The sequence below is a fragment of the Sorex fumeus genome, unplaced genomic scaffold (assembly GCF_029834395.1).
Source record: "Sorex fumeus unplaced genomic scaffold, SorFum_2.1 ptg000014l, whole genome shotgun sequence".
Taxonomy (NCBI): Eukaryota; Metazoa; Chordata; class Mammalia; order Eulipotyphla; family Soricidae; genus Sorex; species Sorex fumeus.
In genome coordinates this window covers 3,057,629-3,201,807 of record NW_026606071.1, presented here as the reverse complement: position 1 = coordinate 3,201,807, position 144,179 = coordinate 3,057,629, and the positions used below count along the sequence as shown (strand labels likewise).

The 144,179-nt window shown below is 35.4% G+C and overlaps 1 protein-coding gene across 1 annotated transcript; it reads right to left on the bottom strand.

Moving 5' to 3' along the window:
* Positions 1–34,920: 34,920 nt before the first annotated feature.
* FSIP2 (fibrous sheath interacting protein 2) lies at positions 34,921–124,152 on the bottom strand. Its single transcript, XM_056111959.1, has 18 exons — positions 124,054–124,152; positions 123,619–123,744; positions 120,210–120,371; positions 119,517–119,606; positions 118,045–118,181; positions 116,976–117,117; positions 116,366–116,476; positions 109,667–109,793; positions 91,874–91,946; positions 81,806–81,842; positions 71,267–80,129; positions 60,013–69,473; positions 56,388–56,867; positions 54,621–54,712; positions 49,003–49,049; positions 40,504–40,547; positions 36,376–36,442; positions 34,921–35,057 (listed from the first exon to the last, which is right to left on the bottom strand). Exons 1-18 carry the CDS (start codon positions 124,150–124,152, stop codon positions 34,921–34,923), a joined length of 20,295 nt encoding a protein of 6,764 aa, XP_055967934.1.
* Positions 124,153–144,179: the final 20,027 nt, after the last annotated feature.

Genomic DNA, 144,179 nt, shown 5'->3' with positions numbered 1-144,179 from the left:
AAATACTGAAAAGGAAGATATAGACCTTTCATATATAGTAAAATTATTTAAATAGAAAACCAATGACATCTATAAAAATTTACCAAGTGTATAAATGTCCAAGTTCAAGGAGAAGTTTGAGAACTTGTTTGTAGGTTCTAGTTTGTAGAACGATACACATTTATTATGCATATTGACATTTTGATACCATCACAAACCATAGTAATATGCACATCTCTCCAAATGCTTTAAATTTTTTGTGATAAATACAAGTAATTTGAAATCTGCTATCTAAAAATTTAAAACTGTTCCATACTGCTTTGTATTGTGTTATACATAAGTTCACTGAATCACTGTCATCCCATTATTCATCGATTTGTTTAAGCAGACAACAGTAATGTCTCCATTCATCCTAGCCCTGAGATTTTAGCAACCTCTCCTAACTTGTCCTTTCCAACAGTGCCACATTGGAGGCTCTTTAAGGGTCAGGGGAATGAGATACATCATTGTTACTGCTTTTGGCATATTGAATATGCCATGGGAGCTTGCCAGGTTCTGCCTTGTGGGCAGGATATTCTTGGTAGCTTGCTGGATTCTCTGAGAAAGAGACTAGACTGTAAGGGGTTGAGCTGCCTCATATGCTGCCTTGAGCTTCTGGGGAGCTTCGTTTTATTGTCTCTGGATTTTAGCCATTGATGAGATTACATGGCGCTGGGGGAAAGTTTGTGAGTATGACTGCCAAGCTACTGGAAAACTGGGGATCTGGATGGAGGGGGCCCAGTCCCGATCTGAGCAGGCTTGGAGATCTCAGCCCCAAGACCTGCACACCTGGGTTCCTCTGCTGGTTCCTTCATGTGTGAGGCTTATCCAAGCATGTGGAGAGTGGCCTTGAGCATGGCTTTGGCTGGGTACTGTAGGTCTTCGGCTGCTGGGGCTCTGCTCGGGCCAGGGAGGGAAACTCAACTCCCCCCTCTCTGAGGGGCCCCGGTGAAGACCACCTTAGGAGATTCTGTGCTGCTCTCTCTTTTACGAGAGCTTTGTTTTAGCCTCTGGATCTTGCCCATTGATGAGAAGTTATATCTATGAAAAAATCTCCTCCAGCATATACAAAGGTATATAGCCTTGAAAAATAATTCCAAGTGTGTCGATCTTAGCCCCTGACAATTACACTATATAATCTTTTATTAACATCACTATATAGTATTTTATTTAAAAAAACCTATTTTAGATGCTTCATATATGAGGAGTAATACAGTATTTGTTATCCTGTTACTTAGTTATTTAACTTAGCATAACATACTGCACATTTGGTCATGTTGCTGCAAATGGACAAATTTTCTTCCTTTTCATGCTGAATAATATGAATGTATAATTATATTAAATTGTACTTGTTAATTTATCTCTCCTTAGCCATTTGTATTGTTTTCATATTTTAGCTTTTGTTGTATTTGGATTCACATAAGTGTACAGGTCTTATTATGTTATTTTATTTCAATTTCCTAAAATGTGTACTCAGAACTATGACTGGTGAATCATATGATAGTTTTCATAATGAAACATAATTCCCTAAGGACATGCAAACTGATCAACCATCAAATACTATATTAGACCTTCAGTAGGTTTGCACAGACATTAGATCTACTTCAGGTTTTCTTAAGCTTCTACAATAATTAAGATTTTTGTCTTTATAACCTTTGTGTAAATATATAATCCAATAAAACTGATGCAAAATAAAATCACTTTTCATATCAAGATAATTATTATTTTGTGACACTTGAGGTTTAAACATCCATTTTAACTTTGTATTCCAGTTTTTTGTTTTCTTTTTTTGTTTTTGTTTTTGGGATGACATCTGGCAATGATTAGGTTTTACTACTGGTTCTGCACTCTGGACTTACTCCTGTGGTGCTCAGAGGATTGTGTGGAATGCCAGGTTTTAAACCTAGCTTGGCATGCAAGGCAAGCACCCTCTATACTACACTATCACTCCAGCACCTCATGTTTCAGTTCTATTTACAAGTTCTGATTTAACATTTAAATTATGTGTTAAATGTTTTTTAAGTTGAAAATGCAAACTCACATGATTACACTCTTGAAATTGTAAAGTTTCAATTACTCAGATAAAATAAGACAGGATGAGGGGGTATGGTGCCGCCAGCAGGTCAATCTGTACTTGTGAGGCGAATGCATGGCACCGTCAGACTTCCAGATACCCCAAAATTGCTGCTGTGCCTTTGGCCAGACCCCAAAAACTTGGGGCAAAGTTTACCAAGAAAATAAACAGCCAAAAGTTAGGTATGTGGGAGACAGACCCACAAACCACCTCTGGCTCAGCTATATAATTCGAGGCATGGCCTCTCTGGCTCCTGATTGAACATGCTGTGAGGCCATGATCCTAGAGACTCAGAAATGAATCTCGGAACCCAAAGGCTTTTGGCAGAAATGCGTCCTGTTCCTGCAGTAGATTACTGGTGCTGGGCCACTCCAGGTGGGAATAGGTTTCATGTCATGCCTTGGCCTTTTACCCCTGGCAGCCCAGTGACCGCCATCCTCCAGAGGCCACTGGACAGTTAGGTTTGGGCCTGCAGTGATGAGACACACGGTACCTCACCAGATGTGGGTGGAACTGGCCCTTTCCTCCCCACCCCAATGAGACCCCAAGTTGCCCCCTACGAACTGCCTCTCTGGCTCCTGATCAAACTGATTAATGGCCATGATCCCAGATACTCAGAAAAAAATCTCGAAACTCAGCGGCTTTTAGCAGAAATTCATCTGGACGGCAAAAAATGTGGCCACCACCTCCTCGGAGCTCAGTGGTGATGGGTCAACTGCATTCTCATGGGAAGGGGGGCAGTACTGGCTCGTCCTTAGCACCCTACCGAGGTCATAAGCTGCCCCCCACCAGTGGCTCTCCAGCACAGCCATAACACCAGACCCACAGAAATCAATCTCGTAATTATCTGGCTCTTTGCAGAAATCCAAAATCGCATATGATTCTCATAACCAGCTATAGAAAACAAAGTATTTCACAATGTCTTTTCAGCAATTCTGATTTTTTTTGGGGGGGGATTCTAAACAATAATGGTGCATCTTTTGTCAAAATAATAAATGTAATCAATGTAGAGAAGAGTTAAGTAGAAATCATCTGCCTCACAGGCATTGGGAGGAGTGGGAGGGGGTATATTGGGGTTCTTGGTGGTGAAAAATGAGTTCTGGTGAAGGGATAGGTGTTTGATCATTGTATGACTGAGACTTAAACCTGAAAGCTTTGTAATTTTTCCCACAGTGATTCAATAATAAATATAAGGAAAAATAAATAAAATTATGAAAAAAAGTAAGGTGAAGTTCATGCCCAATTCAATCAGCTAATCAGTGGCTGAATAAATAGCAGTACTGCTACATAAAAAAAAGACAGGATGATGTACATAATGCACTGCAATTTAAATTACTTTGCTAACATCTCCTTTTCATATTTATTTGGTTTGGGGGTCAGAACTGGCAATACTCATGGCTTACTACTGGCTCTGCACTCAGGAATTACTTCCGGTGGTGTTCAGGGAACCATATGAGAAATGGGCTTTTGAACTCTGGTTGGACACATGGAAGGCAAGTGCCATACTCTCTTCACTATCTCTCCACACAAGAAAATTTTCATTCTTAGTTTATAGAATGTTTCTATGTCTGTTATTTAAAGTATTTCTGTTGTTGTTGTTAAGAGAAAAGGGTACTGCGTTCATTAGAAAACTGCATTCATTAGAAATCCATACTGTTCATATATTTTTTGAGTGGTTTTCAAATTTGCTGCCAAGAAACTGTTTAGATTTATATACTGAGAGCACCAAAGGAGAGAACACTATTATTATCAGAGTCATTTATTATAATACACATTGACCACTTCCAGAAGAGTGTTTACACGCTTTCTCTGTAGTTCTAAATATATCACTCCTTTAAAATAATATACTGCTCTGTTGAATTTCTTGCTGGAACAGCTCCCTGACCATCTGAGCTGCAGGGTTTGTGGGAAAGCTCCAAGGCCCAGCCATGATGAAGGTGAACTGACACCAGGAGACCTGTCATTCCCTGGAGGTTAGTATAGCTTGATGACCTTGCAGTTACAGGAGGCCGGCTTAAAACATGGGAAACTGACACATGTGGTATCTGGCAGACTTACTGCTTACTGCTCTGCTTCTGCATTAATAACAGTTCCTGTATTCTCAGGACTTCCTATAGCTGCTGGATTTCTACACTGCTCACGATATAGATAAGATTGACACAAATATTCTAATTGTCATCATTTTGAAAAGAAAAATGTTTTATTTATAATCATAAACCGCGCAACTTATTCATTTTTTTTGGTGATGGTGATGGTGTTAGGAGCTGTAGTTGTTGCAGTGTCCAGTGTTCACACACTGGGTTGCATCTGGAAATGCAAAGGATCACCCTTCGTAGTGCTGGGGATCACATTCATGATTCAGGAAGGGCCTGGGAATTGAAGTTGTAACCTTACATATGCAAGGCAGGATCTCTAAAAAGCAGGCTTGGGTCTACATAATATGAAATTTTATTTATCTGTGCTTAAAGATATTTTATCAATATTTAAAAACCATTCAGCAAAAAATATTCATCTGAAAAACTGAAATTGTTTAAACAGAACTAATAATAACATTCAACTATATACATAATAAACAGAACAAATGCACATAGTATAATAGCTGGTAATTCATGTAGGGTGGCAGTTTTCAATTTTTTTTTCTCCTGAGAACATTTAAAATTTTTTCCTTTGTTTATTTAGTTTTCTGTTTATTTATTGTTTTTGGCCACAGCTGGCAGTTCTCCAGGATTACTTCTGGCTCTGTGCTCAGAGATCACTACTAGAGAACTCAAGGGACAATATGAGGTGCTGTGGATTGAACCCAGGTCAGTCACATGCAAGGCAAGCACCTGCTATAATAATGGTCTGGACCCAACAGTTAAATTCTTCAAAGTTATAAACCTTGTGGGACAGGGCTACGCTTCTTTGTTTTCATGCAGATTACTCCAGTTTGATGCCTGGTCACTGCCAGAAGTGATCACTGAGCAGACACTAGGAATGAGCCCTGAGCAAGGGCAGTGTGGCCTCTAATCTTGAACCACCCCCCTGAAGTTACAAATGTTGCTTGAATTATTTCTATATGTTTACAGGATTCAAAATTAAAATGGAGAATTTTAGGGTATTTATTACATTAAATATAGCTACCTAATGATATAGAAAATCATAAATGCAATATTTATGAAATATTTATATTCACATAAATAATTTAATATAAATAAATATAACAATAATTTACATGACAAGGAAAAACAGCAAGAAAAGTGGCATTTTAGGTCATACTATAAAAAGATACAGGTTGAATATCCATGAGAACATACAGGTTCATCAGAAATTCTTTATAATTTGTTCTCCTTATATTCTCTACTTTATGCTTCATCGTTTTGTTTAGATTTTTATCCATTTTGTTTCCTAACTTGTTGTCTCAATGTAATTGTGATTTTATTTTCAACATCTATTCTGTGACATTTTTCCCTTTCACCTAAGAGTCAACATATGATCAAATGATGAGATAGTGGTATTTGACTATTACTCTCCTGGAATCAGTGGTGTTATCTCAAGTGGGACAATAGTTCCTTTGATATCTATCTTATATAATTAATAAATGTATTAACATAGATAAAATATCATGTAACTATAAGGCAATGTGTAAGCATGAACTCTAATGTTTTAATACAATTTTAACATAATACAAGTCTTTATAGATGTATGTCAATTTTAAACACATATCTGAATCTGTAAATAATAGTTTTTGATATTAAACATCCATATGCCAATGTGAGAACATGTTTCCAGGATGAACTGAGTATAACTGCTGTGTTGTGTGAGGTTTTGTGATATAATTACAGCTTAAAACAGAGTTTTACTATAGATATTATAGATATAGTAGTTACTAGAAGACACTAGAATATTATATTACTAAAAAACATTAATATAGATAAGGTAGTTTCTAGAAAACAGTCTGAAGACGCATATGGAAAACATTAATTCTGAAGATACTTGGGAAAGTTTTAATTTTATTATTATAGTATTACTTATATGAGTAACTCAGGATGTGTGTGATGAATTACTTAAGAGCACCAACCTGGAACACACTTTGTCATTTTCAACAAGAACTAGCTACTCTAGAAGCATAGTGACCTCTGAAGATGCAATGTGTTTTCTGTATCAGTTTTATGGACTTAGATGTGCCATTCCCGCAACCCCACCCCACTTTAGTTATCATTGAAGAGCACTCGGGACTCTTTCCGCAATGAGATGTGGGAGTTAATTGCTTTGTATTAGTAGCAGTAGATTATATTCTGTCACTCAATTTATATCAGTGACTTAAGTGAAATGATATCGTTTCTTGGAAGTGAATTCAAAAAGGAAGCTCTTAAACATTTCCATAGGAATCTTAGTGTGCACTTGTAAGTTTAATATAGCTAAGATAGCACCAACCTAATTTCCCAGTGAGTATTTCTCTAGACAGTGGCTAAGATCCACGACTGGCTGCAGTTTTGATATTAAATGGTGGTTGTCATTTTGGAAAGCAAATTGCTTAATTTATTACTGATGCTGCTTGTACCACTCACTGAAACACTGTTGCAGCTGGAGAATGCAGCTGCTTTCCTTATTCTTATATTGAAATAAACAACACACCACAAAAAATTGTATCACTGTATCACTGTCATCCTATTGTTCATCGATTGCCTCAAGCAGGTACCAGTAACATCTCCTTCGTCCTAGCCCTGAGATTTTAGAAAGTGGCACATTCGAGTCTCTTTCAGGGTCAGGAGAATGAGAACCATCATTGTTACTGATTTTTGGCATATTGAATATGCCACTGGGAGTTTGTCAGACTCTGCCGTGTTGGCAGGATACTTTCGGTAGCCTGCCAGATTCTCCAGAGTAAGAAGTAGATAATAAGCTGTCGCGCAGCCACAAATGCAGCCGCGTGCTTCCGGGAGCTGGATTTTATAGTCTCTGGGTCTTGGCCATTGATGGGATTAAATGGTGCCAGGGGCAGTTGGTGGGTGTAATGCCTACATACTGAAATATGGGGCATCTGGGTGGAGGAGGCCCAATCCCAATCCGAGCAGGCTTGGAGATCTATGCCCCAGGTCCGCACACCTGGGTTCCTCTGCTGGTTCCTTCATGCGTGAGGTTTGTCTGAACAAACAATGCATTAGTGAGTAAAACAGCTTATCACTCTAAAATTGATAGTCAGTAAAATACATATATATTTCTATGTTTTAATTTTATTGAAAATATATTTTCATTTTATTAAAAATATAAATATATTTTCAATAAATTAGTATATGATTTAAATAAAAATATATTGATAATGACCAATTATTCCAATTGTGTTTTAGCATTTTTAAAAATCAACTTGTAATTTTTAGTTAAGATAAACAAAATATCCATATTTCAAACTTTAAAAGATTATAAAAGCTTGCAAACTTTGGTATCATACTGTAATCATCTACATAAAAGGATTAGATGCATTTTTATCACGGTCACTGTCACTGTCCTCCCATTGTTCATTGATTTGCTCGAGCAGGCCCAGTAACGTCTCCATTTTGAGACTGGCTGTTACTGTGTTTGGCATATTGAATATGTCATAGGTAGCTTGCCAGGCTTTGCCATGTGGGTGAGATACTCTCGGTAGCTTGCCAGGCTCTCTGAGAGGGGCACATTTTTATAAATATATTTAATTATATTAGAACCTGTCATATATTAGTTATGGTAAACTTGAAAGTATGATAATTATTAAATTATATAATAAATAATTTATAAAAATACACATCTAAAATACATTTCTCAAAGTATGACTTAAGTGCAGATAAAACTCAAAGCCTTACAAATGTGAGGTATGAACTCCTTTAAATAATTTATTTCTAAAAAATTGAGGGAATAGTATTTTTAAGTAAAGTTCATTAACATGACATAAGGAAAATAATTGCTACTTAGAAAAAATAGTCGTAAACATGGTTAATTTACTGTTACTAATGATTTTGGATAATGTCTATTAACTTTTGGGGTCAGTTTTACATCTTTAAAATCAAACTGCTAAACAAGTTCAGTAGTAGCTAATTGAAAATAAAAAAAGTTATTGAGTATCATGTGTCTTAATCATTCATTATAATGTTTAATGTAATTAAAATTTTTACTACTTTATTTTATAGTGAGTGACTCTAAATTGCCCAATAGAAAATAGTATAAGACAGAGAGAATGTATATTTACTTCTCACTTCTAGCCTTCTTTTTCTATAATAATAATTCTACAGTTTTTAATAGAAGAAATATATATTAGTAGCTTATTAACACAAAAAGAATGTAAATTTAATCATTTCATTTACAAAACCAAATTCTAAAAACAATATGATCTCTTGAGCTAAGATATTACAATTACACAAAAAAGCTTTAACTGGAATAGGAATACTTTGTTATGCTTGCTTTTTCATAATTTTATTAATTCATATTATAAAAGTAGTTTAGCTAAAGATTTTTAACTAAAATGTGTAGATTCTTATAAAATTATGAGATTCCGTAGAAATCTTTTTTCCAGTTAAAACTGTCAAAGACCTTATTTAGTTTTCAGGGAGATACTAAGATTATTGTAAACATAGAATGCAAAACTAAACAATCTAAATCTAGAAACATGTTAAGCCAAAACATTTTCTGCAGATCAAAGAGATTCCTCAAAGTGATGATGGATGACTGGAAAGTGACACTCAAAAAATGGGGGATATTTTCCAAGGACATTGTATTTTCTGTGATGGGAATGATTGTAAAAAGCACTTAAACTACTGAAACATGGGAATATTTCTCATTACTATTGATTCTGGAAAAATATTTCTTTCATATTGACATTGAATCCAGTGTCCTTTCCCTAAATTTCTCTGCTGGAGAATTGAAAGAAAATACCTCCTTTTACCCTAAATTTCTCTGCTAGGTGCTTAGAGGAGACGAGCAGAAAAGGCAACCAGCAATTCATATCCTATTCTTAAATTCTTATACTCAGTCTGGAGGGGCCTCCCACTCATATCTACTCTGCTTAGAACCCTTAGTAATGAATTAAGTTTAAAAGCTTGTCTCTATGTATGAGTATTTAATAGACCATCTGAAAGCATATAGGTTATAGCAAAATATTAATTTAGTGTATGATTAAATTTTTTGCTAAGAAAGTAGAGTTTTTAATTGGGGAGTAAAAAAATCTTTATTTTTTACACTGGAACAATTATATGCCTATCTAATTGTAAATATTCATGAGTATGTAACTTTTGATCATTAGTTACTGTGTCAGACAAAGATTTTTCTAAGTAATGAAACTCTATTAAGGCAATATGCATTGACCTCAGAGACAGGACAAGACTTAAACACTTTCCTTGTGTGAGATCATTCCCAGATGGATCCACATTGGACATTGGGAGGAAAGATCCTGAACACAGAGATTGGATTAAGCCCTAAGAACTCGTGGTGTAATTTCAAAACCAACCAATCAAAAATGAACCAAACAAACAAAATTTAAAAGTAGAGGCATTTTCATCAAGTGAAATTTTGCAAGCAAAAAAAAAAATGAGCAGTGATTATTATGATTCTTATTATTTTTAAAACAGCATTATTTGGAACACTTCTCATATCTCAAGACGTACATTATCCTATTCAACATTTGTTGATTTTAACTTTTGGGAGAAGGTATATTCTTAATTATCACAAAAAATTGTTTAAAATATATAAAACTGGGGCTGGAGCAATAGCACAGCTGGTAGGGCGTTTGCCTGGCACGCAGCCAACCCAGGTTCGATTCCCAACATCCCATATGGTCCCCTGAGCACCACCAGGAGTAATTCCTGAGTGCAGAGCCAGGAGTAACCCCTGTGCATTGCTGGGTGTGACCCAAAAAGTCAAAAAATAAAAATAAAAAAATATATAAAACTTAGTCTAGTAAAGAAAAATTAAACTGTTACAGAAAAAATGGAAAGATGGAGGGACTGAATAAAAATTTCTTTAGATCTTTGGGTCGTACTGATAGTACTCAGAGCCAGGTGCAAACTCTGAGCATCACAAAAAGTGTTCCAAAAATAAACGATAAAACAAACAAATAAAGAGTTAAAAAAAAAGGAGGGAATTATGAAGGAGCTCACCTTTTGGAAAATCCAAAAAACATCTAACATTCCTAGAATCGATCAGAAGCTGGACAGTAAAAGTAAAGAAAAGCGATCAATAGTGATCATCTGTGTAGTAGTGGGTACCCATAAAGCAACTATGCTTGCATGTTTGATTTTAAAGCAATTAAAATTTTGAAATCAGTTTCCAAGTAACTAATTTAAAACATGCTGAATTACAAGATAGTGTAAAGCTCTCCAAGTGTACTTTAAAAGCCACGTCACTTTTAATAGAAATGCAAAAACAGGTATTCTTTTAGTTGAAAACATTGGAAAGTAGGGCCTATGGGTAGCTTTTTTTTAATGATCAATTGGCTAGGCATCATTCAGTATTGCACACATCTTTCTCCTCCATCATGTAGGAGAAATGGATTTAAACATTTCAAAATGTCTTACTATAATCTCTAAATTTGAAGGGAAAAAATTCTAGTCAGGCCCTCAAAGACAAAGAAAAACTTCTAGTTACCCTCACAAATACATAAAATAATATTGATGAAAGCAACATCCTATGTCTTTAGACTTCCTTTTCAAGTAGATAGGCATTCAACCAAAATTTACACCTGTGAAAGTAGCACATAACATGTAAATCATCCAAATCACCATCACCAATAGTCAATTGAGATTCCCAGAACTTTATATGCTTCTAGCTTTCATCCTCTAACAATTGCCACTACTGAGATTGTTTGGGACTATGAATACAAATAAAATAAATTCTAAATCATATATATATAAATATATATGAATATATATAATGTTAAAGTTATGACATAATGCTAAAGTTATATATATGTGTGTATATATATTTATATATATAATGTTAAAGTTTACAGACTGATGTAAATTTACAGGACCTTACCACCAACTAAATACCAATAACCCTCTATGAATGTCTCCATGTTGCTTCTGGTCAGTTCTTAATTCTTCCACTTTCATCCACCCTACTGTTTGATCATCAGTTGGGTAATCCTAGGCAAAGAATTTTTCATCATCCAATACTGTGTGCTTTCTTGTTTTTGTTTCTCCTCATTCCACATATAAGTGAAATCATCTCTACTTGTTCCTTCCTCATGACTTATTTCACTTAACATGATACCCTCTAGTTACATCCTAATTGCAGTGAATCCTATAATTTCATCTTCATTTTATTTTACAGCTTTACACTATTCTCTTGCGTATATAGAGCACCACATTTTATCCATTCCTTTGTTGTTGGAAAATTGACTTTTTCCTGTATCCTGGCTATTGTATTAAATGCTGCAATGAACATAGGTGAACATATATCTTTTTGAATTGATGTTTGTGTTTTAAAGTAAATACAAAGATGTAGAATAGCTGGATCACTTGAAAGCTTTTATTTTATTGAGGAATATTCATACTGTTTTTCATTGAAATTGAGCCAAGGAACATTTCTACCAACCGAGAATAAAGATTTCATTTTCACCTCATCCACACCAATATTGTTTGTTTGCAGTATTTTTTTAAAAATTTTAATAGTGAAACACCATGAGGTACAGTTGTAGACTTACAAATTTTTATGCTTGGGTTTCGATTATGCAATGATCAAGTACCCATCCCTCCACCAGTGCCCATTTTCCATCACTAAGGATCCCAGTATCCCTTCCCCCCATGCCCCCCCATTCCACCCTGCCTCTGTGGCAGGGCATTCCCTTTTGTTCTCTCTCTCTTCGTTTGGGTGTTGTGGTATGCAAAAGAGGCATTCAGTGACAATCCTGTTCGGTCTATAGTCTACTTTCAATATGCATCTCCCATCCTGGGAGGATCATCCAAACACCCTTTATTTGGTACTCCCTTCTCTATCTGAGCTGCCTTTTCCCCTAGCATGCCTGGCTGATCTCTAAGCCATGGAGTAATCCTCCTGGTATTGATCTCAGCTATTCTTGGGTATTAATCTCCTATTTTGTTACTTTATGTCCCTCAGATGAATGCAATCTTTATGTCTATCCCTCTCTTTCTGACTCATTTCACTTAGTATGATTCTTTCCATGTAGTACCACTTGTATGTAAATTTCATGAATTCATCTTTTCTAACAGCTACATAATACTCCATTGCGTAGAGATACCAAAGTTTCTTTAACCAGTCATCTGTTCTTGGGCACTCAGGTATTTTCCAGATTCTGGCTATTGTAAAGAGTGCTAGAGTGAACAAACAAGTGCAGACGTCTCTTCGACTATACTTTTTTGCCTCTCTGGGCAAAATATATTCCCAGGTGTGGTATTGCTGGGTCAAATGGGAGCTCAGTTTCTAATTTTTGGAGAATCGTCCATACTGTTTTCCAAAAGGGCTGAACCACTTGGCATTCCTACCAGCAGTGAAGGAGGATCCCTTTCTTGCCACATCCGCGCCAACACTGGTTGCTTTTTTTCTTTTGGATGTGGGCCAGTCTCTGAGGTGTGAGATGGTATCTCATTGTGGTTTTTATCTGCATCTCTCTGATGATTAAAGATGTGCCTTTTTGCCATTTGGATTTCTTCTTTGAGAAAGTTTCTGTTGATTTTGTTGCCCGATTTTTTTTATTGGGTTGGATGTTTTCTTCTTGTGGAGTTCAACCAGTACTTTATATATCCTTGATATCAACCCCTTGTCAGATGTTTATTTGGCAAATATCCTTTCCCATTCTGTAGACTGTCTTTGTATTTTGGTCACTGTTTCTTTGGAGGTGCAGAAGCTTCGTAGTTTAAGATAGTCCCATTTGTCTATCTCTGTTTTCACTTGCTTGGCCAGTGGTGTGACATCTTTGAAGATACCATTAGCTTCAATGCTATGGAGGGTTTGGCTAACTTTGTCTTCAATGTACCTTATGGTTTCTGGTCTGATATTGAGGTCTTTAATCCATTTTGATCTTACTTTTGTACATGGAATTAGGCAGAGATTTGATCCCACTTTTTTGCATGTAGTCGTCCAGTTTTGCCAGCAAAATTTGTTAAAGAGGCTTTCCTTACTCCACTTCACATTTCTTGCTCCCTTATCAAAGATTAGATGATCGTATGATTGAGGGGAGATGTCAGTGTATTCAACCCTGTTCCATTGGTCTGCAGTTCTGCCTTTGTTCCAGTACCATGCTGTTTTAATTATTACTGCTTTGTAGTACAGTTTGAAGTTAGGGAGGTTGATTCCTCCCATTTTCTTTTTCCCAAGAATGGCTTTAGCTATTCGTGTGGGCTTATTGTTCCATATGAATTTCAGGAGTGTTTGCTCCATTTCTTTGAAGAATGTCATGCGTATCCATCGCATTCAATTTGTATAATGCTTTGGGAAATATTGCCATTTTGACAGTGTTTATTCTCCCAATCCATGAGCAGGGGATATCTTTCCATTTTCTCATGTCCTCTTTTATTTCCTGAAGTAGCATTTTGTAGCTTTTTTTGTACAGGTCCTTTCCTTCCTTAGTTAAGCTGATTCCTAGGTATTTGATTTTCTGGGGAACAATTGTGAATGGGATTGTTTTTTTTTTTTCATGTCGTTTCTTCTCTCTCACTGTTTGTGTATGGAAAGCCATGGACTTTTGGGTATTGATTTGATAGCCTACAACATTACTATACAAGTCTATTGTTTCTAGGAGTTTCTTAGTGGAGGTTATAGGATTCTCTAAGTATATTATCATATCATCTGCTAATAGTGAGAGCTTGAATTCTTTTTATACCAGAATGCCCTTAATATCTTTTTTTGCCTAACCGCTATTGCAAGTACTTCCATTACTATATTGAAAAGCAGTGGAGAGAGTGGGCATCCTTGTCTTGTCCCTGATCTTAGAGAGAATGCTCTCAGTTTTTCCCCGTTGAAGATAATATTTGCTGTCGGCTTGTGGTAGTTGGCTTTAACTATATTGAGGAAAGTCCCCTCTATACCCGTTTTAGCTAGGGTTTTCATCATAATGGGGTGCTGGGTCTTGACAAATGCTTTCTCTGCATCTATTGATATGATCATATGGTTTTTATCTTTTCTTTTGTTAATATGATGGATTATGTTGATTGATTTCCGAACGTTAAACCGTCCTTGCATCCCTGGGATGAATCGTACTTGGTCATGGTGTCTGATCTTTTTGATGAGTCATTGGATTCTATATTAATAGTTTGTTGAGGATCTTTGCATCTGTGTTCATCAGAGATATTGGCCTTTAATTCTCTTTCTTTGTGGTATCTCTGTTGGATTTTGGTATCAGGGTGATATTTTCTTTGTAGAAACTGTTTGGAAGTGTTTTTGATATTTCAATTTCATGGAAAAGGTTAAAGAGGATTGGGAGTAAGTCCTCTTTAAAGATTTGGAAGAATTCACTAGTGAATCCATCTGGGCTGGGACTTTTGTGCCTGGGGAGACTTTTTATTACCATTTCAATTTCCTTGATGGTGATAGGTCAGGTATTCCAGGTCTTCTTGCTTCAGCCTTGGGACTCTGTAGGTATCTAGGAATGTATCCATTTCCTCCAGGTTTTCATATTCCGTGGCATAAATCTTCTCAAATTACTCCCTGAGGATCCTTTGAATTTCTGTATTTTCCGTTATAATGACCCCATTTTCATTTGTGATTCGGTGTATTAGTGTTTTCTCTCTCCCTTTCTTTGTGAGTTTTGCTAGAGGCTTATCGATCTTGTAAATTTATTCAAAGAACCAGCTCTTGGTTTCATTGATCTTTCGGATTGTTTTGTAGGTTTCTATCTCATTAATCTCTGCTCTGAGTTTCATTATTTCCTTCCTCCTGTTCGTGTTGTGTTCCCTTTGTTTTCCTTCTCCAAGCCCTTAAGCTGTGAGGTTAGGTTATTTATGTGGGCTCGCTCTTCCTTCCTGAGGAATGCTTGTAGAGCTATAAACTTTCCTCTTAACACAGCTTTTGCTCTGTCCCATAAGTTTTGGTAACTCGTGTCCTCATTTTCATTCGTTTCTAGGAATCTTCTGATTTCATCTTTGATTTCCTTTCTAAGTCACTCGTTGTTCAATAGCACACTGTTTAATTTCCAGGTGTTTGATTTAGTTTTCTGTTTTTGTGTGTGATTTACTTCTAATTTCAGCGCATTATGGTCTGCGAAGACTTTTGATACAATCTCTATCTTCTTAATTTTATGGAGGTATGTTTTGTGGCTCAGTACGTGGTCTGTCTTGGAGACTGTTCCATGCATGCTTGAGAAGACTGTGTATTCAGATTTTTGAGGATGAAGTGTTCTGTATATATCTACTAAGTCCCTTTCTTCCATTGTTTCCCTCAGATGAATTATGTCCTTGCTAATCTTGAGTCTAGTTGGCCTATCAAGAGGTGGTAATGCGGTATCGAAGTCTCCCACTAGTATTGTGTTGCTATTGATGTCTTTCTCCAAGACTATGTGTAGTTCTTTTAAGTACTTTGCTGGTCCCTCATTAGGTGCATATATATTTAGTATTGTAAGTTCTTCCTGTTGTACAGATCCTTTGATCAATAAGAAATGGCCTTCACTGTCTCTTGTGACTTTCTTCACTCTGAAATCCATGTGTTCAGATATTAGGATGGCTACCCCAACTTTTTTTATGGGAGCTGTTTGCCTGTAGGATTGTTTTCCAGCCTTTGACTCTGAGCCTGTGTTTGTTTTGACTATTGAGATGTGTTTCTTGCATGCAGCAGAATTCTGGGTTCAATTTTCTAATCCATCCTGCCACTCTGTGTCTTTTAGTCGGTGCGTTTTTCCCATTGACATTGAGAGAGATTATTGTTATGGGGTTTTTGTCCCATTTTTCTGTTGAATTTTTGTGTATTAGAGGGGCGTGTCTTGTCTTAAAGTAGCCCATTTAGTTTTTCTTGTAACCATGGTTTTTAGTCTATGAAGTTCCTGAGCTGTTGTTTGTCTGTGAATCTGTGTATTGTTCCTTCTGTTATGAATGAGAGTTTTGCTCAGTAAAGTATTTTTGGTGAGCCATTTATTTCATTGAGTTTTTTTCACTATATTCCACCACTGTTTTCAGACCATGAGGGTTTCATCAGACAAATCAGCTGTGAATTTTAATAATGCTCCTTTGTAGGAGATTTCTTTCTTCGATCTTGCTGCTTTCAGAATTTTGTCTCTATCTAAGGTTTTGGTCATTTTGATCAGCATGTGTCTTGGGGTATTTTTATTCAAATTTCTCTTCTAGCCGGTACCCTTTGGGCCTCCTGAATGTGGTCACAAGTTTTCTTCAGCTCTGGAAATATTGTGGCAATGATGTCTTTGACAGTTTCTTCTTCATCAGGGTTTTGTTCCTGTACCTCTGGGACTCCATTAATTCTTATGTTACCCCTCTTGGCTTCATCACGTTCTTCTCTTGCCATCTGTTCCTGAATTGTGAGTCTTTTTCCATTTTCTGCTCTTTTCTGGAGAGTCTCTGAACTTCATCTTCGAGCTCACTGATTCTGTTCTCAGCAGCTGTTTATCTGCTGCTGAAGCCTTCCACTGAGTTTTTCAATTCTCCTACCATGTTTTTCAGGTCTGACATTTCCGTTTGCATTTTCCTCATGTCTGTCTTCAAATCCTCTTGTCTTTTATTGGCATTCCTTTCCATTATTTCTTTTAGCTCCCTAAGCATCCTAAGTAGCTCCCTTCTGAATTCCTTGTCAGAGAGAGTGTCTAACATGACAGTATTGTTGGTGTCTTCTGGGCTAGCTTCTTCAATAAGAAAGTTTGGTGGGCTTTTGTGTTGCTTTACCATTGTGACCAGTGTGGTTCAGACCTTCGCATTCACTGTTAGTATTCTGCTTGAGATGCAGAATGAATGATATGGGCTTAATTATTGTCTAATGTGTTTCTAGTGGTTAAGCTAACCTAGAGAAGGTTCCATCTAAGAGGGTAACTTATGGTTCCTATGGGATATGTAGTGAGAGAATAATTTGTGGTCATGTTAGCCCATGACTGGAATGGGTCCCTGGCGCTGGGCACTGGACAGTACCTGTTTGAATGAGGAGAGAATGCCCGGAGTGGTTCAGCTTTGTTTCCTGTCCCATGCAGACCAAGGGTGAAAACCGGTTGTTCTAGTGGATCAAGTTAGCTGTGCATGCCCCTAAAGGGTCCCTGGTGGTACCTGTTTGAATGAGGCTGTTTGCAGTTTTTGATATATGCTATATCGTTGCTATAAAGGTCATATATCATGTTGTTTTACTTTGTATCTTGCTGATACTAAGTGATGTTGAACACTTTTCATTCATGTACCGACCATCTCGATAGCTTCTTCCAAAAAATGTCTGCTAATCTCCTCTCCCCATTTTTGATGGGGTTATTGTTTCGTTGATGTTGTTCTTATTGAACTTTGTGAATGTTTTATATCATTCTTTAAACCATCTGTCCATATGCTAATGCTGACATTAATTGGAAGAAGACTGAAAAACATGGTCTATCACCTGGTTTATAACTGCCAGTCTGCAGACCAGTGTACATGGCTGGTATCAGTCTGCAGGGGTGAAAATGTTGCAGATTGCTGCCTTATATAACCTAGATATTAGCTCTATAAAATGTGGTATGCAAATATTTATTCATGTTCAACAGTATTTTTTACTCTCTCCTGAGTTTTCTGCCATACAATTTCTTTCATATATGTAGTCTTATTTTTTTTGTAAATGGAATCAATTTTTCTTTTCTTTTTAAAATTTGAATTGTTCTTTAAAAAATTTTTGGTACACAATGCTACTAACAATGGTTTCCTTTTTTCTTTCTTTTTTCCCCTTTTTTTGGGTCAAAACCAGCGATGCACAAGAGTTATTCCTGGCTCTGAACTCAGGAATTACCCCTGGTGGTGGTCAGGGGACCATATGGAATGCTGGAAATCAAACCCAGGTCGGCTGTGTGCAAGGCAGATGCTCTAACACACTCTCTATTGCTCCAGCCCCAAAAATGGTTTCTTATGGACATAAATCCAACACCACACCCTCACCAGTGTACTCATCTCCCTCTCACAAGGCACTCATGTCCCCACACTCCCACTCTCCCTCAATTTAATTGTATGGGTCAGTTCCCCTATTATGTTTCCTTTGGATATTTGTTGCTAACTTGTTATGTATCTTTATGTCCTGCATATAAGAGAGATGTTGGCCTCCATATATGTTCATTTCACTCCGACTTCACTTAGTGTGATATCCTCTAGTACCATGTTTCTGCAAATTGTGGGATTTTGTTTTCTTAGCGCTGCAAAGAAAATACATATAAAATACATACAAAATATACACATCACTGCTTCTTGATCTATTCATCTATAGTTGAGCATATGAACTGTTTCCATATCTTTGCATTTCTAATGCAAATCAAAACGATGCAATACAACAGCATGTCTATAAAAATGGAAATAGCCAGTTTTAAGGTTGTGAGGAGAAAAAAACTCTTATCCGCTGATGGTATGAATGTTGTCTGGTAGAGCCTTATTAGAAAACAATATGGAATCAAATCATTTAAGACATTTATGATGCACAAATAATGAAGAGTCCAAGTTTTACTTTATGCATTTTATGGATTCTGATATAATCTATAGTTCATTAATATAATTTAATGTTTTGTGAACAAAGTAATATATTATCTGGGGGGAGCATATTACTATCCACTTTTACGCACACCATTTGTTGAAGAGGACTTCCTTATTCCACATCATACACTGTAATTTTTGGATAGTAGATTAACTGTTCATGAATGATAGGATAATTTTTTTCCAATTTGCGCTCCTTTGATTTCTTTCACTGATTGCTATGGTAAGAACTTTCAAAATATATTGAATAGTGGAGGAAGTAGACATCCTTGCTTTATGCCCGATCTCAGAGAATTTTCTTTTTGTGATTGGGTGTGATGTTTCTTGCAAGTTTACTGTAAATGGTCCTTACTGTCTTGAGGTACATTTACTTTATCCCTATTTTGTTGAGGGTACTAACATGAATGGATGTTGAAAAACATCCTCTGGATCTACTGAAATAACATGAATTTTACATTTATTTTTTTTTCTGGGTGTATTGCATTAACTGATTTACATAAAATGAGCTATCTCTGTTTGCCTTAAATAATTCCATTTGAATGGAATGTGTGGTACTTTTGATGTACTATAGGATTTGGTTCACATTTTGTTGAGGATCTTTCTGTTGATGTTCATCTGGGATGTCTGCCTGTAATATTGTTTCTTTGGGGTTCATACTTGGTAGTGCTCAGGGCTTATTCTTGCCTGTGACCTCAGGGTAAGGTAACCCGGACAGCCCGCTTTCAAAGCTGATTTCTTCTAGTCTGTACTATCTCTCTAGCCCCTATACATTTCTTTCTTAGCAATATATCTGCTTGTAGCACTAGAGTAATATTGATTGCACAGAAATTGTTAGGTTTTTTAAAAATATTTTGGAAAAACGTGAGGAATATTGGTAGAAATTCAAAGGTTTGGTAGAACTCACTAGTGAATTCTTCTGGACGTGGGCTCTTGGTCTTGGAGTTATATTAAATTACTGTTCACTTCCCCTTGATTTGCTCAGGTTTTTTACTTTCTGATTGGTTCTTGGGGTAATGAAGATTTTAATATTTCATCAATTTCTTCTAATTCTCCAGCTTAGTGGCATAGAATTGTTCATAGTTAACATCTTATCATTTTTAATGACATTTTTGGTGGGGTTTGGGGTCCCACTCAGCAGTGCTCAGGGTAATTCCTGGCTACCAAGAGTATCCCACCCACAAAGCAGAGCCTAGCAAGCTCCCTGTGACATATTTGATATGCCAGAAACAGTAACAAGTCTCACAGTGGAGACTTTACTGGTGCATACTCAAGCAAATTGATGAACAACGGGAGGACATTGCTACCATTTGATCAGATTTATTTGGATTTTCTCTTTTTATTCTTGTAAAACAAGTTAAAAAATGTTCAGTCTTGGTCAGTCTTTTGAAAAATCTACTCCTGCATTCACTCCTTTATATTGTTCTCTTACTTTCTATACCGTTTCTGCTGTAAATTTTTATTATCTATTTTCTTCCATTTATTATCAAATTAATTTATCATTCTTTTTATAGCCTCTCAAGCTTGAAGATAGGTTATTTCCATTGATTCTTGATTCCAGTTTGAAGTCTATTTTTTATGAAATCCCCTTTAGTACTGCTTTTGTTGCATTTTATAAGTTTTAATGATAGTGTCGTCATTCTTGTTTATAGAAGTCTGTTTTTCTTCTTTAATTTCATAATTAACTCGATGATAATTAAAATCTGTTCAGGTTTTAAATGTTAAAGCTTTTCCCAATTTTCTTTGTGTGTTTAACTTTTACTCTCAGTGAATTGTGGTGTGAGAAAATACATGATATGGTTTTTATTTTCATGACATTATGGATAATCAAGTTGTTATCCAAGTGGCTAGAGTGATAGAACAGTTGGTAGGGAGTTTGCTTTGCACGGGGCCAACCTGAACTCAATCCCCAGCATCCCATATGTTCCCCCAAGCACCACTAGGAGTAATTCTTGAGAGAAGAGCTAGGAGTAACCCCCTAAGCATCACTGGATGTGACCAAAAAAGAAAAAAAATGTTATGCAGTATGTGGTCTATTATGGATAATGTTCCATGTTATCTGAGAAGAAAGATTTTTTGACTTTGCAGTGGGTTGAGTAAGGAGTCAGGGGATCAACAGGTTCAGTATATGTTTTTTAACTCCAGTTCTTTCAATCCTTATTTACTTTATCATTTTATTATATGGGCTGGAGTGATAGCACAGCAGGTAGGGCATTTGCATTGCATGATGCCAACCCGGGTTCGATTCCTCCGCCCCTCTTGGAGAGCCTGGCAAGCTACTGAGAGTATTTTGCCCACACAGCAAAGCCTAACAAGCTACGCATGATGTATTTTATATGCCAAAAATAGTAACAAATCTCACAATTTGTTGTGAGGAGTTACTGGTGTCCACTTGAGAAAATTGAAGAACAATGGGAGGACAGAGCAACAGTGCTATTTTATTATATAATTCCTTTGGATAAGTCTTCGATGACTGTTTCAGTCTCAGCAGAATCAACGACCTTCTTGAAATCCATGAATGTTAGACAGAGTGGTGTCTTGAACTCTCAAGGAACCGCAATGAGCTTGATCACAGTGCAGATATGGTTGATCATGCTGAATCCTTTTTGGAACCCAGCTTGCTCACATGATTGTCCTTGATCTAGTGTTTTGCCTATTCTATTCAGGATGACTCGAGTGGACAACTTGTAGAAGACAGACAACAGGCAGATCGGGCAATAGTTACTGATGTCATGATGTCTCCCTTCTTGTACAACAGAACAGTCCTACTGGTTTTCTATTGGAATGGAACCTTGCATTCAGACAGGTAGCATGTGAAGAGCTGAGCCAATGTATTAATGAGTACTGGTGCCAGATTCTTCAGGTGTTTGGGTGTGACCTTGTCTGGACCGGGTGCTGTATGTTTCTCTACCGATGAAATGGCATATTGGATTTCAGAAGGGAGAACAGAGCATTAAAACTCAGTACATCAGGATCCTCTGTGAACTGTATTATGGATTCACCACCAGGATCTCACCATTCTACAAAGAAGTGATCATTGACGTAAAGAGAGGGGGGGTTGGCAGAGTGATAGCATTTCACCAAAACTCTTCATTGCCACCCTCGAGAACGTCATGCAATGACTGGAATGGGAAGAAATCGGAGTGAAGATAGACAATCAGCAACTCTACCACCTCCGCTATGCTGATGACATTGTAATAACACCAAACATTAGTCAAGCGGCACAAATGCTGGCTAACTTCGACCAAGAGTGTGGAAAGGCTGGACTCACAGCTGAATCTCAGGAAGATAATGTTCATGAGAAATGGAGTAGTCCCTGACACTCCATTTGTTCTCAATGGAACAAACTTCTCTGAATTAAGTGTATCTAGGTCAAGAATTAAGTTAAGTGTATCTAGGTCAAGAACTCAACTTGACAAACGACCTGGCACCTGAGCTGGGTAGGAGGAAGAGAGCAGCATGGAACACCTTCAAGAGTGTCAAAGAAGTGGTTAAGAGGACAAAGAACCTCCGGTTCCAGGCACATCTTTTCGACTCCACCATCTTTCCTGCACTGAAATATGCCTCAGAGACCTGGAACCTACGAAAATAGGATGAGAACACTATTCAGATCTCCCAAAGAGGAATCAAAAGAGCTATGCTTGGAGTATCACGCTTAACTCAGTGAGTGAAGTAATCTAGAATTCTGACCTCTGTCAGTGATCGAAGATCAGTGACATTGCCTCGCTTACCAAGGTGTCAAAAATCAGATGGACCGGACACATAATGTGATTTGGAGATGACTGCTGGACTAAAGCCATTACCAACTGGATTCCATGGGATGCCAAAGAACACCTGATCACCCACCTACGAGATGGTCGGACATCTTCGTTAAGACCCTGAACAAACAGTTTGAGACTCTTAGTGTTCCTGGAGCGAGCAGACGCTATTGGGCTAAACTAGCACTTGAAAGGGACAAATGGAAATGTTCCTGGCACCCGCTTGAACAAATCTGTGAACAACGGGATGACAAGTGATTACAAGTGATGTAATTCCTAATTTGCACTCTAGATTGCATACTGATGTTCTCTTTAGTTGATCTGCCCAGTGGCAAAGAGCAGAATGTTAAAATCTCTCACTGTTATTGTGCTGTCATCTATGTATCTCGAGGGTATTAGCAGTTGCTTTAAAAATCATTCTACCCTTCCATATGTATTGATAACAGTTCTCTTGATCTAGTTATCCATAATCAGTCTTTAGTGTAATGTCTGTCACTATTTCTTATTTTTTTATCTACTTTAAGAAAAAAGCATTAGTCGTCTCTGCTATTTTCAGCCTACCATTAGCCTATACAGTTATTTCTTTGTTCATTCACTCTGAGCTGGTGTTTATCATGATAGTTCAAGTGTATCTTTTACAAGCATGTGGCTGACTCCAGTTTGATCCCTGAGTATTTCCCAGTGGTCCCTGAGCACCAAGCCAGTAATAAATCCTGAAGACCACTAGCTGTGATCCCAAAACAAAAAATATTTGCTACCTTTTAAGAAAATTATTTCATAGGTTGAGCTATGAACAAATTTGTCTTTTTTCAGAAATGTTAATTTTTTCAGTTAGATCTCTACATAATTTATTTAATGTGGTAGAGTTTAATCCTTTCTCCTTTCATATTAAAAGCATAGAAAATGAATTTAATTATTCACTGTGTTATCAATCCCTTTTTCCCATTTGACTAGTATGTCTTCTAGCTTCAATGAATTTCTACTCACTGTTGAATCATGGTGGCAGTAAATACAGTTCCACAAAAGTGCCCCTGAAGAGAGTAGCTGGTCCCTAATAGAATAAAACTTTCCTATTATGTTTGTTTTTATTGTTAAGCAATATTCTCTAGCAGTTATTCAATCAAAATTGCTTATATTTTAGAAAAGTGAATTGCTAATTGACTATTAATACATTTATTGAATTTGTTATCTGAATAAACTATTGCCACTGTTGTACTTATTCTAGTTTTCAATATGAGCATTTTTCTTTAATTTGTTTGTCTACTCTCCCCAGGCAATAGTAGGGAACATAGTTAGCACTTGGTCTTACTCGAACATCTATTCTAGATTTTGCATACATCTTGTTGATCAAATTATTCATAAAGAAGTTTCAAATATGCCTTGTCAAAATCTTCTAGTGTTTCATATTTAGTGTTATAAGGCTCCTTTGTAGATATACTTTGTACAATATTGTTTATATTTGTTTTTCAAATATGTATTTTTGATCTTTCACTGTTTATTTTTTCTGGTTATTGTCATAAACATGACATTTATTTGAGTCAGTTTTTGCTTGATGAAAGTCACTGGATTTTAAGTAATCACAAAGTAACACTGAGGAATAAATTTATAGTACTTAGAAGTCATTCCAGGGACAAATGGAGACGTTACTGGCACCCGCTCGAGCAAATCAACGACTAACAGGAAGTTAAGTGATTAAGTGATTAAGAAGTCATTCAAAAAAATTAATGCATTAAAAAAACTCAGATAAATTATTCCATACCAAGACTTATATAATCATGTGCATGTCTCAAATAATTCTGATTATCTTGATTTATAACACTGCAACATGTAGCAGGGTTTGGGGAATATGCTGGCTTTGCTAATTAGAACTTTTTAAAAAATTTGGCTTTATTTTTTAAGTTTTTGCCTTCTCTTCCCTTTACTGCTGTTTCTGACATAAGGAAGCATAGGGGAAGGTCAGACTCAGTGGTCTTATAAACTGCAAGCTACATACTTGGTGTGGTGCCTGCATCCCGGTAGTTGTGCTCCTACATATTCTTGGCTTCAGGGCTTACCGCTGTTCACACACTTTGTTATGGCACTGTCAGGCTTTTGATTGTAGTCATTGGGTCACACTCTTGATATGATACTAGCACTGCAATGATCTCTGTATTTTTCATACACACTTGGTTGCTATATATCAGAGACCTCAGATTTTGTGTTGGGACTGGGATCCCAAATAAGAGAGTTACTGGATTTTACTTGACTAGGTATGGTGGTGATGGCAATCAATCAATAATCTTTACTACTAGCCTGGTAGCAGCCATGCGTGTACTCTATCACTGACCTATCCCTGAGACAAGAAATTTTTATCGGTCAGGGGAAAATAGTGCAGAGGTTAGGGATTTTATGACCATAACTCCTGTCCTGTCTCTTCCTGGACACTAAATAATTCAAGACTTTCACTCTAGGGCTTACTTTAGCACTGCATGGCCTCCCAAGCATTTCCTTGTGGCTCTAGAGGTCTTTAACTCTGCTGGGGTTACACTTGTGCTTGACACCCCAGGGCATGAACAACGCTTCATTTCCACACCCTAGCAATGAAACTCTGTGCTTTTTTGGTTAAGTATTGTCTGATGGTACAAGAGAATCTCTAAGGAGCTCTTGGGATATACTCCCCAAATAGTAAATTAATACCCAAATAAATGATTTTAAATAATTATTTAGAGATTTCAAAAAAATATGTTCTTCACCTGTAAAATTAAGGACATAAGATATTAATGTCCTTTGTTTCCTATGTAAAAATTTCATGTTGTTTAAAAATTAATATTACTTGCAGTAAAAGCAATGAAAATTTAATTAGTTTTGTGTAAATGGAATAAGCATATTGATTATTGCCCTATAGTAAACATTAGAGCAATGTACTTATCACTTAATATGTTTTATTAATAAACATGAATCCCCAGATTCCTCAAAACACAGAAAAGAAGCAAGATATTTAGCAATTCAAAATTATGTTTGAAATGTAACTGTATTAGGAGGCATATTTAATAGACACATGTGGAAAAGTGCTTATTATTAATACTTATTAGTCAAAATAAATTAATAAAATGTGAATAAGTCTGGAAATGTGAAAAGAAAGTTAATGTTTCTTTACTCCACATGATTAAATAATCTATTATAATATGGTGTTATCTAATTGAAACGCTAGCATATCTGTGGAGAGCAACAACTTAAGATGAATTCACGCTTCAAAGCTTACTAGTTTAGATACATTTGACATATTAATATATGTCTAGTAAATGTCCAGATATACATTTTTTTTTGCTTTTTGGGTCACACCCGGCGAAGCACAGGAGTTACTCCTGGTTCATGTACTCAGGAATTACTCCTAGCAGTGCTTGGGGGACCATATGGGACGCTGGGAATCAAACCTAGGTCGGCTGCGTTCAAGGCAAATGCCCTACCCACCGTTCTATTGCTCCAGCCCTACATAATTTTTTCTAATGTTGCTAAGTATACCTTTATATGAAGCATTTCAGTGGTGCTTGAAAAGGGTACTTGAAAAACTGTGACATTGGAATGTTATTCTAATATTAACAATTAAAATTAATGAATGATTGCAGCTTTTATTTTATTTATTAATTTTGATTTCCAAAAGTAATTTATGAAAGAAAAGTATCCATAAATTTGAAACAATTTTTCATATCACCTTCCAGACTTTTTTTTAATTGAGTCACAGTAAGATGCAGTTACAAAGCTATTCAGTCATACAGTAACCCAACACCCATCCCTCCACCAGTGTCCATTTTCCATGACCCAATTTTCCTCTTGCCACTCCCTTTTCCTTCATCCTGCCTCTATGGCTCTATGACAGGCATTTCTCTTCTCTCATCTCCCCTCTCTCATTTCTCCCTCTTTTTCTCTCTCTTCCTCTAGTCCTCTCTTCCTCTCTCCCTCTCTCTGTTTCTCCTCTTGGGTATTATGGTTTGCAATACAGATTCTGAGAGGCCATCATATTTAGTCCTTTCAGCATGCAGTTCTTATCCAGAGTGATCATTTCCAATGATCTTTATCATAATGGTAAAGATTATCCCTCTATCCCTTCTAGATTTTGCAAAAAAAATGCATGCATATCTATAAATGTTTCTTTACATGTTTTTATATACAGATTTTAGTTATGTGATGATATTCCATTATATTGTTACTTACATTATATTTTAAGTGCCAAAGAAATATTTGTATTTAATATATTTTTATGGAAACAATAAGAACTGAATGTTCAGAACACAAAAATGATGTTCTTTGGCACCTTTATATCTGTCTTTAATCTATCTTTCATAGTTTTTGTTCATTTACATTATTGGTCATACACTCATTACACAGCTTTGCCATTGCCAGTCAATGTGTATTCCTTATATATACTGTTGAGCTAAAGACTACAAGCTGTTTTAATATTCTTGCATTAATTTATCACTGTTTATAGAACTCAAATTATAGCAGAAGTTCAGTAAATGTTTGGTACAATTGCATTCATGGCACTCAAGAACATCAGGTTATAAGTTTACATCTCTGTGTGCAATTTAACTTAACTTTTAACTTTTTTAAGATTGATTGTAGATGATTTATAGTAGAAAATAATGGTGAAAGTCATTACCACTCTCCTGTGTCTTTTAGATCTTTCAGAACACATGCTGCAGTATTCTCTAAGGATGCCTCTGTGTTCATTTGGAGCAATTTATCGCACACCAAAATAACATATTGACATGGATATGAAAGAAACAAGCACTTCTTTTTGAGGGGACCTTAATTTAGACCTAAACCCAGCTGTGCTCATGGCTTACTCCTGGTTTTGTTCTCAGGGATCACTTTGGGCTGGGATTGGGGAACTAGAGAGTGCCTGAGTTCAAACCTGGAAATCTCCAGGCACACCTCCCTGGCCACAAAAGAAATGAACTCTTCCAAGAGTTAAATTTCAAAAACATTAATGATTCCTAAATATATTATTTTTATCCCTTGAAATTCTTAGTACATTCCAAGTTATATAATTTATCTCTTAAAAATGTGAACTTAATGACAGTATTTAGTCAATATAATTGATATACATACTTCATCTGTAGCACTGTAGCACTGTCCTCCCATTGTTCATCGATTTGCTCAGTGGGCACCAGTAATGTCTCCATTGTGAGACTTGTTGTAACTGTTTTTGGCATATCAAATACGGGGAGCTTGCCAGGCTCTGCCATGTGGGCAGGATACTCTTGGTAGCTTGCTGGACTCTCCGAGAGGGACTGAGGAATCGAACCTGGGACGGCATGCATGGCAAATACCATACCCACTGTGCTATTGCTCCAGCCCCCAGATTGATGAAAGGATGAGTTATTTGGTATGAAAGTGCAGAATTGTTATATAAAATAGAAAGCTGCCCCCCAAAAACCCTAAATTTAAAATAAACCCAGAAGTGGAATAACAACATATAAAATGTGGAGGTAAAAATCAAAGAAATTTCCTAGGAGTAGCTCATGAATATTGCTTGGGTGTTATTCCCACCTTGCAAAAAATACTCAATAAAATTTTAAAAATGTGTGTGGATGGGAGGTGACCTGGCTGTGACATGTCATCCCACTGACTGCCTTATATCTGTCTTTAACCTATCTGGCAGCTCTTGCCAGCTAGGCAGGTGACCCCTTCCTCCCTCACCACTCCATGTGCATCACTCCCCAAACTGTGCAATCCATGGAAGAACATAAGCCTTCCATTAGAAATGTTCTTCGGTTGAGAGTATACAAGGAGCTGTGCTTTCCAGATATAATCTCCAAAAGTTTTCAAAGTGCATGTGTACTGAAGGAGAATGGAAGAGTACCGGGGTAAAAAAAAAAGATGGGGTGGAATGCAGAGCTAGTACAATGGGTAAGCTGCTTGCCTTGTATGCAGCTGACAAGAGTTCAATCCCTAGGTTCCCATATGTTCCCCTGAGCACCTCCAGGAGTAATTCCTGTGTGCAGAGCTAGGAGCAACCCTTGATATTACCAGTTGTGTCCCGACACACCAGCACTACCAGGGGAAGGAAAAAAATGCAGATGACCAGAGGTATTTTAGCACAAGTAATCAGAGAAGACCTCTCTAAATAGAACATGTATTCCTATTTATGGTGCTCAGAGGCAACAATGAAAATCGAAAAGGAATTTTTAAGGAATCAAACCCAGGTCTGCTGGGCCAGCCGCATGCAAGGCAAACTCCCTACTGCTGTCCTATCGCTCCAGCCCATATCTAAAATTTACTTACTGCTAAAAATTTGACTTAACCAACTTTGTTTTGATATTTTGTCTTATGCATAATCCATTGTTTTTTTCATTGTTCTGTATAATAGGCAGGTTGCTTTACATAGCTAAAGAAAATAGACCCCAAAATATTACAGGTAAAATCTCATTCATTGCTAATCTCATATAGTGGGTACCCCCTTGGACATCTTTTGTACTGTGGGAGCCAGGTGACCTCCATCTTCACTCCTTCCTGTGTCCTGATTGGTGGGTGGGAGTAATTCAGTCAGCTTCATCCTCAGGCTGTCAGTGACAGGAGTTAGGAGTGAGGGCAAGGGATCCATGTGCAGAGGATGAGTAGCTGGTTTACGACCAGGTTTACACAGACTAGAAGTTCCCAGTAACTGCTCTCAGCAGCAAGGAAGAGAACTTAGGTGGCCTGTGCCTGGTAACTTTGCTGCTGCTGTCCCCTGCCCCTGTGAGTCTCAATGCTATTTAGACTTTCCAGGCTCCAATATAAGCCTGAGCCCTACGACCATCTTGTCATAAAGTTTTATATGTCCATTTTATGTTGTGCAACTTATCAAGCTTTCATTCCTTCAGATGACTTGGAAATAGTACATAGTATGTATTTATCACTTTCCCCAATTATTCTGAAAGACTTGTTGTTTTCATTTTTCAAGCCTAATTGAAGCCTATAAATTTTATTCATCTTTAAAAAAACAAAACTTTGAGCTGGAGATATATGTTACAGTGGGTAAGGCAAATGGCAAACCCAATATCAAGGGTTCACATTGGTGGTCTTTCAGCACTTCAAGGATTGATTTCTGAGTACAGAGCCAGGAAAAGGCCCTAGTCACTGCTGGATGTGGACCAAAATCCAAAAAATGACAATAAAAGTAATAATAATTTGAAAGATTAAAAACTTCTGAATGAATTATGAATTCATAATTCATAACTCATTTATTATTTTTGTAGTCTTATTTTTATCATTATGTCATTGCTTTTTGTCATTACGTCATTGTTATCTTTGGGTTTAGTTTCTTTTCTATGCCTGAAAATTGTACACGGAAGCTAATTTATCTGGTTGTTTTCCTCCCTTTATTGGGGAACATAATCCAGGTGGTTCTCAGGGAATCAGTCAGGGATCATTCCCAGTGAATTGTGTGGTTCAATGCTAGGAAGAGGGGATGTGGTGCTGCTTAGGCCCTTCAGTGACAGGGACCATTATGGCCACACTGGTAGTGCTGGAAGTAGGGGTGGGGGCTGAGACATTTCTTTTTAAATGTGTTCACAGCTATGCATTTTCTCCTGAACACTGCCTTTGATACACACCATATGTTTTGACATGTTGTGTCATTAGTTTTATTTATTTAAATTGTTTCTATTTTCTTTTTGTTTCTTTTAAGCTACTTGTTAGTGTTTGTGTTATTACATGCTTATAAATTTTCCAGTTTTTTACAGGGACTAGCATTACTTCCTCATGATCAACAAAAACAAAAAACTTTGGCTGATTATGTATTTTAAAATTTAGTGACTTCAACAAAATAAACACTGAGTCAAAGTAAAGCAAAACAAAGGGAAAAAAATGGGACATCAAATTAAAAGAGTTCCACACATCAAAAAAAGCCCTGCTATAATAAAAAGATATCTTATTATAATGAGAAAATATTTTTACACAACACATCAGAAAAGAGGTATCTATAAAACACTTACAAAACTCAACAAAGTCTAATGATGGCCAATAGGCATAGAAGCATGCTCATTGTAACTTATGATCATAAAACAGCAAATCAAAACACCGAGATTATATCACAGATTATATTTCAGCATATGAGAATGGCATATAACAAGAAGTTTAGAAACAGTCACTATCGTGGTGATAATAGAACCCTCATCCACAGTTGGTGGGACTGTTGCCTAGTTCAACCTTTAAGTAGGCAATATAGAAATTTCTTGAAAAAACAGCAAAAGAACTCCTATATAGTCCAGCAGTACTAATTCTTATCATCTACCACCTGAATACAAACTATTAATTTGAAAGGATTTATGTACACCTATGTTAATGGAAGAGCCTTATATAATAGCCATGATCTGGAAATAATCCAAAAGTCCAACTACAGATGAATGGATCAAGAAGATATGGTTTGTGTGTATGTATGTACACACACATATTAGCAGCTGCGCAACACATCATAAGACATTTAATACCCATAATTATCGCACCATATTTGATGGGGTTCAAATATAGGTGAACCATGGGAACACCTGGAAGGGTGATTAGAGGCCGCCCTAAAAGCCTTCATCCCTCTCAGAGAGACTGGCAAGCTACCGAGTGTATCCCGCCTGCATGGCAGAGCCTGGCAAGCTATCCATGGCATATTAGATCTGCACAAAACAGTAAAAACAATGGGCCTCATTCCCCTGATCCTGAAAGAGCCCCCAATACAGTAGCCATAAGAAGGATGAGCAAGGAGAATCTGATAAAATCTCAGGGCCAAACTAGGTTGTCAAAATGAAGAAGGGCAAAAATGATATCACCGTTGTCCCAAAATTCCAAAAGGGATCGGACCACCGTCTCCTCATGCAAAATTCTACTTCACGGAGTGGAGAGAAAGGGCTGCAAAGTTTAAGAGAAATCCCAGAACGACCACCAACTGGAGCTCTTTCGCACTATTGTGGCAACATGGGAAGATGCCATCATTGACAACATTGACGAGGAATATGATCGACTGGTTCAGCATCTCCATAAATGCTTAAGGAATGCCGATAGTGGGAAAGCCACAATCAGATGCCTGTCTTCGGAAACTCTTGAGCTCATTTACCAACGTGGTTTGGTGTAAGCTAATGTCTAAGCTTAGAAAGCAGTGCATAGAATTGAAAAAGGAAGACCACGAAGAGAGAAGAGCAGAAGTGTTGGCTGATGCAGCAGAAGCCAGGAAAAGTATCGGAATGCCCACCTGTTCATCAACTACATGACCAAGATGACTGCCCTCCGACATTCTGATGGATTTATTACATCTTCCACGAGGGCAATGGAGAATGTTATCCATGACTTCTATTCGAATCTCTTTTATAGCCACATCCACCTGCCCACATACCAAATTCTGCAGGATGGACATGTCATTCCCAACGTTGTCCCTTCCGAAATTCTACATGCCAGTTTATCAGTAAATAAATGTACAGCACCTGATCCAGATAAGGTCAGACCTGAGCACCTGAAGAATATGCCACCAATACTGATCAATACACTGGCTTGGCTTTTCACACACTACCTACCTGATTGCAAGCTTCCGTCCAAATGGAAAACCAGCGGGACCATTCTCTTGTAATTTTTTGGTGACTATCACCCATCTGCCTGTTGTCCATCTTCTACAAGTTGTTCACTTGAGTCATCCTGAATAGAATAGGCAGAACACTAGATGAAGGAGAACCATGCAAGCAATCCAGGTTCCAAAAAGGACTCAGGGTGGTCTACCATATCTATAAGGTGACCAAGCTCATTGCGGTTTCGCTAGAGTTCAATGTGCTGACCTGTCTAATGTTCATCAATTGAAGCCTTTGATTCTGTTGAGACTGAAGTGGTCATCGAAGCCCTAGCCAAAAAGGGTGTTCAAACTCAGCACAGCAGGATCCTCCGGGAACTGTATTACAGATTCACCACTAGGATCTCACCAATCTACAAGGAAGTGATCATCAATGTCAAGTGAGGGATTCAGCAGAGTGATACTATTTCACTAAAATTCTTCAGTGTCTCCCTCGAGAACGTCATGCGAAAACTAGAATGGGAAGGAATAAGAGTGAAGATAGACTGTTGGGAACTACACCATCTCCGCTTTGCTGATGACATCGTTCTAATAACACTAAACATGAGCCAAGCGGCACAAATGTGGCTGACTTTGATCGTGAGTGTGGAAAGGTTGCACTGCAGCTGAATCTCACCAGGACAATGTTCACAAACAAACTAGTCTCTGACATTCCATTTGCTCTCAATGGAACGGACACTTCTGAATGCAGCAGCTATGTGTACATGAGTCAAGACCTCAACATGAGGAACAACTTGGTGCCAGAGCCGTGAAGCAGGAAGAGAGCTGCGTGGAATGTCTTCAAGAGCGTCAAAGAAGTCATTAAGAGGATGAAGAAACTCCTGCTCTGGGCACGACTTTTCACTCCATCATTCTTCCTACACTGACATATGCCTCAGAGACCTGGGCCCTACAAAAACTGGACAAGAATGCTATTCAGTTATCCCAAAGAGGAATCAAAAGAGGTATGCTTGCTATATCACATTACACTCAAGTGAGAGAAGGAATCCAGAGTTCCGACCTCCATTGATGATCAAGAATCAGGGATGCTGTCTTGTTTGCCAAGGTGTTGAAAATCAGATGGGCCGGACACATAATGAAATTTAGAGAGGACCGCTGGACTAGAGCTGTTAGTAACTAGATTCCACAGGATGTCAAAAGAACGCATGGCCACCCTCTTACGAGATGGTTAGACTTCTTTGTCAAAACCCTGAACAAACGGTTTGAGGCTCTTCCAATCTGCTCCTGGAATGAGCAGATGCCATTGGGCTACATTAACACGTGACAGAAATGAATGGAGACATTATTGGCACCCCCTTGAGCAAATCGAAGATCAACGGGATGACAAATGATATAAGTGATGTACAGATATGTGACATATGAAGGACACATCTATATGTCATGTAATAAAGGACACATATGCACACATGCACACTCACACACACGTGTGTCTGTGTGTGTGTGATGTAATAAAGGGCAAAACCATGCCATTAGCTGTAACATGGATTGAACTAGATGATATGTTGAGACAATTCAGACAGAAGGACAGGGATAGATATAGAATGCTTTTTCATAAGTGGGTCTTAGATACACAGCGTGGTAGCAACAAAGGGCTATTGGCAACACAATGGGAGAAATTATGCACAGAATTCAACGGAGGAAGGTAAAAGAAAGGGTATTAGGAGGGAGTTAGGGGATGGAAGTTTTACCCGGGAAATGGATATGATGTTGGAATTACGTACACATGTAACAATCATTAACAGCATTATAAATCACAATACTTCAATCAATGAAAAAAATTAAAAAGTTGGTTTTTTTTGTACCTAATTTTTGGTCTAGTAGAATGAATGATCTATGTTACACATATGTATTATGCTATTGTCCAGTGAAGTGTTTGCAGTGTATATTCTAATCAATTAATATTTTCAGCTCTTCTCTTTATTGAGCTTTTTTCTCCATTAAAGTTCTATTCTAATAAGCGAATTTTCACTATTGGAAGCAATATATTAAAGACTTCAACTTACTAATAATTTTTTTTCTTTTGAATTCTATCAGTGTGTATTTCATATATTCAGGGATCCATCATTAGTTATATGTTATAATAATTATATTTCATATATTGCTATGTAATTATATAGAATATTTAAATAATTACATAATATAGACATACTATGTTTTTTAAAATTTTGTATGAATTGACATTTTCATGATTTTAATTATACTGATATCTTGTAAAAATTTAAATTAAAATATTCCTGTCTGATACAATGTAGCAAGTTCAATACTATTTATTGGGATCTACTCCCTTTCTGTTTCTCTTTAACTTATTTCACTATTATGTCCAAAATGAGTTATCTGCAGACAGAACAGTTAGATTGTTTGTTTTCATGTAGAAAAATGTTTTTGAAGAGTTTAATGAAATTACATTAAAAATGATTACTGATAGTTTGTCCCATTGCTAATTTCTTATGTTTTAATTTTACATTTTCTCTACCACTGTCTTCTTTTGTGTATTGTTAATTTTTCTTTCAGAAAAAAAACATATTTTTTATTTGAATGTTTCTGGCCATGTTATTTCTAGATACCATGAAGAAAAGATTTAAAACCTTAAATTTATAACATTATTTTAACTGATATCAATTTTAATGATATGGTGGTGCTTTGATATTATGTAAGTCAGAGGGCTGAATTTTGACTTATGCACTCAACCCAAAAGTTTCATTCAATCCATAGCACTCTCTCTTCAGTCCCTGGAATTTATCAAACATTTTACATGCCCAGTGGAGTATATAAAGTATAAAAAAAGAAAAGAGTTTCTTTAATACTTCCTTCTTTGTTGTTCATTATTATAAGACTTATCCTATAGGACACTCTTTTATGCTTTAAATATTATTTTATTTTGTAAGTGATATGAGAATAGTTGTATTAAGTATAAAAACTTTAATTTTCTTCTTGGTGGGGTGATGAAGGAGATTTGGAGATATTGGTGTTAGTTTGACTAAACACCTTTGATAGAGCTGAAGATACCTTTGCCAGCATTTTTGATCCTTGTTTGGGAACATTGGGTTTCATAGTTTCTATAGATAAAGCAAAAAAGCAACATGGGAAATTATTAGAAATTGTACCAAAGTACTCATGACAAACTGATAAGTTATAAATCATAAATTGATATTTATAAAGTATTTCATGGATTTTCAACATATTCACAAACATTATTTTGATCTGAACCTTCTATTAATCTTTTTGTAGAAAGGATATAATGTTCCTTTTTTGAAGAGTGAACCTTGGTATGGTGAGCTGCCGAAGTGCACACAGACAGAAAGTGATAAAGTTTATATACCTGCATATTTCTCAAGCTCTGTGACTATCACCTCAGGTTACTAGTTTACATAAATCTCATCCCCAGAGAAAATACTGCACGCGCGCGAGAGAGAAGGAGAGAGAAATAGAGAGAGAGAGAGAGAGAGAGAGAGAGAGAGATAGATAGAGAGAGAGAGAGAGAGAAAGAGAGAGGGAGATAGAGAGAGAGAGTTGCTTCACAGCACACTCTGGTTACCCTTGGTTATGGCTAATGTGGGCCTCTTTCTAGAATGCAGCGACTGCTCTGAGAAACCACAGTCCAGAGTGATGAAAGATTCTGGATTAAAGTCAGATTGTTTTTGAGCTCGCAAAGTTCTCCATTTGTTGAGAGGGAAAACTCAGATGGTCCTTGATCTTCATCTTCTTTATCATTTTTTGTGTTAAGTCTTTGTAGTTTGTACAAAGATACCAGCATGAGGTAAAGAAGACAGGCTTGTTTTATTTTATAAAAGCTTTGCTTACCTAATAGCAATTTAAAGTCAGAATTTTTTACATAAAGTTTCCATCTTCAGTTTCTTTTGAAAAGTGTTAAGAGCTCTATTGCTATTGCTTTCCACTTGCTATTGCCTGAGACTGAATAGCACAGCTGTCTCACTTATATTATTGACTCTTGTGAACATTTGGGTATGTCAACTATGGTCAAGTTTTAAGTTTGAAGTCTTAAGTTTGAAGTCAGATAGATCTGTGTTTAATTGCCAGTACTGGAGTTTTGTGGCTATGGGGTGTCCTTGAGTATCTTACTTTCATTCTCTGCCTCTTAATGATAGTTGCTTTCCTTTTTACATATAAACGTGATAGTTGATTTCCAACAAAGCTTAGTTCCATTATTTTTTGGTGAGGCAAAGTAAAGAACATGGTAAGGTAATTATTCAAATTGAAATTGATACATAAGAGTAGTAGGAGTGGATGATAGACATCAATAGTGCAAGGAAGGAGTCGCTCCTTCCAGTAAAAATGATAAAAAATAGTTCATTAAAAATGATGGAACTGAGAACTTCATCATACAAACTGTTAAGGGAATAGTGCATTTTGTACCTGAAAAATGTTTTGAGGAATACATACCACCAATAACTTTCTCATTTCCTCCAAAGAGAGTGATGAACTGTTAATATAAAGAAAAATACTTAAGTCTTTTTGTGACCACTCACATTCTTAGAATTAAAAAAAATTATTTGCTCTTTTTCTAGGATCACAGATAAAGGATTAATCCTTAGTACTTATGACACCAGGGAATAAACCAAGTCTCATGCTTGCCCAGGGAACTTCTTAAACCAGTGAGCCAACTTGTAGGCATTTTGCTGCCTTGAGAATGAATCCCCTAGTGGCAGAACTGTCAGGATCTCTTCCATTTACTGGGGTATCACCAGAATTTGAACTCATAAGCTTATGCTTGCTAGGAAAGCAATTTAATAGGTAATTTAAGCCAATTACCTATCTTCTGTGAACCAGAGATTACTTAGAAAATCTAAGAAATATGATGGAATTATAGAAACATCTTGCATAATAAATAATGGTGAGCTGTAATCTGAAAACAATTCTCTGACTGTAGGCACACATTTTGCCAATTTTGACCCTCATCATGGATAGGGACCTTGATGACCATTAAATGATGATCAAAAGTCACAAGAATGCAATCCCTGTATAGTCACCCTTCTTTGCCTCCTTTGGCTAAATTGGAATGGATATGAAAAAATGCATTGTTTTCTTAGAATTGTTATAAGGGAAGAAGTGAAGTGAAGCTTCCCCATATACTCTCAATTTTTCTTTTCTGTTTCTTTCTTTTTTTTTTCTTGCTTTTTTTAAGTCTTGCCTTGCATGGCCGACCCAGGTTTGATTCCTCCGCACCTCTCAGAGAGCCTGGCAAACTACCGAGAGGATCCTGCCCACACAGCAGAGCCTGGCAAGCTCTCTGTGGCATATTTGATATGCCAAAAACAGTAACAAGTCTCACAATGGAGATGCTACTGGTGCCCTCTCGAGCAAATCGATGAGCAATAGGAGGAGCAATGCTTTTTTTGTCACACCCAGTGATGCTCAGGGGTTACTTCTGGCTCTGCATTCAGAAATTACTCCTAGCAGTCCTTGGGGGACCATATGGGATGCGGGGAATCTAACCCAGGTTGACTGCATGCAAGGCAAACACCTTATCTGCTGTACTATCACTTAGGCCCCAACTCTCAATTTTCTTTCTACAAAACAATCCTAAGCCATTTTCAAGTGTGGAGTAATAAATAGGTTATGTGAAAATTTAATAGGGCAGGGACCATGGTTCAGATAGTGGTTTTGCTCTGCCAACCTTTGCTACCTCTTCAAAGGCAGAAGTAGCAGCTTCCTGAAAAGTATAATATAACCATAGCACAGCAGGTAGGGCATTTGCCTTGCATATGGCTGACATGGCTGACCTGAGTTTGATTCCTCCACCTCTCTCGGAGAGCCCAGCAAGCTACCAAGAGTATCTCGCCCTCAGGGCAAAGCCTGGCAAGCTACCCATGAGTTATTCAATATGCCAAACATAGTAACAACAAGTCTCACAATGGAGACGTTACTGGGCATGCTCGAGCAAATCGATGAACAATGGGAGGACAGTGGACAGTGCAGTGCAGTCAATTAATAATTAATATATTATAATAATAATACTGATGATTATAATTTTTGTATTTATCATTAGTATATCACATAATATAATTAATATAACTATATATTATGATGTTTTATGCAATTATATTTATTTATATTATATTTATAAAATTGGATATAACATAATCCTTATAAGAATTTAATGCTTCTTCCTCTAAGATTATTTGAAACAGTCTCTATATTGCTATTACAGTAATACATTAAAATTTAAAACAGGTTACCTGAGGAAAAAACAAAACAGACTAATTGCAGATTAAGTGCTAATTATTGATATTGACTACATAATAACTCTCTATGGAATTTTTTTTAAACTGTGAATTCCAATTTGAATTTCTGAAGGTGGGTGACGTAGAAATACCCATACAGTGAGAATTAGAGTTGAGATTATCTGGTCTAAAAACAGTTGCTCCATACATCTGAGATGAGTAGATTCATGTAAATTCTGCAGAGAACATCTACTTTCCCATTAGACCAGAGTATTTTGAAAACTTCAAAATCTTGACTACCTTGCAGTTGGTATCTCTTGTTTTTTCTTTAAAGTTCTCGATATTATCTTAGGTTTTTTTTTATACTGAGAGAATTTGAATCATATCCTGGGATCTTAAATAATTTATAAAATTCTAAAGTCTGTTAAAATCAACTGAATAAGATTTGTACTTTGCTACCTTATGTAGTTTGTGAACTCTGTTTCACAGCATCCATATCTGTATCATTTGTGGCTTTGGTTTCAGCAAAAATTCACTTTCCAAAGTATATGCAGTAATTTTTTATTAAAAAAATTCTCTGTATGTATGCTATTTAATGCTATAGTTCCCAGATTCTTTTGTATTTATAACTTCTTGTCAGACTTACAATATTTCTCTGAGATTTTCTTCAAGGTTCCTGAAAATCAGCAGCAAATACTCAAGTATTAGATCCCTGCTCTCCAGAATTTCCTTCCAGGTCCCTGATTCCCCACAGTTCTTTTTTGGTCCTAAGACAAGAACCCTGTGGTTATTGTCTCAGAATTGTACCCTGGGGCAAAGCAGAGTGGCAAGTGAAATTATGGAAACAAATGAGCAGTTTCTACAGTCTTCAGATTTCTAAACTCCTTTCCTTAATTCCTTTGGTCAGATATTCGTATTCTCTCTCTGACTCTTAACTGCTTCTTCATTACTGAAAATTACCTTCATCAAAGAAGGGCCAACAGAGGAGGGGCAGAGATAATATAGGAGAGGGTGGGATGGAGCGAGGAAATGACCTCTCTCCTCCACCCAGATTCCACCCCACAGAGAATTTCTCTGCGAGCTTTATTTTATCCATTCTCTCTATTCAATTCTGGGATCTAAACTGCTCTGAACCAAAGTTATAAAATTTAAGGAAAAAAAATACAGGAAATGCTCTTTGAATTTTAGGTTTTCTACCCGAACTCCCGTAGTTATTTTTGAGAATCCATAGTAAGTGTCCAGCATCTTTAATTTTAAAGACTGAGTTATACAAGGTGGAATGTACTTAGTTCACCACACTCAGACCTGAACTAAATAATATCGTAAACCATGATGTCACTATGGAAAAACCAGAAATAGAGGGAAAGGATGAAGAATAAAGAGTTCATACTTTCCTGAAGGTTGTCAAATAGATGCTTGTATTCATAAGGCTGAGAGAGGAACTAATTCAGCATCTTTGGTGGTTTGCCAAAGTTATCATCAGTACTAACTGTGAGATCCAAACCTGAAAATTACTGATAATAAATGTATGTCTAGGCAGTTAATGGGTTGTTTATGAGATGCTCTTAAACATGTGATCAAATTTAAGAAACAGTGTGATAAAAGGCAGGAAAGAGAACCTTTATCGTCTACCCTCAATCTAAATTTTCTCAAAAAAATAGGAAAAAGTAAATTTACTGATTTTATACTGGAGAATAATTGGATAATTTAGAAAATTGTTTTTAAACAGTCATTAGAATTTTTTAAAAAACTTTGTATAGGAACTGACTTCTATTTTGACGAGTCTATTCCCTCCTTATCAAGTCCATCATCTGAATCTATCTGCCTATCAATGTCCAAATGACTCGCTTTTTTCTAGGATTTTCCCTAGAGAGATCATTAACAGAGTTAAAAAATAGAACCATATTTAGGTGCTGTTTTGGAGAGTAGTGATTTATTCAGAGCACTTGGATAAAGGACTTAAACCTACGGATAGAAGATCTATGCAGGAACTATTTTTAATTACCTGAAGTTAAGTCTGTCTGAGAAGAATATAATGCAGTTTATGTTATTATATGTAATATTTATATTATTATTGAGGGGGCACCAGTAATGTCTCACAATAAATTGTGAGACTTGTTGTTACTGTTTTTGGCATATTGAATATGTCATGGGTAGCTTGCTAGGCTATGTAGTATAATAATATAAAGAGGCAAATGTATGAATGTATTCTGATGTCTCATAAATTGTACCACAAGCCCCTGATTTGACTTTGAAACCAGGGTTTTATTTAACTGAAATGTTTATATACCAATTAGGAAGTACTGAATAACATACTTACCTGAACATTGTTTAAATTATCTGGCTGTTGTTTCTGAGAACTATCTGTGGGAATAAGGTAGGAAAAATTAATATATTTTCTGAGAATAAAAAATATTGATACAAACATAATGTTATTTTTCATAAAATTTGAAGTCATGCAGATTCAAGTTATTATTTTTCAGCATATAGACTTTGTAAATAAAATTGAAACAGATGAGATATCTACAACTCTGGATATGTCATAACCCTTCTTGTAGATGTAAGATTTATGAAAAATATCATGGCACTACAATGGAAGAGGCTGACTCTAACTCAGTAACTTGCATCTCTGAACAATAATTTTATTTTAATGACGCTCATTATTTATTTGTAAAAGGAAGAGCTACCATATAAACTAAAAGGTAATGGACAGTCAAGAAAATACAGGAAGAAATAATAGCTGAATTAAGAAAGCCATAAACAGAAGTATCACTAATAAAGGATTCGGTAGATGAAATAAAAAAAATGGGTGCCCTCAACAGTAAAATGACTACAGCCAAAGACAGAAGCAGTGAAGATGAGCGTCAGAAAACTTACAGGCAACAGCATACAATTACAAAAGACCTCTAAATAGCTGTAGGGTAAATCAGAGACCTAGGGGATGAATTTAAGAGGAACAACATAAGAATCATCGGAGTACCAGAAGGACAGAAAGGTAACCCCAATGAAATAGCAACAGTTAAAGGTATCATTGCTGAGAAGTTCCCAGAATTAGCGAATGCAGGCATCCAGATCCAAAGAGCCCAAAGGATACTAAATAAAGGAGACCCTAATAAAAAGACTCCAAGACATCAGAAACAGAATGATGGATAACACGGACAGAGACACAATACTGCAAGAAGCAAGGTCAAAGAAGGAAATCACATACAAAGGAATACCCCTTAGACTTACAGCATACTTATCAGAGGAAACCCTCCAAGCTTGAAGACAATGGGATATAGTGAAAAAAAAACTCAATGAAATGAACACCTCACCAAGAATACTTTATAAAGCTAAACTCTCAAACTCAAAGGAAAGATACACTAATTCATGGATAAACAACAGTTCAGGAACTTCATAGATGCAAAACCAACCTTAAAAGAAGAAGTAAAGGGTCTACTGTAAGAAAAGAAAAATCCCTAAAAGCACAAAAAACCTATACAGAAAGATGGCACAAAACCCCATAACAATAATCTCTCTCAATGTCAATGGTCTAAATGCACCAATTAAGAGAAACAGAGTGGGAAAATGCTTAAAAAAAACTTAACCCAACATTCTGATGCCTATAAGAAACACATCTGAACAGTTAGAGCAAACACAGATTCAAGGTAAAAGGATACAAAACAATTCTGCAAGAAACAACTATCTCAAAAAATCCAGGGTGGCCATACTAGTATCTGAAAACATCGATTTCAGGCTGAAAAAAAATTAGAGGGGACAGAAAAGGTCATTTTTAAAAAATAACTAAGGGGTATGTACAGCAGGAAGAAATCACACTCCTAAATGTATAGACTTCCAATGAGGGAGCAGCTAAATACTTAAAACAACTGCTAATAGACTTTAAGGAGGGCTTTGATAGCAACAATAGTAGTTGGATTTCAACAATGCCTTATTACCTATAGATAGATCAAAAATGTTAAAACTCAGCAAGGAAACAACTGACCTTGAAGTAAGAAATAGAATACAAAAGGCTAATAGTTGTATATAGGGCTTTATATCTCCCCTCACACCCTCCAAATGAATACATATTCTTTTCAGTGCACATGGAACATTTTCCAAAACAGACCACATGCTGGGTCACAAAATATACCTCATTAGAATCAGGAAGATAGAAATTATATCAACTATCTTTTCAGACCATAATGCACTGAAGATAGAAGTTAATAACACAAACGCGGAGAACCAAATAAAACACCTGCAAATTAAACAACTCAATGTTGAACGACAAGTGGGTCAGGGAGGAAATCAAGGAAGAAATCAAAAGATTATCTGGAAACAAATGAGAATGAAAACATGAGCTACCAGAACCTGTGGGACGCAGCTAAAGCTATGTTAAAGGGGAAATTTTTAGGTCTGAAAGCATTTCTAAGGAAGAAAGAAAGGGCCCATATAAATTACTTGACTTCACAACTCAAGATCTTAAAAAAAGAACCAAAAAAGGAGCCCAAACCAGGCAGAAGGAAAGAAATAATAAAACTTAGAGCAGAAATAACATGGAAATCCATAAAAAAAATCCAAAAGATCAATGAAACCAAGAGCTGGTTCTTTGAGAAAGTAAACAGATTGATAAACCACTAGCAAGACTCACAAAGAAAGAGAGAAAGAGAAAAGCCTAATAAACCGAAAGAGAAATGAAAAGGGGGACATTATAACAGAAACTAAAGAAATCCAAAAGGTCATCAGAGATTACATTTAAAGACTGTATGCTACCACAAAACAAGAGAACCTAGCAGAAATGGATAAATTCCTGGATTCCTAAATATCCCAAGGCTGAACTGAGAAGATCTGGAATACCTGAATAGATCTATTACTATCAAGGAATTGAAACTGTAATCAAGTCTTCCCCAAAACAAAAAACAGATGGATTCACTAACGGATTCTTCCAAACATTTAAAGAGGACCTATTACCAGTTTTTCCCAAGCTTTTCCAGGAAATTGAAGAAAGAGAAACACGCCCAAACAGTTTCTATGAGGCACATATCACACTAATAGCAAAAGCAAACAGAGACACCACAAATAAAAGAAAATTACAGGCCAATATCCCTGATGAACATGGATGTAAAGATCCTTAACAAAATATTAGTGAATAGAATCCAACAACTGATCAAAAAAATCATAAACCATTACCAAGTGGGATTCATCCCAGGGATACAAGGATGGTTTAACATTCGCAAGTCAATCAACATAATTCATCATATACATAAAAGATAAAAATATATAATCATTTCAATAGACACATAGAAAGCTTTTGACAAGATCCAACACCCATTTTTGATGAAAACTTCACCAAAATAAGTATTGAAGGAACTTTCTTCAATATAGTCAAAGCCATCTACCACAAGCATATGGTAAACATCATCCTCAATGGGACAAGAATGCCCACCCTCACTAATCCTATTCAATATAATACTGTAAGTACTTGCAATAGTTTTGAGGCAAGAAACAGATATTAAGGGCATCCAGACAGGAAAGGAAGAAATCAAGCTCTCACTATTCTTAGATAATATGATACTATATTTAGAGAACCCTAAAGCCTTTACAAAGAAGCTCCTAGAAATAATAGACTTGTATATTCACAGGCTATAAATTCACAGGCTATAAATTCAATACCCAAAAGTCCATGGTTTTCTTACATGCAAATAATGAGAGAGAAGAAAATTATATGAAAATAGCAATCCCATTTACATCATGCCTCAAAAAATCAAGTACCTCAGAATCAGCTTATCTAAGGAGGTAAAGGACCAGAACAAAGAAAACTACAAAACGCTACTTCAAGAATAAAAGAGAACATGAGGAAATGGAAACACATGCCTGTTCATGGATTGGGAGAAATAACATTTTCAAAATGGCAATATTCCCCAAAGAATTATACAAATTCAATACAATTACTTTAAGGACACCCATGACATTCTTCAAAGAAATGGATCAAACACTCCTGGAATTCATATGGAACAACAAACCCCAATGAGTAGTTGAAGCAATTGTTAAGAAAAAAAGTTGAGAGGCATGACCTTGCCCAACCTCAAACTCTATCACAAAGTGGTAATAATTAAAACAGCATGGTATTGGAACAAAGACAGATCCACAAACCAATGGAACAGGGTTGAATATTCATACACACAGACTCAAATATATGATTATCTAATCTTTGATAAGGGAGCAAGAAGTGTGAAGTGGAGCAAGGAAAGCTTCGTTAAAAAATGGTGCTGGCAAAAATGAACATCTACACTACATGCAAAAATATGCACTCAGACCTTTACCTAACACCATGCACAAAAGTCAGATCAAAGTGATTAAAGATCTCAACATCAGACCAGAATCCGTAAGGTAAATTGAAAAAAACGGTCTGCAAAACCCTCCATGACATTGAAGCTCAAGTTATCTTCAAAGATGAAACACCACTGACCAAGCAAGTTTGAGATGTCTTAAACTAAGAAACCTCTGTACCTCAAAGGAAACAGTGACCAGAATACAAAGACGGTCTATAGAATAGGAAAGGAAATTCACACAATACCCATCTGATAAGGAGTTAATATCAAGGATATACAAGACACTGGTTGAACTCTGCAAGAAGAAAACATCCAATCCCACCGGGAAATGCGTGATGAAATAAGCAGAAACTTTCTCAGAGAAGAAATCTGAATGGCCAAAAGGCACATGAAAAAATGCTCTTCATCATTAATCATGTAATCCCATCAGCGGCCAAGACTCAGAGACTATAAAATCCAGACCCCGGAACCGCGCGGCCGCATTTGCGGCCGAGTGACATCTTATCAGAACTTTTTTTTTTATGACATCTTATTATCTCATTCCTACTTTGGACAAACTTGCAGGCTATCGAATGTAGCCTGCCCACAGGGCAGAGTCTGGCAAACTCCCCGTGGCCTACCAAATATGCCAAATACCAGTAACAATGATGGGTCTCATTCTCCTAAAGAGCCGTGAATATAATCTCAGGGCTAGGATGAAAGAGACGTTACTGGGGCCTGCTCGAGGCAATCGACGATTAACAGGATGATGAAATGAAAAATGAAATGAAAATGGACGTTTCTCAAAAAATTATAAATTGTGTTTCCATTTGACCCAAAAATACCACTTCTGGGAATATATTCAGGAGATGCAGAAAAGTACAATAGAAATGATATCTGCACTTGTATTTTTATTGCAGCACTGTTTACAATATCTAGAACCTGGGAAAAAAACAAGTGCAGATGACTTGGTTAAAGATACTTTGGTATGTCTACACAATGGAATACTATGCAGCTGTTAGAAAATATGAAGTTATGATTTAGCATATAAGTGGATCGACATGGAGAGTATCATGCCAAGTGAAATGAGTCAGAAAGAGAGGGACAGACACAGAAGGACTGCACTCATATGTGGAATATCACGATCACGACCATCCTGTTATTCGTTGATTGCCTCTAGCAGGCTCCAGTAACGTCTCCTTTGTCCTCGCCCTGAGATTTTTAAAAAAGTGCCATATTCAAGGCTCTTTCAGAGTTAAGAGAATGAGACCCTTAATTGTTACTGGTATTTGGCATATTGGGTATGCCACAGGGAGTTTGCCAAACTCTGCCGTGTGGGCAGCTTACATTCGGTAGCTTGCCAGTTTGTGCGACATCTTATCATCTCATAAGGCCATAGAGGGAAGTAACTAGTAATTTTTAGAACATTTTAAAAGTTTAATTATAGAAAACTTTTAAATAATCATCACTTGATCACTTGATATCCTGTTACTCATCGATTTGCTCAAGCAGGACCCAATAATGTGTCCATTCATTCCTGTTGCGTGCTAGCGTAGCCCAATTGCATCTGCTCGTTCTAGGAACACGAAGAGCCTCAAACCGATCATTCAGGGTCTTGATGAAGAAATCTGACCATCTCGTAGGTGGGTGTCCACACGATCTTTTAATATCCCGTGGAATCCAGTCGGTAATGTCTCTACTAAGCAGTCATCTCTAAATCTTATTACGTTTCCAGCGCATCTGATTTTCAAATGAGACAGCATCCCTGATTCTTGAGCATTGACAGAGGTCGAAACTCTGGATTCTTTCTCTCATTTGAGTGAAGTGCGATACTCCAAGCATACCTCTTTTGATTCCTCTTTGAGAGACCCAAATAGTGTTCTCATCCTATGTTCATAGAGCCCAGGTCTCTGAGGCATATGTTGATGCCAAGCCACTCTCTTCCTCCTGCGCAACTCAGGTGCCAGGTCATTCATCATGTTGACTTCTTGACCTAGGTACACATAACTGTTGCATTCGGAGATGGGCGTTACGTTGAGAGTGAATGGAAAGTCAGGAATATCACGACTGTTTCTCATGAACATTGTCTTTGTGAGACTAAGCTGTAATCTGCCCTTTCCACACTCATGGTCGAAGTCAGCCAGCATTTGTCCTGCTTGGCTGGTGTTTGGTGTTATTAGAACGATGTCATCTGCAAAGCGGAGGTGGTGTAGTTGCCGACTATCTATCTTCACTCCCATTCCTTCCCATTTCAGTCATCACATGACGTTCTCGAGGGTTGCACTGAAGAGTTTCGTTAGTATCACCCTGCTGAACCCCTCTCCTGACATCGATGATCACTTCTTTGTAGAATGGTGAGATCCTGGTAGTGAATCTGTAATACAGCTCACAGAGGACCCTGATGTATTGAGTTTGAATGCCCTGATTGGCTAGGGCTTCGATGACTGCTTCTGTCTCAACAGAATCAAAGGTCTTCTTTAAATCTTATTTAAATGTGGAATATAAGTAACATAATAGGAGACTAACACCCAAGGATAGTAGAGATAAGGATCAGGAGGTTTGTTTCACGGCTTGGAAGCCGGCGTCACATGCTGGGGGACAAGACAGCTGAGATAGAGAAGGGACCATCAAGAGAAAGATACTTGGGGGGGGCTTGTTAGGGATGGGAGATGCATGCTGAAAGTAGACTATAGACCTAACATGATGGCCACTTAATACCTGTACTGCAAACCATAACACCCAAAAGGAGAGAGTAAGAGCGAATGTACCTGCCACAGAGGCAGGCGGGGGAAAGGAGTGGGGGTGATGGAATGAATACTGGGACGTTTGGTGGTGGAGAATGGGTACTAGTGGAGGGATGGGTACTCGATTATTGTATGACTCAAACAAAAGCATGGAAGTTTGTAAGTCTATAACTGTACCTCATGGTAATTTAATAAAATAATAATAATAGGGGATGGAGCAATAGCACAGTGGGTAGGGCATTTGCCTTGCATGCTGCCCACCTGGGTTCAATTCCCAGCATCCCATATGGTCCCCTGAGCACCGCCAGAGGTAATTCCTGAGTTTAGAGCCAGGAGTAACCACTGGGTGTGACCCAAAAGTGAATAATAATTAATAATAATAATAATAATAAACCTTCTCCCTCAAAAAAAATGGGAATTTGTCTGACGTAATCTATCGTCCCCAGATCCCCTTCTAGTTATTCTTGTTTTTTTCATATCTTAATAAAGTACCCTTCTCATGGATATTTTAATCCTAAGGGAGAAAATATCTATATGCTACTTAAAGAGTATGTACTCTGCAGAATATAGCGAAAAAAAATAAAACAAATCTATCAGATAGTAAGTCTATGGGAGATGGGAATTATGTGGAATGAGAGATGTCATGGAGAGAATGTGGTAACAACTTTAAATAGCAGTCTAGAAACTATTCACTAAGAAGCTAAAAGTTGTTTTTTCAAACTGAGCTGGAATTCCCTTGTGTAAAAATGAGGGTGGTGAATGTACTGGTTTACTTTTATCTTTAGTAACTGATTATTTTATGAGTTTCATATCAATTATTATTCTGACACCTTCTGATTATGACATTTAATTCAAGAATTTTAGCATAATTATTTGAATCATCTTGTTGAAAGTTATTTCCATTCGCAAGTTGAGAAAATGTGTTCCTCACAAGTAAATCCATGAAGGACTTGTGTATTTGAAATGGTCAGAGTTAATCTTTGATTTGAGTTCAAGATCACTTTATAATAAAGATTACACTCTACTTGCTCTTATTACTGGGATATATTGATTTTCTGAGGCTTCAAGAAAGAGCAAAACAGATGTTTAAAAATATTCTAAGGAAACTTCTGATCAAAAAAAAATAACTACATACTAACTAGATTCTAGTATGAGCAAATACAAAAATTTCTTGAATATGGGGGCTGGAGCACAGCAGGTAGGGTTTTTGCCTTGCATGCAGCCAACCTGGCTTCGATTCCCAGCATCCCATATGGTCCCCTGAGCACCGCCAGGAGTGATTCCTGGGTGCAGAGGCAGGAGTAACCTCTGAGCATCGCCCGGTGTAACCCAAAGAAGCAAAATAAATATAAATAAATAAATAAAATTCTTGGATATAATTTTAAAGGACTTTGGGGGAAATTTTGGTATGGGTAAGCACAGGAAGAATAAATGCTGAAAGAAATTGTTTTACAAAGAAAGAAATGTTGTCTTATTATGGAATCTATTACAGTTATAAATTACTGCATAATACACCATTATTTTGTGGCTATTTCTCATAAGAAAAAACAAATGTTAATTTTTTCCAAGATATGAATAAAATTTTAGAAACAATTCGGATAATGTAAGTGGTTGTTATAATAAAAATGGATGTTATAACTTAAACACCTAAGGTGAATTAATTCTACTAAAAATACATAATCTCACAGAAAAATATTTTTCATTTCATAACTAAAAAATTTATAAAAGCAATAAATATGTTGTTCTTTTGAATATGTTTTAATTTAAATTAAGAAAAGTAGTTCAAACCTTCAGATATTTTAGCACTTGTATCACGGGAACTATCTTCAGTCTCTCTAAAACAGATAAAAATATTAATTTTCTTTGTAGTTAATCAATGAAAAAATGTCTAAGTACAAGAACAATATGCCAGTTTTCACATGAAATCATACTTGGAACAATTTATTATGTAATCTACATTTTAATAAAAATGATTTCTGAAATTGATTTTTTTTACTTAATTCTATTTGAGAAAGTATACATAAAATTTACTATCTGATATGAACATGATTGTACAAATACCAAATACTTGTTCAAGTTCTTGTTCTTAATTCTATAGGTAAAATACCAAATTCTTGGAAAATACCAGAATATTCAAAAGAGGGACTGTGATATCACATATTATGTATACATATGTAATATAATATAGATGTATGTATGTGTATATTTCAGAAAATATAAGTAGGATTATGTACTATTGGTGCAAAAGCAAATTCACAAAAAATGGTATGGCTATTTCTTAATAAAAATGGAAATTCTTGGCTGGAGAGTTCATATAGGGAGCAGGACATTTGTCTTGAACTCTGACCACCAATTTCAATTGTGGCACCTCATATGGTCCCCCAAGGCTCACCAGAAGTGATCCCTGAGCACAGAACCAGGAGAAAGTCCTGAAATTCACTAAGTATGACCCCAAACCAAATAAAGAAAAAAAAATTCCATATTTATCTAGCAATATTATGCCAAGGATTTGACCTGAAGACTATAAAAACACTAATTTAAAAGAATATTTGTAATCATATATTCACAGTATCATTATTCACAACAAAAACACATAAAATATTATATGTTATATTCTATTATGGGCTGGAGTGATATCACAGCAGTAGGGCATTTGCCTTGCCCACAGCCAGCCCGGCCAAACCGGGTTAGATTCCTCCACCCCTCTCGGAGAGCCCGGCAAGCTACGGAGAGCATCTCGCCCGCATGGCAAAGCCTGGCAAGCTACCCGTGATGCATTCAATCTGCCAAACACAGTAAAAAGAAGTCTCAAAATGGAGATGTTACAGGGCCCACTAGAGCAAATCAATGAACAATGGAAGAACAGTGACAGTGACAGTGATGTTATATTATATACACATATAGAACATATTATATGCTATCATATGCATTATTATAAAAACTATTGTATATCATATATTATAATATTAAATATCATGTGTACATATAATACATACTCTGTATATAATAGTTCCTTTGTTTTTTAGTTTACAAATGTAGTTTCTTTATATATACATATACATATACATGTACATATATGTATATATGTATATTTGTATATACTCTTCCATTAAAAGATACAGAATTAAGTCTTTGGGAACAAAATGGATGGATCTTTATTTGATTTTGCTAAGTGAAATAAATAAATAAGTGGTGTTAGAGAAAGAATACTCTAAGGTAAGTTTCTTGCCTTGAATACAACTAAGATTCCATTCCTAGCACCCATCTGGTTTCTCAAACTCACCAGGAGTGATTTCTAAGCACAGAGCCAAGAATAAACTCTGAGCAAAAGCATGTGTCCTGAATCCAAAAAAGAAAAAACAAAAGAAAACAGGAGAGAGAGAGAGAGAGAGAGAGAGAGAGAGAGAGAGAGAGAGAGCAGCGGGTAGGGCACTTGCCTTGCACAAGGCCTACCTGGATTCAACCCCCAGCATCCCATATGGTTCCCAGGCACCATTAGAAATAATTCTCAGAGCCAAGAATAACCTCTGAGCATCACTCATTGTGGGTCCAAAACTAAAACACAAAAGCAAAAATAAACACAAAAAGCACACAAAACTCTCCCCAAATAAAGAGATTTTGGGAAAAAAAGGAGTAGAAAGAAGCAACTAAAGACAATGATCCATTAAAAAATAATATACATGGCAAAAACTATCAATGTTAGTAGAATAACAAGGGAAAGGGTTTGAAAGGCATGAGTAAAAGGGTCATTATGATAGTGAGATAGCATTGTATTATTGGTGAGCGGGGGCTGTAGAATCCCATATAGAGTGTGTTGTGATGGGTAGTCCCTGAAATTCCATACAATTAAAAACCATTAAGAAATCAACGATCTGGACTGTCGATTACATTACATTGTTCTTCATCTCTTTTTGCTAGTATCACATTAATTTTAATGCCATGACTGCAGAAATCAAGGAGATTTCTCCAACTTTGTTTTATCTTTCCAAAATTAGCTATTAGAATCCTAGATAGTATATAAATAATACTGTTTTTTCTGTAACACACCATTAATACTTTTATAAGCATTTAACATAAGCAGATTAATTTGGGTAATATTGATGTCATAACAATATTGTTTTCTAATTTGTGAACAAAATATGATTTTTCATTTGTGTCTCTTAATTTCTTATTGTATAGCTTGTCATTTTCAGTGTGAAATCATTTTCCTCCTGGTAAATTTTATATAAAGGTTTTAATTTTCTTTATAGTCACACTAATATTTACACATTAATTTTCACTTATGATTGTTCATTTTAAGTACATAGAAATGCAATAAAATTTTCATTATGATTTTGTATCCAAATTTGATCAGTTAATTAATAAGTGTGTGTAAGTGTGTGTAAGTGTGTGTGTGTGTACTTTAGATTTTCTATTTCATCATGATTCAGTTTTAGTAGGTCCTGTACTTCTAGGAATCTATCTTTTTTATTGTCTTGGGCTACACCTGATAATATTCAGGGATTACTGCTAACTCTGCACTCAGGAATTACTCCAGGTAGTGCTTGGAAGATCATATGAGATGATGGGTATTGAATCCCAGTCAACCATTTGCAAGGAAAACACTCTACATGGTGTACTATCACTTCAGCCTTTAGAAATATATCCATTTTTATCTAGGTTATTTGGGTTGGTATACATTTGATAATAATTCTTTGCTATAATCCTTTGTATTTCTATAAAATCAGTTATATTATCATAACTAATTCCTTTCATTATTTAAATCTACTTAAAACCATCTAACAAATTATTCAATTCAGTTACTTTATATTTAAACTCCAATTTTTTTTCTCATTTTATCAAGTTAATTTCTCCCACGACCTCTTATCTCTTTGGGTATTTCTATAGTTTTTGAGAATATTTAATGGAATAATTTCAAGTGGGGGGAGGAGAGATAGTACAGGAGTTAAGGCACTGACCTTATAAGTGTGTAAGTGGCCAACCTTCTATCCTAGCACCATAAATGATTCATCTGAAAATTTTTTATTTGAACATTGAGAGTTCACTCTTAATCACAGAGCCAGAAGGAGACCATGAGCTCTGTCAGATTTTCTCCTTCCAAATGAAAACAAAATTAAAGACAGAGTATCATATATATCTAATTAATATATTCTAATAGAAATTTTATTGAGATTAATTTTTACTCAACTACTAAACCTATTTCTTAAGATCTCAGTATACTTTGTGATCTTAGGTTGAACTTTTGGCTTTTGAATAAAAATACTGTCTAGCCTGCTTTATGAAGGCAGACATGCAAGCTCTTCACTCATTTGGGGACTCTGAGTCTCAAGTTACAGATTTTTTGAGAGGGCTTTGCCTTCTGGGTATTTATTCTTCCTTTCTCCCTCTAATTATCATGATACATGTTGAAGTATTTTACTTTTTAAGAGTATCATCATGCTTCTTTCTGAGTGTTTTTATATGCTTGATTATCTCCTTTAATACTAATCTCTTCCCTACAGTGTTTTGCACCTGCCACTATCCTGACTTTTCTACTATCAACTACCTTCTGTGGTTTCTAAACTGATATTTGATTTATCTAATCCCAATCTTTATTTATTTTTTATTTTTTGTTTGTTTGGTTTTTGGTCCATACAAGGCAGTGCCCAGATATCAATCCTGCCAGGCAGGTTTGAGGGGCTTTATGAGATGTTAGGGATTGAACCTTGGTTCCCTGCATGCCAGGCAAGTGTCCTACCCACTGTACTATTGCTCTGACCCTCTACTATGATTTTCTATTTAGGTAAGATAGAAAACATTTTCTCAGCCATCCAAATGATAGATCAGAACATTGCCAACAAATGTCAGTCTTCTATTTCCTTCCCCAAGAAGGGAACTATAAACTAGGCTATTTCCTCTTAAGTATGACACATTATGTTAATAAAATAAAGACTAATAAAAATCCGTGTAAAGTTATTAATAAATTAAATGTAACTTTGCTATTTGTATTTTTAATTATTATTATAGTTATATGCCTGTATTCCAAAGCTACTAAAATGATGCTTTATAAGTTGGTAGTTTTGCATTTTTCATTTCCATGAGAATGTACTCTCTTTGGATCTTCCACATTGCTCCAAACTGATGTGTGTGCAAACTGTCTTCATAATTAATAGAAATAATAGGTGCCTGCATTACTAGCTAAATAAGAATAGCTATTCTGTAGGAGAAAAGAATAAATAGTGGGTCATGAATAGATTTCCAAGATAGGATATCAATGTCAAAAATAGATAATTTTATTGTTCTATTTTGGTGGAAAATAACCAGATAAATAGTTCTCCTTATTCTGATAGCTTCTTTTATGAGAAAAGTGTGAATATTCTTACAAATTTTAGACATGTTTTAACTATTCACTGAGTCATTTTTAATAAGATTTCAGCGTACCTTTATCTACTCTTTTCTATAAAAGTCACCATTCAGACTTCGTTCCTATAGTCACTCAAACTTGGATTAACTTCTTACACAAACAATGTTCTCCCTTTCTTATAAATGCCATAGTTTATAGAATTCATTTCTGAATGTTTCAATTCACACTGCTCCTTTTCTTCATATATTGTATAGGCAGATATGCACATTAAAACATTCAATTACTTTAGATAGTAGAGCAAAACTCTTAGTTTCATAATATAGGTACTATTGTGACCCAGAGTTAATCTACAAGATTATAATGGAAAAGTAAAGACCACATTAGCAAACTCTTGACCTAAAGTGTCTGCCCCAGTAGAACAGATATAGAGGTAAGGTAAAGGTAAAGGCCCTCCCATTGATCGTCGATTTGCTCGAGCGGGCCCAGTAACGTCTCCATTGGAGACTTTGTTGTTACTGTGTCTGGCATATCGAATACTCTCGGTAGCTTGCCGGGCTCTCCGAGGGGCGGAGGAATCGAACTCGGGTCGGCCATGTTGGCCGCTTGTAAGGCGAATGCCCTACTGCTGTGCTATTGCAATATAGGTAAAGGTAAAGGTAGGTAAAGGCCCTCCCGTTGATCGTCGATTTGCTCGAGCGGGCCCAGTAACGTCTCCATTGGAGACTTTGTTGTTACTGTGTCTGGCATATCGAATACTCTCGGTAGCTTGCCGGGCTCTCCGAGGGGCGGAGGAATCGAACTCGGGTCGGCCATGTTGGCCGCGTGTAAGGCGAACGCCCTACCGCTGTGCTATTGCAATATAGAGGTAAAGTAAACAAAATTGAAGACTGGGTAGAGTTGGGAAGGCTTAAAAAATAATCACATTGAGGAGATAAAAACAAAGACTAGTGAGGAAAAGGTCAAGATATGAATACTTGTCTAATCACATTTTTTTAAATGGGCCCATTTATTCTTCAGGTATTACTTGTATTTTATTTACATTTTACACTAATATTTTATTTACCCAGCTGATGAAATCAAATCCTCTTGATTGTAGGAAGATGTACTCATAATTCTGTGTATAAGATAATGTGTTGGTTCAGTATTTTCTTCCTTCTGTAAAAGTTCAAAGTTTTGTAGAAACTTGAGATTAATATGTGTTTCTGTCTGTACATTAATGATAGGTAAATGGTATGTAATGGTATGGTCTGTGCTATCTACATTGAAATGAGAAAAAGTTTTAAAAATCACTTAAAAGATGATGAACTATAATTCAAATAAAAATGTCATTCTCTAATATAATTTTCTGGAAATGGCTCATTGAAGATGATTCATGTTAGAGAAGATGAAAAGATTTTAGAGACAAGCCTAAAATCAATGAAGAATATAGTTTTTCATTTTTGTACTTAACAAATATTTTTAATAATATTTTACTAATTTGAAAAAGAATAAAGAGCAGACACATAAATCTGATCAGTTTCAGAATCTGGGTCAATTATCTTAATCCATACTCTGATTTAGAAGTCATGAGTGATTTCACGGCCAAACTTTTTATAAGAATATTATTACTATGGTACCTGTTAAGAGTCTACTAAAATAAGCTATTATAATTGGGAATATTGTTCATAGAATACATTTTAACATTAGCTAATATAGTTATAACATTTATCGTAACATTTCTCACACGATCTCTGGAGCCAGTGATTTCTAACTATGAAGCTCAAGAAAACAATTTTGCAGATTAAATCTGGTCATGAAATCACACATAGCTTCATAATAGATATGAGAGTTTTTGTTAATTTACACTTTAATAGATTTTAATTTGAACAGAGTTATATATCTGCTCTTTTTTTACTGGTTCATCTCATTTTAGGGGTTAACCTAGAAATAAAGTGATCTCAGAATTATAAGATAAAGATGTTGGAACCACCTCACCGGGAAATCTTAAACTATGCACACATTTAAAATCAAAAATAAAAACAATACTTCTGGTACAGATATTTAGACAGAGTCACCCGAAAGGATCTCTGACCCAGATCATTAATTGGAAAGTCTGATGTCAAAGATTTAAATTAAAAGTTGTTAATTTAACTAAGAGTAATGCAGCTTTTGAGATACAAGACTTAAACTTAACAAAATTCTTCCTATTTTGGTCTCCCGTTTAGTGCCCCTTTGCCTATATATGTTGCCCTCACACATAATGTTAAATGGATATTCACATTACAAATGCAATACAAAAAATTATAGAGCCTAATACAAAAAAATAAAAGGTGCAAATAGACTTAAGTAGCAGTTTTAAGTAATTAGATTCTATTTCTCTAAATGAACATTCTCCTCAGTTTTATTTTCCTGTTTGGGCCTCTACATCTCCTCGGTTTCTTTCCATTATGTCAAAATTGAATATTTTGGCTTCATTTATCTCACAATAGAGTATTGTGGTTTCATTTGTATAGTTATCACTCTCTCTCATTTTTTTTTGGTAAGGACACATACTGAGGTGCTCAGGTCTTATTCCTAGCTCTGTGCTCAGTAGTCACTCTCCTAATGGGGCTTGGGGTGGGTCATATGTCATGCTAGGGATAGAATCTGATTTAGACAAGAGCATGGCAAACAACCTGACTTACACTATTGCACTGGCTTTATTATTTCTCTTACATGGAACATTTGTAAACTGAGAAGATCGTCTAGAATCATTTTTTTATTTCTAATTGAGATGGATGTTTAAATTTCTCTGAAGATCTCTACTCTTGGACATAGGTTACCTTCTTCAAAAGTCATCTTTCTCACCTACCTTAGACTGCAGCTTTTTCTCCGAAGCTAGGTGTATATGAGCTAGAGCTGTGGAGCGTCTGTCTGTATGAAGCTCCAGGAGAGCTTTTTTAATTTCTTCATCCTTAGTTTCTGGGATACTACTCAAACTTGTGTCGATATTTTTGATATTTACACTGGATGTGGATTGACAACATCTGCTTAATGACAACATTTTTTTCAGATTACATGAGCTTAACATTGTTCTGGGAGAAATACTTTTGTTTTCTATTGGTTTCATTGCTTCTTTCATTTCAAATGGTTCTTCAAAATCTTCTTGTAAAATTTCACGTATAATAATTTCATCTTCATCAGAATCATCTGTTCTCTCAAATTCCTCTTGATCAATATCATGGGCTACCAGTCGAATAATTAGATCCTTTTTGCTGTGAACATCTTTTAAAAGTTCTACCTTGGTGATATCAGGTTTTCTTATATTCTGAAATGAATTTCTGCAAACAGCCTGCAATGAAAAGTATGAACATTTTTAAATGTCTTAATTTTATGTGTTTTTAACATAACTATTTTAGTATGATATACAGTTTCAACTTAAGTATTATCTTCAAAAGCCACTTACTTTTATATTAGCAATATTTTAAGAAGCAAAAGTTTGATCATTTAGTTTGTTTCAGAGATATTTATCTAGCACTATTTACTATAGAGTATAAGGAAAGTTCTAAATTTTAATTTTTTTGCTTGAATTCTTTTTTGTCATAACTTGCTTTTATATATTTTTAATTTACTGTGAAGATCTTTCACAGTAGTAGTGATAATATACTTATCTTTTTTATCTTAGGAGTCATAGAAAAAGGTAATATATGTTATATCCTCCTCCTATAGTTGTATTTTTGGTGGAGGGGGTTTGAGCCACACCATGCTTAGCTCAGAGATCACTCCTGGCTGTTTGCTCAGGGTTCACTCCCAGTGGTGCCCAGTGGAATTTATGTGGAGTGAGAGATTGAATCCATGAGGCTGATTGTAAGGCAAATGCCTTAATCATTGTCCTATATTTCTGGCTGAATCTAAATGTTACTAACCAATGAAAAATGTTACTGTATTGCTGTATTGCAGATTCACTACCAGGATCTCACCATTCTACAAAGAAGTAATCATTGATGTCAAGAGAGGAGTTCGGCAGGGTGATACCATTTCATCGAAACTCTTCAGTGCCACCCTCGAGAACATCATGCGACGACTGGAATGGGAAGGAATGGGAGTGAAGATAGATGGTCGGCAACTACACCACCTCCGCTTTGCTGATGACATTGTTTTAATAACACCAAACTTCAGCCAAGCGGCACAAATGCTGGTCGACTTCGACCGTGAGTGTGGAAAGGTAGGACTACAGCTGAATCTTAGGAAGACAATGTTTATGAGAAACAGCCTCGTTCCTGATGCCCCATTCGCTCTCAACGGAACGACCATCTCTGAATGCAACAGCTATGTGTACCTAGGTCGAGAAGTCAACATGACAAATCACCTGGCACCCGAGCTGTGCAGGAGGAAGAGAGCGGCTTGGAACACCTTCAAGAACGTCGAAGAAATAGCTAAGAGGACGAAGAACCTCCGGCTCTGGGCCGATCTCTTTGATTCCACTGTTCTTCCTGCATTAACATATGCCTCAGAGACCTGGGCCCTACGCAAACAGGATGAGAACGCTCTTTGGGTCTCCCAAAGAAGAATAGAAAGAGCTATGCTTGGAATATCACGTTTCACTCAAATGAGAGAAAGAATCCGGAGTTCTGACATCCATCAACGATCAAGAATCAGGGACGCTGTCTCATTTGCCAAGGTGTCAAAAATCAGATGGGCTGGTCACGTAATGAGATTTAAAGACAACCGCTGGACTAGAGCAGTTACCAAATGGATTCCACGGGATGTCAAAAGACTGCGTGGTCGCCCACCTACCAGAGGGTCAGACTTCTTCATCAAGATCATGAACGATCGGTTTGAGGGTCTTCATGTTCCCAGAGTGAACAGATGCCATTGGGCTACACTAGCACGTGACAGGGACAAATGGAGACGTTACTGGTGCCCGCTCAAGCAAATCGATGACTAACAGGAAGTTAAGTGAAGTGATTAAGTGATGATCATGTCTTTTAGAAATAGTCAATAATCTAAACTTGAAAGGACTTTGGGTCTTTTCCTTATCTTTCCACTCTCATTCCTTTGGACATATTTTCCAAGAGAAACTTTTGGCTATCAATCTTTATTTTATTTATCCTCCCTAATAAAATGTCATTTCTGGTTTTTAATGTATAAAGAAAGATAAAAGGAAAAACACTTATAAATAATCCAACTTCTATATCTTTCAAGATGTAAAATGTGTGAATTGATTAACTATAGGCCTCAATGTCCATTTCAAATATCATAAGCCAGTTTTTCAGTGAGTGTCATAAAAATGATCTTTTTTAGAAGCAAAATCAAGAAACAGGCTCCTCAAGAAATAAAAACAACCAAGCCAGAACAATAGTATAGTGGGTAAGGCTCTTGCTTTGAACAAAGTCCAAAAAGAAGGAGAAAAAAAATTGTATTCCTTTTGCAAGTGTAAGGAACATAAAAATAATTTTTTTATGTTGCTAGTGAGTAGGGCGTTTGCTTTGCATATGGCCGACCCAGGTTTGATTCCTTCGCTCCTCTTGGAGAGCCGGGCAAGCTATGGAGAGTATCCCGCTGGCACGGCAAAGCCTGGCAAGCTCCCCATGACAAATTTGATATGCCCAAAACAGTAACAACAGTCTCACAATGGAGACGTCACTGGTATACACTCGAGAAAATCGATGAACAATGGGATGACAGTGCTACAGTGCTACTTTTAATAGTAAAACAATAATTGAGATCATTATCATTTGAAGATTCAGAAGGAATACAATCACATATGATTCTTATGGCTCTTTATTATGGCTATATAAAGGTATTTCAAAGAGCCATTGAATAGAATATCAAACTCAAGACTAGCAGTATAAATATAAAATCAACATCCATCAACAAACACAGAATTACCAACTTGGATACTTCTTTTCTAACTTCCACTCTATTAGCCTTTCTTAATATTTTTCTATACTACTAGGAAGTACCATTTTCTTAAAAGTATGTTCATATATTATACATATGAGCTTATATAGCACAGCAGTAGGGTGTTTTACTTGCACGCGGCCAACTTGGCCAACATGAATTTGATTACTCTGCCCGTCTCAGAGAGCCCGGCAAGCTACCAAGAGTATCTCACCCACATGGCAAATCCTGGCAAGCTACCTGTGATGTATTCCATATGCCAAACACAGTAACAACAAGTAACAACACAGTAACAAGTCTCACAACGGAGACATTACTGGGCCCACTCCAGCAAATCAATGAACAATGGACAGACAGTGTAGTACGGTACATTCCTATTCCTTAAAAATATGTTAGATATAACTGACTGTCTTGGGGAAGATAGCTTGAGACTTCTAGAGTGAAGCAATGAGTGATTTGGAATTCCCATCCAATTATATTAATATATATGAATAAATTGGTATAATCAATTATCCTATTGAATTAGTCAATAAACAAAAATATAGTTGAGAAAGGATCAGAGAACTATTTTATGCGGTTGCCCTTTCACTTACCTCTAAGGGTTTTATATCTAGTCGACCTGTTCTGTCCAGTGAGATTCGTCTTTCTTTCTTTAACTTCTCTACAGATAATGCTGATATTTGGTAACTTTTCCCACTTATTGATGCTTTTCTCAACTCTGTTATACTATGTCCTGTGGTTCTCAAACATTCCTTCTTTAGTTTCTCAAGAGGTAGCGTTTTTACAGAAATTACTGCTAAGTGTTCTGAGATAATGTCTGGATCAATTTTGAGTGGTCTTTTCCCTATATGTGGAATTATTTTAACTTCTAAATCATTTTCAGTTAAAAATATATCTGAATATCGATCCTCTTGAGGACTCATATTGTCAGCATGTTCCTCTGCCTTTTCAATAATTCTACTCATATCTAGGTCACTAAGTATACTGGAACTGTCTAGGTCACTAAGTACACTGGAACTTGTAGGCAGGATAGTATCTAATGAAATATTTGAAACACTTTGAATAATTAAACTAGCCACTTTTTTAGGGAAGACATTGTTTGTCTCTCTTATATCATCATAAAATTGTTTCTGGTTTCCAGATTGTTGCAGTACTTTACTATATACAGTATCGATTACGTGAGAAATAATTTCTATACTCTCTGAATTTAAAATGTGTTCTTCAGGATCAGAAGTGATTAGACTAATATTACTTTCAGAAATTTCAGCTGTCACAGATTTTGTCAGTTGAGATGCAATTTTGTTTAACTCAGTTTTTGATAATTTTTTTTCTTCTTTGCTTGAAGCACTTGGCAACTTTAGCACTTTTGCCAAGAATAAGGCCAGTGCTTCTTCTAAAAATGTGATGTCTAACCTAACACCTTTTTTGGATAAAGATTTATCCGGAGACTTATGTTCATCCACAATTTTGATCACTTTTTCTATGATTTTGACAGCTTCCAGAACTAATTGTGAACTTGATGCTTCCTCTACTTGAGGTTGAAATTCAGATTTAGCAACTTCCTTTATCATTAAAAACCCTATTATATCAGATAGGACATTGCTCTTACCCATTAAATCTTTAAATAGAGAAGTAAGTGAGCCGGAATGTTTTAAAACTTGGGTATAAACAGAGTCAACAACTTTTTCAATAATTGCATTGTTGGCAGAGTTAGTAGTAAGCAGTTCCTTGACTGGTGGTACAAGTTTAATCTTACTTTTTGAGATAAAGTCTTGTAATGAATTTAAGATTTTTGAGGCTATATTTTGCATTTCAATTTCTAGAGATTTGGATTTTTCCTTCTCTGCTTTTGGAAACATTGACAGGAGCTTTGCTAAAAATTTTATAGCAATTTCTTCAATTATATTGTAAGGCAATGCATGACAATGTGATAGTCGATTCTGGGGAGTACTAACAGTTTGGATAACACCTTTAAGAATATTTTCAACAACACTGTCAACTTCTGCACACTGATGTGGAGTTAGCTCTCCAGAAAAGTAGTTCTGCAACTGATTACCAGTAACTTCTCGTAGAACTAAATCCACTATGGTTTCTGAAAGAATTTTGCATCCAGTAGACACACAGTTTCTTATTATATCCCGTGATCCAAACTGTGACAAAAGATTATTATAGATAGAATCAATCACTACTTTAATAATTTCATCATCATTGGGATGCAAGCATTCTACATACTGTATAATAATATCATCATCTTTAGAGATCTCTGCTTTAATTGTACTTACTAACTTGATTTGAAGAAAATCCAGTTCTGTAAACCAGTCATCCTCTGAAGTTTCTGCTTTGGCATTATATACTGAGGAGAATATTTTAGATAAAAGAGCAGAGATCATATTATCTAAAAATTCATGATTCAGCATGATAGTATATGGTGATGATGTTTGACATTCTTTGCTTACTGTTTGAACCATCTTTTGGATCGTTTTAACAACATCCTTAGATTCCAGAGGCAAGCATTCTGAAGCTAAAACTTCATCACAAAATAGAGAATCAAGCTTATGTCGAAAAATTTCATCTATCATTGCACTAGTTAATCTTTTGGCGAACTTTTCTCCATTACTTTTTATATTCTTACAAATGGAGTCCTGAGATTTGAATTCCTTCAAAATATTGCATATAGAGGAATGAACAATTTTGTTGACCAATGTTTTATCAATTTTTGATATTTTATCTAGGAAAGATCTTCTATTTGATGCGGGTTTTTTACTCATTTTATGCATATTTGACATTTTATTCACACTTAGTTTCTTAGACATGCTGAATGATGATTCATCTGTATTTGTGGGAGGCAATTTAGGAATTACTGACAGTTTACCAACAGGTGAAACAGACTGACTTTCCTTATCTGGACTAAAAACCTTGATTTGAGCATCTGTAAATTCTTTTAATAATGTTTCAAAAAGTTGTATAGCTGTGTTATAGAGCTCAGTTTGAATTTCATCATCCTTTTCATTTTCACTTTTATATGTTTTTGTTTCTGGTGAGGAAGAAAAGATCAATTTCCTAATCATTTCAGTAATAACATCTTCTAGAAATTTAGCCGGAAAAATTCCAGGTTTACTCTTTGATGAGTACTGAAGATTGTCATTCTTAATCGGTTCATTTTTAATCTCCTTAACTTTGATTTTTTCTTTTTCCTCCAGCTCCCGCTCCTGTCTCATTTGCTCTTCTTTGTCTGTGGCATGTTGATTAACTGAGGGTTGTAAATTCTCGGCTGTAACAAACTGTTCAAAATCCCTGACAGACACTTGAGTTGAAAGTGATGCTGTGTCCCTTGGAAAACTTTTTGTTCTTGAATTCACTGTTTCTTGAGAATGATACATTTTCAAGACATTGTCATAAATATTTTCTGTAACATTTTGAACATGCTCATAATCTGAGTATAGATCGTCAAGCGTATCTACGTAGAAGTCTTTTCTGTCCATACTATCTACCTCCTGAGGGACTGCTTCCAACATTGGCTCTGTTGTCGTCTGTTTATCATTCATTTGGGGTACTACAGCCAGCTCACTGGATTTATCATCTTTTTTAAGTGAGATTTGTCTTTTGTTAATCTTTTCATTGCCTATTACAGAAACTGACTCATATGCGTCTTTATTAGAGCCCGTATCATTTGTAAATGCTTGTTCATATTCACCAGTAACTTGTTGCTCTTTTTTAAAAGCCGTTATGCTTCTCTTCTCAGACTTATTGTTTTCAACTTTCTTCTCAGGTCTATTGTTTTCAACTGTAACAATCAAATTTTGCTCTGGAATAGCTTCGCTTTTCACACTAGCATTAGCACAAGTAACTTCTGATGCAGTCTCATCTTTCTGACTTGGTATTTCTGTTCTATTTTCATTGTGCTTTTTGTTAGCCATACCTGAAGCTGATCCTGATAATAGGCTTACCATTTTTCTTTTCATAATACTAGTTATAGAAGTACATTTCAGGTCTTGGTTGTCAGACTTTTTTGTTGATGTTTTCTCAGTTTTGAAACTTTTCTTTTTACTGGGTTTATTTCTATCCGTTCTCAAAGGATTCAACAGGTTTTTCTGATCTGAGGTTAGAGAAATGTGCTTCTGTGGTTTTTCTGGCAAAGTGAACTGGTCTCCTTTTAGACATTCACTTACCTCAGTTGGAATTTTCTGTGAAAGGTTTTGAACTCTTTCAGTGATGTTATCTGGATTTAGAAATGCAAAGAAGGTAGAAGACCAGTCTCCTGAAAATAAAGTTTGAATCTTGAATGTAGAGATTGCCTTTTGGAGTAAAGAAGCAACATTTTCTATAAAAGAGTTGTTTTTATTGTCATTCTGAACATTACTTGATCCATACTTTCCTATGAACTGATCATACACAAAATTGGATACCATATCAACTGTCTTTTTATCAATCGATGGAAAAGAAAATTTCTCTTCAGCATTTGGTAGAACTTTAATTTCACTCTTCCTAAATTCTTCTATCAGAGAGTTTACAAATTTCATAGCCAACCCAACAGTGTCTGGTTCTGCCATTTCTTTTTTTTCAGAATCTTCAATCTTACTTGGAAGACAATAAAATTTATGAACGAGGTTAACTACTACATCTTCCAAAAATTTTGCTGAATATAGTGAAGGATGTTTCTTTTCTTTTCCATGTTTAGTGAGAATGGAGACATTGCTAGAATCAGGTAAGTTAACAGAAGATGATTTTTCATCATGTAAAAATGGTTGCAGATGATGATCCATAATTTCTTTTATGATAAAACCAGCTATTTTAGTAAGACATGAATCTCCTTTTTTAGTTTTACTTTTTTGTATTTCAACTTCAAATTCAGATTTTTTCAAAATATTGTTACATATAGAGTCAACAAAATCTTCAATTTCATCTAATTGCACACTTTCTGCATTCTGCTCTGCCACAGCAAGATGGATCTCATGTTCAGAAATTTCTTCTATGATTTCATCAGTCAGCTTTGAAGCTGCATCCATAAATTCATAATCTGAGTAAATTTCTTCCTTGTCTGATTTAGTTTCTATATTGGTTGAAGGGAAGAGATGTACTAAAAGCTTGCAAATCATATCTTCTAAAACAGGACGAGACAACACAGTAACGCATGATGGCAAGACATGGCCATCCTTCATAACATTATTTACCACATTTTTTATGATATTATCAGCTTTAAGGGAAGAATAGGAAGAAGATATCAATTCTTCTGAAACCAATGATTCTACTTGATAATCATACATTTTTTCCAACAGCAAATGATATATTTTCTTTCCAAAACAAACAGTGTCACATTGCATAGCCATGTGTATATGAGCCATAGATTGATATTCATCTAATATTTTTTCATAAATTAGATTCACTGTTTTTTTAACCATGTCTTTATATAGTTCTGAAAAACACATAGCTTTATCAAAATTATCTGCAAGTAAAATCTCTGATCTGGTGAACTCGAGAATAATTGATTTTACTAATGTTGTAACAATGTCAGTAATTTGGACTTTTACTGTATTTGGGTTTTCAGCAGCCAAAACATTTTGTGAGAATGCATAAAAGAGTTTACCTAAGAGCTCAGAAATTACTTGTTCAAAGAAGAAGGTTGAGTTCACAATGAAAGACAGTTCTTTTTGTTTAGGATCTTTTGTTGTCTTTTTAGAAGTTTGATCAATTGTACCTGAGAAACAAGTTTTATTTTCAGATGAAAATGACTGCAGATGATGGTTAAAGATTTCTTTTATTATAAAACTTGCTGTTTTGGAAACAGGTATGCTACTAACTCCCTTCTTATCTTTTGTAAGAGAGCGGTAAGTATTTGAATATGAAAGATCAGCATAAATAGAATCAACCATAGACTGAATATCTTTTTCTGAAATTAAATTTTGTTCATTCCCATGGTTCGTAATGCATATTGCATGGTTTGAAATTATAGACATGATTTCAGTTATCAATTTTATTACCTTATTATTAAAATCTGATTGAGAAATTTCTGAGTGTTCTGTACTACAGGCTAGTGGATTCATGTGGGACATAAGCTGAGTGACAATTTTTTCCAAATCAGAATGTGACAACATAGTAGTATATATAGTCGGAGACTGTCTTCGGTGTTTTGATTTAACAATGTCACACTGCAGTCTTTTAATCAAAGCATCTGTATTGAGTTTGGAGTGTGACTTAAAAGGAAGCTTTGCTATAATATTTGCATGAATTTGGAACCCAAAGCATTCAGTCAGTATGATTTTAGTTATCCTTGCAGCCAATGTCTTTGTGTCACTAAGAAAATCTTTATCAGGCAATATTTCCATTTCATATTCTTGTAAAACTTTGCTATACACTTTGTCAATAACATTTTTGACATCTTCTTTGGCCACTGGAGGCAAACAATATTTCTCTTCAGCATTCTCTATAATGCTAACTTCAGCTTTTGAAAATTCCTCTGCTATCAAATGAATGAGTTTTTCAGCTTTGTCAAACAGTTCATCATCTGAATCTCTTAATGGTTTAGTTTGTACAATGCCTAACGCCCTGTGGAATATTCTACTTAAAATCCCAGAGACAACATCTTCCAAAAAAGTTGAGGAATAGCTATTTGCATAAAAACAATTCTTTCTCGCATCACAATGTTTGTCTGAAGAAGTCAACTGCTTTCTACCCACAAATGGCAGAAGATGTTTTTGACATATGTGTTTAATGATAAAACCTGCTATTCTATCAATAAGATCATCATTAACACTTGTGATATTCTGCTCAGGTGATTCTTCAAACTCAGGGTTTTGTGAAATATTCTTAAATACTGAGTCAACAAGATGCTGAACCTCATCTTCTGAATAAACACATTTGGCTTCTTCATCTTTTGAGAATCTAATTTCATGTTGGGAAATTTTCGTTCTAATGTTGCTGATTAGCTTTGAAGCAATTTCATTGAAATTATCATTTGATCTCTCTTTTGGAATTTCTTTGATTGAAATGTTAGATGCAGAAGGAAAGATTCTATATAATAGTCCTCTGACCATGTCTTCCAAAAATGTATATGGAAGCAAGGTGTTATATGGAGATAAATTTTGACTTGTCTTAGTAGATTTACTCACATTATCAATAATACTGTGAACAATATTTTCAGCTGCTGAAATAGAGTAGGAAGAAGTAGAAGAATCCCCAGAAAATAATGGATGGAGGAGGTAATCTGAAATTGCTTCTACAACTAAATTGGTAATATTTTCCACAAAAATATCACTGTTTCCAGGTGCTTCATCAACTTCAGGGTGCAGCCCTTGTTGTTTTAAAACATTTACATAAACTGAAGTGACAAGTTCATCAACAATATCATTATCTACAGAGGGATAACACTGTTCCCTATCATCATTTACAATGTGAGTTTCAGTTCTCCCAAAATGTCTATTTATTGACTTTACTAATTTCTGTGACATGTTTTCCATATCAGTTTCAGTGTTATGCCTTGTATTAAAAATTTTTGATAAAAGTCTGGCAACAATTTCCTCTACAAATTTATCAGGATAAACCCCCAGGTGTGATAGTTTTGAGGGTTTCTGAGAATCTATGGATTCACTGATAACCTGCTTAACCATATTTGATATTGCATCCAATGGAGATTTTGGACGAGATAAGTCCTCTCCCTGCAAAAATGGTTGGAGATGATTTTCAATAATCTCTTGGATAATAAGACTGGCTATTTGGTCAACCATGATGGGACATTGGCTAACTATACTTTTCTGTAATGAAACAAGAGAGTCATCCATCTGCACAATATTACTGTAAACAGAATCCACCATCTTTTGGAGGTATTTTTCTGAATATAGGCATTGATTATCATATATAGTGAACAAAATTTTATGTTTTGAAATGGCTGACTTAACCTTATCTACTACATAGGTGAACATTTCATTAAAATCTTTATTTAAGTGAGAGCTTTTACCCAAAGAGGAAGTCTTCTTGGGTGGAGGAATGAGTTGTGGCAAGAGTCTTCTAATGATATCTTCTAAAAATGAAGATGATAACATGGTGCTATAGCGTGAAACTTCATGTTGAAAAGTGAATTCTTTCAGTTTACTTTGAAGTTTTTCCAATATAACTTCAGCACTGAGAGGGTGATATGAACTAGACGTAAGCTTTGCCCTCAAACAAGTTGGAAGTTGATAGTCTAAAACCTCTAACAATATGTCATTAGCTATTTGTTCTACTATTGAGGTATTCCCATGTGCCAGATTACCACCACAGGTAGCTTCCAATTTATATTGTTGCAATACATCATAATAAACTGAGTCAACAATCCTACTAACAATTTGTTTATGGAATGGTGGGCAACACAACTTTTCGTCAGCGTTCCTTAAAACAGTGACTTGAGCATTATTAAACAGATTCACCACTTTGTTGATAAAGGATGTATTCATTTCGTTGAGCCTGGTCACAGTGATATGCTCATTTTGACCCCAAAGTGAAATGGAGAGATTAAAAAACAGTCCTGAAATTATTTCCTCCAAAAACGTTGCTGAATAGGTACTGGTATTCATTTCTCCTAAGTATAACTGATTCTGATTTGCTTGTGTATCCATATTGTTTAGTCCCTTTCTGTTAATATGTGATAAATTAGGCAATTTTAATGAATATTTTTTGCCAAATGGTACTGATATTTTGGAGTCACGCCTCTTGATACCATCACCCAGGGAATCTCTCAAAGCAAAATGTTTATCATTTGTGAATCTTATAGAGCCTTTGTCTTGTGTTAATTCTGTTAATTCAGGGTTCTTTGTTTTTATGAAGTTAGAATTTATTTCTCTTGTTCTATACTTTAAATGCTTGTTTGCAGGAGGTGGACCTTGGGGACATTCTATACTGTGAGATAGACTATCCATCAGTGATTTAACTAAGTTGTGGGAAATATCAGTAAGCAGAGAGTCTGATAACAATAAATCTTGATTCATTTCTGCCAAATTTCCCAAAAAGTCTGACATATAATATTCTTGAAATTGTTCACAGTCCCTAATTCTTTTTTGATAATCAAATTCTTCATCTTCTACACTGTGAAACATCTCTAAAAGCTGGCACTGTTCTTCTGATGTTTCAATAGAAAGTGCCCCATTATCAAGATTTTCATAGAGAGTGTTTGTGCATTTTTCTAAAAGTGTTCTGATAAGTTTCTCACAAACTACATTTAAAAGAAAAACTGATTTGGAGGTGAGACCTAGGTTATTTCCAGGCATGCAATCATTTGAGGATAAGAAAAAAGTTCTTGCTACTTTATCAGAATCTGTAACCTCATTTTGGTTCTCATCTGGCAAAAATAAATCAACAACAATATTAAAAACCTTATTCACTATTTCTTTGGATTCTTGATTCTTTAGGTTACCAACAAGATTGTCTAACTTATATGCCAGATAATTTAATTTATTTTTTTTGATTATACGATCAAGCTGGTGAGTAGATGATTTCCAATCTGTAGACATTTTTTGCCTTTCCATGGGATTTGTTTCATTGCAAACAGGCACACAAAAGTTACTAAGCATCGGAAATGATCCTCTCCCATTTTCTTCAAGGTGGCAATTTAACCCAATTTCTTTGGATAGTACATCAATTATTCCAATTAAGATATCCTGGAAAAGATCATTAAAGTCAGCAGCAAATATTTCAGGGCAATACACATACTTTTTTCTTAAAGAAAAATGTTTTTGTGACATGTTGTCCTGTATAATGTTACAATTGAGGAGAATTCCAGTAATAATATCAGAAATACGTAAAGCAAGTTCTCCAATTGAAGTAGTCTTGTTTTCAAACAGTTGAGAGTCAACTGAAATGATCTTGTTACATACTTTGTCTTGGCTTTTCTGTGTCTTCTTTTTTTCACTATCATCTTTAGTAATATCAGAAATGTTTGAAATTAAGTGGGAAATTACAGAGTCACTGAGATGCTCACAAAGTTGATAAAGTGAAGAGTCATTGTATATATTTCTTGAAGGCTGTTTTGATTCATAGTTTTTCCTTGACAATGTAGGAATAATAGACATTGTTGTCTCACTGAAAACTTAAAATAGAAAACATTATCAATTTTAGCATTCATAAAATGTCTTATGTGTAATCTTAACTATAAACAATTAAGTATAAAATTTTCTTGGACAATACCACACTTTCTTTTGGTCAAATTTCACACTTTTCTTACATGTTTAGGACTTAGCTAGAGCAGAAAAATGATTTCCAAATTTAGTGTTCTACCCTATCCTGTTTTCAGTGATCTCAAAGAAACTCCACATTGTTATTTGAAAATCTTGAGACAAAACATTTAATATTATGCTATATTTCTGGTAAGAGTGCTAAGTAATTGTGTAGTTAAGTAACAACTCAAATTTAAGAGTGAAAAAAGAGGTAGGAGCTTTTTTTTTATTGAAATATCAGTAGTGCTTTAATTCTTACAGTTTGTCAGATGGCTGCAGTCTCAACTAGCCAGGAATACAGGACCCTATTTCTACTCAACAGGGAATTATTCATTGCAAATCATATAACTATTTGTTAATTACAAGTTCTTGCAGTAGCATCTAGAACATAACTATTTCTTCAGAACATCCTCAGTATTTAGTCAAGTATATATCTTTGAGTGTGGAATGAAATCAGGTCATGTGGAAAGTGATTTTCTATTAGTTTTGACTGGTTAGACAAGATTTGGTCATATTGAGACAGAGAGTGAGGAAAGAGTATTCCATATAGAAGGGAAGTGTGAATGGAGGCCTTGCATATATGTGAAATTAGATACATTTGATCAAGTGAAATACCAATGAAACAGACTCATGAACTCTTTCCCATTTTGATATTTCTCCACATTAAATTATACTGTGTTTGGAAGTTTTCTATCTGAGATATCAATTACAGACACAAAACTTTCCTTCATGAAAGAATATCAGTTTCAATGGAGGAAGATAACCGTTTTGTGCTCGTGGACAATATTGGTAGTATGAATTCTCTTATTCAAATGATTAACATGTGAAGTTTCTAGACTAGTATGTAACAACTAATTTGCAGCTAGAATTATTGGTCAGGTTCAGGTCTATTATATTTCTAGATCAATAAGTTTTGATAAAAACTATGTGATTCAACTTAATACAAATAGGCATTCTTAGGGGAGAATACAGGTAACTTTTTAAAGAGATTTAATTGACTTAAATGTTTAAGAGTACTATAACTAAAAACAATTTCCAATTACCAGACTGAAAACAAAACAAAATGTTTAATACCTCTGTTTTTATAGACTGATAATGCTAAATAGTAAATCTCTCAAAGAAATGAATTATCTGTATCAGTTAATTATACATTCAATACAACTAGTAAGAAATCATGAATGAGAACTGTAAAAATTCTCTGATGTTAAAAAAATCCTCTACTTCTAAGTAATCACATTTTTAAAATTTGAATTTATATAAAAAGGAACAACAGGCAGTTTTAAGATTTAAAACCATATAAAAGTTTAACTTTGGGGCTGGAGTGATCACACAGTGGATAGGGCAGTAGCCTTGCACATGGCTGATGCAGGTTCAATTCCCAGCATCACATATGGTCCCCTGAGCACCGCAAGGGGTAATTCCTCAGAGCATGAGCCAGGAGTAACCCCTGTACATCGCCGGGTGTGATCCAAAAAGCAAATAAATAAATAAATAAATTAATTAATTAAAAATAAAAGTTTAACTTAATTTTTTATCACTGAGAGTTAGAAACTAGATACTTCATATCTGAAAGCCATATTCATTAAAAGTGTAAAAAAGATTACTGAATGGGCTTAACTTTGAAAAATGTTAATTTTTTCTATATTTAATAATTTCTTTTGCTTACCTCTACTTTTCAAGTTCTTAAAATGTGTGATCACAGATGTGGTTACATGTTTTGCTAGCAAATGAATTTCATTTGGACCCAGTTCATGATCAGAAAAAGCAAGGACATCCAATTCCTTCACAGTCTTTATTTTGGGGTACAAGTTAGTTTTCCATTTGTGCAATAAAGGAATATTTTCTCCCTTTATTTCAACCTTTATGTTTTCTTCTTCAGATGTATATCTGATTCTTTTATCACACATTCTTAGCAAACTTTTGTCTTCATTCATTTGTTTTCCCGGTAGTACAGAGAAGGGCTTTTGCTTTGATGTGAAAAATGGTTTGATTGTTTCCATGTTTTCATTTGTGTGAAGTTGACTTGGAAAGCCATAGCTTGACAGCACAGTATTGACAATATTTTCTGCAGCTAAACATATTTTGAGTGGAGAAACTGTTGTCTCAATGTGATTTGGCACAGTGACAGAATTCAGGCTCTCATAATGAAACACTCTTGGATTTTCACTTTTGCCCACTTCTATGAAAGCCATCACATCCTTTAATGCTGTGTCAGTGGATTCGTTTGCTTTTTTAAACAGTTTTTGTAAGATACTACCTTCAGGGGGACAGCTATTCCTTTTCACATCTGGATTATAAGGGCCAAAGTCAGATCTAGGGCTGTAATCTTGTAAGTTGTATTGAGAGCATGATGGTATATGTTGTGACTCAGGTCTTTGCATTGGTTCTGAGCTTTTAATTTTGTTTTCTACAGAGGTTTTTCCATATGCAGGTAAAGCCGATAAAGACCTGTATCTGCTTTTCATATCTTCATCTGAAATAAATATCAAACTAGGTCTATTATTACATGAAAGATTATTCTCCAAACTACCTTCTTTTAATTTTGATATTGGAATTTTAAGATCAGATGCAAATTCTACATGATTAACAATGTAAGTATTTTCAACTCCTTGGAACAAAGTCTCCTTTGGAAGATCTTTGATCAAAGACTCACGGAAATGTGCACAATGACTTATTAGCGAACCAATAATTGAACTTGCTGCAATGTTCTCTTTCAATATGCTAACTGAAGATGGTTCCTCTTGACTTATTTCTCTGTCAAGTTTATTTTTAAGTAGAGCAAGCATGTCAGTGACAATATTAATGGCATAGGTAAGTAATTCTGAATGGAACAAGTGAACTTCTAGAAGAGTATTCTCTATGTCTTCCTTATAAATATTATTTGATTTGGATTCATCAAACTTCTTCAGCTGTTGTGCTTTTGGCAACATCTTTTTGCTTAATAGCCGCTGTTGAACAGGAAAAAGGTTTTCTATGGGCATTTTCACTATTTCAGAAATCGCATACTTAGAAATACGTTTAAACTGCAAGTCTACAAATGACTCCAACAGGTTTAAAACCTTTTCTACAATCTCTTGAATAATTTGGTTGCTAGCCCCTAAGTATATTTCATTCTTCATATTTTTGTTGTAGACTGGCACATTGCTGAGGGTGCCCTTTGTTGGAAAACTAAATTTACTTTTAGTAGCAAAGTGTTTAATCCTGCTTACTGGAGTTTCTTTACTATCTGGAGATGGCATCTGGGATAAAAAGCATAGCTGTAACTTTTCAAATAGCAGTTCAACAATTTTTCTTCCAAACGTATTAATTTGTGTTTTAGTATCTTCAGCTCTGGTTGAAGTTTCCCTAAAATGATTGTCAAATCTGGTCTCACAATCATAATGATGTGCCAAATTTAATAGAGAAAGAGGATATTCTAAATCTTGTGCTTTTATTGAAATTTCAGTTAAAATAGTTTCAGCTATCATCAATAAACTGCATTTTTCATTTTCTTTGTCATTTGATTCTGATTGCCATTCATCAATTTTTTTAAATATACCTTCTTTAGAAAAAATCTGTTCCAGCTGTGAAGAAACATTTTCCAAGTAAAAACATGCTTGAGTTTTGCCAAGGTGTCCTCCACCAATAATGTCCTGTGAATGTTTGAGATCATCCAGATGTGAAAATTTAACCGGATGAGCAATAGTGTGGTTATTTGCAGCACGTAATCCTTGCAAAATTGTATTAACAATTTTATTTGCCTCTATAATTTTATCAGATGGTAACCTTCTAGCTTGCTTCACTCTTTCAAATTCTTTAACAATTTGCCTCAGAATTTCTATTACAATATCACTGGCATGCATTTTTAGTTCTGAAATAGGCAATTTTGTCTGCAGTATATTTTTGGCATCCCCTGTTGATAGGATGTGTGGCAAGCCAACATCAGGTTTTGACCAGGTATCTTTTAGAGTCTTTTCTCCAGGACCCAATTTTGCCTTGTTTTTGACTTTAGCACTGCTAGATCCTATATGTGGTCTTATTTTTAATTTAGGTGAAGAATTAACTTTTGATTTTGCTTTTAAATTTGTTTTGAAACCTGGCCTAGGATTGCCCTTTGCGTTTACTTTGGAATTTTTCAGCAATTCCTCAGAATGACAGTTAAGACACAGGGATTCATTTAAGTGAAATGAAGCAAATTTTGTGATCTTACTGAGAACCATTTGGACTAAATCCTTTCCTACTTGTGATGGTGAGTATTGCAAAGGAGCTTTTTCAAATAGAGAGGCATTCTGATTACCTGCATGAGGATAAACCTGTGGTACGACATATTCAGTAGAATTACACTCTTTCACCTCTTTATTCTCTCTGATGCATGGTGGTTTTTTGAATAATATATCAGGATCAGGTGTTTCTACTTCTCTACTTTTATTATATTCATATACTGATGTCAACACAACAGAATACATTTTCTCCAGAATACTTTCAAGGATGTCATTTGCTACACTGTTAATTTGTGATTGAAATACATTTTTCTTTGTTGTGTCTGTTCTAATTTTAGAATTAGTTATAAGGTGGGGGGTTTCACTAAATGAAGGCAAGTGATATAGGATTTCCATGATTCTTTGATGCACTTTATATAAAACTGTTTCCACTGCACTGAAGAATACAGTTTTATCTTTTTGTTTTGTTTCTTCATTTCTCATAAATATTTCTTCCAGAACAATTTTCTGACTTTCATTTTCTAATATCTCTTTGTTTTTTTCTAATGGATGCTGTGAAAGGAGTGACACTTTGGCATTGTCTTCTTTTTGTCCCATTAATATTTCATCTGATGAAGTTTGTGGTGAAAATAATTTAGGATTATGTTTTGAATAAAAACTAATTTCCTTATCAGACTTTTTATCATATAATATCTTTAAAATGCTGTTGACAATTTCACTAACAATAATATTTTCTTGGAAAGAAGTGTTGTTTGGATATGTATATGCTTTCTGGATTTCTAGATCTGAGTAATTTTTAATAAGTTTCAAAATGACACTGGCAATGATATCAGCATATTCCTTAAGACTAGCTTGTGATAGATGAACTGTTGGTCCAAGTTTTTCTCTGTAATTGACAAAAGTTAAGTCTGTGGAAAGAGTTTCAGTTGATATTTTCAGAACATTTACATCTGATTCTACTTGGCTTGATTCATGAACAATGTCATCTTGCTTACAATCTTCCAGTTCTCGGTTAACAAATGAGTCTTCTTTAGACTGGAAAGCAAGAGTAATTAATGAATCTATTCTTTCTGTGGCAAAGGATTCTAACCTATTGAAAATTGTTTTAGTAATGAAGTTAGCATTTTCTTCACATATATCATGAGTAGAATTCTTGGAGTTATTTTTTTCTATTTTAGTTATTTGTTTATCATCCATTAAATCTGATTTTATATTTCTTGAAGGTGGGATACACACTGCTTTTCTTTCATTTTTTGACCCTACTATCAACGATTGCTGCCATTCTGTTTTTGGAAACATATCACAAATGGTGAGGGGAAAACTTACAGAAGTAGAGTCTTTCGGATTTATACCAAGCATGACAGCAGAACGGAGATTATGAAGAACAATATCGATTATATCATTGGATATCAAAATAACATCTGACTTAGGAACTGAAAGTTTTGGAGCAATCCCTCTTGATCTCTCAATTAGCATTTCAGAATTCATTCCAGAATATTCACCATCTATGTTATATTTTTGAGTAGGATTTCCAAATGAAAGATTATTCTGGTACAATGTTTTTTCATAAATATCACATAAAATACCTTCAATGGTATCCTGTATTTGAAACTGAAGTACATTCCGATATTCAGTCTTATTAAAGAACATTTCAATAATGCCTTCTTGATGATTTGAATCAATTTCTATTTCAGAATTGCTTTTGTCGTATTTGCTTTTAGATGAAACAATATCTAATACTGTGTTAACGATTTGACTTGCAATGTTTTCAGAAACCACAATATTCTGAGTTATGAGAGGACTTTCCATTTCTTTATCTAATTCATGTTTGATTCCTTGTAAAATTTTTCTAGCCACTTCTGTAGCATGTACATTTAATTTATTTAAAGAGAGATGAGACAATGAGTTGGTGTTTTGTGATGTAATATGATCCACTAAGCTACAGGAAAGTGAATCATCAGAACTTGAATCTTTGGATGACAATGCCTTGTTTACCATACTCTTATCTGACTGATTAGGTAAAGGAGTCGAAACTGTGAAGTTGATTTGATGACAAAAGAGAGATTTTACCTTCAAAGTAGCAAAGGTTTCTAAATATGTCAATACTGCCTTTACAATATCTTCAACTACATTGATTTTGGTTTGTTTGTCAACAGTGACTCTAGACTGGAGAGTACATGGATTCTTATTCAGTATAGTAATGGAGGAATTTCCGCCATATGTATATTCAGGAAAAGAAACGTTTGTTGAAAAGGTGATGGTTTTATATCTACTTTCATTTGTATTTCTCTCTGTCATGGCAGCTATAAAGAGTTTCTGAAATATGGTTCTAACCACATCATCTGCCACTACAGTGACATCTGTTTCAGAAACTAAAGGGCTCATTGTTTTGTCTATAAATTGAATGGATGTTTGAACAATGGGTTCATTAACATTGTGAGGTAAGGCACTCAAGTTAGAAACGGGAAGCATATTTAATTGATTTATCAAAGCACCCTGAAATATTTCATTTAAAATATTTCTTACAATGGGAATAACTGGAGATTTCTGTGGTTCTTTGAGTTTCACTTCAATTTTACTTAAGGTTCTCTCCAAAATTCGTTGTTTAAGAGAATTTGATTGAGTTTCTTCTCTTTGCAATGTTCTTTCTCCATTTAATTCTTCTGTTTGTGCAGCATCTTCTACATTTGAATTTGTTTCACCTCCTCCAGGAAGATAATTTCCATAGGTTGGTTTGTAATGAAAATTATTTGTTTCTGTCTCTTCAGGTTGTGTTTCATTAAATATACCTGAAGATACTGCATTTAAAATTGAATTAACTATATTCTTAATAACTTGTCTCTCAGGTGCCATGTTCTTTATACTAGCTCTCAAATCTAATGAGTTCATATTTAATTCTGTTTGAATAGCTTTCAAAACAGTTTTTGCTATTTTCTTTGCATGCATGTATAAAGGAAATTGCATTTTTCCTTCATTTGTGTCTCCCAAAACATTGGTACTTTCACGTTTCATCTCACTGAATTTCTTATTTTCATCATCAATAGAGTAAGAATTTTCTAAATTGACATTGGCAAACCTTTCCAAATTATCAAAAACCACATTAAGAATATCTAAAGCCACATCTTTCAGTTTATTTGGATGTAGTACTTTTGTTTCTGCTGTTTTGGATGTTAAAGTAGTTGTTTTTTCCATGCTTTTAATTACCTCTGTGTTACCTTTCAAAACCATTCTAGAGACTATGTTAGAGATAATTTCAAGGCATTTGCCAATTTCTTCAGTAATTGAAACAAATGATAGGCTGTCAGTGTCAGGAGACTCTAAAAAAGCTTTACATCCAGGGCTTGTAAAACTGTTATCTGTGTTGACATTACACAGTTTTGCAAGAATACAGTCTAAAATTGTTTGGGAAATACACTGAATATTAGACTTCAGCTCAATAGTTGTTTGCTGATCATCCTTCATTCTCTCCCTGTTGAGGTCAGTGCAAGATATCAGGGAGTGTGGATGGGTTCCTATGATTTTCCGTAACATTTCACGTAGTGTTTCCCCAATGCTATCTAACACTTGCAAAGTGGTATTCTCTTTGTTTTCTTTTCCATTAGATACACTGTTGAAAGAACATGGAGTTGGAAAAAAATTTTTTAAAGATTTTTTATTATGTCTATTTGGCAAAATATTTTGTTTACCAGTGCCAGCAAGTCCATATGAAGTTCCGGGTACTGGCTTGTCTGAGGAGAATAAAGTATCTCCTTCAGCTGACTGTCTACCTTGAAGCAACTGACAGATAGAAGTTAATAATGGGGATGCCATACTCTCATCATCAATACTTGAGAGAAGAGATTCCAATTCATCATGGTCATAAATATATCCTTTACTTGAAAGAGATTGGGTACAGTCTGTTTCCCTATGTTTTAGGCTTTTCTTACCTAATTCTAGTTCATTCTGGATAGCATGCAGAACAATATTTACCACTTTTGTTGTGTAATTACTAAGTTGAGACTGAAACGCAGGTTGTTCCATAAGTGAAGGTTTAAAGGTCGTTTGCAACTTTGGACAGATGAATAATTTCAGTCTTTTTAAAACTGTGTCAATAATCTGATCATTAATGCCATCTATAAGTTCAGGTTCATTTTCTGAAAATTTTAAAAAGGATGGATCTTTAGGATCCAAATTAAACGAAGATAAACATTTCATCTTCGTTTCACTGTCAAACCATATGTGTAATTCCTCTTTCTTCGGTGCTTTTTCAACCTTGTGGTGTGTGTCAGATTTATCTTGAACATTTTTATGAATTGATGAGGCACTTTTTATTATATTGGGAATGCAGTCAGATGCCCTCATGAGTATATCTAATATATCGTCTGTTATTTTTTGGACCACTGTACTAATTTCCGATATAGAGAACATCTGATCCGTCCATTCTTGATATGATAATCCTGGAGGTTTTTCTGAAGGAAAAAATGAAATTTTCTTTCCAGTATTGCTGTCTAAGTAACCAGGAGGAACAGAGGATAAATCCTCAAGCATTTCTGTTAAAATACATTTAACTGTGTTTTCTGAAGTCTTTTGTATTTGGTGCTTTTGATCTTGGGTGAAAATCGTGCTATCCTTATTAAAACAGGGTTTTTCCTCCAAAATATCTTCACTGTGAAAAAGTGGCAGATCAGTCTTTAATTCTCTATCAGAAAAGGCAACTCTGCTACTTTTTCTAGCTGATTTTATTGGTGATTTTCTATTTCTTCTATTTTCAAAACATATGTTTCCTTTTGTGAATAAATTCTCAGGAGTATGTTCTTCTGACTTTTTATCTTCATCTATGAAAGATGAATTGATTACACTTTTTACAATATTTTCTATTTCTTCATTATTATCATCAGAATAGAGGACCATGCCAGGAACATTAATAGGTGAAAATGGTCTTCCTGACTGACAACTACTGGCTAATCTAGTGCCAGTTAGTCTGTACTTTTCTTCATTAACAGAAGAATTTCTTAGCATAGAATGTTTACATTTTTGAACATTCACTTTTTGTGCCTTCTTATGGAGTTCAGTAAAGATATCATCAAGTAGCTGAAGAAGTACAATTGTTTCTTCAGATGCAAAAAGTCTGTCATTATTAAGTTCAGCTTGTATATATTCTAATATCGTACCAATTGCTTCTTCTATGTGACCAACCAAAGAGGACTCTGAAAAAATTTTTGATACTAAATTTTGTATTTCTTCTTTAATAATTAAATTAGCCTCATCAGGCTCAGTATTACATTTTATTTTGTTGGTTTTTTCATGGAACATATTTATTTGCTCTGAAAGTTTGGTTGCATTTTCAATATGATGAGATTCATTTTGATTACAATATGTAAGAGTCATTAGCTTTTCTAAAATTCCATGTACTATATCTTCTGCAATATCAGACATGGGTGACCGTGAAGGTTTTCCATTTGATGAAGTGGGATTTTCTCCACTGTGTACTAAGTTTGATGTATTGTTGTCTGAAAATTCTTCTTGAGAAGATATCTCAACACATCTTTTCTCCACTGCAAAATGTAGCTTATCAAGTATGTTGTCCACAATCTCTGAAGCTACTGCAGAGACATCAGCATTCGAGGACAACTCTTCCTTTTCACTCTCACATTGGTCAACAAAAACTTCAGCAGTAACAGAAGAAATAGAGGGAATGGCTTGTTTCAAATCAGACATTAGTTCATGAAATATGCTTTCTAAAATCAGTTGAGTTTCCCCTTTTAAGTAACATTTAAAGTTAACAAAAACATTTTTTAACTTTTCCAATTCATTCAGGGCTTTTGCCTTTCTATCAGAAAGCAATGCACCTATTAAGCTGTCTGTTTCAGTAGTAGCATCCTTAGATTTTTTGACTTCTTTATCAAATGGTATTATAAGGGTAGTATCGTTTTTACGTAGGAGTATCTCATCACATATCATTTTTGGTTTTTTACATTCAAGTTGAGTTGTTATAGTTTGTCCTGGCGTGTGATAGTTTTTTTTCACAATTGTCCTTTCCACACGGGCAGAAGGTGGTTTTAAAGGTGTGGCTGGTTTCCTTACTGATACATCAACTGCGATGGTACAGGGATCTCTCTTAAATGTTTTAGGTGTTGCAGTTGTATAGCTTTTATAAGTAAATTCATCACTACATGTACTACAGAAACTTGAACTATCTGAAGAGAGGACAGAATCATCGGACACCCGGTATGAAGTATTCTGCAGCCTTTCTTCATACTTTGTGATGGCTGGGTATAATATACTGGTTACTGTAGCTACAACCCAGGTCATTACATTCTGAATTATACTATTCAGTTCTTTAGAAGTTACCTAAGAAAAAGGCAAACAAGATTTTTTAATCATGCAATTACTATGTAAGAGACAAAGTATTTACTTATATTAAACAATGTTGAAATGGTTATAGAACAATAAAGCATTCGTTTGGAATTAAAAGTTAATTACAAGGTAATATATTCTGTAATTTGAGTAAAATACTTCATCTATACATTTTTCCTTTGAACATTTTTAAATATTGTCAGGTTAGCTTGCATTTTCAGTAAATAAATTAATACCCAGGATCTGGGCAGTTAGTACGAGGACTGAAATGCATGCCTGACCACTAATTGAATCCCTGGTACCACATGGTTCCTAGGCACCACTGGGTCAAGCTGTGGAAGTCCCTGAGAAATAAGAAGTAGGGTCCCTGGTGGTGTAGAAAACCATAGGTAGGTCCTACTAACCCCAGCACTTCTGGGCTAGTGCAGCACTGCATAACTGGACTGAAGAATCGAACCATCTGACCTGCACTGCCAGTCTGACTATCACGGGTTGTGAACCCATAAATAAGCACTTTTTGACTTACCTTCTCCTTGCAGAGATCACAAAACTTTTTGTAGGGACGTAACATGCAAGTAATTCTGTCACTAATAAAACTTCTGGCTGCTTATCTACCTAGTAAAAACCTAACAAAGACCTAGCAAAGATATCTACCCAGCAAAGGAAGAAAGTTTGCAAATAAATCATCATTCCTAACTATTGTCTGCTTCGGCAATGAATCAGTGATCTGTATATAATGATTACTTGCAGCTAATTGTTAAAAAATATTTGATAGACAAACAAAAAAACGACCAAACTTGTAAAGGTTTACAGAGATTAAATAGCATTATGGGACAATAATATCAATGCAAATAGTGCCAAAGGCTAATAAAAGATAATTCAGTGGGGAAAATTATATAGTAGATAAAAAATATGCTGACATCAAGAGTCCAGGAAATTCTTCACTTAGAAATGAAAATAAAATAATAGGAAACAGATTTGAGTGTCCCTGTACTTAATAATACATTCTAGGCATAGTAATAGAATCTGCTGCATTTCTACATACCTCTACTTAATTACTAAAATATAGTTTGGGAAATTGAAAATAATTCATTGTAATAGGCTAAAAAGACTGTTTTAAATATGTTACTAATCTTAAGTCTAAAAGAAGGCAAACACAGCAATGAGCATATTGGCACTGGAATCACTAACAGGATTCCTGAAATTTGGCTGTTATTAGTGTAGAATTATTCACATTAAAAGTCAACACTCAACAAAAATGGTCCTTGTAGCCCCAGCAATGCTAAGTTAGTGCAGCACTGTATAACTGGATTGAAGTATTAGTCATAATTAGACAATTAAACTAAAGCAATATTGAATTAACATTTCAGTGGCTACCAGGACTAGGTTGGTGGTACTTGGGTACCTTGATGCATATATACAACTGACTACATAGAGACCAAACTCAGGTTCTTGAAATGTAAGTCATGAACCTCTAACCAATTTCTAACATGTTTTGATGACAACTCGGACCACTGCAAAAGTACAACTGAAAGAAAACTTTGAAAAATAAAACAATATGACCAACAAGAATGGTGATTATTGAAGGATAACATTACTTGATACACTTTTTCTATTATACATTATAAAGTATCATCAATATTTTTACAATGCATATATATGATACATACTTTTTCATGCAAGCAGTTTTCTAGTAGTTTTTGATTTCTGCAAAATCAGAAAAGGTTGGCAATTTAGTAATTATTTAGGGTGAAATTTTTATGTAATTATACCCAACATTTCAAATAAAGGAGTCTTTTTTCTTTATAGTTTAGTTTTTCTCTAGAAATTCTTAAATTTTGTGCACTTTTGTAGTCTCTGTCCTGTTTTTCATTTTCCTTTAATATTGGCCTTCTCTGATTCTCAAACACATTTTACTACCCACAGTAGAATTGTAGCTGCTGCACCTCATAAAGTAGTACATAGTTTCTATTCTTCTCTAGTGCTCTAACTAAATTTTAGCTATCATCACATATAAAATTAACTTTTTATATATACATATATATATTTAACTTCTACTTCTGACCAAACTTAGGCATGCTTATTTTGAGCTATTTAGGAAAAAGATATAATTGAAAGAGTATTTTATTGTAAAAAGTATTGATAAGTTGGCAAGGCATTTGAATAGATATTTCTCATAATCTTCAATATAGTCTTCAAAACCCATTATTTCACATACATAGATAATTGAATAAATCTGGGTAGAACTATTAGATCATGTCAAGTACCAATTTAAAATGTAGTGCTTTTATATACAGGACAATAGTTTATCATGGATTTTTAGGCTAATTCGTTTTTCTCTATAAGAGTCTCATCTAGAGCCTTTCTCTCTCCCAAAAATGATGTGTGGCAGGATGTATTAAGAGCTCTACCAAGGAAGCTCACCCAAACTTTGGTGTCTAGCTATTCATTGAGACTAGGACCTACAGCCTTGTATTGACCCTAGATCATTTCTAATCCCTGAAAAGATCAAATTGATATAGCATATCTCACATTTTAAGGGCTGGTTCTAATAAGGTTCAGTGCTGGATAAACAAACTTGGTACCCTGCACATACAAGTCATGCACTCTTGACCCCTGAGCAACATCTCCAGTACTAATGTTACTAGTACTAACTATCTAGCCTTACCCAAGTTTTTGAGTACACAAAGTTACTTATAACAGTCAGAAGACATCAAGGGATCAGAAATTCTGATTCTTGCTTAAGTCAATTCAAGTCTAGTTCTTGATTTTCAAATGTGCAGTGTTTGAGCACTTCAAACCAACTGAATTAACACTGTGCTACATACATAACAGGGCATATATATGAATTCTCCAGAGCATCATTTGAAGAATCCCTGTTATTACTTGAATGATGGCAAATTCAAACTAGTTGTTTGAGTGTAATGAGGAAGACTTTTGATACAGAACAATAACTCAAAATTTAATCAGTGACTTAAGGTGTTTCCAGTTATTTTAATACTTCTTGTCTTTTAAAATAACCTCTATCTTTCTCCCCATAGTTTCTACAATATATTGATAGGTGATACAACATGTTAAAAGTTGAGAACTAGAACATTTGGCTTGAATATGTGAAATAATAAAGGGAAGAAAAGCATAGAAAGGCATTTTCCCTAATGAAGAATGTCATTGGTACACATTAACATGTCCAACACCCCCTTTCATTAATACTATTGTGTTTTTGTTGATAACTATTTTGAACCTGAACAAAATCAACTTTCTCATAATTTTTATAAAATTTGTTCATCATATCAAAATTTACTATCAGTCATTACTTCAAAGTAAATTGTAATTACATTAGTTAATGTCTTTTCACAAACTTGTGATTTAGTAAGAATTAGATTGGGGGTTAGGAAGATAAAGAGTGGCAAATTCCCATCTGCAGAGGATGTGATTTGCAGGCAGCCTATTTATCTTTAAGTCATTTATGTCCCCATATCTACAATGACAGAGATGTCTAGGTGTCTAGAGAAAATCATTCTTAATATGATTAATGGGACTATTCTCATTTTTTAAAAGTTACAATAAAATAGTGTATCGTTTCTGTTCTTCTCTAGTGCTCTAGATTTTAAGCATCATTTAAAATTTGAAATGTATTCAATAATGATTTATGGCTCTAATGATGAAATTGCTGTATTTGTTTATATACTTTCAATGTTGTAAGCTAGTAAGTATAGATTGGTTCCAAACTGAGATGACTTAGGGAAGAGTCAACTGCTATGATGTGGTCTATTTCATTGTGGAACTGTCCACTGGGAAACTCCCATATCCAACGTTTAGATTCAGCCTTTTAGAACTGTGAGTTACCATGGATGGTCTTGGTTGACATGATGAACTCAGACAGACTTTCACTCTGTTTATTCCATTCTAGGTCATGGGTCCTGATGTGGAGTTCATCGACTGATCTTCTTGGTCCTATCTTGGCATTAAAATTACCGACAATGATCTTGTAGAAGGTGTGGTCTTCTTTATAGAACTTCTCCAGCTCCATGTAGAACTTCTCAATTTCTCCTTCACCATAATTGGATGTTGGTGCATAGATAACAAAGATAGAAATTGCTGGCAGTGAGCCACATCTATTCAAGTGTAATCATCCGATTCGGGTTGTTAGGCATTCGAACAAATAAATGCTCATGGCTAAGTTTGTGTTGGCAAGGATACCGACACCACCGATGCCTCTTTTTTCACATATTCTAAGCAACAGTTCTTCTCCAGTGTTGAAAACGACGTGATGTGATTGATGTCTTCTCGTTTCGGTCAGACCAATGATGTCATAATTGATCTTTTGTGCTTGTACCATCAGGTCCTCGATGGATACATCAGATGCCAGCAAACATTAAATTAAACATAAATTCCTCTAATTTATGTTTAAAATATAGATGAGAGCAGGGTCAATAGTAAAGTGGATAGAGCACTTGCCTTGCATGTGGCCAACCTGGGTTGAATCCTCAGCACCTCCTATGGTCCTCCAGTGCCCCTTACCTCCTAGGAGCGTTCCCTGAGCACATAGCCAGTAGTAAGCTCCAAACACCACTGGGTGCAGCATACCCCTCCAAGAATTTTTTTTAAAACAATTTTGTATAGCTATGGATAGAGTTTATATTACTTATCTTGACAGAAAATATTCCTGTGTTTACATAAGCAGATTTATATAAAATTCTAACAATATAACCTCTACTTTGGCACTCATTTAAAATGTGGAAAAAATAAGTCTATCTGACTTTGTCCCATCAACAGCTTATAAAAGTATTTTAAAGTTTGTTATTATTTATTTGAATATTTTTTATAAAATAAGTAAGTTTATCTATGATGAACATTATGTTTCTTTATTTTTCTTAAAGGAAAATTAACCTATATTTTATACATGTTTAAGAGATGGTATTTTTTGTCCAACGTATGTAAGTTTTGTATCAAGAGAGAATGCAAAGGGCTGAGCACATGCTTCGCATGCAGAACCTGGGTTTGAATCCCTGAACACTCAAGTAGAACCCAGGAGGCAAAGAGTTGGGACAGCACCTAAGCACCGAAAGTATGCCCCCCCCCAAAAAAAACAAGGATCATAAGCTTTGAAGTCATTTCACTTTTTTTGCTTTGTAAAAAAGTAATTATATATATATCAAATTTTATATGGAATACCTTAAAACCAGATTATAAGAGGCCAATATTTATAGTTAAATTGATTACATAGTTATTTTTTTCTCAGCTAATTACAATTTTTTGTAATGCAAAGATCGACATGATTATAGATCCTTAAAAATGACCCTGATGGATCACACCTTAACAGTTTTGTTTTGTGGTGTGTGTGTGTGTGTATGTGCATGTGTTCCCAAAAGGTACTTCAAGAGAACCTGTGCGACAAAGATATACCTAGAAGTATCTGTAAGACAACATTGAATTAGTATATCTTTAATAAGTCTTATGTTAAGTGATATCTTAGTAAAATTATGGGACTATTCATTCCTGGAACTTATTATCTCAAAATAATATTATGATGTATCAATAGAATATAGAATATTCCACAGGCTTATACCACTCTGCCATGATCAAAGTTTTCACACACTTTAAGTCTAGCTATTATGTACATCTAATAGAATTTCCTGTTCAATTTCCTTTTTTTGAGTTTAATAACTTTGACCAGGCAGCTCCTTATTCTCAGGTAAGAATGCCTAGGTCACTTGGAATAAAAGAATATATTTACTACATATAGCAGAGATAGTCAACAAAATTAAATACTCAGTTTTGCCTAAGCATACCTTGGTCAAAGTTCACAGTAATGATGAACTCGAATTTGCTAAATCTATATTGAATTAAAGTAATTAATTCAACACTTTAATGTGCTAAATCTGAAAATCAAAAAATCACAATGAATGGTATATTTTATTTTCAGTTCACCAAAAATACTAACTGCTGGTAGTGTATTTCAAGAAAGGAAAACAAATTCAAGTTATGACTAATATGTCCTGTTCTGCATGAATCACAAACTGAACCAAAGACATACATTGTAATTAAGTACTGATTCTCCTAAATTCTTGGTCTATTCATTAAACTATTTGAACTGGATAAACTCCAAAAGAGTGGAGATCATGGTTTTAAAGTTCACTTTTCTTTCCTACCAAGAAAAATTTTGGTAACATTAAGGAAGTCTTTGGGAAGATCTTTCTTACACATCGAACAGAAAAACTATTCAAAATTTAAAGTGTTACTCATATATAGATTATTTCTAAGGCATTATAGAGCCATGCTTTTTGGTGAAAACACTAATTTTTCAAGGAATTTGAAACTACTCTGTAGATTTCATTTATATAAACTGAAAGTTCATTACATTTGTAAACAAACTACGCTTACATAAGAAGCACATTCATTGAGCATAGATTTTACATACTAATTTTATTTTCTCATTTTTGCTTTAAATTAAAACTTGAGGAGAGTCTAAAGTTGTGAAAGTTGTGTTCTTTCTTTTTTTTTTCTTTTTGGGTCACACCCAGCGATGCACAGGGGATACTCCTGGCTCTGAACTCAGGAATTAATTACTCCTGGCAGTGCTCCGGGGACCATATGGGATGCTGGCGATCGAACACTGGTCAGCTACATGCAAGGCAAATGCCCTACCCTCTGTGGTATCGCTCCAGCCCCAAGTTGTATCCTTTCAATCTAATGTGGATAGTAAATTTATTAGAAGTTATACTTATAAATGTAATGATGAATCCCTTTGAATTTCCTAATAAATGTAGCTTGTTAAAATATTTTTATTTCCATTTTAATTTCTATTAGAGTCTGGATGCTTGTCTATGGGATTTTCCCCCCGTTAAAGTAAATTGATTCTCACAAAACTCAATTTTTAAGGACTGAAACTAGTAGAGCACAAAGAGAGTTAAAAAAGACAAGCTAACTGAGGAAATTGTCCTTGTCTAGTTGCTTCAGATACATTCTGTGTTCTAATTAACATATATTTGCACATATTAATGAAATGAAAATTGTTTTGTGAATTGCAAAAAAGAATGAGTAATAAAAGATATGATAACAACAAATAGTTAAGAAAGTAAGGTCTAATAACTGTAGTTCTGATTTATTTTTATGTGTGTTGTTAACATGGGCCTCTTTATCTTTTCCCTAACTTTCTTTGTCTGAGGACCTGGAGGATTTTTAACACTGTTCCAAAAGTCTGGGGGCGGGGAGTTATGATAGGGAAGGAAACACCACCAGCAGTTCCTGGCCAACCATTCTGTTTGTTAGGCATAAAGTCCTCAAGGTAAAGGGCTGACCAGACTTTAAAGTTCCAGAGCTGTTTGGGACTGCAAGGCTTCACTTGGAGACACTCAGAAATCCATGTAGTACTAGAAATCAAACACTGGGCTGATGCATGTCAGGTATGCTTCCTAACCATTACATTATCTGGCAGTCCTTCCTTTCATAAATGAAAGTCAATACTGTTGGGTTTTTTTCCCATTTTTTTCTGAGTTCTCTATATTACATTATAAAAATGCAACTTGTTTTGAAAGTGTGAATACAAGTGTAAAACCAGTACAACTGAGAGTTCTGTATATCATAATTCTTGTCATAAAACAAAATAAAACAGGCTTTAGCTCAGAAATTGTACTTGTTAGCTTTAGTTCATATTTAATACTAAAGACCTTTTGTAATATGGAATCTGGTGTTTAAAACAGATATCATCTTTTGGGCTTGATTATTTTTCAATGACTTTTCTTCAAATGAAGCTAAGTAGATTTCTTTCAGACATTTTGTAATCTAATTCAAATTCATTTTTGTCTTCATTATAATTTAAGCACCACATGAAACTCAAAGAGTCCAATGTATTTTCTTTAACATATTTCCAATGTATGTCTTCCCTAAATGTATGAGCATAGATCAAAGTAATACAAATACCTAATAAGATTAATCATATATGAGCTGGTATGATAGTACAGTGCTTATCTTGCATGAGTCTGACCTAGATTTGATCCTCAGCAGTCTCCACAAATGGTTCCCTGAGTCTCACCAGGAGTGATGTCTGACTGCACAGCCAGAAAAAAAAACCCAAGAACCACCAAGTGTGGCCCCAAAACAAAATTAAACAAAAAAATTAATAAATTATTGTAAAAGCTTCAATGAATACCAGCTTAAAAATAGTGACTAGATAAAGATAAGATTGGTGAACATGAAAAAGTAAAATATTCTGAAAACTTACCACTTCATGAAAGCAATGAAATAGATATCCTTTATAATTTCATGATAAAATTATTTTATGGTAAATTTATAGTTTTCAGAACTCTGAAAATTTGCCAAAGGGAATCAACTTTCCAGAGCTTACTCGAGAAAATTACAGTTAATCTAGGTAAGAACAGCAAGTTTTGGGGTGGTTTAGCTTTTCCTGTTTCTTTCTCTTTTCCTTTCTTTTTCTTCAGCTCATGGTATACTTGGAAAATAATGTCTCACAATTGAATTGTGATATCTGCCTAGCATCTTACATAGGCTTTGAACACAGCAGGTTCTGTTTAATAAATTGAATACATGTTTAATAGATTTCTAGTTAAAGTTTTTTGTATCAGAGCCTACTCTCTACTCGAAATGAACACTTTGAGCCAGTCACTGATGAGCCTCTGAAAGTGGGATTCAGGAGATCTAGGACCACTTCCAGAAATTCTTGGATTAACTGATTGAACACTAGGGCCTGAGGATACAGTAGATCAGCACCATCTATGCTTGGCCATCGGAGCCATACCTGACAGTGTTCAGGTTTCCATGGCTAACCCTGATAAAATTCAGATGGTCATGTCATGTCAGAGATCACATCAGTGCACCATGTGTATAAGGAATTCGCCCCAACCCCCACTCTAAATTTTCCCAGTCTTGGTTGCAATTTCCTACCATCCATTTTTCTTACTGTGGTAGATTATCTGTCAGATATACTGATTTGACCATACAATCTAATTTGACCATAAAATTTTCCTTTCAAGCCTATTACCCAGTACATAAATGACAATTTCCTTGCAAGAGTCTCTATAACATAAAACTTAATTCATTATTATTCTTTAAGTCTTTATTACCCCTTACATCTTTAAGGGATGGGTATTTGATCATTGTATAATTGAAACCCAAGCACAAAAAATGTGTATGTCTGCAACTCTACCTCATTGGTAGGGCGTTCGCCTTACAAGCAGCCAACATGGCCGACCCGAGTTCGATTCCTCCGCCCCTCTCGGAGAGCCCGGCAAGCTACCGAGAGTATTCGATATGCCAAACACAGTAACAACAAAGTCTCCAATGGAGACATTACTGGGCCCGCTCGAGTAAAAGATTTTAAAAAAAAAGAAAAAATAAAATAAAAAAGAAAAGAAAAAGAAAAAGAAAAATAATAAAAATATCAAGTAACCTAAGAAGAATGATTCTCAGCATGGTTGAAATTTTATTTCTTTTTGAAGTTGCAGGAATAGGGCCCAGAAAGAGAATATAGGGGGCAAGGTGCTTGCCTCACATGTAGTCAACCCCATTTCAAAAACTCAGTATGACTTAATGCTGTTTTATTTTAGTACAATCAAGAGTGATCCCTCAGCATAAAACCCAGAGCACTTCTAGGTTTGACCCACCCCCAACCCATACAATACCAAAAAATAAACAAATAAAACAAAATTTACAAGAATAAAATAGTTTGAGTTGCACCCACTCAGCCTAATATCTTATTAGAAAGCATGAAAGAGAAAGGTACTTCTGGTCTTATGCTATACACCATATGCATATTATCCTGGCTTATATTGAATTAGCTACAGATTTCATACGTTTCAATTGTTCATTGCAGCACTTTTTACAATAGCCAGAATTTGGAAAAAATCTGAGTGCCCGAGAACAGATGGCTGGTTAAAGAAACTTTGGTACATCTACACAGTGGAGTACTATGTAGCTGTTAGAAAAGACGAAGTCATGAAATTTACATACAAGTGGTACTACATGGAAAGTATCATGTTAAGGGAAATGACTCAGAAAGAAACGGATAGACATAGAAAGATTGCATTCACCTGGGGAACATAAAGTAACAAAATAGACTAAGACCTAAAGTGGCCGAAATTAATACCAGGAATTTTAATCCATGGCTTGGAGGCCAACCACACATGCTAGGGGAAAAGGGTTACTTGACATTTTTAAGTATAAGACACCAAAAACATTGTTTTGAAAGTTTCAAGTCACTTTAGATATGTATTCTTGGATTGTGAGGCAAGTGAAAAGGGATGAATCAAGACTTCATAATGAATCTCCTCCAAGGCTTATATATAAATAATATAATAAGTAACATAGGCAGCGATTTATGTTTGCAGTGAATGAATTTTAAATTAAAAGTCATTTTCTATACATGATAGTGATTATTATTTCATCTGGTTCTATTATTTTAAAATGGATTATGTTCCTTCTGTCTGATCTGTTACTGTATAGGTAACCTATGAACTCTCATAAAGTCAAACAAGCTGACGTTTACCATTTGTAAAGTCAGGATTCCTTTGAAAATAAGCTTAATCTGAGCATATCAAAATGATTTATCATCATGTGCTACAGTATCTATTTTCCGTAGAATTTAGCTCATCTTCTACCATGCTTGGCTTACTAATCTTTTTTAAGTCTATGAGACTGAGTCGAGATTATACTTTTCCCTCCTCCTCTAAGGTTGAAAAATCTCATACATAAAACAACAATATACGACCACCACTATTTAATAAATTAAACGCGCTTATGTCCCTTAAATTCCTTCTCTAGATACATATAAGTTTTATCATTAAATGCTAATTTGTCTGATGCTAAAATTCTTTAGTAAAATAGTACTGATTAAACTCATCAATTCTTAACATTATTACTAAATCAATAACATTAAAAGGTCTAAAGTGTGGTGTTTTAAAAAGGACCAATGTGAAGAGACATGTCCAGATCTTGAGAGTGAGAAGAGAGGATGGGTAACATGTGAGTATATATTGATAAGTGATACAGTGTCTGAATACAGGGAAAGTGTGTGTGTGTGTGTGTGTGTGTGTGTGTGTGTGTGTGTGTATCATCACTGTCAGGGTAAAGTCATTGAAAAGGAAGGAGAGTATTCACTTGATCACGTTTACAACAATCTTATTTCTAAGTCTGCAAAGGGTATAATAATTTCACTACTCCAAGAACTTCAAGAGTGAGAGGATCTCATATAACTATTTACTTTTAAATAGCACTTTAGCAATTATTAAAATATTAATATTCTCAAATACTTACACATTTACAAAAGCACGAGTAGGGAGAACACCTTGGGCTTTGACACGACACTGAGGATGGTACTGAGGTTCTATTCATCGGAAAAAGAATATTTTAGTTAGTGTCTAGACTTCTCAAAAAACAAGCGAGTTTTTGCTGGCACTGCATCATTAAAAAGCCTCTAGAAGTTCTCCAGAGGGAAATTGAAATTCCTCATCAAGGTGTCAAATGTAAATTCTGATTCCTTTATCTACCTCTCCAGTTATTTCTAGCATTATTTTACCATAAATAGCTTACGGTCACATATTAAATCCCAGTTACCACAAGGCTCCCATTCACAATCAGAATGGTGTAAATACATTGTGCAACTGGGATATTTCTAGGCGCTAATGCTATAGAATCACCTGCTACTCTGGCTCTGCTACTATGTACTCAGGCACTGTTAAGCATTTGTGATAAGCTTGGCCCCTCCCTGGGATTGAATTTACCTGGCACCCAGCTCTCCTTGGCGGCTCACAGGCTCAAATTCATTGTAGTTGCTATAGTTCAGGTCATTGAAAACTGGAAAAATATAGTCCTGGTTGCCAGAAATTTAGTATACCGTGGAGTACAACAGAACATCTCACAGTAAGAGGACCTATATTGGGTCAGTGACAGTGCACTCTTGGTCACTTTTCAGACCTCAGGTATGCAGGGGCACACAGGAGTTAGTTCATCTGGTAGCAGCAAGTTGGCAACTCAGTGCCACAGGCCTTGCCAAAATATCACAGAACGGCAGCACAGGCCACTACCCAGTTCCAGTGAACATTTACTCTACAATGACAGTCAGGTGCTCAACAAAGTAAAACTCCCTCCCTGCCAGTCCAGTAACTGAGAAACTGTCACTGAGTGTTCATGGCTCTGTTCCTCATCCCTGCTCTGGCTCGCTGGACTTTGTTTTTCTGACATGCCAGCTTCTCTCAACCTACAGTCTGACCTCAGACCTGCTAAATGTCAATATGGTGGCTGCAAAAGTACATTTGTGACTATACATCTCCAGTGGCTATCCAGGTTCACACAAATTTAGAACCTATGGGTTCCATTTTGATTTTGCAAACTTAAACCTCTGGTTATTAGTCAGCTCCTCTGCCTTCAGCTCTAGTTCTCAAATAACATGAGAGAAAATAGAACTAGAGGACAGTTTGATTTATTTTTGGTTTTATTATTTATTTTTGGTTTGGGGCCACACCTGTTGTGGTCAGGGCTGACTCATGGCTTTAGACTCAGGGGTAACTGCTGGCAGTGCTTAGGGAGCATATTTGTTGCTATGGATAGAACTAGGGTCAGCTGCATTCAAAGCAAGTGCATTGCCATTATACTATCTTTCATATGATTGACTACCAACATAATTCTTAAGTAAAAGGAGAAAATAATCATGATTATATTAATAGCTATGATAAAGATATGCAATTCATAAGTATCTCATACATTCATATTATGTTTCAGAAAATGAAAGTAGCATTTGGTGTTACTGTGTCTGGCATATCGAATACTCTTGGTAGCTTGCTGGGCTCTCCGAGACGGGCGGAGGAATTGAACTCGGGTCGGCCATGTTGGCTGCGTGCAAGGCAGACGCCCTACCTGCTGTGCTAAATATATCTTCAGCCATGTACTCCAAATAAAATTTAAAAAACACAATTTAAAAACAGTAACTTCTATTTGCCACAGTAAATAACAAATACGTTGATGATAAATACTCAAACTATTTCAGGAAACAGGCAGAATTTAATAAGCATTTTGTTAATCACCATGGTCAGTTAATATTGGAAGTACTAGTAAATATTGAGAAACAATATTAAAAAAAGTAAAGTCACTTGGAAAAACATTAAATGCTCTCATAATTTTTTATCAAAAGAAAGCAAAACAATAAAATTATTGAAATCTGTGAGTTTAGTAAAATAATTTGCAACAAACTTACAAATTATTTTTCTCTAGCATTAGGAATGTATAATCAAATGTAAGAAATTAGATATAAAATGCAAAATTTATCAATTTTATAAGAAATATATTCAAGATTTAGCTAATTTTATTCAATGTCTGATATTTATGTTCTATGCAATACTTATATGTATTACAAAATTATATTCAAGGCATCTTCTAAACAAGTTGATAGCTTTTGTTCAATAGAAAGAAAATTCAAAAGAAAGTGTTGTTGTCTTATAACAGTACTTGAAAATTCCTCCTCATCATTCACCATTCAAGTATTCCTCGAAAGACCTAGTCACTATCTTTTCTGTTCTTCCTCTGATTTGCTTACATTGTTACTCTGTTATACTTAATATATTTGGTTTTAATCGTTTGCATGACTCTCTTCTCATGGCACAATAATAGCTCTTACTGTGCTGATAACAACTACTCATTTTTTTCATTCAATATGTAACACCGTCCCTGCCCTGAAGCAGGAGTTTAAAAGATATCAGTTGAAATAAAAAATTAGTAGAGTGGATAAATTACTCAATAGCTGTTGTTATTTACCTGAGTCATAGATGTGGTTTAATTTCTTGTTTGATTTTCCACCCAAAACACCATTCATCTCCTATATAATCCAAACAATAAAGCAAACAACTTAAAAAGATTTCATCTAGGTTTTTAACACTGACCATATATTTTATATAAATCAATTAAAATTTGTGATATATTATCTTAAATGTAAATTTTAAAGGAAAAAAACATTCTATGATGTTAATAGTATATCTTTTAAGGACAGTGGGACTTAATCTGGAGCCTCTTTTCAGTGATATTCTGTCAAACAGATTGGTGGCTCAGTGCTAGAATCCTGCAGTGTCAGAAGCATTGGAAGGACTTGGGACCTCCAAGACTACAAAATGTGATGCTTGAGAATTGCAAAATACTGGGAATTCAACCCAGCTTGGGTACATACATCACTGTATCACTGTCATCCTGTTGCTCATCGATTTGCTCGAGTGGGCATCAGTAATGTCTCCATTGTGAGACTTGTTGTTACTGTTTTTGGCATATCGAATATGCCATGGGGAGCTTGCCAGGCTCTGCCATGTGGGCAGGATCCTCTTGGTAGCTGGCCGGGCTCTCTGAAAGGGAGAGAGGAATTGAACCCAGGTTTCCTGCATGCAAGACAAATGCCCTACCTGACATAGTCCTAATATAATTAAAAAATTCACTCTAGTATTAAATTAGGTCCAAAGGACATCCCACATGTTTGCTGATTTTTGAAGTTAAAGAATTAAGAAATACAGTTTTATTTGTATCTAAGATTTATTGCTATATGATTTGCTATACCATTAACAAAGAAAAAAACAGGGTTGTGTATGAAAAAAAATTCCATGCAGTTTTCCTCATGGCCCCTCTTTCTCATTAGAAGACACACTTGAATAATGAAATAGAGGAGATGTTTAAAAAACAAGTGTCTCAGGACATCAACTACCTAGAAATTAAACAACAAATGTGAAAGACTTATGCTAAGAAAATTATAAATCACTACTAAAAGAAAAGGAATACGAGGAAATGGAAACACATCATCTGCTCATGGATTGGAAGGATTAACATAATCAAAATGGCAATACTCCCCAAAGCACTATGATGATTCAATGCAGTTCCTATAAAAATACCCATGACATTTTAAAAATCAAATAGATCAAAAGCTGTTGAAATCTATATGGAGTAATAAAACAAGTAGAATAGACAAAGAAATCCTAAAAAGGTAAAAGGAAAACTGGAGGCTGCTCTTGCCCCAATTTCAAATTATACTATAAATCTGCAGAAAACAAGACAGCATATTTGGATTAGGACAGACTTGGAGACCAGTGAAATAGATATGGGAATTCAGAGATAAATCCTCATGTTTCTGGACAACTAATCTTTGAGATAGGAAGAAAAACCATGATATGGAGCAAGGTAAACATCTTCAAAAAATAATGTTAGAGGGGACTGGAGCAATAGCACAGCGAGTAGGGCGTTTGCCTTGCACGCGGCCAACCTGAGTTCGATTTCCAGCATCCCATATGGTCCCCTGAGCACCACAAGGAGTAATTCCTGAGTGCAGAGCCAGGAATGACCCCTGTGCATTGCCGGGTGTGACCCAAAAAGCAAAAATAATAATAATAATAATGTTAGAAAAACTGCTAGGTCATAAGCAAAAAAAGTCTAATTCAGACCACTTTCTAGTACCTTGTACAAAAGTCAAACTAAAACAGATAAACTATCTCAATATCAGACCTGAATCCATAAATTAAATTGGAGGGAAATATAAGTAGACTACTTCAGGACACTGAATCCAGAGTCAGCCTTGATGATTCAATGGCAACAGACAAATCAGTTGAAGCAAAAAATTAGCAAATGGAACTTTGTCAAACTAAGACGCTTCTGCAGTGAAAAAGAAGCAATGACCAGAATAAAAAGACACTTTATGGACTGGAAAAAATATTTCCTTACCATGCATTTAATGACAAGGGTCAGAGTGATAGCACGGACGGTAGGAAGTTTGCCTTGCATGTGGCCGACTCAGGTTTGATTCCTCTGTCCCTCTCAGAGAGCCCGGCAGGCTACAAAGAGTATCCTGCCCGCAGGGCAGAGCATGGCAAATTCCCTGTAGCGTATTCAATATGCCAAAAACAGTAGCAACCGGTCTCCAATGGAGACGTTACTGGTGCCCACTTGAGCAATCATTGAACAACGGGAGGACAGTGACCAAATGACATTTGACAAAGGGTTAATTCCAAGATATATTAAGCACTGGTATAAATTTACAAGGATATTAAAAAAACAATTAGACCCATAAAAAATGGCGGGGAGAAGAGGTACAGAAACTATCTTAAAATCGTACTTGACAAAAGATACATAAAAATGTTCTGCATCATTTATTATCAGATAAATTCAAATCACAAAAAAGTGGGAAAGTCTCAGTATTGCACGGGTGTGGAGAAAAATTAATCCATTATTGGCATGCATCCTCAGTCATGGTGGGTGGGGATGTCAACTAGTTCATCTTTTTGGGAAAACAATATGAATATTTTTCAGAAAACTAGAAATTGAACTTCTATACGACAAGCAATCAGTAGCACTTCTGGAATCTACCCCAAAGGCCCAAGAACTCTATTCACAAAAACACATTTCAACTCCTATATTCAGCATAGAAACAGCCTAAATCTGGAAACAGCCCAAGGGCTCAAGAACATCTAACTAGAAACTATGGTACATATACACAATGGATACTACTCAGATATAAAAAAATATATAAAATCATGCAATTTTCTGCTATTTAACTGCATCTTAAAAATACCATGATCAGAGAACTTAATCAGAGGGGAGGGACATAAACAGAATGATCTTCTTTATATCTGGATATAAAAAAAAACCCAGTAAGAAAATTTTTAAAAAATGCTCCAAAGCATTTGACACTGGGAATTAATATTTCCTTGTCTGTTTTTTTTTTTTTTTGGTTTGTTTGTTTGCAGGCCATTTTCAGTGGTACTCAGGTATCACTTCTGGCAGGACTCAGAGGATCTTATGTGGAACAAGGACTGGAACCTGACTGGCTGCATGCAAGGCAAGCACCCTTCCTACTATACTATATTTTATACTTAGTTTAATAGGAAGCATATCTCTGCAGTAGAAGGGGTTTGGAGGATGGGAAAGGTTAGTACAGGGATGAGGGCACTGGAACAACCATGAGGGAAGCAGACACTCTGGTGAAGATGTTGTGTTGGAATGTTTTATGCCTAAAACTCTCCCAGTTTTGTAAATTAGTATTCTCAGTATTATAAATCATGGTACCTAAAACAAAACCAAAATTTTTATTTAAAAAAAGCCACACTTGAGTATATTTTTGCCTCCAACAATTAAAAAAAGTACTGTAGTAAAAATAACAAAAAAGGGGGGTATATAAAAATTTACATGGCAAAAAGTAACTAGGGCTAAAATGAAAAGATGTCCTGTGGAAAGTGTGAAAGCATTACACTCAATACGTCAGAATATGAGATTAATATTTAACCCATATAAAGTATGCATGAGCCCCTCCATAACAACAACAACAAAAAAACTAATAATGCCATCAAAATTGAATAGATTAGATGGACAAACATTTCTCCAAAGAGAAGAATATACAGTAGGTTAATTAAAAATTATTTATGGTCTCTTATTAATTAGACAAATCCAAATCAAAGTGATACTGCAATATTTCAACACCAGTAAAAAGGCATATGTCAAAATTATTGGAAAAATAGTATTGGTGAGGATGTGGTAAAAAATGTACATCCATTATATATGGGGATATTGTCAGATTTAGCTTTCATGGAAGACAGTATGGAGATGTCACAAAAAATTAAAAAGAGGGCTTTCATATGACTTAGTGATCCTATTTTTTTGGCATTTACCCCCAATCAAAAAATTTTACTTTAAAAATATATATTCACACATATTTTCATTGACGGGATATGGAAACAACCCAAATTTTCAACAACAAACTAATGAATGGATACAAAAGCTAATATATATATATATATATATATATATATATATATATGCAATGGAACAACATGCACTGATAGTAAAATGTAAATTTCTCTGTTCATTGCTACTTGGGTAAAACTGGAGGGTATGGTGTTAAGCAAAATAAGTAAGACATAAGAGGAAAAATACCCATGATCACTTCATTTTCTGGTATATGGAACAAAGAAACAAGGGGATAGACAGAATCAAACAAGGGGATAGACAGAATCAAACAATGAAAAACTGTTGACTCGGATTACAAAACAGATCACTCAACATTGTGGGGTTGGCTGGGTGTGAGGTAGAATGAGGTTGACCACTAGAATTAATATTGGGCTGTTGGTAGAGGAGCTTGGGAACTTCAAAAGTGGTAAGGCATAGTAACTATATGCATCAAGATCATTAAGATTAATACTATTTTTAAAATATTACTTAAGCTACAATAATGAAGTAAGAGGGGTATTAGCCTTTGTATAAACAATATTTATTGACAATGAATCAGTTTGCTCTGTGCTAGTAAGAGAACAAAAAGGATATGGTTTTGATTCCTTTGACAACATGTTGGCAATTTACAGAAAAAAAAATTATGTAATATCCAGAATCCAGGACACAATTCTTGACGATCAACTTTCTAATACCAGATTACTGATGATTAATCACAAGATAATGGAGAAAGATGATGTGTCTGATTTGGATAAGTTAATCATTACTCTTCAAATAAAGAACAATTTAATTATTACTACAAAGATTGCAGATATATACTGCAAAGAATCGTACTGTAGCATAGATTAAGAAAGCTATCCTGGAGCAAGGCATTAAAACTTAATTTAGATTAAAAATCCCAGCAATGATATGATTTGTTTTGGAGTATGAATATTTCCTGTATGGTCATTTCATAAAGTTGCTTGTTTTGTTTTGTTTTGTTGACATACCTTGGTGTACTCAGTTATCACTCCTGGAAATGCTTAGATATGCTGTGACAAGGATTGAACAGGGATTGGCACATGTAAGGCAAGTGCTTTACTCACTAGACTATTTCTCCAACCCTGAAGAAACTTTTTCAATATAAGAATGATTCTACCTCATTTTTTCTGTTTGAATATGTAGTAAAGTAAATACTCTGTACCTCCACTTTTGAAGGACTGTCATGAGAACATGAACATCTGTAACAATTTCTTATGGGTGAAGTTTGTGGTGAAATATTCAACTCGTGTGCTGAGTTGTTAACTATTCCTAGAAAAGAAGAATATTCATTAAATAAAAGAAAGTTATATTGCTGGAATGATGGTGAATACATAAAATTGATCCAATTCTCCTTGCTGAAATGCCACAAACATTGGATTATCAAAATCATTCATGTATTTGAACTATTATGTCTAGTAACATAATCTTTATAAATAATCACTATATACAAATTTCTAATGAGTTATCACTACTTCAAAAGAGACAAAACTTTGATCTTTGACCATAATTTAACATCAGCTATCTTTAACTAATCAAAATGTCAGTGTCAAAATTAATTGCTTTTAAAACTATTCATGACTTAATATGGCTGAATTTAGCAAAACTATGCTTTTGAAAGATTGTATTCATTTAAGAAGTATGTCAAATGTTAAAGAGGAAGAAAAGATTGGAGAAAAGTTTTTGAAATGACCAAGGATATAGAGGAAAACAGTGGAGCTACAGAAATGAAAAAGAGGAAAAAACAAGAGAAATTAATGAGGCAGATCAGACAAAAAGAGATACAAAAGTACAAGGAAGAAGAGTCACAAAAGATAAATCATGTTTTTATTGGGGTGAAAAAGGAAGGATAAAAGAAAATATGAACTTGATTTTATTTTAAATTTGAGATGTTTTCTGTTTTGTCAATAGTTTGTGGTACATAGTATTTCTGTGATGTAGGCTATTAGGAATATTTTCCATGACTTAGAAATCTAACAAGGTATAGAAAAAAATTAATGTATAATCCACTAAAAGAAATGGAAAATAGGATGTATTGTTTATGCCTGTGGTGTGTGGGGATTTCTTTGAGGTAGAATTTTCTGTACTGTGACTTTTTGAATCACACTGTCAGTGGCATACTCAACCAACAAAGGACACAACAGGAACCCTAACTTTTCCACACTTTGAAAATTTTGAAGTCATATTCACCAATCATTCAAATATATTGGCTGAATACAAAATACATATACAAATTTTATGAGATCCTTCACTTTACAGCTATGAATTTTGAAATTAGGTAAAACAATCTAAAATAATATAGCATAGTAATAATTATGTCCTGAAAACCAGAACAATAAGTATTTTTCCTTTTCTTACCTCTCGTTTCAACAAGACTTGCTTTTTTGATTGGTGTTCCACACTTCTATATAGTACAATATTAAAGATAAAAAATAATTAATGACTGAAATTCTGGAAAAAAAAAGCTTTTCTGCCAATCTAAATTAAGGAGGTTTTGTTATTATTATTATTATTGCTGTCTTTGTTGTTGTTATTCCTCTCTATCCTCTAGCTTTTTTATGAAATTTCTCTCAGGGACAATACATACATTTGAGATATCAAGATAGCCTAGGTATAATAAGGTGTAATCAACTTCCTAAGATACCTTTCCTTCCACAGGGATCTCTAATTTGACTAATTCAAAATAAATTTAATATTTAGTCGTGTACTAATTTGCTTTGCCTCTTATAGTTCTCCGTTTGTTTTATGACAGTGTTATTCAAAGTTTATTGTCAGGATCAGCGAGATAGTACAGCAGGCAAGGTTGTTGTATTTTACAAGGCTGATCCAGATTCAATCCTGAGCACCCCATTTGGTGCCCTGATTACTTTCAGGAATGTTCCCTGGGCACAGAGTCAGGATTAAGCTCTGAACACCACTTGGAATGGTCCAAAGATGCATTCCCTGAAAAAAACTTTAGTTTCATTCAATTTGATCAGTATAATTCATTGCAGTTCAATGTAGTGATTATTGAATATGTTGATTTAATATCAGAATGTACCATCTCTGACTCTAATTTTATTGTAATAATATTTCTCTGGGTTGGTCTGACATAGAAGCCATATTTATATATTATTTATCTTTGTCCTATGTAATCTTGTTTCTTCATTTTCTCTCTATTCTTTTATATTACAGGGCTTTTTCAATCACAAATAATCAATAAATACTAGCTATTAACATTTTATAATAGCTATTCATATTAGTTTATATAGTGAGTTCAAAACAATGATAATACTTCTAAGAAGGATCAGCTTATAAGTAATTCTTAAAATCTAATCAAATAAGTAAATCTTAATAAAGCAGACAGATTACAGAATTGAAAGTAAATACGTAAATGAATAATCACCATACAAAAGTTTGAGACAATTTTATACCTTTAATTCAGGATGACTATCTTTTATAATTGGTTGATAAACTGAAGTTGTTGAAGCTTTGCAAACATTCTTTGAACTACTTTTAGGTGGATGAATAGAATTTATTGTAGGTTCTAAAATTAAATGAATAAAAACATTGTATTTTAAATTGCTTATTTAAGTGTAATTAAAAGCCAATAAACTATAATTATCTTAACGAAGTCGTTTTGTGATATTTTAAAAAATATAAACTATGACCCACAATTGCAATCCAAGTAGCATTTTTAATTCTTTTAAAATTTTTATTACATTTATAATTCATTTAGGATTCTCATATACTGAAAATGCTGCTAAGTAGTCTATCATACAAGAGTAGTATTAATTTTCTAGAACTTTATTCTATGTATTGTTTTAGACTACCTCCATAAATTCAACACACACATGCTCTAGGTTTTAATAATTTGATGATTATTATTTCGAAGCATTTCATTATCTGGATAAGTCACTATTCTACCCAATATCATATTGTTTGGGTTAAGTGTGTTGCTTTTATAAATAATCTTTATGCACTCTCAACATGTTGTTTGTTGGATGTATTTTTTTCATTTCTACTAGGTAAATACCTAGCAGTGTCATATGGAAGACATACCACTCCTGGGAATATATATACCCCAGAGAAGCAAAAAAGTATAGTTGAAGTGACATCTGCACTTGTTTGTTCATTGCAGCACTCTACAATAGCCAAAATCTGGAAAAACATGAGTGCCCAAGAACAGATGACTGGTTAAAAAAACTTTGGTACATCTACACAATGGAATACTATGTAGCTGTTAGAAAAGATGAAGTCATGAAATTTACATACAAGTGATACTACATGGAAAGTATCATGAAATGAGTCAGAAAGAGAGGGATAGACAGAAAGATTGCATTCATCTGGGGAACATAAAGTAACAAAATAGGAGACTAATACCCAAGAGTGGCTGAGATTAGTACCAGGAGGTTTGCTCCTTGGCTTGGAGGCCAGCCACATATGCTAGGGGAAAAGGCAGCTCAGATAGAGAAGGGAGCACCAAATAAAGGGTGTTGGGAGGATCCTCCCAGGATGGGAGAAGCATGCTGTAAGTAGACTATAGACCAAACATGATTGCCACTCAATGCCTCTTTTGCAAACCACAACACCCAAAAGGAGAGAGAGAACAAAAGAGAATGCCCTGCCACAGAGTCAGTGTGGGATGGGGGAACAGGGGTGGGAAGGATACTGGAACCCATGGTGGTGGAAAATGGGCACTGATGGAGGGATGGGTATTTGGTCATTGTATAATTGAAACCCAAGCACAAAAATTTGTAAGTCTACAACTGTTCCTAATGGTGTTTCACTAAAAAAAAATTTAAAAAAAGACATTGTTTTCAAAAGTAGTTGTGTCATTCTATATGTCTCATAGCAGAGCATCAGAGATACAATTATTACACAACTATGTTGATACTTAGTAAATAGAAGAATATATTGAAGATCAAATTTAATTAAATTTTAAAGTAACTAGACAAAGACTGAGTAATTTATATAAAAATATTAACTCAGAAGTAAAGAACCAAACTTTCAGTGTCAGGAAAATTAGTGAAAAAAGCAGATGGGAGTCTATAGATAGCAAAAAAAAAATAGCAATAATTAACTACTGTGAAAAATATGTGGAGAAATTTCTACAACAAACTCCAGGGAAAAATTTCTTGAAAGAACAGTATGCTAAAAGTAATTTACTATTATTAAACAGGTAATATGAAGAAATTCTTATGAAGAAATCATGTAGCTAAAAACATTTCCTCTAAGAAAAATTCAAGCTCAAAGTACTTGATACCTGAATTGTAGCATGTATCTGAGAAATAAATTGCACCAATTATGCACACAATTTTCTGGAAAATTTAAAAGTGAATTCTCTTTACAAGTAATTTTTGTGTTAAGAATCTCTCTGACACTGAAATCATTATAAGAAATTATGAGAAAGAAAACCTAGATCAAGGAAACCTGAAGTCAACCTCACCCATTCCCCATGAAAAGAGAAAAGATCAAATAATATACAATAGCGATAATGCATATCAGTAAAGTTATTTTAAAATGCAGAGTTGATTTAACATATAGAACTGACCACTATTAAAAGAAAAATATAATAGGTGAATATCTTAAAGATCAGAGAAAATATGTAAAAATCAATAGTCATTTGTAATGAACAAAAAAAACCCCCACTGTTTGTACCACAGGAATATAAGGATATGTCTTACCTCTGATGAAGTTTACCTTCACATCTGTCAAACTATAGTTCACACTTATAATAACTTTTCCTTCACTATCACTATCACTATCACCAACTTGTGTAACAATTTGCTCAAGCGGGCACCAGTAACGCCCCCTTTCGTCCCTCTCATGTGCTAGTGTAGCCAGATGGCATATTGAGGGCTCTTTCAGGGTCAAGGGAATGAGGACCATCATTGTTACTGTTTTGGCATATCGAGTACGCCACGGGTAGCTTGCTAGACTCTGCCGTGTGTGCTGTATACTCTCAGAAATAACTTTTCCTTATTTTTTGAAAAATATTAGGATGCACATCATCAATATCTTGTTCTACATTGCCTCAGAGGTCCTTGCCAACAAGAAAAGTAAATAAAAAGTGACTCCAAAGAAAATCCTAGTATATTAATTTGGAAAATTAAAAATTTTTACATATCTATAGACATGCAAAAGTCCTAGAATAACTATGCCATTCTAGAAGTATAATAAATGTTTTAAACAGCCAAAATTTCAGACTAGTTATAAAACTTCATAAATGATGAATACGTGTATTCTCACAACAGGGAAATAGATAAATACAAGGAAATATCTCCAACTAAGGCTCCCAATATTTTAATATACTTCATTAAAATAGTTCCACTACAATTTTGCTGATAAGCTGATGATGAAATTTACATGAGAAAAGAAAATGAATTAAAATAGAAAAAATGCTAAAGAAGAAAACAAAGCAAATTGGTATTGGCAAAATAAACATATTCACACATAGTAATGGAATAGAAAATAGAAAAAGTCAGAGAGAAACTATTTGAAAATAGCATATCATATATTTAGAATTTTAAAAAAAAGCTACCTGAAGTCAACATTAACAAAACTAATTTTTAGTGAAAAAAGAGCTTACAAATGCTTCTTAAAGCAGATTTTACAAAATTAAAACATAAAAAAATGACAATTATGACAACTCAAACTATCCATACCTATGAGAATAAATAAAATTAAAATTATTGATAATCCCAATGTTTAATAAGATGCAAAAAACTCTTACATTGCTGATGGAAATGTAAAACCTGTTAGCTGTTATGAAAATAGTTTGGATTTAATTTATAATAAGATATAAATTAGTAAGTTAATTATAAAATTTAGTTATATAATTTATATTCTTAAATATACATCTACTACAGCATTGCATTCAAAACTTACTGCATTGTTTATTGAAATTATATTTAATTTCAGTACAAAGACTTATTTTTGGTATTTTTTATTTTATTTGAGGTCTCACTCAGGAGTACTCAGGGATTTACATTCAGGGATCACTCATGAAGATTCAGGGACCATTTGGGGTGACAGATTAGGGAAGTTCCTGACCAGCTGTCCTATCTCTCTCCAGACCCTAATACAAATACTTTTAATCTTTCTATCTTAATCACCATAACTCATAAACAATTCACATTTCCCTCAACAAGTGAATGCATACATTATGTGGAGTAGTATTCAGCAGTAAAAAAGAAGAAACTACTGAAACATTCAATAATTTGGATAAAGTTCAATACATTAGGCAGAATGAAAGACATTATCAAAAGATCAAATACAACAAAATATTCTCCAAGGAAAAAGAGATATAGTAAGGGAAAACTTAGTGATTAATCAGTAGGAGGTAGAATTACTGACTTCAGAAATAAATTTCAGGAACTTTGAAACTGTTCATAATTAACTGTGGTTGGTCAAATATAAATGCACATACATGTGTTCAAATTTAAGTTATTGTACAAAACTTCCCATTTTCCTTTAGAGGATTATTTTTCAAACTTTCCTTCAGATCTATATATCATGGAATGAAGAAAAAGAGAAACATGCTCAGAAGTAACTCAGAGAATCTACAACTCTTCTTAGAAAAAAGCAAGTTACATAAAAGGTGGTGAGGCAGCAAAATTGTAAAAACTGTGTATAATATTTCAGAGTTCATACTCAAGTGTTCAATAATGAAATGGAAACTACAAACATCTGATTATTAAAAATGGAAATGAGGGTCATATAGATTAACAAGAAACACTGACTTGTAATGCCAAAATTGTACATTTCAAATTAAAAGAAATATAATGACTCATGCCTCTCACTTAGAGTTTCTTGGACATATAAACAAAATTCCTCTCTTCTAGATATGTGCAAATATGTTTTCATAATTAATACATTTCTTCCAGTTATGATTAACTAAATTTAAATATCTGCTCCTGAACAACTGCCGCAATTCAAAACTATAAATTTTGAATGGATTTATAGATTTAGTAGTGTATTGTCCGACTGGTAGCCTGTTAAATTAAGACAATATTTTTTATCTAATACCACTATGATTTTTAAACCAATGAAACTAGTGTAGGCTAGACTAGACATTAGAGTTTAGCAATGAGGTAATTGCTCTGAGGATAGATAATTTAGTTTGACAACATTTATTTATTATTTATTTTATTATTTATTATTTTTTAGTTTTGGAGTCATACTTTGCTATGTTCATAGCTTACTTCTCGCTCTGGGCTTAGGGGTCAGTGTTGACAGAGTGTAGAGGACCGACTGTATGTGATGTCAGGGATCAAACCAGATTGACTGCATGCAGGTCAACAACCTTATTTTCTGTGTTACTTTTAGAGCACTTAGTTTAACTACTATACTTAATAGATATATGTCTTGCATTACCACCATTTTGTGTGTTGCAATGAATGTCATTAAAAATGTTGGACTTAAGTAACAAGACTCATAAAATTCATATAAAATTTATATAAAATTTATATAATCCTGAATGGAATACAATAGCTAATCTAAAGAAAACTTACCTCTACTGAGGTTGCTAAGGCTTGATTATACCAATAGACACATTTATGGAGTAAAATTGAGCCTTTTAAAATTTGATTTTCACTGGTAAGGATGAGAAGATTTACTACAAAAACATTTAATTTTTCCATAGAGATATAATACGGAGGAGAGATTATATTGTTTAGTTTTGAATGGATTTATAACTTTGGTAATATATTGTCTGAATGATTTTGATTTTGTCACCCTTACCATACCTGGTCTAAATAGGTAAATTCTAAGTAAAGGAAAAGTAAGTAAAGGCCCTCCCGTTGATCATCAATTTGCTCGAGCGGGCCCAGTAACGTCTCCATTGGAGACTTTGTTGTTACTGTGTCTGGCATATCGAATACGTCACGGGGAGCTTGCCCCAGGTAAATTCTAGCACTCTAAAAGATAGTATGCAGTGACATAGAAATACATAATAGAATAATATTTTAACAGGGCTAAGGGCAGCTTAGCAATTAGTGTACTTAATTTATGACCTATATCAGAGATTCTAAAATAATTGTAAGTATTAAAATTACATTTGATTTTTTAAATTTCATATTCTACTTATGCAACTTCAACAAATCATATAATCTGTCTGAAACCATGATAGTTTTAAATTCAAAATATTGTCAATAATCAATAATCAAATTCTCATAATAAAAGAGTGCATTATTGCTAATAAACACTAAATCTATTGCTTAGTATTCATCTACACTTAAGCAAAAGAGCCCATCATCAAACTAATCTTTTTCCTTTACTACTTAGTATATTTTTATCACAATATTTAATTACCGTATATTCCTTTACTTGTATTCTGCTCAGTAACAGGATGAATTAACTTCATCTTACCATAAATCTTTTTCTTCTTTGGATAAAAAGCTTTAAAAATATAATAAAACATTTGCTTTTAATAATAATAATACAAGAATTAATCAAGATCAGCTATCTTTTCATGCCCAAGAGAAAGTTAATGTTCCAATTCATATGTAAGATTATGAAGCAAGAAAAAAACAAGATGGAAAGGATATGTAATGAAAGGAAATAATTACCTTGAAATGTTATCTTTGCAAGTTAAAAGCTATATTGTAATGAACAGAATTTTCTTCAGGCACATATTCAGTAACTAAATATTTATATGTTTGTAAATTGGTATCTATCTATAAATGCAGATTTAACATAGTCCTAGATATAGATAGTAGCACTGTTCTCCCATTGTTCATTGATTTGCTTGAGCGGGCCCAGTAATGTCTCCATTGTGAGATTTGTTGTTACTGTGTTTGGCATATCAAAAACGTCATGGGTAGCTTGCCAGGCTTTGCCATGTAGGCGAGATACTTGTGGTATCTTGCTGGGCTCTCCGAGAGGGGTAGAGGAATCGAACCCGGCTCGGCTGGGCTGGCCGTGCGCAAGGCAAACGCCCTACCGTTGTACTATTGCTCCAGTCCTAGACATAGATAATATAAATATTTATATCTAAGCATACTTTTATTCACCACATAGCATACATATTATATACATATTATGTCATACATTATATACACACTTTACATGTATACTCATGCATATAAATGCACACACATATATATTATATATACATATATATTATATTGAGTATCAGTGACTTTGAGAAATGCAAAGGTAGGAATCAAAATATAATAAATCATCATTGTTACCTTCATTACGCATATCATGGCACTGTGAACTATACAGTAAGAATGATATAAAGTACAAGGAACTCAAGAAGAATCTTTCAAACAGTGGTCCAGGGGCCTTTTCCACCCTTTCTAGGTCAGCCAGGCCAAATGACTTAATACTAGGGCTAAAGTATGATATTGTGCTGCAATTCTCGTAGTGATCATGAGCCTCGAGGCCATGCAATACCTGGCATCTACAGGAGTCAAGTGAAGGCAAGATATATGTATTATCTCTTGTACTATCTCCAATTATGACTAAAAAGAAAATCTTTATGAATTGTCAACTGTAGAAGAACTTAAAAAATTGTAACATTCTGAGATACAGATACAGTGAACAAATCTTTCTTGGATAAAGAGGAAATGTTACTTGAGTTCTAGGAATGGTCAGTGGTCTTATCTGTTTGGCTAATGAAATAATTAGCTTTACAATGGGCAAACACGCTCAGGTTCCCTAAAGTCATTTGGGAATACTAGCTTTCTTTTCAGAAAATGAAATTGTGACTCAAAGAAATTATATGTCATTTAACAGTGATTTACTATACTCACTAGAAAATACAAAAGCTTGGCTTGGATTTAATTTGGCTTAAGTTTACACGTCACAACAGAATTTAGCTGCCTTTTAAAAAGACATAGTCTAAAATAAAGATTAAAAAGTTAACTTGGGGGTCTGGAGTGAAAGTACACTGGGTAGGACGTTTGCCTAGCTGGCAACTGCCCATGTTCAATCCCAGCATCCCTTATAGTCCCCGGAGAAGTGCCAGGTGTAATCCCTGGATGCAGAGCCACATGTAACCCGTTAGAATTGCTGAGTTGGACCCAAAAGCCAAAACAAAAAAGAAAAGTTAACTTTCGGTTGGATGCTAAATAATAATGAGTGGTTGAATAAATAAGTTTTGTTTAAGAGGAAAAATTAAATTTGAGGACCTGAAGACAAAATCAGCCATAACAGAAATGTAAGTGTAATTAAACATTCTACAAAATGGGTTTGAGGGAGATAAAAACAAAAACCGCTGATTTTCTATGAGTAGTCTGTTAGATATTTTATCATCACATAAAACAAAATCATAACTTCAAATTGCAAATTTTAATCAATATTATTAACTTAATTTAATGTTTGCTATAATTAAAATGTGATAAATTTAAAAATCTGGCTGAAATTGGACACAGTAGCAATATTATGACCTGCCTTTCCTTTAAACTTTCATGTCTTTATTTTTTCCTTTATCTCCTCCACATTTATCCTTTCTTCTCTGCTTTTTCTGTTACTATCTATTCTTTCAACACTGAGAACACCATGTTGACATACAATAAGAATTACCTTATACACATTTTTAAAGTGTCAGTAGCCAAAAAATACATCTTATAAGGTATTAGGAAGAAGTTGGTTTAAATTATGATATAAGCAAGTTTGTCTTGAATCACTTGACAAAATCATGTTCATATAAATTTTAATATGTATGTCTATTTTTCAGCTTTAACTGTAATGGAAAATGCTAGAACTATGTGCAGTTTGCAAAGGTGGTATCAATTATAAGTAAAAATGTGACCCCAAAATGATTTTTACACAAATACATAGAAAATCACCTACTACATAAGTATTTCAGCATTTAATGTTCTTACGTTCAGAGTATTTTTCATCCTGTCCTTTGTAATCAAAGGCATTTTTTTCTATTTCTTCTCTCTTAAGGCCATTTTCTTGCATTTTTTGTAAGTGATAAGCCATTTTTTTCTCTAGAAGGGCTTGTTTCTAAAATATCAAAGAAAATGTATTAGTTAATTTAAATTTGGCCTTAGAAATGCAAAACAAATACAATGTTAACGATATAATGGAATTGATTAGTCATTCAGTCTTATGACTTGGATTATTATCCAAATATAATGTGGGGAAGGTAATTAACAAATTTCCAAATTAACACATGCATCTAGGGAACAAACGCACACACAATGAATCCATTTCTTAACTAGTAACTTAACCTGGTGGGTTTAGATAATTTCTAGATCATCTTCAATTGGTCAATTCATGAGTGTCTTAAACAAAAGTTTTCCAGATCTACCACTGGTAAACAAAATTCAGAACAAGATGTATGACTTCCCTTGTGAATGTTAGACCTAATCTGGCTGTACCAGATAGGATATAATAACAACAATGAAGAACCCAAGTAATCCTCAAATGTTTCCCCTAAAATTTTCAGCAGGATAACAGTTTGATACATGAGTGTAAAATATATCACCGGAAGGACAAAGAAAAGAAGATCCTAAAAGACTAGGGTATGTAGTTTATACCAAATTATAATGCCTAGTCTCTCAGCCAGCCAAGATAAATGTTACAAGTTTGAGATTGTTTCGCAAAGAACTAAAATAGTTCTTGCCTAAATAATGAGAGAAAACTTTAAATGTAGTTTATCCCAGTTTAAATATAGTTTTTCCTGTTTAAAAATTCTTAAAAACACTATCTATAATAAACACTTCCATATATACTATTTGGGCTGGAGCAATAGCACAGCGGGTAGGGTGTTTGCCTTGCACACAGCCAACATGACTGACCTGAGTTCAATTCCTCCGCCATCTCGGAGACCCTGGCAAGCTACCGAGAGTATCTCACCCCCACAGCAAAGCCTGGCAAGCTACCGGTGACTTATTTGATATGTCAAACACAGTAACAAGTTTCACAATGTTACTGTGACCACTCGATGAACAACAGAAGGATAGTGAACAGTGATATATACTACTTAAACTTGAAAATTAGGAGCTGGAGTGACACTACATCGGGTAGGGCATTTGCCTTGCACGTGGCCGACATGGGTTCGATTCCCAGCATCCCATATGGTCCCCCGAGCACTGCTAGGAGTAATTCCTAAGTACATAGCCAGGCATAACCCCTGAGCATTGCCAGGTGTGACCCAAAAAGAAAAAAAAACTTGAAAATTAATACTATTTATATGTAGAATATGAAAATATTTTAACACACAATAAGTAAAGGTCAAATCTGACTTTCAAGCAATTAATATATATATATGAAGACACAGGAACTATTACTGAAAATATGACCGACCCAGAGATGACTCGTATGTCAAGTTTAGAACTTTAAGACATATAAACCCATTGCATTTCATATGTTTAAATGACACAGAAGAAACTGGATAATATTCAAAGTTTCAAAACCATTTTTAACACATAAAATGAGTAATACTGTGAAAATATAAATTGCAAAGAAAGAATCACATAGGCAATTATATATTATTGTGTATATATATAAAAGAAAATGAGAGAAAAACAATTGTGATATAAAGTAAGTTATTAGTGAGATGTGAGGCAACAAAAAAACAGCATGATATTGGAACAAAGACAGATACACAGACCAATGGAATAGGGTTGAATATTCTTACACACACCCTCAAATATGTGATTATCTAATCTTTGATAGGGAAGCAAGAAATATAAAGTGGAGCAAGGAAAGTCTCTTTAACATAGGGTGCTGGCAAAATTGAACAGTTACATGCAAAAAAAAATGGGCTCAGTTCTCTACCTAACACCATGCACAAAAGTCAGATCAAAATGGATTAAAGACCTCAAGATCAGACCAGAATGCATAAAGTACACTGAAGAAAAAGTCGACAAAACCCTCTGTGACACTGAAGTTAATGGTACCTTCAAGGACGGTAGGATAACATTGGGTTTGTCCTTTCAGCCTTGCCGTAGGGAACTTAGTTTACCTTAAAGCAATGTTTTCTGTATGGACACAGGAAGACAGTTAATATTATTGCTTTTGTAACTCGTGGGTTGATTGACTCCGAATAATATTTATTCCAGGGCATCTGATTTCTAGACTCAGTTGTCCTTAGTTCCTAGCACCCCAAAATCAGGGTCCTGATGAGGGACTGAATGGACCCAGGGCAAGCTGTGAGGTACCCTGGCATCTAAATGGACCAGGCCAAAGCACCACAATACTCAACTATAAGTTAAGAGCATGTTCATGGACAATTGCTGTCATGATCCAGAAGTAATGACGTGGTTATGACTCTGCTGGAGTTAGGAAGACTACTTGACCTGAGGACTGTGGTCTGGAATATATAGTGAGATGTCCACAGGAAAAACCAAACTTTAAGTTAATATATCTCTTACTGTGCTCATACAGAATGACATTGTTAGAAACATTAGATGTAGATTTACTACAACTATTTAAGTGGATTACTAGCAGAGGAAAGAAGAAAGCAACACACCCTGGACACACCCTGGATGGGATCTCTGCCCTTAAACAGATTTCTTAATAATCTGGAGTAATCTCCTTAGATGAGATTTTATCCTTGAGTTAATCTCCTGGAGGAGTCGCCTTACCTCTCTTTGTTGATTTGTTAATATTTGACTCATCTTTGTATCACTACCCTATGTGATTGCTATATAAACAAAGACTGTAAGAGTGGAAAGGGGCAGAGTCAGAATCCAGAGCAAAGGGCTCCAGAGAGAGGAGCAGAAGCTCTCCAGAAAGAGAAGCAGAAGGGCTCCAGAGAGAGCGACTGGAATAGACCAGAGGAGAGACTATAGATACAGAGTCAGAGAGACAGACAGAAGAGAGCACAGAAGCACACAGAGAGGCAGAGCAAAAAAGGAGGAGTGACCCCAATCTAGTCCATGAACAGAGGCTCGAGAGCACCAAAGTCTGGCAGTGAGAGACCCATCCCGAGAGCCTGCCAACAACACACACATCATCATCATCATCCTTTCCCCGTGAGCAATAAAATATTTATTACAAAGGATGAAATGTCACTGACCAAGCAAGTGGAAACAGAGATAAGCAAATGGAATAATATTAAACTAATAAGCTCCTGCACCTAAAAAATAACAGTGACCAGAATACAAAGATAGTCTACAGAATGGGAAAGGATATTCACCCAATACCCCTTTGAGAAGGGGTTAATATCAAGGATATTCAAGGCACTGGTTGAATTCTACAAAAAGAAAACATCCGAATCCCATCAGAAAATGGGGGGATGAAATGAACAGAAACTTTCTCAAAGAAGAAATCCGAATGGCCAAAAGGCATATGGAAAAATGCTCTTCATCACTAATCATCAGGGAGGTTCAGATCAAAACAACAATGATATATCATCTCATCCACAGACACTGGGTTGGAGTGATAGCACAGCAGGTAGGGCATTTGCCTTGCACGTGGTCGACCTGGCCGATCCAGGTTCGATTCTTCCACCCCCTCGAAGAGCCCGGCAAGCTACCGAGAGTATCTCGACTGCACGGAAAAGCCTGGAAAGCTACCTGTGATGTATTTGATATGCCAAACACGGTAACAAGTATCTCAATGGAGATGTTACCGGACCCGCTTGAGCAAATCAATGAACAATGGGAGGACAATGACAGTGACAGTGACCACAGACAATGGCACACATCCAAAAGAACAAAAGCAACCAGTGTTGGCATGAATGTGGGGAGAAGGGGATTCTCCTTCCCTGATGGTGAGAATACTGACTGGTTCAATCTTTATGGAAAACAATATAAACATTTCTCAAAAAACTAGAAATTAAGCTCCCGCTTGACCCTACAATACCACTCCTGGAAATATATCCTGGAGATAAAAAAAAATACAGTAAAAATGACATCAGTACTTGTATGTTTAATACAGTGCCATATATAATAGTCAGAATCTGGAAAAAAAAGAGTGTGTGAGAACAGATTATTGGTTAAAGAAACTTTGGTACATCTACACAATGGAATACTGTGCAGAAGTTAGGAAAGATAAAATCATGAAATTTGCATATAAGTGGATCAACATGGAGAGTATCATGCTAAATGAAATGAGTCAGAGAGAGGGACAGACACAGAATGACTGCACTCGTTTGTGAAATATAAAGTAACAGAATGGGAGACTAGCACCCAAGGATAATGGAGATAGGGACCAGGAGGATCGCTCCACACTTGGAAGCCAGCCTCACATGCTGGGGGAAAAGGCAGGTGGGATAGATAAGGGACCATGAAGTGAATGATGCTTGGAGGGCTTGCTTGGGATGGGAGATGCATGCTGAAAGTAGACTATAGACCAAACATGATAGTCACTTACTACCGTATTGTAAACCATAACACACAAAAGAAGAGAGAGAGTAAAAAGGAATGTGCCTGTGGTAGAGGTGGGGGTGGGAGGGGGGATGGGATGAGGTGGCAGGAGGGATACTGGGAACATTGGCAGTGGAGAATGGGCATTGGTGGAGGGTACTCGATCATTGTATGAATGAAATGTAATCACTAAAGTTTATAAGTCTGTAACTGTCTCTCACAGTGATTCACTGATATATATATATATATATATACACACATATATATATAGAGAGAAGCTAAATATAAATACGGAGGAGAGAACAAAACTGATAATTGATAATGATTTTCACTATCGCTGATATACTTATTGGAGATTCTACTCAGTGAAATCAGAGAAGAAAAAGGAAGAAGGTACTGAAGCAATAGTATAGCAGTTAGGGTGTTTGCCTTGCATGAATCAGCCCTAGGATTGATCCCCAACACCACATATTGTCCTGCAAGACCCACTAGAAATTATTTCTGAGTATAGAGACAGGAATAACCCTGAGAACTGATAAATGTGTCCCTGACTCTCCCTGCAGTGTGTGTGTGTGGGGGGGGGTGGAGGGAGGGAGGGGCTTGTAGAGAAGAAAAAGAAAGAAAAGGGTATCTACATATCTACATTTAGGGAGATATAAAACCACATTATTCATATACAGATAATATGATAATTAGGTAGAATATCACCCGCATCAAAGAAAAAAAAAAACACTGGAACTAATGCCTAATGGGCACTCCCAGTGCCAGAGTTTGGTCCACTGCACTAGTTTTCCACTACAATTGGCCAGGACTCCTCAAATGTTAATTGGTTTTAAAAATACGGTATTTTTGTTGTGTCTTTTTTAGGAAAAATTATGATAGTATACTTTTATTTTGCTGGGTAATTCTATTTCTCTCAAAAACAAAAACAAAAACAAAAACAAAAACAAAAAATTCTATTTCTCTCAAAAACAAAAATACTTTCAGAAAGATCTTCAGAGGCTTTTGGAGTCAGTTTGGAGGAATTATCCCGTGGGGAAAAATATTTGAAAATTTAACATTAAAAATTTGCAATTATAGTAAATTGAAATAAGCAGGGCCTTCTCTAATAGTTTATTAGAATGTTAGCAACTCCCTGACAATACTAAAAAGGCACAAATAAGCAAACAGTAGAAAAATTATCGTATTTAAAAATATTCAAATTTCAAATTAATTATTTAAAAATTGAGGAGTTGGAAAGATAGTGTTATGGGTAAGGCGCTTGCTTTGAAGTCAGCCAGCCTAGGTTTGTTTCCCAGCACTACATATATTCCCTGAGTCCTGCCCTGTAACCCCTGAGCACAAAGCCAGGAGTAATCCCTGAGCACCACTGACTGTGGCCCCAATCCCTTTCCTCAATTTTTTATATACAACAAAGACTATTATAATGCAGTTATGCAAATATTCCTTTTACATTCAGGGTTTTTCAATAAGAAACTACTTAATATGACTGCCTAGAATTTTAAAACAATATTTGTTGGTCATGATATAGAGTAACATTGGTGGTTAAAAATTATTTTCTCTCCTCCTTATACTTCTCTTATATTTTAAACCAAAAAAATGTTACAGATTTACAATGAGCTGATAGGAGAAAAATTGAGAATTTCTTCATGATACTCTAACGTGAAGCAAATTATAATTAATAGTATCATTGTTTGTATAAAAACCAAAGTGTAGTGTATTTCGAGAGAGTCATCTAGGTCTGGAGAGGGATCTGGGTAAGTTAGGCATTCAAAGGCACTAGATTAATCCGAAGCACCACACAATCCTCTGTCCCAAAGCAGAGTCAGTAATAAATTCTGGACACTGAACTGGCAGTGACTCCTGGATGTGCTCCATCCTAAATACAATTATATCAAATAGGACAGCACATTGTTTTTTACATTATAGACAAATATCCCTCTTGGAGAGCCCGGCAAGCTACCGAGAGTACCAGTGGCATATTCAATATGCCAAAGATATGCCAAAAACAGTAACAACAAGTCTCAAAGTGGAGACGTTACTGGGCCCGCTCGAGCAAATTGATGAACAATGGGAGGACAGACAAATATAATATATGGTGGTTGCAAAATATAGATATTTTCAATGATTTAGTTTATTATAACGCATGCTATCTGTGATAGGCTAGCATTGTCTCACAAAAATATTTATGCTTTTCTAAACTAAACTTAGCAAAAGCACCTTAAATAGCACATGTTAAAAAGATAAGGCCAAGTTTACCTTTCTGTCACTTTCTTCTCTAATTTTACGTCGTTGTTCCTCTATCCTAGCTTCTCTTTTTACATCTTCTCCAATTTTTGTCAGAAGTAACATCTCTTTTGTCTTCCATTCCTGAAAAGTATGACATTAATTGAAATCAGTATGTGTTTAAAATGAGGCTTTGTATTTTTCCACTCTCAATAAGCAAGTTAATAAAAATCAAAGGCCTGATAAATATAAGGCCAAACAATAAAAGTCATACATATACTGTCTTTAGACATTCCTTAATCTATTCTTAAGAATTTATGTATGGCAGCCAGTTTGGGGGGGGTGGTTGTTTCTTTTATTGTAAAGCTAAATTTGAAGAGCTTTCATCTCCACACAGAGGACTGTGGGAAAGTTAAGTTTATAAAAATAATGCAACTATCTCTTTAAGACCACCTATTAATTCAAATTTATATAATTTGTGTCATCGGCATCATTATTTCATTTAGCAACTTCTGTAATATAGCTGAGAAGAAAGATTCATGCAGAAAAGTTATTTAGAATTGAATGGCTTTAAATTTATAATAGCTAAGTTACTTATAAATAACATCATGCAATTTTCTATACTTTTAATTTTATCTGTCACCTCTTCCATTTTTCTGCGAAGATTAAGTTTCCGTCTTGTATGTTCTCGTTGTTGCCTTTCTTCTCTATCCATCCGAAGGAGGCGTTGCTCTTCTGCTGTGCGTTCCAGTTGCTCTAATTCCTGGTTTATCATGTCCATATATCTGAGTTCAAATATAAGGTGAAGTAAGAGTTTCCTTTTGATGGCAGCATCTGCTTTCATATTACTGGACATCTTAATTTTTATTTATTTTTTTTAGGGGCTGGAGCGATAGCACAGCGGGTAGGTCGTTTGCCTTGCACGCAGCCAACATGGCCGACCCGAGTTCGATTCCTCCGCCCCTCTCGAAAAGCCCGGCAAGCTACCGAGAGTATTTGATATGCCAGACACAGTAACAACAAAGTCTCCAATGGAGACGTTACTGGGCCCACTCGAGCAAATCGATGATCAACGGGAGGGCCTTTACCTTTACCTTTACCTTTTTATTTTTTTAGCAACATGTCACTTAACAAATTTTCTGTCAGTTCTGCTCATGGGCCTTTATTCAACTTGACCCACTGACCATTATAAAGATCTACTGATTATACATATCTATTTTTAAGGCCCATATCTAAATATCTAACAACATGGAACAGATCGATTAATACACAACTTAGTAAGAGCACTTGTTCTCATTGGCATTACATGTATACCAAATCACCAGTTTTAGACTTTATACTACATTACTCAAACTTAATTGGTCAATAGTAATGTTGGTCAATAGAGATAAACCATAATAAGAAAATTAGAGGTATATGTTAAAGAGATTTCCCTTGTATCATTATAGGAAGGATTTTGATCTGATTTGCTCTTCATTATGATCTTGATAACCTCTTGGAATTCTAAAAACTGAAGAAATTTTTCTTTATAACTTTGACACCAAAATTCCCAGTTCCTGTGCTGTTTCTTCTCCCTTCTATTCTACACTTAAATTAAGAGTGATTTAAATCTCTAGTATTTTAAAAAAAATTCTATCAGCAATTCTTTCTCATTTTCAAACTTGTTTAAGTCCATAATATGTACACAAAATATACATTAACTTTACTCTTACCTATGTCTTAGTAATCTTTCTGGGTCCTTTGCACATTGGCCATTCTCTTGTAGCAACCAATTTTGGAACTGCTCAGTGTTTTGTCGAGGTATTTGATTATATTCCTGTAGTTTATTGACTTCCCTTGAAAGCATTTTCTAAGAACAAAATTGTTTTATATCAAATGTAAGTATGTGTAGATTTTTATGTATTGATATGTATGTATATGGAAACTTACTTCAAATGAAGTAAGAAATAATATGTCAAGTCCTCAATTATTTATTTCCCAGTGTTGACTTAAAGCAATGTTATTTGAAGACCTGCTGTGCATGTCTCTCTCTGTATGTAATATATATATATATATATAAATAAAGTTTGTACATATGTAATTGTAAGAATGGTTTTTCTAGGTTACTATTTGTCTTAATTAGTTTCTATTTGTCTTTCTATATTTATACATATGAATACATATATAGAGTATATATATAATGTTTGATATATATAAATGTTTTTCCAGAGAGAGAAATGCCCTTTGATTTTTCTTTTTATATTTAATATTTAGTAAAATTCCTGACTTTGAAATAGCTAATTATGTTTAACTGCATTTAAATCTGTTTTGGATCCACTATAGACATGAACAAGTGAAACAAAGTCAACTTTTCTTTCTCTAAAAGTAAAATATAAATATTTTATTTTAATTGTATTTCCATCCGAAGGAAATTGGGGAAAAGAGAACTGCATGTGAAATTCTTGTGGAGGAAATGGGGGTTATAAAAATTATATGAAATCTATTTGTGAATTAGTCTCATATTTATATAAAACTAGAACATAAATTTATAAGTCAAAATACATTCAACTTTCTCAGTTTTGTTCAGCCTTCTTCCCTAAAAATAGAACTCATTCACAAATTCACTCACTGCACACTTGAAAATAAACATACATAACCATGCACACATACACAGGCATTGAATCAAATATTGAAAGTATGTCACTATACCCACTCTGCATAACATTATTCCTTATTTTTAATGAATATAGATGCATGTATGCAGCTATAACACTTTATTTTTTGCATTGTGGATATCTGTCATTCTATTGGTTTCATATTTAAGCTGTCTTGGGGTCTAAAGATTTAAATATTAAAATTTATATTTAAATAAATATAAATTTTATTGCTACTACAGACCATTTCTATTGGCCCAAGATTGATAGAAGGAACACATACAAAGAGGAATTTAATGGCTAACTTATACTAGATATCACTGATATATTAATAGATGACTTGGCCCTTCATGGACATATTAATAGATGTCCTGATCCTATGTCTTTTTTACCCAAACACAGCAGCCTCCAATTATTTCTTCCTGTTCTAAATTTCCTTTAGGAAAAAAATTGTTTATTAAAACCAAAGTTAAAAATACTATAAAACTACTTTAAAAATATCTCTCTTCTAAATCCTATGTAAAGAATCAAAATATAAGTATTTAACTTACTTGTTCTTTTATATAGTTTCTTTCAAAGTCTAATTTCAAACTGGTAAGATATTGCCTGTACTTATTCAATTCCCTCAATGAACATATAATCTAAAAATAAGAAAAACAAATATAATCACGAATACTTAAATGTAAATTTTAAAACTCACAGAAATCAATTTCAGAGGAAAATTAATAATATACAGCTTGACAACAATTTGCTTATTCAAAGTAGTACATTGTTATTAATACCATAAGTGCATTTTTACAATTGCAACTCAAAACTTATACAAGCACTATTAATGATTTTAAAATGCCAGTTTAATGATAATGTTCTAACTCAATAATAATTATATCTATCAATTTTATACGTTATTTTCTTAGATTCTACTTTTGTACTTAGGTTTGTTTGTTTTTGTCAGTAGGTAGGACATGAAACTTGATAAAACGATACCTTCTTTAGAGACAGAAAAAGGGTTGGAATGTTATCTTGATCCTCAAATTATTTTATTAGTAATCTTTTGATTACAAAGAAAACAGATGAAAGAAGTAATTTCATTTTGTCTCATTTCCTTCCACACAACTACCAAGTATGTTATAGAGTTTCCTATTATTTCTCATGGACAAAGTTGAACACGTTCCCCAGTGAGAAAGGAGAAATTTGTATCCAAATTCAGAGGTTTTACTCATAGTAATAAGTAATCTTCAGCTCACTTTATTATTGCTGGTGATGTATCCACCTTTTTTTAATCGTTTCAGAATATCTTTCCGCTTATAGTATGTTTTTAAATGTGGATCATGGAGGCTTTTATACTGATTTTCCAAAAGTCGACAGTAAGGATCAGTCAGATTAAAACCATAGGAAGGACGAAAAAGCTGCAAATACATTATATGCATATTTTAATTATAAATTATGAATGCACAAAGTTAAACTTAAAACACCAATCTATTGAAATAACTACAAAGTTCATAGATTAATAAAGTATAAATGGAGAATTATATATATATAAGAGTAACAAAAAAAATGGGATTATGCAACATCTACCACTTCCATGCCCTTCCCCAACTCCCCTAACACTGCTTACCTGAATTATTTAAAATATCCATTGTCATTCAATTAATTCCTCCCCAGATCTCCATCAAGGCCCCTGTCCCTGAGCCAGAAGAAAGAGAAGTAGAGCAAAGGGAATAAGATAAAACTCGTTTCAATATGAACAGATTCTCTCTTTTCCTTCTCAGTCTTCCAGGACAGGGATCATTGCAATCAAAAAGAGAAAAAACTGGTAACATTAATAATTAATAATTTCTTGATAATTTGAAGTGAAGGATTGGAGCAATAACACAACGGGTAGGGTGTTTGCCTTGCACAGGGCCGACCTGGCCAACCAGGTTTGATTCCTCCACCCCTCTTGGAGAGCCCAGCAAGCTACCGAGAGCATCTCGGGAGGACAGTGGACAGTGCTACTTTTGTCTTTGTCTAGAGCCAACTCCTGCTTTGATGTCACTTTAGATTTGCCTATTATTCTGGACCAAAAAAAAAAAAACCCAAAAAACCAAAAAAAAAAAAAAACACCACAGAAACATTAGGATACATTACACAATAATCTCATCCTCTCTATGCTCTGTTTTAGTGGTTTTCCTGAAACACATCACCAGATTACCCATAAAAATGAGCTAAGAACTGTAGCACTGTTCTCCCGTTGTTCATTGATTTGCTCAAGTGGGCCCAGTAACGTCTCCATTGTGAGACTTGTTGTTACTGTGTTTGGCATATCAAATAGGTCACAGGTAGCTTGCCAGGCTCTGCCATGAGGGCGAGATACTCTCGGTAGCTTGCCAGGCTCTCCGAGAGGGGTGGAGGAATTAAACCCAGGTCAGCCACGTGCAAGGCAAATGCCCTACCTGCTGTGCTATTGCTCCAGCCCAAAGACAAAAGCAATGAGTGGAAAATAAAGCAAGAACAAAAATAAAGAGTTGAAAATAAACCTGAAAGCACAATCCCTGTTTATATAAGGCATCTACTTCAATGTTTAAAGAAACTCCCCAGCACACTCATATTGCACACCAATCCAGAAGCTCTGCAGGTTTTTTTAAGTTGTGAATTTTTGGGGTAGCATGCATCTCATTCACATTCTGAAAAGTTATGAAGGCTGGATAGGTGGAACTTTTAATTCAAATGAAAATTTCAAGGGAGGTAGAAAGGGGGAAAAAGGTGAGAAATAGGATATAAATGCTCTGTTTCTTTTTCTTTTCCTTTTTTTTTTAAAAAACCTTTCTGTTTATAGCTTCTGATCTCTCAATGAAGACCAAACTTTTATATTTTCCAAGGGACTTAATCATAAACAGAATTCCACAACTACTGAAGCATCCTTAACAAAGCAAAGGAAGGAATCCTATGGGATAATGTCTAAAATTCAATGGAACCATATTTGAAGTCCTTATTTTGACTGTAAAGGGAGCAGTTGTCAGTCAAGGTGAGGTAGTTGGAAATGTTGACATTAAGCTATCAATTTCATTTAGATGCGCTTTTTAGCTTTGATGACATATTGTTTCTCAGACAAAGAAAGGTTTCAACAAATGTATTAGAGATAAAGTAACCCTTGTGCTCATCATCATCACCATCACAATTGGCTTTCCATTAAAACAAACTATGAAAAAATATTATGAAAATCATTATACCACTGTGACACTGCAAATTTAAATAAAAACAATAACCTCACAAAGTCAGCCTTTATGTAGTTTTGTGCCTAATCATGACAAAACAAAAAATTTGGAGGGGCGGTGGTGTTAATGTATTGAGAGTAGACAGAATATCCTTAAAAAAAAGCTGAAGAAGTGACAGAGTAAGAAAGACTCTTGCGTTTGAGCCCAAGCAGCACATACAGTCCCCTGCATATGTCATCGGAAATGATCTCTAAGAAAGAGCTAGGAGTAAAACCCTGGTCAAGAACCAAGAATAAGCCCTGAACACAGCTACTTATGACATCAAAACAAAAAGCAAGCTTCAAAATTATTTTTTGATATAGAAAATATCAATATAGAAAAATAAATGTGTTTGCGGAAACAGACAAGTTTGCATAAAATTTCACATATTAAAGAGAAATAATATTAACATTAAATAGATTAGTGGCAGGCATGTTTAAGCAAAGTCATTTGTGTGCATGAAACCCAATTAGATTCATGAGTTTTGAAAACTTTTTTCTATTTCAATAGAAAATTTCACTCTTTTTCTAATATATTTTTTCAAATACAACATTTACTTGAAAAATCTATATTAATCAAGTACCAAATAATAAATTCACTATTCACTTGATGACATCATAGACAACAGAAGGGTTAGGAAGTCAGAATTCTTCCTTGTAGAAGTTTAGCAATATTGATTTAAGCAGCCACTCAGAGAGATAAAACTGTACCTCCAGTATTATGTACTAAATTACGGGGCTGGAAGGTGAGGATAATGTTCAGAAGTGAAAAATGATACTTTTAGGGCAGATTACGAAACAAAGATAAGTGTGAGTTAAATTATTAGAACATAAAAAAATTACAATTTTCAGTAAAATTATTCAAATCAAGGGCGTTACAAATTCTAAAAAGATATAAACTGATTGGAATAGGGGTATGAATGGAGAAAGAAGCTGAAGAAAATCATGCAGACTTTGTCTTCCACTCAAGTGCGGCTAAATGACCAAGCTGATCAACCCATTTCAATGTCACTTGCATACGTTATGTATGAGATGGAAACAAAACATTACCAAAGTGTTTATTTAATTTTTTTTTGTAATGGGCTTTTCCTTGTCCAAGTGTTCTACCATAAAATCTGAGCATTGTTCAAAAATAGCTGGCATGGACCAAAAAGCCTTCCACCTTCCAAAGAACAAGAGTCGATAGACCAGATTTCACCAACTACATATGTGAAGCCTCTTCTAGGAGAAGTCGCTCCGCATACACCAGTACTGAGGAATCTACACCTGATGGCCCACAACTGGGCCCAAATCATTCTTGAGAAAGTCGCTCAGCAAGCGGGGAGAGGTCAAGACAAGCCCGAGGGTGGCCGATACTGTCCCGTGCCCCTGAGTGCCGCGCCGATGCCTTTAGGGGACGCTTTGGGCAGGACGGGGCGAACCTTTTCACTTAGCTTGGTGGTGTAGTAGACAGCGTGGCCTCCCGGGAGCATCGGCAGTTTGACCCCCAGGGGCAGATCCAGAAGTTGAGTGGCTCCAACTCCTGGAAAGTGGGTTTTGTGCACGCCCTGTCGGACACAAAGGGGACGGTTTGCTCCTGGAGCCGTCTGAGCCCCCGAGCTTCAGGCCTGCGGGCTCCTCGTTAGGAAGACAGAGAACTTCTGTCGCCGCCTGGGGTGGCCTTGCTGCAACCAGGTGTGCGGCTCTGGGTTGCAATCCCTCCGCCCTTGGATTGGGCGGAGCAGCGACCCTGGGTGGGGACCCGCTCCCGGCTCCAGCCCCCCCTGGCTGCAGGCGTGAGGCCTGGGAGGCCTGGGGGCCCGAGGCCTCTGCTGCTGCTGCCGCTGCTGCTGCTGGCCCGTCCAGCTCCCACTCACTTCTCCGCAGCGCTGGCTGTCCGTGGCCAGGCTGCTGGCGGCCGTCTCAGTGGCTGCGACAGTGGCAGCCTCGGAGCAGGCACTGAAGTACAGGTCCATGGCCGGGCTGGGACCCTGTGCCCAGGCGCGCAGGCTTCCCCTTTGGCTTCCCCTTGCACTCCTTCCCCGTCGTCGTCGTCTTCCCTCCGTCCCCACCGGACAGGGGATGGCCAGTAACCCTGGCCCGAGCCCCACCCTGCAGGCGTTCTAGCCTGGAATGTGTCCCCCACCCCTCCCAACGGGGCAGGGCGTTGCCAGGGCCCCTTTCGCTGTTTGGGCTGCAGAGACCCGGAGGTGGGGAAACCCTTTCCTGGGCTTGTTTCAGGGGCCTTGAACCCAGCCCCATCAGGAAACTAAGCTAAAAGCCACTGCGAGACCTTGATGATTCACTGACTGAGTTCTCCTGTCCAGCAGAAAGGAAACAGCAAAGACCCGTTCGAGGTCACAGGCTGGGCTTTCTCTGGCTCTGAGGTTGCACATCCTTAGCCACTTTCGCACTAGCTCCCATCGGCGCTCCACTCACGTCTCCACTGCTCGACCAGCAACTTCTTCCCAGTCTTCTCTGTCCTCGAGCCTCCTTTCTGCCACAGCTATCCTGTTCGTTCGGCCTCCCTTGCCTCTCCTTTCGGCTCTTTCTGCCACCTCCCTTTCTCTGCTTGCCTGTCTTACTGAAAATATTTAGTGTCAGACACTTCAGGGCCAGCCGACGGTTTGCAATCAGAGGCTACGTGCCACGCAGGGGCCAAGTTGGGGTGGATGAGGCGGACGAGTAAAAAGCACAGAGTTGAGTAAAAGTAGAATGGGGTTCCCTGTCTTCAAGAAGCTAGCTAGGCTGTCAAAATTGAGAGAACAGACAGAGGTTATTGGTTTTATTGGGGTCTAGAACTCAGCCCCCTTCAAATTGTGGCCCTCTCTTATTCTCTATTATTTTGAGGAGTGTCAGAAATAACATTTATCAGGGATTTACTAATCTAGATATGTGAATACGCACCACATTTAATTTTGCAATAGTTTTTTTTTAATAATTACCTTACAAAAGATTAAAGAAAAATGATGATTATCATTAAATGGTGGCCCCAGAGGAAGTTTCTTAATCGATGTATGCTCACATGCTCTCAGGACTCTCAAATCTGAAACCTAGTCTTGGGATATGGTCTCTGATGGTTGTCATAAGGTTTTGCATCACATCACTCCCTCAAATTTAGTGTTGTCAAATTTCAACAATTCATCTACGATTCACCAAAATAGGACAAAATAAAGCCCTTATTTCTCCTTTACATTCCATATTCATGTTAGTGCCAGAAAATACCCAGACTAGAGCCTGAGAATTTCTCCTAGATATCTATCTTACATCCTCCACATTCAGTTGAGCTCCAGTAGTGCTGATTTATCATAGATTTAATTGCCTTCCTTCTCCATCCTTTATTCTTGAAGTGAATTCCCAAACAGTGTTCTAGGAACAATGTGAACAACCTCCACCAATCAAGCAAACTTTCAAGATGCAGTATTGCCTGGCCACCCTGGTGGTACCACCAGAATCATTGCTGGCTCTTGGAATGTGTAGGATCACAGCTGGTGCTGAAACTGAGAGGTAACTTAGAGGTAATACTCAGACCCACCTCTATACTCTGAAATGCTGCGAGACTATGTGGTGTCATTTATCAAACCCTAGTCATGATTTGCATATGTCCTCACCCTGTGTTTTCTCCTTTCCCCAACTCCCAACCCTACTCATAAATTATTGGAGGCAGTCCTTCTCATTGTCAATGCCTTAGAAATATTTCTGACAGCATTCCAGTAATTCATACTTTCTCAAATTATTCTCTAATATCATTTCTCTCTCCTTCATCAAACACCCAATTGCCCTCTAGAAGATTAACACAAAGCAGGAGACATTGTAACTTCATTCTTTTATTAGTTTCCTATTTCTCTAACAAATTATCACAAAATAGGTTAAAGTAACTCTAAGTTATTACTAGGAATAATAAGGTCAACTGTCTGAAATTAATCTTTTGGATCTGAAAGTTTTCTTTTGGGGACTGTCAGAGACCATTTCTATCCATTGATTTCTGGTTTTGAGAATTTTACCTTTCCTCCTACCTTGATCCTGTTTGTAGCACCTTAAAATCCGTTAATCAGACTTCTGTTTTCTTTCTCCATAATGAAAGAAATTGGTTACATAGGCCACATATAGATGAAACAGAATAATTATTTTAAAGAGAGCTGAAAAGGAAACTATATGGCAGAAAGTCTTAATTTCCCAATTCCAGGAAACATAGAACATCCATAGGTCTTATAAATTAGGATGTAAGTACCTGTGGGAGATACATATTGCCTATCACAGCATTATTTTCCTCTTGCTTCTGTACCTCTCTCAGATTCGAACCTTAAATGATATAGAATTATTTGTAGTTAGTTCCCTACATGGAGACTACAGATTCAAGCAAGAGTCAATGTCTGTGCTATTCCTTCTGCCTAGGCCTTTTGCCCTTTATTGCTTGACTAATTTCAATCAACCTTTATGACAACTTCACTAAAAACCATCTCTAGGAAGTCTTTCATAAAAGTTTTGCCAAATTGACTTCTGCTCTGTTTTCCTCCATCTAGTCCTTTCTACATTTTATCACAAAAATCTATTTCCTGTGTCAGTCTTCTTTAAATAAAATGTACGTTTCTTGAGATCTTCTTCTTATTGACAGGCTCCATTTATTACATGTAGCATAATGTCATCAAGCATAATTGAATTTTGTATATTTCGTGAGCCCCAAGTATGTTTCTTTTTATTACCTAAGTAGATGCAAATGAGAACCCTAAGAAGAAGTTTAAATTTACTCTCAGTACAATTTGGAGGATAGACTTCTAGACAGAAGACCTAGGGAACTTCACTGCATAATTATATATATATACATATATTATATAAACGAATAAATTCCTAAAATAATAAGTCAAAAATACCTTTTACAAAAAAATCACAATGAAAAGTGAGAATAGGCAATTATGAGTAGTGTCTTTGTGTAAGGAAATGATTGTTGGAGATTTGAATTTTGCATACTAATAAGCCACTCAGAAAATTTAATAACTTGAAATAATTATTTATACTTTCTCACAACTTTCCATACTAGCTTGAATTTTCTTTGTCTGGGTTGTTTTAGGTAGGGCTGGGTCATCAGGAATCTTTCCAATTATGTGGTCAGGCCTCAGCAAAGATGGATGAAATGATTGAGATTGTTGACTTACATTTTATGATGTATTTCTCCACATTTTAGATAATTAACCCCTATATTTGTTTATAAGAATTCCAGGGTTTCCAGCAAGAGAAGGTAGTCATTCATGTACTATCAGGTTTTTCAAATATTTGACAGTTTTACATTTTCTTTTATTTAGTTGATCAAAGCAATTTACACAACTGAGCTCGAAGAGGATACAAAGAAGCTATAACACAGACTTGGATACAGTTAAACTTGTACTTTTGATAGATATTGCTACAAAAGTCATCATAGTTCACTCCTGAATCTCTGATTCACAATCTTCCCATTTGCAAGCACTACTTCTGTCATAATTCTCCTTCAATTATGTTGCACTGTCTGCACTGCCCTCCCATTGTTCATCAATTTGCTCAAGTGGGCACCAGTAATATCTCCATTGTGAGACTTATTGTTACCATTTTTGGCATATGGAATACGCCAAGGGGAGCTTGCCAGGATCTGTCCTGTGAGGGGGCGATACTTATGGTAGTTTGCTGGGCTTTCCAAGAGGGATGGAGGAATTGAACCCAGGTCAGCAGCATGCAAGGCAAACGCCTACCTGCTGTGCTATTGCTCCCTGGCTTAAATTTTAATATGATGGATCTGCTATACATATAGGGACATATTCTTTAAAATTACTTTATTTTGGAGATCTGTTTACTAAAAATCAGGTTTCACTAAGTATCAATAGCTGAGTAACAAGTTTTTCCAAAAATTTAGGATTAAAACAACAATGATCATTTATTAGCTCTAGTAATTTCTGTTGCTTAGTGATTTTGATGATACATAAAAAATCAGCTTGTTTCTTTCTACTCTTGTGAGATTTGGAACTCAGATGGAAGACAGAGTGCTTAGCATTGAACCAACTTCAAATATTATTAGAAATGTTCCCTTTGGAATTTACTTTCAATATTAATCAGTAGGGACTAGGATAGTGCCAAATCTAGGATTATAACTCAACACTAATTTAATATCCTCCTATATATCTTATAAACATTCCATAAGAGTATTTTTTAGTCTGGTGGATTAAGACACTATAAAATGTGTTACAAGTGCCCTTCTCTGCCTAAAATTATTTTGAGTGATTTTTTTCTGAGGTACCTACTAGTTCCTTCCACATACTTACTAACCAAATGCACAGGGAGTGCTTACGTTAGCTTTCTGGACAGCCTGGAAGATTTAGTTCTGTTAAAATCTTATCTCCTTAGTTTTCTGTAGGGAAAACTACAGACCCTAGCCATATTGCTCTTTTTAGTTTCAAGGATCTATCTTTTGAATTCAGGGAATAAGATGGATTTATTATTATTATTATTATTACTATTATTACTATTATTATTATTTGCTTTTTGGCTTTTTGGGTCACACTCGGGGATGCACAGGAGGTAATCCTGACTTTGCACTCAGAAAATATTCCAGGCAGTGCTGAGAGGACCATATGGAATGCTGGGAGTCGAACCCGGGTCGGCTGCATGCAAGGTAAACGCCCTACCCGCTGTACTATCACTCTAGTCCCATTATTATTATTGTTATTATTATTATTATTATTGATTTGTATTTGGGGTTACACCTTGAGATCCTCAGATTACTTCTGACTCTGCACTTAGGAATCACTTCTCACAGGGCTCAGGGAATCACATGGGTTGCTGGGGATCAAACCAGGAGTGGTTGCATGAAAAAGACAATGTATCCTACCCATTGTTACTATCTCTCCAGTCCCAGAATCTGATGAATTTTATGTATATTTTATTTTATGCTGAATTTTATTTTTCTGTTCCACTCTTGTTCAGTCTGGAAACTCAAGGGGCACTAACATCTCTCACTCCTTTTTTTCTTTTCTCTTAGACACATCTTAGCCTTGAATTGCCTGATGCCAAATAACTTGAAAATAGTTGTTTTCTGTATTTTGTCTATTTTTTGGTTGTTTCTGGTATTTTGTTTGTTTATTTTCTTGCTTTGGGAGGCACATCCAGCAGTCCTCAGGAGATATCCTCACTCACCACTTGGGCATTGCTCCTGGAGATACTTAAGAAAGTATGTGGTGCCAGAGATTGAAACCCTTCTCCTGCATACTGAGCTGTCATTTCAGCTCATTGGGCTATCTCTCCAGCCTTCTGGTAGGTTTTGAATTTCTTGTTTCTTATCTCTCCTTTTTTGATGGATCTGTTTGGAATTTATAAAATCAGTAAGATTCTACATATCTTTGATGAGTTACATTGATGGATTTCCTTGGTTAGCAGTTTCAGGACTAAGTACCTGAGCTGTTGATGATTTCTTGATTATTATTTGGATGGGCTGGAGCCATAGCACAGCTGGTAGGGTGTTTGCCTTACACGCAGCCAACATGGCCGACCTGAGTTCGATTCCTCCGACCCTCTCGGAGAGCCCAGCAAGCTACCGAGAGTATCTCGCTCGTACGGCAAAGCCTGGCAAGCTACCCATTATGTATTCGATATGCCAAACACAGTAACAATTGTCACAATGGAGATGTTACTGGGCCCGCTTGAGCAAATCAATGAACAATGGGAGGACAGTGACAGTGATTATTTGGATATTGGTAAATCACACACACACACACACACACACACACACACACACACACACACACACACCAGAGTTATCTGTTCACACACTCATGAAAGAAAATCTAGTAAAGATTATATAATATCTTTTAATAATACCAAGTGTATTTCTTATCCCAATTTCCATTCTTTTAGAACTTTGCATTATACTTGCAGTGGTTCATAAAAATGTAAAACAGTAGTAAAAATAAAAATAAAGTGTCTTAATGATGACTAAAAGATAATACTGTATGCAAATTCTTGATTTGCTAATAGATTCTACCCATGCTTAAAGTAATGTATTACATTAATTGTCACTGTCCTCCCGTTGTTCATCGGTTTTCTCGAGCTGGCCTAGTAATGTCTCCATTGTGAGACTTTGTTGTTACTGTGTTTGGCATATCGAATACATGATGGGTAGCTTGCCAGGTTTTGCCATGTGGGAGAGATACTCTCTTGGTTTGAAAATTTTTTCTTATATCTTCTCTTATTCTCTACCTAGTAATAGACAAATATATCACAATAAACATGGCCGACCTGAGTTCGATCACAATAAAATATAAAATAAAAGATAATGTTAAAATATTTGCTCGAGCGGGCCCAGTAACGTCTCCATTGGAGACTTTGTTGTTACTGTGTCTGGTATATCGAATACTCTCGGTAGCTTGCCGGGCTCTCCGAGAGGGGCGGAGGAATCGAACTCGGGTCGGCCATGTTGGCCGCTTGTAAGGCGAACGCCCTACCCGCTGTGCTATCGCTCCAGCTTTGACCAATGTACATAAAATTTATGTAACCTATCATACAAAGAAATCATTGTGAAAAACTGATATTAAGAGGTTTTCGTATTACATATTGCATTCTGAGTGGTATTAGATATAAAGCTAAAATCCTATTTATTTATTTATTTAGTTTTGATTTGGGGGACAGATCCCATGGTTCTCAGGACTCCATGCTTTGCTCTCAGCGATTACTCCTGGTGGCCTTGGTGGGTCACATTAAGAAGATAAGTAGAAGACCATTAACAACTCCAAGCTCACTCCATTGGAATATATCCTGGCGATAATCTTTGGGGGAAGTTTGGAAAAACTGTAAATATACTAAGTGGCAGAGGGAAAGGACCACATTTTTCTGCTTCTCTACCTGAAATGTGTACATTTATAGGATGCCAGAAATTAAAGCCAAGCCAGCAGTGTGCAAGGCAAATGCCCTACCCTCAGGAATAAACTTCCAGCTTCAAAATCCCGTTTATTTTGACTCCTGACTTTCATTGCTAAAACTGCATAATGATAATCTTTAAAGATAACAACCTTTGTCTCATAAATTGTTTAATTAAATTCATAAGCACTTGGAAAGCAGAGCCCATAGAGATGCTCAACCAATGGTAATTTTATTTTCAGCATCACTTTGATTAAGTGGCATTAATAAGGACATGATTAGTATAAGTAGTGGCCAGCTGTGTTGTAGCTTAGTGTATTGCTCACCATAGTATCATGACTTTCTGCTTAAAGTCACAGAAATTAGAGAAATCTACATTCTGATTATTCTAGTTTTATTTATTTTCATTTTAATTTCTGCATTATGTTGCCTCCAAAGTTTCAATTACTGTTATTAATGCATGCATTTGATATTGGGTAGTGGAAAAAGTCTTTGGAAAGAATTTGGAAAATGTCTAGCAAAATGAGTATTTTTGCCCTAGTAATCAAGAGGCTGCTATTTGTTTTAAAAATACAAACCCTGATCAACAGCTTAATTGCAGCCTTGTGAAAGATCTTGAGCCAGATTCACACAGCAAAGCTGTGCCCAGGAACTGCAAGAAGCCAATGTTTGTTGCTTCAGCTGTTGAATTTTGAGTCAGTTACATAACATCAGATAACTAATGCCTACTATATACCATTCATTGTGGTAGGCTAATAGTAAATAGTGTAATTTTGAATTCCTTTGTTGTAAGCATATATATTAAGCATTCTGAGTATATATCTATCTATCTATCTGTATACATATATAGAGAGTATACATATAGAGAGAGAGAGGGAGAAGAGAGAGAGAGAGAGAGAGAGAGAGAGAGAGAGAGAGAGAGAGAGAGAGAGAGAGAGAAGCAAAAGCACAGCCTTCAACCTAAATCAGCCCAAAGTCATGAAGGTCCTTGAGAAACAAAACTATCTGAGGAATCAAGCCCAGAAAACCACTGATAATACAGCTGGACCACTGGGCAAAGAAGTTCCACCTGTAGAACAAAGGCCATATTAAGAAGATAAGTAGAAGACCATTAACAGCTCCAAACTCACCCCACTGGTCCAATAGTCTTGGGGGATGTTTGGAAAAGCTGTAAATAAACTGAGTGGCAGAGGAAAGGACCACATTTTCCTGCATCTCTGCCTGAGATGGATATTTCCTTATTTTTACCTTACAGCAATTTTCCCTTCACCTTTCCCTAAGATATGTAACTGGGAGTAAAAGAGATTTATTTTGCTTTTTATTATGTTTATTTTTACTCATATACATTACTACTAAAAAGTACAACATTCTGCCTGAAGTAGCTCAGAGAGGAATAAAAATCATTAAATCAATTAATAGAAGTATGAGTTTTAAGAAGGACAATGATAGAAATACATTTGGAATTTAAGATAACATTAAGGTCATATTAATAAGTCTCAAGATTTAGAGATCTAAAGCAACAGACAGTAGACTCTGTCACTGTATGCCAGTAAACATATTCTACAAATGTTTAGAATTTAAAGTTCCACATGTTATTTCCTTGGGAGGCCACACTTGGCAACACTTAGTGGCTGTTCCTAGCTTTGCACTCAGGAATTATTCTTGGTGCTGCTTAGGGACCATTTGGGATGTCAAAGATTGAACCTGAATATGCCAAGTGCAAGGCAAGCACTCTATCTTCTGTGCTATTTCTCCAGACACTGCATTATGTTTTGTACTGTGGAATATATCTCAAAGGTACATGAATACACTGTAATTTAGTTTCAAAATGCATAATCTGATATTTAATTACTTAATTTAAACAATCTATTTAAGCCATCTATAATTTTAAGATTTTTTTCTATTTTTTCTCTAATAACACTGATTTCTATAAAACATAATATTTTTGTCAGCATCCTTTCTTTCCTAGAGGTTGCTGGATTAAAGTGGATGTTGAATTTTTTAATTTTTCAAATCAATATTGCAATTTTTTCTTCACAGTAGTTACAGTGGTTTATTCTCCTACAAAAGGACATTTGATAGAAAAGGTAGGAATTGGTCTTAGTATCTTCTTTCTACTCAGGACAAATCTCAGATTGTGATATCAACAGCTGAAAAAACTAAGGGATCTGTTGGTTCATTCCAGAAAGTATAGAGATTTTTTTTGCATTTTTTATTTAAATTACTTCAGTTTTGATTTTGTATTTTTAAAGTTGCTGTAAGGGAAGAGTTGGGGGAAGGGCACTAGGTAGTTCAGTAAAGACGACTGGTTATTTAAAACTGCACCAACTTGAGGAAGAGCCATTAAGATAAGTGATGGAAATACTAAATGGAGGGAATAGAAACAATTAAAAGGGGAGCAAAGGTCAGGCAATTTTTACACTATGTTCACCTTATCTAGGGCTGGAATGATAGCACAGCAGGTAGGGCATTTGCCTTGCCTGTGACTGACCTGGGTTTGATTCCTCCGCCCCTCTTGGAGAGCCCAGCAAGGTACCGAGAGTATCTCACCTGGCAAGCTACCTGTGAGATACTCTATATGCCAAAAACGGTAACAAGTCTCACAATGGAATGTTACTGGTGCACACTCGAGCAAATGGATGAACAACGGGAGGACAGTGCTACAGGACAGTACTACAGCTCACCTCAATAGTGTTTGGCAACCTGGTAACAGGAAGGCAGCAGAGTCCTAAAACCAAAGAAAAAGCCAATAGGACAAACGTTCAGAAGCTTTAAGAGGCAGGCTCTGAGCCTCAGAGATAGATTCCAGAATAACGGAAGTGCATTAAGGATTCTGAGCTGGTGAGAGGCCACTGATGATACTCATGAATAGAACCAGGAGATACCAGAATGGAAAATATGGAAAACAGCAAGAAGCCAGCATGAGTTCTATACATAGAATATCAGAATATCTAAAACTATCTTCTTAAAGTTGTTAAATAGCTTTAACTTCATAATACATCTGGAGTTTTGTATGCTAAATTTATATACAAGATGCAAGGACCCACTGAGGAACAAAAACAAATTTGCAGTTATAAAATCAATGTATAATTTTGTAATTTGTAAAACTATACAATCTGAGAGGATGAATAAAGAGGAAAATAGTGCCCAAGTTCTTTGTTATGGAGGAAACTATGAAATATTATAACTTCTGTAGCCTTGGAAAAAATTAAACAAACTTATTAATCATAGTAATTCTGATATATGTACACACATATGTGTATGTATATATACAGACAGATGGTCTAAATTGTATCACAAATTTTAAATAATTTTTAACTAATCAACCTGACTGCACAAAAGAGTAACTATAGTAGGTCTGAGATTGATTAGCTCTTAGTAAAGTGGGTTTACAAGATTCTCTCCTTGCTGGAGTCTGGGAATTTTCCAGCTGAACTCTTTATGAACTCATATACTAGATCAATGTGTCTAAATACTTGTAAAATAATATGTGGTCTGTACTGAACACATGTGTTCTGTCTGGGGGTCTGGGATTTTAATTTAGAGAACAGATGCTTACATGATCAGTGCCCATAAAAGCCTTTGGCTCAATTATGGTCTGATTTGTGTGCACTGAAAATGCCCATAAGTCATAACCCTACTGCCTCAAAATGTGACCTTATTTAGAGATAAGTAAATTAAAGTGAGCTTATAAGGCTGGATCTTAATTTGATATGACTGGCATATTTATAAGAAGACATGATGAGGAAGGACAGGCACAGTGGAAAAATCATATAAAAAATATCCTGTGGTCTCCGATGAACCAAGGAAAGAAGCTGTCAAATAAACCATCTCTGGCAACACCCTGTTCTTGGATTTTTAGCCTACAGGATTGGAAACACATATATTTCTGATTTTTAAATCAGCTGTCTATAAACCTTGTTATGGAAGCCCTAGAAAACTGAATATAATTAAACAGATTCTCTCTAATGGGAACCTAGAAAGAAATGTTGCATATAACTTATTCCATATTTCACTGCAGAGGAAAAAGCATGCAGTGGTGTTCTTTAGGAGAGATACACCTGAAGCCTGGGTGTAATTTCTCCAGTCTCTGTTTGCATGTGTTTTTTTCCTTATGATACCTGTATACCTTTGTGGCCGCACCACCTCTTATTGTCTAGTACTCACTCTCAGAGAACCTGACAGGCTACCGAGAGTATCCTGTCTTCATGGCAGAGTCTGGCGAGCTCTATGTGGCGTATTCGATATGCCAAAACCCAGTAACAATGATGGGTCTCATTCCTCTGACCCTGAAAGAGCCTCCAATGTGGCACTTGCTAAAATCTCAGGGATAGAACTAATGGAGACGTTACTGGTACCTGCTCGAGGAATTCGATGAACAACAGGATGACAGTGATACAATGATATCTTTATACTTATAATCATTGGAATAATCTTAGATGTGAACATTAAAGTCCTATATATTCTAATAGCTTTTCAAAGGTCTGGATGGTTTTATAGACTCCAAATACTGAAACAGACAATAGAAAGTCATAATAAAATTAATTCACTGATCTAAAAGCAGTATATTTAAGATGAAACAAAAGAGAAAGTAATAGAATAAAAGTGTTCTTTAGAGTTAGCAAGATACTTTTTATGAAATTTATTTCAAATATATCATTTCATGCAAATCTATTTAAATTATGCAATTGTGCATGATGTGTGTATTTTGAGTTTAAGAAAAGATTTAAGATCACACAAGATACTGAATTATTAGTATTTATAATTCAATAATAAGGGCTGGAGTGATAGCACAGCAGGTAGGGCATTTGCCTTGCACACAGCTAACCCGGGTTCAATTCCTCTATCCCTCTCGGAGAGCCTGGCAAGCTACCAAGAGTATCCCGCCCACATGGCAAAACCTGGTAAGCTATCTGTTATGTATTTGATATGCCAAAAACAGTAACAATAAGTCTTACAATGGAGACATTACTGGTGCCTGTTCAAGCAAATCAGGAGGACAGTGCTACAGAGAGTGCTATAATTCAATAAAAGATTATGAAGAGTAAAAGTATTTGAAATGTAATAAGGCATCATTTAAATCAGGTCCTTTTTTTCCCCCACTGAAAAATGCCACACAGAGAAGTATTGCCAAAGACACCACAGATTCATCACACGGCCTTGAATATAGCTGCTATGTGTAACTCTGGTTCAGTTTCAAACTCTACACAATGAGAGACTCCTGAGCTTTTATTTTTTTATTAAAAAAACAGAGCTTTTGAATAAATTTTTGATCGCTGCCCATTCAGAAACCTTTCTTGCATCACATTTTTATGATTCACACATCCAGTATGGGAACTGATCCTGACTCACACAATTTAAGAAGATAGGATTTAGATGAACACTTTCAGATGTAAGAATGCATTAAAATTAAATTATCTTCCAAAATAACAGACTAGATTACTGGGAGACTTAAAGTTTTAGCTCATTTTCTGTTAATTTTCCACACAGTCAAATAGTTTTAGGGAATAAAGATCTTTATGCTATCCAAGCATGTAACCTTGAGTCTACTGTGCTCATTAAAATCAAAGTGGCATTGAGTTGGGATTAACTAATGTTTCAATAAATTCACATGTTATAATAAATGAAATTATCATAAAATGTGATTGTTCTTTTCAATTATTTTAAAGAGAAACACACACTTAAATAGTGACTATGCTTATAAACATCTTTATTATCTTTCTAGTACTGAATTAAGAGAAAATTGGCACCTCTTCATGAAGTTGGATAGTATAACTATTCCAAAGTAAATGCTCAGAACTGGTACTAATTAAAAATACTGCCTTATCTTTCTCTGCCAGATGAGTGTTTATGTTGACATTTCAGGGTTATTTCCGGAAACAGCTTAACAGTTATGGAACTTTTATTATTTGTTTAGTTAACTTTTTACCTACTTAGTGAAGAGCATGAGAACAATTTCTTCTTTGGTGTGGTTTCAGAAATAATGAGGATCCTATTAAAAAAGATCTTAGCAGTGCTGAAAACAGGTAAAGGAACACATGATAACCTGTTACTACCTGCATTGTAAACCACAATTCCCTAATTTGAAGAGGCAGAGACAGAGACAGAGACAGAGACAGATACAGAGACAGAGACAGAGAGAAAGGAGAGTGCCTGCCATAGAGACAGGCTGAGGGGAAGGTGGTAGGAGAGAAACTGGGAACACTGGTGGTGGGAAATGTACACTGGTAGAGGGATAACTGACTGAAACCACACCATGATCAGCTTTGTAACTCTGTTTCTCACTGTGCCTCAAAAAAAAGATATATGGATTTTAAAAAAGGAAAGAAGTCATTAAATACAAACTTCTTATACAGAGAGATATTTTAAAGAATACTTGGAAAAACCCTTATTTGATGACGCTGACCTACATACTAACCAAACATTTAATTGTTAAAAAAAATTCTTTTAAAGCCTGTTGGTACTAAAACTATACACTCCATATTTTTGTTTAATATAGTGCTTACATTATAATTTTAAAGAAAAAATATAAAAGATCTTAGTAGATATAGATATTCTGTAAAGAAAGTGTACTCAATGATTTTCTTCCATTGAATGTACTTTTCATTTCCCTCTGAATCTACCTTTTCTGATATCAGTCATTTATACGATGTATCCTATTTGCATGTTTGTCATATAGTTGTTTATTAATTTACCTAAATACTGGGGAAGGGTTGTTGGGCCACATCTGATGATTCACAGGGGCTACTTCCTGCTCTGTGCTCAGTGTTCACTCCAAGTGGTACTCCAGAGCCATGTGTGGTGCTCGTGCCGTGGATCAAATTGGAATCAGATGCACACACAAGGCACTGCCTTAAGCCTGTGCTATATTTCTAATCTCCAATGAAATATTTTTGATTATGTTTTTTGGATATAGTTACTATATACAGAAAACAGTGGAGTTTTCTTTGTGATATAATTTGGAATCTTTCAGAAATTAGTAGATTAAACCAAGGGATTCCTAGCAATTTGTTCAATTGCCCTCTTGTCACAAAAAATGATATACTCAGTGCCTGCACCTTGGAAATCTGCCTTGCTTAAAAAAGTACCCCGATTACATTTGAGGCTAATGCTAACTTTCTGGATCATCTGGAGATGAATAATATTGATCATTTTGAGAAAAACTGGATTATGCTGTTTTTACTTATCAATATTGAAGTTTATACATTTTGTAAATGTAATAGGCATGTTCCTCCCAGCCAAATTATTTCATTTTGTAGTTTCTAAAATTCTTCAGCTCAGTTTCTCTTTCTTGGTTGGCCTTATTAAAGATCTAAAGAGCCCTAGAGCTACTATTTATAAGTTAAATAACATTGCCCTCAAAATAACAGTGATACCATTTTTGATTGCTGACTCAAGAATTTAGTGTTAATGTTTTCATTATCGACTGGACTAGAAAACATACCTCAAAATTTTTAAAACACATTTAAACATTTTAAAATATCCTAACTGCTCAAAATATCATTGTTTCTTGGTGGAATATTCAGATATAAAAACATAACTGAGGAACTGGGAGATATCCAAAAGGACTGGAGAAAAGGCTGAATGCTGAAGACCCAGTTTGATACCCAGAACTACATGGCCCATTGGACACTGAAGTAGAAGTAATGTTGACACTGAAGTAGAGGTATTCCTTGAACAGAACCAGCTATACTCTTCCTCCTTCACCCAAGTGAATGTTTTGTTTAAATAAGAGAAAGGGTAAAGTTCAGAGGAACCTTACCTTTAAGAATTAAATATTCCACCATGCACACATGTGCTTTATTTCAAATTTGATCTTATTAGTTTCTGAAGATCTAATTTTAAGAAATGTAGGTTTTAAATTTGCTTTCTTTAAAAATTTTTGATTAATCTGGCAATCATTGAAACAACTATTTTTGTATCACTGTATACCTGTCATCCTGTTGTTCATCGATTTCCTCAAGCAGGTACTAGTAATGTCTCCATTCATCCTAGCCCTGGGATTTTAGCAAGTGCCACATTGGAGGCTCCTTCAGGATCAGGGGAATGAGACCCATCATTGTTACTGGTTTTTGGCATACTGAATATGTCACGGGGAGCTTGTAAGACTCTGCCGTGCAGGTAGGATACACTCGGTAGTCTGTGGTGTTCTCCAAAAGAGAGAACTAGATAGTAAGAGGCTTCAGGGAGCTGGGTTTTATAGTCCCTGGGTCTTGGCCCTTGATGGGATTTTTTTTGTAGAATTATGTAAATTTTTGTAGAATTTTGTAAATAACTTTTTACAAAATTATTTACATAATTTTGTAGAATAATGTAAATAACTATATAAAAATAATCATTTATTGATTTATTGAAAAATCTTTCTTACAACAGATTTCAGCAGCCAAAAACCTCCAGAACCCAGTCACAGCCATGCTCAAGGTCACTCTCCACATGCTCGGACAAGCCTCACTCATGAAGGAACTGGCAGAAGAACCCAGGTATGCAGAACCTGGGGCTGAGATCTCCAAGCCTGCTCAGATAAGGACTGAGTCTCCTCCACCCAGATCTCCCATTTTTCAGCTGGCAATCACACCCACAAACTGGCCCTGGTGCCATGTAATCCCATCAAGAGCCAAGATTCAGAGACTATAAAACCAAGCTCCCAGAAGAAAACGACAATCACAAAGAATCTCCTGCCCTTGCGCCAGGCTGTTGAGTTTCCCTCCCCACCCCGAGCAGAGCCCGGCAGCCAAAAACCTCCAGAACCAGCCACAGCCATGCTCAAGGCCACTCTCCACACACTCGGATGAGCCTCACGCATGAACGAACTGGCAGAGGAATCCAGGTATGGGGGACCCAGGGCTGAGATCTCCAAGCCTGCTTGGATTGGGACTGGGCCTCCTCCACCCAGATCCCCCATTTTACAATAGCTTGACGCCACACCCACATACTGCCCCAGGTGCCGTGTAATTCCAACAACAGCCAAGACCCAGACCAAGAGACTATAAAACAGCTCCTGCAAGTCTGCAACCTCATTGATGTGCCTAAAGCAGCAAACATGTGTTTGCTCATTGATGTGCGTAAAGCAGCAAACATGTGTTTGGTTTTAACATACTGGCCTGTATGGCATTTGCCTTGCACCCAGCTGACCTGGAAACCTGGATTCAATTCCTCTACCCCTCTTGGAGAGCCTGGCAAGCTACTGAGAGTATCTTGCCTGCATGTCAAAGCCTGGCAAGTTACCTATGAAATATTCGATATGCCAAACACAGTAACAACAAGTCTCACAATGGAGATGTTACTGGGACCACTTGAGCAAATTAATGAACAACGGGAGGAAAGTGACAGTGACAGTCCCTCTTGGAGAGCCTGGCAAGCCACCGAGAGTGCTCCCTGTGGCATATTCAATATGCCAAAAACACTCACAATAAAGGGTCTCATTTCCCTGACCCTGAAAAGTCTTCAGTATGGCATCATTGAGAAGGATGAGTAAGGAGAGGCTGCTAAAATCTCAGGGCTGGGATGAATGGAGACATTACTGGCACCCACTCAAACAAATTAATGAACAACGGGATGACAATGATACAGTGATACAATAGATTTTATAACTTTTGATAATAGTCTAGTATACTTCCCCCAAAATATAAATAAATAATGTGTGCAATTTTGAGAAGAAATGACCAGTGCAGAAAAGGAACAGATTCTAGACTTCAATTGTTTGGGCTGTGCTTCAAGCTTGTGATTTACTAAAATTTTATAAAAATATGAAATTATTAGAATAAATCTTTGAATTATGCATCTTACTAGAAAATTGTATGTTTTGTGTATTCTTAGAGATAATAGCTTGTTCACGATTACTGAATTAGGAATTCCTATTTTGGTCAGGAGAAAGAGTACAGCATATGCCAAGGTGGCCACCAGGAGTTCAATTCTGGCAAAACATGTGATTCCCCAACCCTGTAAGGAATGATCTCTAAGCACAGAGCCAGGAACAAGCACATCAGAGTAGTATTTCAATTTTATTTCTCTGATGCTGTGCCTTTGTATATGCTATTCATATTTGCATATCTTCATTATGAAACTGTTCAAAGCCTGCTTTTACTTTCTACTGGGATGTTTACCTTTATTATTGGTATGTTCATACATTGTATTTTTGTTATTGATGCTTATTTTTTGTTATTGATACTATATTATTGATCTTTATTGTATTGAGAAGGAGGAGAAGGAAGTAGAAGAATTAAATAAAAGAGAATTTCCACATTTCTCTTTTCTACAACATTGATAGAAGAGATCATGAAAGATATAACAGAGGAAGAAGGGAACTCTGGGAAAAATCCATGATAAAGATGAAGAAAAGAAAAGTGAACAAATTCATGAATAGTGATGTTCTCTGACAAAATGTGAAGAGGAAATGTAAATCTAAAGGTCTACACAATTACTGATTACAATGGATGATAAAATAAGCTGCTTTCCACTGGAAAGTTTCTTATCTTTATTAAAATAGTTTACAAAAGTAAAAACTATAAAATCAAAACTAAAAAACAAAGTGTGAAGATATCAGTCTAAAAATAGTATTTATATGCATAATAAAAATATCTTTAATATCATCAAGAACTTGAATGAGTGAGTAGAAATGAGAAGTCTTAGGTAACTTTTTGTGGGAGGCAGGAGATTGGAAGTTTATACCTTCTCTTCAATTTTGCTCTATATTTTTAATTGATCAGAAAATTAATTACTAGGAGAGCCCGGCAAGCTACCGAGAGTATTCGATATGCCAGACACAGTAACAACAAAGTCTCCAATGGAGACGTTACTGGGCCCGCTCGAGCAAAAATAATTTAAACATAAAAAAATTGTTATACATAAACCAAATTACACAGTATATATTTAAATATGGGCTGGAGTGATAGCACAGTGATAGGGCGTTTGCCTTACAAGTGGCCAACATGGCCGACCCGAGTTCGATTCCTCTGCCCCTCTTGGAGAGCCCGGCAAGCTACCGAGAGTATCTTCCCCACACAGCAGAGCTGGACAAGCTACCTGTGACATATTCGATATTCCAAACACAGTAACAACAAGTCTCATGATGGAGACATTACTGGGCCCGCTAGAGCAAATCGATGAACAACAGGAGGATGGTGACAGTATTTAAGTATATAAACATTTATATATTCTCCCTTTGTAGAAATCATAAATACATGACTTCTAGACAGGGAAAACTTTAAAGGCATACTACTATTGGATAAAGAAATATGTCGCAAATACATTAAATTAACACTTTTATTCTATTCCACGATCGAACAGATAAAGAATGTCAGAGTCATAAAGTAAGGAAAACACTCAGTATGCTCAAGAGAGCAATTGCCTTTCAGAATTATTTGATCTATTTGTATAAAAATGAAGAATAAGAAAATCAAAACAAGTCAGTCTAATGCCAGATCCCAGGTGAAGCCTGGGAATGGAAATCAGGATTTTCTGGTTTTGAAGTTTTTTTACAGGGAGAAATGTCAAGAAAGAAGATTCAAATGTAAAATTTCTTAATAATTAAATTACTTACTTGATAGTAGACTATTCCACTGGGGAGGACAGGAGGGTTATGTTCCATACATGCTTTAATTTTCTCACTAGGAAAGTCTTCCTCAAGTGGTAACATTGTCTTCTGCATTTGGGAGAGTTGGAAAGACCCTGAGAGGCAGTAGAAGCTTTGGATGCAATTGAGGGTACATTTTCTGTTTTCTTAAAAATGTAAGATTTCTAACAGCTGAATATTATTCCATTTTGTAGATGTACCAAAGTTTCTTTAACCAGTCATCTATCATGAAATTTACATACAAGTGGTTCTTCATGGAAAGTATCATGCTAAGTGAAATGAGCCAGAAAGAGAGGGACAGACATAGAAAAACTGCACTCATCTGGGGAATATAAAGTAACAGAATGGGAGTCAAACACCAAAGAATATTTAAGGTAAGTACCAGGAGATCTGCTCCATGGCTTGGAAGCCAGCAGCACATGTTGGGGGGAAAGGCAACTCAGATAGAGAAGGGAACACCAAGTAAAGGATGTTAGGAGGATTTGCTCAGGATATGAGATGTGTGCTGAAAGTAGACTACAAACCGAACACAATGGCTACTCTATACCTCTATTGCAAACTACAACACCCTAAAGAAAAGAGAGAGCAAAAGGGAATGCCCTGCCACGGAGATGGGGTGGGGTCGGGGGATGGGAGGGTTACTGGAATCATTGGTGGTGGAGAATGGGCACTGGTGGAGGGATGGGTACTCGATCATTGTATAACTGACACCCAAGCATGAAAGTGTGTAAATCTACAGCTGTATCTCATGGTGTTTCATTCATTAAAAAAAATAAGAAGAAGATTTTAGGAGTGTGCTGAATGATATTTTTTCCTAAAAAGTGAATGGAAAAAATAAGACAAATATAGTTGTGGTTAAATAATATAAAAAATAAGTTTGAAAGAAAGGCAACAATATATATGATTATTTATCTTAAACCACTTAATTTGCTATTATGCATTATTTAATACAGTGAGAAATTTAATAAAAATATAAATATTTGTTTTTTTACTATATTAACAAAATATAGATGCTTTGAACTTACTAAGCAAAGATTTTAAGAAAATTATTAAAATGTTGAAAGTGTAATAATGTGAGTGATACTGGAAATAAGGAGGATATAATAAGAGGTAGGTAGCTTCCTTCAGTGGAAAGAGTGATTAAACCAGGAGTCATGAAGCTCAGATTATAATTCTATCCCTGTTACAAATTTAAGATGTTAATGACAAATAATTTTCTCTTCTTGATGACAGGGTTTTTTATTTCTGGCTTATTAGTTTATATTCTATCACACTCATGTTTCTATCATTATATTTGCATTAATATTTGTAAAAACTACCTGTTTTGTATTTAAAAACACAAATGGTTATGTACGTAGATATATAAGAGTATGTTTTAATGTTCACCTTATTAATTTTTTTTATTAATTTCAATTACATTTTCTCCATACTTGTATATTTTTTCAGCGCAGCATCTGGAATTGACATTTTTGCAGTTCATAACCCTTTCTGGCTATACCAGATCTGCCTTGGCATTGCAGTCAGCTCTTCTGCATCACAACTTTCTGAGAGGTGGTA

Coding starts and splice junctions, on each gene's coding strand:
- FSIP2 (XM_056111959.1), bottom strand. CDS start 124,152: ATGGACCTGTACTTCAGTGCCTGCTCCGAGGCTGCCACTGTCGCAGCC. Junction 54,713..56,387: donor AGAAAAAGCTGCAGTCTAAG/GTAGGTGAGAAA, acceptor GAACTTTTACAG/AAGGAAGAAAATACTGAACC. Junction 49,050..54,620: donor GATTTGATTTCATCAGCTGG/GTAAATAAAATA, acceptor TATCTGTTTTAG/AGAGACTGAAGATAGTTCCC.